Source organism: Pezoporus wallicus, unplaced genomic scaffold (genome assembly GCF_028554395.1).
Source record: "Pezoporus wallicus isolate ANWC-B61680 ecotype Strahan unplaced genomic scaffold, APGP_CSIRO_Pwel_v1 contig_4191, whole genome shotgun sequence".
In the NCBI taxonomy this organism is placed as follows: domain Eukaryota; kingdom Metazoa; phylum Chordata; class Aves; order Psittaciformes; family Psittacidae; genus Pezoporus; species Pezoporus wallicus.
Genome location: NW_026641383.1, coordinates 1,525,065 through 1,669,243, shown reverse-complemented (window position 1 = coordinate 1,669,243; position 144,179 = coordinate 1,525,065). Strand labels below are relative to the sequence as shown.

General features: G+C 41.9%; 1 long non-coding RNA gene across 1 annotated transcript in view; it reads right to left on the bottom strand.

Annotated features, from left to right (window-relative positions):
- Positions 1-143,395: 143,395 nt before the first annotated feature.
- LOC130606848 (uncharacterized) overlaps positions 143,396-144,179 on the bottom strand; it is a 6,963-nt gene continuing 6,179 nt past the window's right edge. The window contains exons 2-3 of the long non-coding RNA XR_008974085.1: positions 143,609-143,720; positions 143,396-143,520 (exon numbers count right to left, since the gene is read on the bottom strand). This is a non-coding gene — a long non-coding RNA (uncharacterized LOC130606848). The remainder of the gene's footprint in view (positions 143,521-143,608; positions 143,721-144,179) is intronic.

Genomic DNA, 144,179 nt, shown 5'->3' with positions numbered 1-144,179 from the left:
TCCTTTTAACAAAATCTAGCTCTTTCCCCCAACTGGGAAATGAAGAGCCTCACCCTGTTCCATGAGGGCATTCTACCCCCCCTGACTGTGCTCCCTCTTCTGTTTCCACTGGAAGCTCTCCGTGTTCACCTATGGCTGTTTTCATGTAGCGAACGATGTCTGTGTTGACCTCAAATGCCCTACAGTAATAAACACAATTCAGTACAACTCCCCCTCCCAAAGCTCAATGAAATAACGCTTTGCATTTCAATGACACTGATTAATCACCTTGAGAACACAAAACCAGAAAGTTTCAAACCATTTTGTGCTTAACCCCATCAAAAATGATCAGAGGTTTAAGCTTCACTGTCCTTCGCAGGCCTGTGATATAAAGTCCTGCCATGTACTCTGTAGACACTCCAGGGCTGCCCTTACCCAATTTTTAATGTAGTGCTTTGCATAAGCAAAGAGGAAGAGCAGCTTCCTGGCCTCCATAGTTCAGTTGGTGGCAAGCAAAGTAGACGAAGGCTGAGAGTCACCCATACCATTAGCAGTGCTCCTCAAGGCACTCACTCACACCCTATGGCTGCAGATACAGCACATACCTTCCACGGGAGTCGCATCCTCACCACTGGAAACAACCACGTCTCCTGCTGTTTAATGCACACCCTCAGCATCAAAGACCTGGCACAGCCCTTGCCCTGCTTTGAACTCATGATTTGAATCAGTGTGAACAGGGGAGGAACACGAGGAATCACCCAGCTCAAACAGGTCCTCTCAGTCAACACTGAGTGCTTAACATTCCTCAATGGCAATCAAACTGGGTTGCAGGAATGGTAATTCTGGACCACGCTACCACTTCTGTCTCCAGCAGTAGCCATAAACACAAATCTTCGGAAGAGTGTGAGGACACAAAAGCACATGTGATCACATCTGTAATACTGCCCTAAACTACAGCCTAGGCTCAGGACATAAATAAGTGACTGTTCTGGAAGCCATGGAGTCACCCTGAGGCACTGCGTTCTCACAGTGGAAGGAAAAGAGGATGATGGCTCCCCAAGCCTAGAACCTTGCTCACAGTCATGAGGACAAACAGGGAGTGGTAAAGTGTAAAGGCTGGATTTTACCCTTATGTCCAGGCAATTCAGTGAAAACCTCCAGGCTCTGATCACGACATTAAGTACACAGGGTCCCAGGGTGGGTTGTCTTTCCCCTGAAGAAAGAGAGTACTGTGAGCCACCCACTACAAAGTGCCCTAAAATGTCAAATAAATCAAACAAGTTAAGATTAAACTTAAGGACAAAGAATTGGGTACTGACTGAGTCTAAAAGGAAGTACCATATCTGAAAGATAAACTCACAGATAAAAAAGCCACCCTAAGTTGTGGAAAAAAGAATGTGTCCCCAACACACACACACAAGAAACAAGGTTGTCAGTGTCTTGCATCTCAGAAATCATGAGATAAGCTGAGAGAGAGTAATATGCTAAAAATAATCTTTAAAACCTTTTAATATGCGTTCATGGAAATGACACTGTAATGGCCACATCTTCATGGTCTTTTCCACAGCCATGGGGACTAGCTCTTTAAGGGACAACCGAGGATCTTCTTTGAATGCATGCCTCCAGGAGCTGAGAGATCAAGAGAAATACAAAAGCAAATGCAAAATATCAAGCATCAGAAGATTCATGGTTGAAAAAGAAGGATAAGCTGATAACGAGGATAGAAGGTCAGGTCATCAGGGAACTTCTGATTCAAAATAGGAATAGGAATAGTAGGAAGTTTTTCACAAGAAAGCCAGGAAAATAACAGCTTAAATGAAATTAATTATTTTAATTTAATAAATTAAATTACATATTAGTTTGGTGTTTAAAAGAGATGACATTTAATAAATGTTTAAAGTATATAAATGGTTAATCACACAGGTGCCCTCACACATGAGCAGCATTAATTCCCTACTGTCACTTCTGCTTCGTGACCCATATTGTTAGCATACGGATAAGTATCATCCCTGGCAAAACCCCTTCCTTCACTACATACCACAAAGACTTGGACACACATAAGTACCTCTCATCTCGGCAGCCATCTAGAGCAAAGACCTTTTGAAAATGCACTGCGAACACGAAACAAAAAATGGGCTAGCAGAACTTGCACCCTATAGGTAAGGCAGCTTTGTATTCATCAGCCAAAATGCCCATGCCCTTCAAGGCCTTTCGATGAGCTGATAGGGGATGCTTGGCTAGTGGGAAAGGATGACAAGTTGGTAAGTGCTAATCTGTTAAGTGCAACGGCTGAGCTCATTCCTGAGTTAGTTATAACCCCTGGAAAGTTGTCCCACATTCAAAATGGCTTCCAAGCACATTACCCTGTACACTACCCATCTCTCCATATCTGTATCTAAAGACTGCACCTCTGAATAAGAACATTTTAGGGATATGAGCGTGTTAACAGGATGTAAAATTGATGATTCAAGAGATGAGTTTCTCCTTTAAGCCGTATCCCTACCTTGGCAGAGAAATGATGGTATGCTAGAAATATTAAACTAGCAAACTCCATGGAGATATGCAGGTACAAGTAAGAACAGAATATCCCTGTCTTCAGGATAAGTTATCAAACAGATCCTCCTAAACAGCAGCCAAATATATATCCGCATCTACTGTTGTAGGTGTTAATGGAACAGCTCCCAAATATGAATGCTGAAATAACATCCCGATCTCCTGTAACCAGAGCTAAGAGGATTTGCCGTTGATATACCAGCTCAGAGCTGGATTTACTTCAAAATTCTCAAAAGCCCCTGCAATGGCATAAAGCACGTTTTTGTGTCGAAGGAATCCAGATGAGCGCTCCACATGGGGCACTGGGCGATACGTAATGAATTCCACATTCTGGTTTTGTCCCTGGAGAAGGCTCCCACAGATTCCACAATGGAACAAGAGGTTTATTGAACAGGACAATGCAGAAGGAAATCTATTTTACAACTTTAAGCGAGCTTCTGTCTGCAGAGGATGAGTGTAATTTGTCGCTGAAAACTAATACAAGCAAAACGGCCTAAATATGAAAGGAACAAAATTTCATCTTTTCTCCTTAAAAAATCCCCACATATTTCTTGTATGTGTGCACTCATCCCTACACACATACACATGAAGCATGTACATGCAGATATTATGTATGAGAAGCCTCCAAACACAAAAGGAACTAAAACCAACATAATCCTGTCTTCTGGAAGTTCTTGGTATGGAAACAGTAATTAGATCATTCTACATTTGAATGTAGTACAGTTAATCAGAGCTTTCCCAAGGGCATTTTAGAATTAGGAGGAACACTATTAAGGAATACAAATGTTTTATTTCCTAAACTGCCAATAAAAGGAGACAATCGACTGAAAAAAATATGCAGTGGAAATAGGTTGCTTAAGAAAAAACCAAACCCAGACCAATTCACTCCAATGTCATGAACCTAAATAGGATGTCATTGTGCCAGGGAATTAATTGGATTGTAAATAAAAGTGAAACCGATCAGTAAGTTTTTATTGCTTGTGATGAGTGAAATGCAAGGAGTGTACAGAGAGCATAAATGATGAAAGTTGAATCTGTCCTGAAAAATTCTTTCAGTTTGAATAATCTGCAGGGTATTAATGGCACTGGTAAGAATTTTTATTATAAACATATGAGGACAGTGTGAATCAGGAATAATTCCATTTAAATCAATGGGATTGCACTGAGGGAACATTTTTGAGGGCTGCAGAATGGAAACTAACTGAGATCTACATACCCTTTTGGTGAGAGCAGAATCAGGCCCATGCTTTTCCTTTTGTTTCTCTTCCTTGCTCTGTAGTTACTTACATGCTTTTACTTTATATGCTCCCTTTTCTCGAGCAGTGGGTTTAGATTTACATGTGGGTGCTCATGTCTGACTGTGGTGACAACATCCCTTTCAACTAAAACAAACACAGCTACCCATAAAGCCAGAGAACTTGCTGGAATGAATGACCAAAGAAACCCAAAACTGTGCAATCCCCAAACTTTCACAGAGGTGATGGGGTGTGACAGAGGCATTCTGAGATGTAAAGGACTGGGGGCAATGACTCCTGAGGAAGCTATGTGAAGTCAAGAATCATAAAGTAGAACCAGAGTGAGAAGCTATACATTCATTTTGTACTTTGAGCAGGACCTTGTGCCTCCCTTTTCAAGGAGCAGAAAAAAGAGGATGCTGAGGAGGAGTATCTGAATGGCCAGCATGTTGGAGGTCATGCCTGATGAATGGAGGGGAAGGCCAAGCACTCACACTTTTCCTCAGCAGCCCATGCTACCTGTGAGCAAGAGAAAATGCTGCTAGTTTCAGATGCCAAAGAATGGACAGGGAAGTCCTAAATTAGTCTCCTAACTCAGCCACATTAGTTAGATGATATAAATGTAGATTCTCCTCTCTTCTTTCATCTCCCTGTTATCTAGAGACCTAAAAGGGCTCATGCAACCCACATGTAGTATTACGAACACACAAGGCTGATCAATTTAAGTTAGCTTGAACAGCTACAGAACAACATGGCGCAATAGAAGTGTGATTGCTATCTGAAACATACTGGGGTAAAAGACCAGGGAAAGAGAGTATCTTCTCATACTAATGGACAACAATGGTGCAAGGCTGAGATTCTATTTAGGCTTCAAAAAAGGACCAAACTTGCAACTAGCAGAGCACTTCTATCTTGGGATAACCCTCTAAGAGGAGCTACAGCAGTGCCTTACTGCCCCGTGCTCCTGAGAACTTCCTTGATGGGAAACAGCATTACTTGTCTCTCTTTCTTGGTGCAGACATGGGTTTCTAGATACCATGGAACAGCTGCACGTGGTCAGGTATAAGGCCTTCCTGTGCAGCCAAAAAGAGGTTTTAGGAGATCTGGGATGGTGCTTTTCTGGAACTAAACCTAAATTTGTTTATCCCACCTCTTGGAGAGTGAAATAGCTCAAGGAAAAACAAAGCAGAGATAGAGAAACAGAGATGGACTCCCATAGAATAACACAGCATAGCAATTCATTCTGATATTGCTATTTAGTACCTGCAAAGTCTACCATTATGCATTATTAAATTCATGTATTATTGAATCACAATCCTTGTTGCCTGGTAAGAAATGTGGATGATTTCTTGGCTTAAATTAAAGCACTGCTTCCCTTATTTGAATAAAACTGCATTACTGGCTGCCTCGCATGGTAATCAGAAAACTGCATTAGGCAGGTAGTACCGTATGAATTAAAAAATAATGAAACAAGACTTTTCAGTCAGACATTGTTCCCTTGCCTGCTTTTCATGACAGCAGATTTCCTCCTTTGAGTTGATAAGACAACAGCAAATGAAGATAACAACATGAGAGCAAAATCATTCACTCTAATAGGCTCCACCTGTGCAGTCTTCAGCTCATTTACATGACTGCAGAAGAATTAGAAATCATGCAGCAATTAGTCTCTTCTAGATTATGCACTGTGTCAACTGATACCACTCTGGAGAGCACTAGTGCTGAAATGGTTTCAAAAGATAAATCTACTAGCCTGTGCAAACAGTTTTAATTACCTGGAAAACTGGATTGCCTGTTTAGAAATCTCTGCTGTAAACCAGGCTGCCCACACAGCACTGGAATCAAATGTCACCAGATTCAGATGTTTATATAACTGACTGTTATAATGTTTGATGGCTTGCTGAAATGGAACCGTGTACCTGCTTTTGCTGCTTTGTAGTTGAAGGGACACCTCTTTAGAGGGAAGTAATGCAACTGAGGCAAACTGAATTTTTCTTTCTCTTTCCTGTGTGAGCAGCTATCTATCCCTTTAGTCTCAGATCTCATCATCCACTCTGGTCATCCTTTGTAAAATGATGATCATTTACAGCACTAAGCAAACCCACCAGCAGCTATTTACAGGATGAAAACTGAGGGCTGCATTTTGAACCCTGTACTCTCACCAGTAAGGAGTTCTCCACTTAAGAGGCCCAGTGAAGTCCATTAAACTGCTTACGAGTGAGTAAGCAGTTCACAATCTGGGCTTCAATTCCTTGCCAGGGTGAGCATATGTTGCAGTGGAAAGGCAAGTCTGCGCTCCCAGCTGGTGCAAATCTGCAGCATTCCCAAACTCACAGAAGTTCTGCAGATTTGTTCGGAGTGCTGATTTGGGCCCCTCACATTAAGTATGTGCTCGCCACACCTTTGCCATTGCTCATGGGGTTTGAAAAGCATCTATTGACATTTGAAAATATGCTGCTTTGGCATATTTAAATTTCTCTTAAAGATAAAAAGCCTCAGAGTAATTGAAGAGGAAGAGAGCAATGAAGGCACCATAGAGACTTCAAGAGCTACAGAGTTTAATTCAGAGCCAGGTCCTTTCTGTTTATTTGACTAATTCTCTCAACTCCAGAGCAAGGGAATACCTAACTGTGATGCCTGCAACTTCTAGGACTGCTCTTGGGTTCATCTTCTCTCTCTATTTCCTCAGATCATAATAATGTGAACCCCACTGGAGTGAGTCCAGAGGGGGCCACAAAGATATCCGAGGGCTGGAGCACCTCTCCTATGAGACAGGCTGAGAGAGCCGGGCTTGTTCACCCTGGAGAAGAGAATGCTTTGGGGTAGATAACCCTGGAGCAGTTTCCAGTGCCTAAAGGGGGCCTCCAGGAAACCTGGAGAGGGACTTTTTACGAGGGCATGTAGTGACGGGACAAGGGGGAATGGCTTTAATTTGAAAGAGGGTAGATTTAGATCAGACATTAGGAAGAAATTCTTCCCTATGACGGTGCTGAGGCCCTGGCACAGGTTGCCCAGAGAAGCTGTGGCTGCCCCATCCCTGGCAGTGCTCAAGGCCAGGTTGGAAGGGGCTTGGAGCAACCTGGTCGAGTGGAAGCTGTCCCTGCTCATGGCAGAAGGTTGGAACTGCATGAACTTTAAGGTCCCTTCCAACCCAAACCATTTTGGGGTTCTATGGTAATACAGCTTTATAATTTGAACTAGATTAACTCATGAAGGACTATGTTAATGGCACAGTCACAGCTTTGGTTACGTAAACTGTCTCTGCAGCCTGAGTTTAGATGCTGGATCTAACCCTTGAAGATTTTTAGTTTCCCTCCTGAAATACTGCAAGTGTCTGTTCATGTCACACAGAATAAATACTCCTCCACAAGGTATTTACACAGCTCAGTTCTGATGCACACCAGGTTTGTCAGAATTAGTCTAAGAAGTTCAGGACCGCTGCACTATCCATCTTTAGTTATCAAGACTTCTTGTTACAGCTTTGTAGTTTTGCAACTCTTGGCTGAATGTCCTCCACATTTCCAGTCACAAATTCAAGAGCTTAACTTTGTTCTCAAAGGCAGCTCCTTTGAGTTGGACTACACCCTTGGTCACACCATGGAGTACCAGCCCCAGAAGCCCCAGAGATCCTCCAAAGCTGGTAGGTGCATCTGTGGGCTGCTGCACTGTCATGGGGCTTACTTGAACCATGGAATGTCTTGCCACAGGATGATTCAAATATTTTACAGGTTTGTGCGCACCCAAAAACCGTATTGAAGGGTACTCAGCCAGGGCTGAGTACAGCTGTTCTGATGCGTGTCTGACAAGATATCCCATTCTTGCCCTTCTATCCAATACAGAGCTCATACAGAGAAGGACCCAACACATACACACTGGGCGATTCTGCTCTGTTCATCCTTTATTCAGGATTACAACTTCCACTGAGGAAATAGCCCATATAACTCTGGCACAAACCATTTTCATCCCTGCAGCCTTTGCCCCGGTCTCTACACTGGACAGAGTCCCACTGAGTACAGCCACTCTTACGTTCTAGTTTTGGGTAGCTCTTGTGTGCCAGAACATCGCTCATCCACTAAGAGTCATCATGCATAGCTTTGCTGCTGCTTTTTTATCCTATTGCAAATCCAATACAGTTTAACCATTTTGAGGTGAACTTGTACATGCTTTGGACAGATGTATAATCAGACATACAGCAGCGTTGCATGGGTAAGCAATGGAAGGAGAGGGCCCTTCAGATGATCAGGGAAAGCTGGAGAGACAGAAAGCAGCAGCCCTCCTTGAGATGTGGCCAGAATGCACGAGAGGGGCTCTGGAGATGCTGCATGAAGACGTGCATACAGGCACCTACACTACTGCAAGCTAGTTCAACTGAGCTTTAATAGGAAGGACTGGCAAGGAGAGCCTCCTAACAGCCTTAATTTATTCCTTGATGATGCCACAGTTGGTGGTACTGACTAGGATTCAAATATAAAATGGAATTTATGGATAAATTTATGAGTTTAATGGAGAAATCTGTTAAGAGCATTGAAAGCCCTTATATAGCTAATGAGGTGTTTTAAGTCCCCTAGAAAATTCTACACTTGCCTGATGAGGTTCAAGTTTCATAGTATAACCATACAGCAAGGGGAAAGAATGACAGTATATGTGGCAGAGCCTTAACACTGACCACGGGCTGCCCGTTTGGAAACATCTTGGAGGATATGTTACGAGGCATGTTCATCTGTCGTTATTAATGACTGAAGTCAAAGGATTAACTGGTTGAGCCTGATCTAAGACCTGTGGACTTGGCTATGTGCATGGAACCTGCAAAATAATACACTGAATTTGCAACTAAACAGTATCTTAAAACCATCAAGGATAAACAGTGAGACAAGGAGGGGGTCCATGATCACCTCACTTACTGGGATTGCCTAAAGGATACATGGGCAAATCGAACACTGTAGAATGCAGCAGTTGCCACAAGATGGGACATTCAGCTCACAAATATCAAAGTTGCTGGCAGAATACTGAACTTTACATCTAATGAGTAAAGCTGTCTTGATAAACAGTCACTTAACGGAGTTAATCCTTTGCTCCCTTTGTGATTCACCTGCCAACAGGTTCCTGACAAAGACACTCTCCTGTTCAAGCCAGAGGGAATTCTGACATTGGTGACAGAGCTACTGTTCAATTCCAGCTCATTTGTAAGGGACTGGTGAAAACTGAGAATCAGAAATGTCATCCTGCAGAAGGTGTCCAAAATGTCTGTTGTTTGTTTTCCTTTGATTATGTTAACGGAGACCTGCCTCTGGCTGTAAAGTCAACTGGCCAAGTGGGTGCTTCCTCTGGGGAAACCACTGCAGCTTCTTCCTTCAAATAAATCTTCTCTTCCTCCACAAATTAATACGTGCTTTCAAATGCCGCAGTGACTAAGGTTCCCCAGCTATGATTCAGGCCACACAGTGAGCAAAGCAAGCAAGCAGGTAGAACAAAACGATTCTCTGCTGCAGACAGCACACATCTAGACTCAGTCACAGCGGGACAACAAAGTGAGTAATTCCCCGAGTACGGAAAGTAAACTTGGTTTTAGAGGTCAACATAATAACATTCAAATAACTGCTTTTCTCTCTGCTCTTTGGCCAGTTTTTCTAGTGGCAGTTGGAGTTCAGGTCCTAAAGGCAAGGCAAACTTCTTCTGGATGCTGGATGGAAATGCAGCTTCTGTGATGTGTCTCACAATGAAGGGAAGGAAATGAGTTGAATAGCTTGCCTAATGCACCATATGGAGATAGAGGTGAGGAAAGTGCAGCTGCTAGAAGTTAATGTAAAAAACACTAACCTCAAATCCAGCATAGGCCAGGCTCCAAAACATAAGTGGAAGTGGCCTAGAAAACCCACACAAAGACAGTAATTTACAAGCAAAGGTTCTATGCTTCTGGAAAATAAGGGCAAGAATAAAAACTGGCTGTGTTAGTAATCTAGGATCTGGAGCAGAGTAACTAAATCTATTGGGCTTAGACTGCCTGAAGGCATAACATTAAACTGGGGAAAGACATTCAGTTTAATCTCCAGCATGACAGATGTCCTTAAGGGGATTCTATGTAAATACGCAGTGTATTGTTTTTGCCTTCTTAAAAAGCAGGGGGAGTTGAACCACCTCTCTCCTATCAGATGGTATGGATATTTTGCTCTGCCTTGAAGGAGATGTGGTTAAGTTTAAAAGCCTCCTCATGATTCCATTTCACCCCTTGCCCTGTGCCAATGTAAATCAGCTGCATTACAGGGATGTTGTAAGCAACCCTCAGCATGATGCGCTCGCTGTACGCTGTCTATGGATACGCCTGCACCCTGGGAACACATGATGTGGTATTAACAGCAGCATCTCTTGAGTTTTCAGCTGAATGTAGGGAAAAACAATTTAATGATGGATGATGAGAGGCAAAGAGGGAGGAAAGACAAGACAAAACACTTATTTGAAATCACAGAACACGGGGCCCATATTGCATTCTCAGCACCAGCCTAATAAACTGAGATTTTTGAGGCTGATCTTGGGAAGAAAAATTCTCTTTTGGCAGAATTTAAACTGCAGCTTAACTAGACAACAGCATCTACGGTCTCACAACATTCATATCCCTGCCTGATACTGCAGGATGCAGAATGAGTTAAACTCGAGGATAAATTACGGGGCCAAATGGGTCTGGTAAGAATTCTTTTTAAAACCACTGCTTTCAAGATAAATAATGCAGAAAAACACTTAGGGAGAAGTCTGAGAATGTTCCAAAACAGCCACTGAAGCAGATGATCATAGAAATTCACCTGAAAGACAGGGAAGAAGTTTGTGTGTGCCAGCCTGAAACTTCCCCAACATGTGGTACATGCAACCTCCAGAGTGGCTGAAATGCTGAAAGCTTCTCTAATCCAAAACTAAGCTGATTTTACACTACAACCACAATTATTTTCTTTTTAAAATCCAGCACGCCAGTGCCAGAGACGTAGCAGGTGCAAATCAGCACAGGCTTCAGGGGAGCACTCTGATCTACAGCAGCTGAGGATCTGGTGTAAAATGAGATCGTCTGCTGAAAAATTAAGAGGAAGGCATTTCTATTTGTCATCCCCTTGGTCTTATAATTGCTCAGTAATTTCTATCTTGCCCCTCTAGAAATCCAAGTGATTGATTCACTGCTCTGGCTATTCCCCACTTTCAGCAAGCTTTAAGTACGAATGCCTCCTGGCCAGGGATACTCACCCACAAAACACTAATTCCCAAAGGATTTTGGCTGTTTTTTCTTCCAGATAGAAGCCACCAGGCCATATCCTAGTCTTATACTCAAAAAACACCACATAGCCTGGACCATCAAATCCTAGATTAATACCGTCAAAGATACTCTCAATTTCTCTAGCAAGGATTACATCCTAGAAACCCAGCCAGAGGAGCAGATCTGACAGAAACCCTTCCACCACAATGGGATGTTTCCCACAGCAGAAACTGTATTTCAGATGTAAAAGTGCTACTGCTGTGCAGATCACCCGGTGCTGCGACATCTACCCACACTCCAATAAAAGCTTGGAGTTAGTGCAGGAAGGAAATGGAGCACCAAGGCAACAACATCAACAACGGCGTTAAAGACACCATGGAGGTTTAAACTGCTCTAACTGGGTGAATGCCCAGTATGAGGGAGCTTTATGGATTAGTTAACGCTGGCATCTTTCTTCTGTAGAAAGAGGACTGGCAGGAACCATCTGTGTCACCGTGCACCGTGTATGGAAGGCTGCCATGTGACACAGAGCCCAGAGGGTTTACAGAGCATCTATTCTGAGCTCCTTTGTAAACCCTAAGCTAGACAATCCCAAGAGCATAGGACAAACTAAATAGCGTTAGTTTTTCCACCTCTAGTGCATCCAAGTGTGCCAAAGGAAGAAAGCAGAAGGGAACAGGGGAATCACGAAAACCCAGTTAGGGGAAAATGTCCAGATGGACCTTGACAGTGGCACAAGAAGTTACAGAGAATATAAAAACATGGTTACCACATTTTTTAGTGCCTTAATTTTGAGCTTATAAATAAGACATATCGATGAGCATTTTAGCTCAGTACATGCATTGCATCTACTCATTTCCACCTTTGGTGAATTTCTGCTCCTTAAGAAGAGAGGAAAACCCCTAGGAGTCAAATCGTATTTGTAGGAGAGACAAAAGAAAGTATTTCCTGGTTACTTCACTGCTGACAGTGCAAAATCCTGATCCCAGCAGCAGCAATTACCCCTGTTAATCTCCACTCACCAAAACTGCCTTCCACAGCCCACCAGTTTTAACTCCCACCTTGTTTACAAAACACTATTTGACAGTCAGGAGATAACTGGTTTCCACTACCAGCAGAAAAAATTCTTGCCAAACCATCTAAAGCCCCTCATATGTCCATAGGACTCGCTGGGGCCAAATTTGACCTCCCACTTCTCAACAGAGACTTCAGCTGTTCACAGTTGCAAGTGGCAGCTCAGTCGCGCTCAAACCCTGATTTTACAACCACCTTGTTAAACCTCATGCAACTACTCCAGATTCTTAAAAGTGAACGCAATGTTTGGGAAACGGGTCCAGTTGGCAAAGACACCTTCTCTTCATTTGCATAATTATAGGCTGTGCTTTAACACTACTTATGGTTGAGGGTGCCTGACACTTTCCATTAAGAAACTCGGCTTTCATTTAGTGAGGGCATTGCCAAACTCGCTCTGCTTGGTTTTATATTTTCCTAGCCAATGTCTGTCTGTCTTGGGCTGAATTATTTGGGAAAGTTTCAGTTGAAACAGTTCAGCTGTTTCCCAGAACGAAGGGAGGGGGGAAACCAATTTGTCTGCAAAGGAAGAAAAAAAGAAAAGAAGTAATAACCATTTAATGGAGAAGTTCTCACAAGCACATGCTCTGGAGCAGGAACTTAAAGCCCTTGGGGAGGATTGCCCACATCCAGCCTGTTGCTGCCCCCGCATATCCATTTGGCCAGTTTCTGCTTTTGGCCAACTTCTAACCCTGCAGAGGACTCTCACCTCAGGCATGTTCACTGGGCATTTACTACAGCTAAGTTCTCTCAAGGTAAGTCTGATCCGAATATGCTCCAGACTCTCACGGGCAGAGAAGAACTTTCCAGGAGCATCCCTGCCAGGCATCTGCCTACTCCAGGCACAACAGTCAACTTCCAGAAGTCCAATTTATTTGCTGTCTTCATCTCCCAAATTGCACTAAAACCTAGGAGGTTGGAAGGCAGGCAAAGGCATGAGGGGTCCTTCCCTTTCCTACTATATAGTTCTTCCTGTCTTTTCCTTGCCACTTTGGAGGCAGAGCATGCCTGCTGACGTGTGTACTTTGTTTTGGGGTGGCAAGATGCTATCCTATTCCCACAGAGAGCAGAAACTGCTCTGTTCTTCTCCATAAGAATGCCCTAAATCCAGGCTGGGCAGTTATGCTGTCTGGTTCAGAAACCTCAAGGCCGTCCATTAATTCAGTGAAAGGAGCCATGCTAGGGAGCTCTCTTCCAAAGGGCATTAACCAAGAAATGGATAACTCAGAAATAAAACACCCCTTCTCCAGCAGCAATCAAAGACCCCCCAGAAAAGAACCCCAAATTCCACATATTCTGATTCATCACTAAAAATCATTTTCCCTCTGGAAGCATCGTGTTTGCTCTCCATATGAATAAACATAGCATACAGCATATTGAGAAGAAGAAATGCTGCCTAGGAGCTAAACCACAAAGTCAAGAGATCCAAATTCTATTCCTGGCAAATACCCAACCCCAGCATTTGCAAACTCAACTGCCTGAAGCAAGGCACCAGCATCCATATTCAGACACTTAAACATGAAGCCTTATATCCAGCAGCCTTGCAAGGCCAGTATCAGTTACCCATGCTTCAAAAATCTCTGCCTTAACTGTTTGATGTCTTGGTGTCTCCAATTCACCAAACTCTAGTTTATAGTGTTCAACCTGTGGAAATATTCTGGGTGGAAAGAAAATGGACAAAAGCCAATGGTCCTTCCTGTCTTCTTCCTACTGGCCAGAAGTTTCCTCCTTAGTTAACACTTGGCCATGGAAACAGCTGATTCCCTGTTCAGCATCTCTGGTGGGGCAGAAACCTGCCAGTGTGCAAAACATTGCCTGGGCTAAGAGTTCTCTATTACATATCCACCTTCATGGTGGGCATAGCCACCAATGACTGGAGGAGGATACAGATGTTCCATGTATTGTAACAGACTCAGGGAGAGATAGCTCCACTCAATCGAAAAGTGTCTCCCACTGTGTGAGTCCCACCAATTGCAGTTGGATTACAAGTGGGAGAAATTGCTGTCCACCATGAGCTGGAATCACTGGCTGGTCTCTCAATCACTGGCATTAAATGCCTTGCAGTTCCAGATTTGCAAAAGAAAGACTATAAAAAATAACCTGCAATTATGCTCTTGTCCTAAATATTCAGAAAGACTTTTGGTTTTCTCTCCTTATGGCATCAGTGATTTTGCCTGAGTTTAACAATGGATGTCAACTCTGAACATCTGTCTTGGGAGAAAAAACAAGAAACAAAGTTCCCAGGTGGAGCTTTCTGCAAGTGCTACATGCACAGAACATTTCAATAGTATCAGATTTATTTCTTTCTACTTGCTATTCAATAAAGCCATCTTACCTGTTGCTAACAGAACACTGAATTCTGCCCTCAAATACCTCCGAAACAAACGGATGCTGAAGACAAGCAGTGCTATGCAATGAGCAGCCTGACGCTCCTGCGTTAGAGCCTAACAGACAACACAACACTGCAATTCTTCCGGCAGATGCTGCTTCTCAAAGAGCAACTAAACTGTTTACAGCCTGCTGCGCACAGTGAACATGGGAGGTGAGGTAGGTGGGATTCTGCTTTGTTCGGCAAGATTTGGAAAAGCCATTACTTACCGAAATAGGCTGTGTCCTGACAACACCATCATCATCATAATGCATTACTTGTCAGTCCCAGCCACTCCTGCTACCGAAGGCCAAGGCAATGAATCCCTGGTCATTAAATCCATCCTATCACCCCAGTCACAGCAGTAACCCAGCCCACCACACCAGAGGTTGAGTGCGAGGTACGCACTCACGGTGTATGCATTCATGCCACAGGCAGTGATGTCTGAAGGATCAGAGCTACCTTGAGGGTCATTCTTTCTTTGGATGGCTTTGAGGCAGATGGCAAAAGACAAGCCCTGCCTGTATGTAAATACAGCCTCAAATTTTGACTTCTTTCATAAATGCTTGATCAGATTTGTTAACTGGTCATTAGATGCAGCTACATTCCTTAGCATCTGATTAGAAAGCATTCCTTTTTTTCCTGAAGAAATAAATAAAGTGAATGCATAGTAAATGCCTAACAGATGAAGCCGTAACAAGCTGTTGCAAAGCATATAACACAGAGATATTGTTAAAACAATGTGTATGCCTGTTAAATGCAGAAACATTTAATGTTATTATTAGGTATGCTATAAAATCGACCATAATTTATTAAATAATATTAAAGTATTTATATATGGACCCTTCTACGCTACGTAACTGGTTACTACTGTAACAAACATGCAATGCCAAATCTATCATTTAGGCTTTTTAACTTTCCTGAAGCGTTTTTTCCCTCCTATGAAAAAGCAGATGTTCTAAAGCAACGGTGACTGTAAACCCCCAATATATGCTCAAAGGCCAAAATCTAATATTTAAAATGAGCTGTTCTAGTACAAAGTGTCTCCATGGTGACCCCTGGTAGCTGAGTGGGAACTAGATTTGGCAGGGAGTCCAAAAGCATGCAGCTCCTGTTGGTGGCACACACTGACCAGGGATTCACTGCATCTGGGCTCCAAACCAGGCAAAGGAGTCAAGTATTGCTCCACGCACTCACCAAAACGAACTAAAAAGGGCTTTCAGCAAATTGCTTCCACCAGCAAACGGATAACATGTCTGGTTTGTTGTGAATTAGTAATTTATGTAACAAGGTCAGGCTTTATAACGGGGTTCAACCCTAACAGTAATTCTGATTGCAACCAGTAGTTACCAAAAGCCAGTTTTTCTAACAAACTACCCACAGAATTAAGAATATGAAGTTCTGCATTTCTAAATTGCTTAAATATCCGTATGCCCATGTGCTGCAAAAATGAAATCAAAGGTTCACTTTGCATTTTAAATTAGGGAGTTCAGATAACTCCAGCCTCAAAAAAATGCGTTATAGTTGAACAACTAAACACAGTACCAACAAAATATTCCATCATCACAGTCTATGTTAGAATCAGAAGAAAAGAATTCCTCTGATTTGTACAAAATAACCCCAAACCCTGGAATTCCCCCAAATCCTCCCATATTTTAGTTTTAAATGTAGAGGAACAAAAGCACTAAAAGAAAAATTCAGTTCTCCTTCTGAATCCAGAATGTGTCTTCTGAATAGAGCTGGATTTATGCCAGTGTAGCTGACAGTGGTCTTTGCCTCCTAATGGAGAACACCAGAGAATTATTGTTCCTGAAAATTCAAAACGTTACGTAATTTGGTTAAGATTTAAGAATAAGTAATGGTTTCTCTAGTAACAGTTTTCATAATGGAGCCTTTCTCATACGCCATATTTTTCATACAAACAGGATAACGTTATAGCTATTTTACAAGGGTATGTCATGACAAGCACTAGTGGCTCTAAACTTACAGAGGGCAGATTTAGATTAGATATAAGGAAATTCTTCCCTGTGAGGGTGGTGAGGCCCTGGCACAGGGTGCCCAGGGAAGCTGTGGCTGCCCCATCCCTGGCAGTGTTCAAGGCCAGGTTGGACAGGGCTTGGAACCTGGTCTAGTGGAAGGTGTCTCTGCCCGTGGCAGGGGGTTGGAACTAGATGAGCTTTAAGGTCCCTTCCAACACAAACCATTCAAGTTCCAGTCACCTTGAGGTGCTCAACGCCTTCCAAGAGACGGTGCAATCCCTCTATTGTGTATAAGCTAGAAAGAAATCCGGGACTGAAATGAAATTCAGCGGAGCAGCCAGACTCTAAAGCTGAAGGAGCCTATTAGAGCCCACCCAGAGGGATGAAGCAGGTTTTATAAACCACATTCTCCACCTTCTGAAGTCCCGTAAGCCCAGGCAGTTTGAAGGAAGTCAACACAGTTTTTAAAGTAAATGTTTCCTTCTGGTTCCTGTGCAGACCTCAGCAAATCTCCCCAGGGCGAGAAGCAGTAAGAGCACTGTATTTGGCCATATGAGACAGGCAAAAATCACGGTATTCTGATTTCGGTTACAAGGAAATGTATCTGTGCTAACACTGTTGACTTCAGATGCAGGGTGTGACAGATTTACCCCTAGCGATCAGACCCTGTTCATCCAGGAAAGGGAATCTCCTACTGTTGGGGTTTCACGTCTCTGTAGGATTTTCCCTCTCATTCTCTCACAACACACATGCACATCAAAAATAATCCTGTTTCAAGCAAGGCACAACACAGTGACCTCATCATTAAGTTTCATCTCAGTGAAATGTTTCAATTTGTACTTAGGAAAACACGGTAATTTGGAAGCAGCTAAGCATTTTGGTCACCAAAGGCCCAGTCTGAGTAACACTGAGCACCTCTTTGTGAGGGATCCTCCCTGTAGTGTGTGGACCTGTGCAGAAGCTGGGGAACTTGGCACCACTGCTGGTCAAGATGTGCACATCTCACAAGTAATTTGGCTTGAGCAGACAAGCAGGCAGGCCCAAAGCAAAAATCTGCCAACTAAAAGAGCCATCCCAGGCTCAAGTTCCCTTCCCCACCATACACAGGTTTCTCTCTCCCAGCTCCCATCCCTATCATCACCTTAAAAAACAGATGGCTCAGATCCCCAGACTAGCTCAGGACCAGCGAATGAGCAAATGCAGGAGCTGTGACTCTTGCTTGGGAAACCCCAAAAGAGAAATGAGGCAGCATCCTTGAAAGAAAAAGGCAAGTCCTGTTTCATTTATGGCTAAGATTATGAGTGAGAAAGAAAAAAAAAAAAGAAAGAAAGAATAAAATAAACTAAACTCTGCCCTGAAGCCAGAGATCAGCCAGCACAGGAGCTTTGACTGCAAGCACTCAAGGGAGAGACCATGTCTAACAACAAGCAAGCTGCCACATTCTGGACCGGATCCAGTTCCCAAGTGGATTGTAAGACATAGCCCTGTATTTATTTTTACAAAGATCAAGCATGTGTATATTCATATTGCTTGGTTAAAGAAGATTGACCAGAAATAAGCAAACAAAAACTGCCTTCCTATTCTCTGCCTCTGATTCAGGTGGTGCCATCCACATCACAAATACTTACCTGAAACTGCAGATACAGGGTGCCAGGTTGATGTCTGATGCCATTAAAGCAGGTTGCTCAGACTTGCCTGGGCAAAAGCTTCAGCTATACCGGAGCTCTACTGGGTGATCCCAGTCTGTTCTTGCCTCTTTTTTGCAGTAACTATGACCCAATGAAGCATGTACAGCAAAGGAAACACTACAGCTGAGAGCCACAACCTCAGCACTACAGGCCTTTTAAGGTGGGCTTTCTCCAGGCAACCCAAAATGCCTGTCTGCATCCTCAGTCTACATCAGGGAATAAGGAGCCACATTACACCATCTGGTATAGTTATGATCCACAGAGAAGAGTGAGCTGCCAAAACAACGTTCTGAGACAAAGCCAATATGTTTTAACAGGCCAGCAAGTACTGTGTAAGGTACACGCATCCTTCTGCAGGTTACAGAAGAAACCTCTGGGTGGCCACAGCACAGAGATAAGTCAGTGCACCTGAAAGCTGAGAAGCTGGTGAAGACATTAGTGCTACCTACAAACTTTATTTTGTCATGGATGCAACAACATTTCCACTTCAGTATACAGAAGAGGACTCTGGGCAGCATTTCAGTATAAAGCTGTAGAACTTCTTAAACGTGCTTTTCCACTCCAGCTACCTCTTGTTGACTTTGATTCTACAGATCTGCCCTTCCAAGCTTTCAGTGCAGAGACTATCCATAGCTATGCCTTGCTGCTACGTAACTTCCCCCAATATTTACGTCACCTCTCAGCCTGGCCAGTTCAGTTTGCTGCATCTTAGGTTTCAAACTCTGGCGATGAACCTTCCACGATTTCAGACTTCAGAAGCTTGATAGAGTGGCAAGTCAGGACACATTTTTAGTGTAAAGATGCAGATCTACATTTTACTTTGCACAAAAAACATCCAGGAATGGATTCAATGCCAGAACACACTCCTCTCTCCAGGCCATTCCTTCCTTCCATTCAGGCACCGTAACAGTCACTCTTGGTTCATCTCTATCATATTTGAATACGTTAAACTGGACCCTCAGTAATGAGCATGAAAAAAAAGACCAAAATGGCTTAATCCAGTTCAGAAAGGTGGCAAAGCAGGTAGATGGCAAGGGCTCTGAAACACAGTTCAGCTAGAGCAGCTTAAAAACATAGCCAAGCTCATTCACATGCATACACAATGTGATGAAATGCTATTTTACTCCAAACACTGGTGAAAGAGAAGGCTTCACTATCGAGGGCTGGTGCAGGCAATGTGGCAGGGAAGTTTTCTAGTCACATGAAGGTGATGGAGCTTGGCCTTCACAGCTGGATTGACTTGGAAATAAAGCAAGGAGAGAAGGAGCACATCTGGGCACGCTGACATCCTCATGGACTCCCACTCCTAAGTGCCTGTCACCTCTGACGTAGAGATGCAGGCTCCCAAGTTACCCGGAGGTTTTTGGAAATGTTACCCTACCACATCTCATCCCTATCACCACCCACAAACCGAGCAGCTGAACCAGGAATTGTGTCAGACAAGGCTTGAAGAGCAAGAGTGCCAGTCTGTGGGTGACTCAAATGTGCAGACCTCGGTCATTCTAAGTGAAGAATTTGAAGACAAATAAATGAAAGCTGTATGAGCAGAGGCAGCAGCAGCTGGCCTGGGCTGGATGCACTGCTCAAGAAAAAAGTGCAGCACGCATACCATACTGCTGTTTGTTGTTGGCTTCCACTGCCAGCAAGTTGAATTGCATCACCCTGCAAGTGATGAATAGCGTTTCCATGTGTGAAGTTCTAACTTGTGAAGTTTCCTGGCCTCTCTCTGGTCGCCTTTTCCTCCATTTAGTTTTTTTTTCTTATTTTTCTTTTAGAGGCAAAGAAATCCAGACAAATAGGGGAAAACAAACACATGGAGTAGTTAAGGATATACCAAAACTCAGTGCTACTCAAATCTTTAAGGATGAGGTTCCTACTGTGTAATTACTTAACACAAAGACAGCAATACTTTGTGTATATAAAGTGGTAAGAGTACATTCCTCACTTCTGAATAACACTATCTGGAAATAGTGACAAAGATGTGCTACACATCAACTTTTAGAGTTGGTTTGGGTTATTTTCCCCTGGTATGTATCAAAATCAGAGAGGAGTGAAAAAAAAGCCCATACTGAAAAATCATCAATGGTTTTGATATGTAAACGAAAGATTAAAGCTATAGTATAGAATTTAGGATATGACAAAATAGAGGCTATTCCAGATTCAAAAGAAAGTGATGTTTCAGGAAAAAAGACTGAAATAAACTAAACTGCTATGTCGTTAACACAATAATACGGACAAAAATAAAGTTTGGCTTATAATAGATAAAAATTGCAATGCCAAACGCTGTAAATTTTGACAAAGTAACTTCAAAATATATTAGAGCATGCAGAAAGTCTGAAGTGTATCAGTAATAATAGCACCTTATATAGTATTCTCAAGTGATTTCTCTGTTCTTAGACAACAAGTTTCTCTGCCATCTCTTCCCAAATTCTCCCTTCCCCCACATTTCAGGCCTCAAGAGTAAAACAACAGTAGGAAATGAAAACAACAAGCAACCAAAATAAATGTCGTTGTTTCCCCACTTTGACCCGCTTCTGTTGCCTGATGCAGTATCGGGCTCAATAGAGAGAAAAGCCCTTGAAATCAGTGCAAATATCTTGTGTGGAGTAAGGTGGTTATCACGATAATCAAGGCCTCAATTTTTGCTATTCTGATTCATTTAAAGTTGTTGTAGCTAAATTAAAGGGCATGATTGGGAGGCATGAAAGGAGTGAGTTTTGCTGCCTTATTCACATTCAGGGACTGCTGAGACTTTCATGTTAAACTGGATCCTCATAAGGGCAGGCTTGGCCCAAAAATGCATTTCAAAACAATCCAAACAGATGGTAGCACTTAATATATCCATAAGAAGTGTTTCTCACTACCATGCAAGCTTTCTGAATGCTCAGCACTCAGCAGAATAGGGGAATCTTGCTTTCAAGTCATGTTTGTTTTATATATGAGCATATAGAGTTCTATAATGGGGAGAAAATTGGGATGAACTATCCAATATCAGTCTGTATTAGGTCAAATCAAGGAGAGGAAGAGAGTCACTGAAGACCGTGAGTGCATGTCCATGTGGCAGGGCTTTCCTAGAAGACAATTTTAACTGTGCAGTTCCCATTAAGTTAAATCCCCACATTTTGCACTAGCTATTTATTACACCATGAAACAAAAGTGCTTTGTTCAGGGAATATAATTCCTAATGATTAATATGAAATAGTTTTGTCAAGTGACTCTTTTCTCAAATAACAATTTGTTATCGAATGTTAAAATCCCTGCTTAGGCTTTATTCTCACTCAGGCTGCATGTGTGATGAGCTTCAAAGTGAGTATCCCATTAATAAACAATTCTGAGGGAGGATTTTCAAAGGACTTTCTCTTTGTTTGTTTGAGGTCTCAAGTGAGCTGCTATCTTTCATAAAGCACAAGACCCTGGATTCATGCAGATTATGAGATTAACAGCAGTTATTATTCAATCTGCGAGCCCGTTTCTACCTCAAATGGTCATGAAGAAAAAGCAGGAAAACAGGATTTAAAGGTAAAACAAGAACTGAAACAATCCCATCACTGCTGAAGTTCAGTAGTAGTACGATTTCTAGGGCCTGACTCAAAGGTCACAGCTCTTTTGAATTTTAGGGCTTTTACCTATAAACCCTACAAATAAGCCCACACTGAAGTCCATTTTTATGTAAAACACATTCTCAGCCTAACACTTCTTTCCTGAGGAAAATGTTTTCCTCTCAAGCAAGAGACAGTTTAAGGGACCTTTCAAAGCTTTAAGGAGATAGTTGCCACTCTAAAACAACCAAAACAAAGTTCAAAGCAAACCACAAGTTAACACTTTCTTAAATGGTACCAAGATTTCATGTGCATGTAATTTGAAAAGGCAAGTGCATTAATACACTTTGCAGTTGCTATTTTTCTTTCTGGGTGCTCTGCCTCCCTTTGTAGCATGCAAATCTCACCCGACGCTGTGCCTAATTTCAGAAGATGGGCAGCTCATCATAATTCCAATGATTTTATCTGGATAAATAAGAGAAAGGTCAGCTCCTGCTGTGACACGTTTCTAGCCTCCTGCCTGCCCCATTTTTCACAGATAAGGCTTCAAAACTTACTTTAATTATTACCTTTCTTAAACCAAAACGTTGCTTCTCAGGATGAAATCTCAGCTCCCCAAAGTCAGTGAGTTTTACCCCTAACTTAAAAGGGGCAAGATTTTACCAACTGCAACTCTTTCTCAGATCTTACACAAACAGCGAAATTGGTCAGAATCTCTTCTCTGATTTTTACATCAGCAATAGAAAATAGAATTATTCAAATCCATGCAAAGCTACTTGAATTCCTGTATTTATAGTATATACCAATTAGATATAATCTTGGCTGTGTATCTATCCTTTTCAGCTGTATGTTCAACGAGATCTTCCTTTAAGTCACGGGGTTAAAAGGTACTTTTGTCTGAACCGGGATGATGAGTCTTTACTGTAAGAAAACCTTTAGAAGCCACAACTGAAGTTGATCTCTTGTCCTTGAGATGGCTTCTCCAGCTTTTTAAAGGGGAGAATGAACCCACGGTCCCTCTAGGGTACAAGGATCACACACTGTTTTCTCACTACCCAATGGGTTTTGGTCGGCTATTTTAATATTTCCAGTCCTTCATCTCCATATGCCACTAGACATAATGCCCCGAGCAGCCTGGGAACATGGCCATTTGTTACATCTTGCTGGCGTCAGCTACAAACTGTGCCAGCTCAAGCCTTAATTTTTATTCGAGTGTAACTATGAGCTCTACTGCTAATAAAAAGCCTTTGAAGAACCTCATCCTTTATTTGTATTCACTGCTGAATTGAACACCAACAGTGATGTGCACCTAAGAGTGCACCCAACCTCACACCTGGTGGAGACAGTCAACAAACCTGGCTGTTGTGACACTTCTATTTAAGAGTTTGAACCATTTTTCTGCATTTCACTGTTGTAGAGAAAGCTTAGGATAAAAAAACAAACAAACAAGCAGCTAAACTCACCTGCCTGGATTATATTAATATGTATTAAGTTCATTAACTTCCATTGCCTACATCAGATTTTGTATTGGATCACAATCCAATCCGAAAAGAATGCTTAGATTCAAAGGCCAAGTTTTAACCAGCTGCTTTGTATCATTCATGCTTCTCCATGTAGGAGAAGAAAATGTCCCTTCAGCTGACTGCAGTCCTGAGAAAACTAAATGGCTATTTCCACCTGTCTCCCTCGCACCCCTTTTTGGTTCATGTGAGGCCTGGGATCTGTTTCAGTGTTCAGAGAGCCACAGTAACTAGATTATTTGGCTGATTGTGAGAGGCTTGCTCATTCTCTCCAATGAGATCAGAGCATCGTGCCCAGGGCGCCAGGCACAGACCTGCACACAGACAGACTTTCTAAACACAGAGTTAAGGCAACCATGTCATCTCATAACCACTCAAGTGGTTATTTACCCCTTCAAGTGTTTCTTGCTATATACTGCTAAGAATGAGCTCAAAAGGAAGGAAAAGTCTAAACTGAATATAAAAATTTTACCTACCGATTTGGGGGCGTAATCTAAACCACACTGATTTAATGGAAAGGCTCCAGCTGGCTTTGAATCAAATCCCGTATGGAGGTCCTTAAGTGTTACTGCGTTTTTGTACCATTAACTGTGGAACAATTATTATAATGCTCATATCAGCTCCTCAAAATATGAGAGGGCCTTTTGCATTATTTATGTCTCATGCTACGCGTTGGTAAAGTTTATTGTAGCAAGGATATTAGTCACTGATTATAATCTTTGCCATTTGTGACAGTGCTTAGGGTTTCTTTATGTGGGTTGAAAGAACAACACGATGAATAAATACAAACATACAATAGAAGGGAGAAATGACAGAGTTCCCTTCCTTGCCCAAATATATAAGAGGTCAAATGAGCTCTCTACCCTGCCAAAATATATGTGGGAATAATGGCAAAATGTGTATGTTCAGGGTAGTTATCATGCGTGTATTTTGGACAAGCTGTATTTGTTTCTTGAGTGCTTTATCAGACAGCAGAGGAAACCAATGCCAACATTGCAAAAGCATACAGAAAAGCCTGAGGTAAGCCAGCCCCACTGTGCACTTTTGGTGCTAAATTAGGGATAAAATGTTGGAAACCGGCCCTAACACAGCAAAAAATAAACAAGCTATCCAATGATGGAGGAACCGCAACAGCACGGTACAGAGATGGGGTCTCAACTTCTTCCCTGTTCAGGCCCCAAGAGCTCCTCTCAATAAATAGCGCTGGAAATTCTGAAAACATGGGAGAGCAAGGGTGCAAAAAGAGATTAATTTCCCTTTTCTAAAAGAGAAATTCCTCTTCAAGAATTCAGTACAAAACATGAATAGCTTCTCTTGTGATTTGCTTATCAGCACTAAACACTGTTTCTTAAACATGGAACTAAATAGCCCATAAAAAGTACCACTAGATAGATAGATGGATAGGTATGAAACCAGAGAGTATAAATGCTTTACTCTGGAATAATGACAAACATAACAAGACATCAAGAAATGCATTGTTATACACAAGGTCTTTTTCTTGCCAGCTGACACCCCTCTAAAATAAGAGGAAAATACAATGAAAAGAGAAAGCATCAATAGTATTGACTTGCAAGCAAAAAAAGAGGAGTTTGCAGTGTTAGGTTCAGAAACGCTGTGTAAACAGAGACACTGTTATGCAAATGCAGAAGAAACTCATTATTCTAAAGAAAATGCTTAGAAAAAATCAACCTGACATGCCTATATATTTTCAATACAGTGTAGTTAATAGAGAACAACACGAGGATCGATGTGCCTTTGGCATGTGGTACACAGGAACTGTAACTGCAGAATCCTGCAAGTTTGGTAATACAACAAATTCCTTTGGAATACCTATGAGCTACAGAAAGCATTGTGAAGGGCTGCAGTGCAGCTGCAATGCTCTTAGTTTTACCACTGCTCTGAAAGTTATTTCATTGCTCAAACCCAAAATATTTCACACCATTTCTTTTGCCTCCTAAGCTTTCCCCTCTATTGTGGTGTTGTTAAAGGTTTCCATGGTGTTCTAGAGTCCTAATTTCTTCATCCAGACCCTCTAGCCCTTGTTAGAGAGGTAAGTTGAGAGTGACCTACTACCATTCTCCAAAATGAGTCCTTGCAACATTCCTTCCTTAGATTTAGCCATCAGGCTTCTTCATTATCCTTATCCCAGCTGAATTCCTCTTATTCTGCATACATAGGTACAAGCACTCTCAGGATCAGAGTACATTTTGATTTGGATAATGGGCTTGGATCCATTTTAGCATATCCTATATGTTAAATTTTATAATTCTACTCAAAATACTAAAGCTATTATAATTATTATTTATACTAAAGTATAAACAATAGATGAGAGCAGCAGGATAATAACATTAAGAGTCATGGAGAAAGAAGAAAATAGATGTTTTCAAATGAGATTTCTATTGGGAAGGGGAGTTAAGGACATGTAGAAGTACGTGAGAATTGTTTCAGATGGCAGGAATAACAGGGGAAAAGGCTTCTGTGTCAACTGTTGTGAGGAGACAGAGTTAAGGCCAATACTGGAAATAAGGCAGAATCTTATCTCTGTTGCTTGGATGTAAATCTGCAGTAAATTAATCAGTCTCACTCCAAATTTAAGTCTAGACAGCCCAGTATGTTTAAAATTGCAAGCAAATTTTTTCCATACAGGAATTTTTCAGCCACAATAGGATATTGCTGGCTAGAACTTGGTGTCATAACTGAAAAGAAAATACTCACATCCCCATCTAAGTAGCCAAATATGTAGCCAAGCAGGACAAACACATTACATTATCTGTAATTCACATCTGATACACAGCAGAAATACTAAAAATGAGAACAGCACAGACAAAAATCCCAAGGATGTAAATCCTGTTTCTTCAAACAAAACTACTCTTGTTTTTTCTATCATATTGAGTCAGAGACAAGCAGCAGGAAAACTAAAATGCAAACACCTTGGTCCTTATAGGCTGTCTAAGGTGCAGGTAAGTAAAAAGGATTACTTGAAATACCTGGTTTTGAGTGAGGAAATTAGGAATTACCTGTAGCCCTAGCCAGAGGGGTGTTAGCTGACATACAGACAGACAGCTCTGCATGGAGCTCAGATCCTCCCCATTCCTCTTTCCCACCCTCCTCAGTCTGTCACTGGTACACCTGGGCAAATATTACATGGTTGACATGCTAAACTTGACAGTTGTGACATGGACAAAAATGGAATGTTACACCTTTGCTATAAAATATGTTCCTAGGCTAGAAAGGACTCGCAGGCAAAAGACCAAGGGAGGGGAAGACACACATACACAAAGCAAAGGCGTGTCCCCAGCTCAAAATGTCTGATGAGCCAATAGCTGGAGGATGACTGGGGAGAGGGGGAGGAATCTGTTGTCCTAAAACTGAAATCTTTGCTGTTTCTGTTAATTAGACTGTACCTACCTATTTTAAACTTTACTGAGTATAAAACTTGGTATGCATAGTTTCATTTGTTTTGATCATATCCGATCTCTCTATTCATTACAAATCCTGTCTTAATTCCCTCCCTAGATCTCACAGATTCTTCCTCACTTACATTAAAATTCAACTTAGGTTGACCGATATTTTTGTGCAAATCATCCCAAAACAACCTCTATTAGCTTTGGGATAAAACACCTTCACGTATCCCTTCACACAAAGAGGGATAGGTGAGAAATAGAGACACAGACCCATCTGTCTCTCAGAAGGATGTGCTGGGTAGCTGCAGACATGTTCTTTTACACATGTAAGTACCACGAACTCCTGTATCTCTTCCAAAGTCTGGATCCTAAGTACCACTTTGTCTTGTTCCCGAAAGACAGAGGACCACAACCACATGTGGTTTCACCAGGAACAAAATGATCAACTTCAGCTATCAGTCAACTTCTGACAAAACAGTCCGAACTTCCACCTGCATTCCAAAGAGATACTATAGAATTCATTCAGAGTTAATTCAAGCAAGTCTTTGTTTGCTGCACAGGAGCCTAATTGGGTTTTATACCTCAAACAATCCCTGTCCTAGGTTTCTATGAAAAATTATTCCTTCTCATTAAATGACTTCTTTAGAATAGCTACCTCATTTTAGCAAAGTTTTGAATCCACACCTGTTTGAGATGGACTGATCCCTATTAAATTCACTGGTGGTTTTGATAAAGAGACAGGAAACTATTTATGCCACTTCTAGTTTGTCATCTCCCCAGTGCATTTTGAAATAGAGCTGATGCCTTCCTGCTGTCTACCTGACCCTGCCAACATCTTCTAAATCTGTTATCCAGCTTCAACCAGATTTGCTAGAGGGCTATAAACTTCAAAGATTAGGAAGTTCCTATACATTTTATGAAAATCAGTTGGATTGATGAGAAAGGTCTGAACCAGCACCCTGCCTCCTGAAAGAAAAGCAGGCTCAGCTGCTTGGGAGTAATCAGTCATCTGACCAGCAGAGTCATGCTTCCTTGCTAGTCCACATGAGCTCCAGATAGACCACACACCCAACAGCAACCAGAGGTGAAGGTACATAGGCTGGTGTCATTGCAGCGTAATGGTGTGCGAGATGTGGACAACCAGAAAATCTGGTTCCATTAGTTCTGCCACTCGTGGCACAGAGCATCTTCCTGAAGGCCAAACACAAGTCAGGCAGGTCATCCAAGCTAAGAATATCAGGCCAAAGTTTGTGTTTGCTTTGGGGGAATTTACTAATGAATAGATGAGAACAGAGATAGAAATTCTATTCTCCAGGTAGGGACCAGACATACTCTTTAGCAAACAGGAACCAGAGGCACCACTTCCCAGGCACTGAAGTTGAAAATCTCTGCTTCATTTAAGCCAGAGACACCACTCCCATTAATTTCAAATGGACTAAGAATTCACTCCAGTCCTTTACATCTATTCAGCTTCAGCTGAATGTTGCCTCACAACTTGTGCTGCCAGTTCAGGAGAATTATGGCTCTACAATTCAGAATAAAAGGATGTTCGAAATGTCTTACCCTTCACTAAGAAATAACCAAGATCAGGTGTCCATGTGATTCCATTATTTATGTAATGCCTCAAAATGTCATTTGTCTTCTAATATGAGATGACAGGTTTCACATGTACAAGTTTTCTATAGGAGTAGCATGCTCATCTTGATCCACTCAATACACACACTGCTAATTCAAGATAAAAGATTTATCACATAGATCCTGTAGTTAATTGGCTGCAGTAGCCTGCTTGTTTTTTCTTTTACTATGTAGATTTATTTGGAATTTCTTTATACACGTGCCAGTTTTCAAGACTGATATATCTGAGCCACAGGTTTCTTTTGGGCAGGCTTTTATTTTCGCTTTGGATATGCTCAGCACCTCACAGTATGTGTTCCTGGTTCCCATTTGAGGCTCCCATGTGTTCCTGCATGCTCACACAAATGGAATAAAAGAGCTTTCAATACAGTATTTATTGTTCACTTTAAGGATCGATAAGAGAATTGGCCTTTTTGGTTATCAAGCCATGCTTGATACACACAAAAAATGTGTTTGTGACTTGAGTGAATTACACTCGTACTGAAACTAACATTTAACTGATGTTTGAAAACAACAAAACAGCATGATCTTTCCCCTCAGTGATACCTCTCTTCTACCATCTCAAGGAAGCAGTATCCATCTTTATTTGTCATTAGTGTCCAGGTATTAAACAGCAGCAGATAGTACACAAGAACTCTAACCGTGACTTAAAAAATGCCATAGAAACACAAACCAGTTGAGGTTGAAAGGCATCCTAGGAGATCACCTAGTCCAATGCCCCTGCTAAAAAAAGGGCAACTACAGCTGGTTGCCCAGGACTGTGTTCAGTTGCATTTTGAATATCTCCAAGGACAGAGATTTCACAACCTGTTCCAGTGTTCAGCCATCCCCACAGTTCCTGATGAGATTCTGGGGGAATATTTCATCATTCACCATTTCACATATTTGATCAACCTGGTCAAACAACCAACCCTCGCAGTCTGGCAGGAGTCCCTTGTAGGTATGCTCTGGGAGTGGGTAAGACACACTGACTCTAGAGGATCCAAAGCACTATGAGATAAAGGCAATTGGTGTGGTCTGGTTTGGCTAAACTGGTATTAGAATCATAGTTGAAACACAAAGTAGCTGTCAAGAACTGAAGGTTCCATTTCCCTATTCCTGCTGCCTCCACTCCTGAGAGCAAAGTCCCTGCTGAGCTTCACAGGAGGTTGGTTTCCCTCTCCTCTCTCCAGCACCTATGTGCATTTGGAGATCCGTTGCGTTAAACATGCTCTAGGAACCAGGGTCTTTTTAGTACGGCAGCTTCCTCTTCTGGCCATGATATCTAGAAGCCCAGCTCCCTCCTCAAACAAAATGTGTCCTGACTGCAAAGGTGTTGGGTAGAAGGCCAAGGATATCATCTGAACGTAGTTTGGAAAAAGAGAAAGAGAAGATAAAACAAAAGGGCAACTCATGAAATGTGAGGCATACGGTCAGCTTAAGCTGTTACAGACCCTTTTATCAATTCCTTCACCTCGGAAGGAAAAGAAATCAGGCACAGAGATACCACGTAACTACAATGCTCAACTGTTAGAGGTGTGTAGAAGGAAATGTTGCCTAGGTACAACTACAGATATTTTTGCTTAACTAGAAGAATCATTGCAGGTCATCACTGACTGTGCTTTCTGATCTCTGAACTCATTGTTATCCCTATCCAAACATAACAGTTGGTTGCCATATTTATGACATGATCTTGCACCTAGTCTGTGAAGACACCATTTAAAAATGCGCCTGGAATAAAGACCCCTCAAATAGCAAAGGCACACTGCAGTCCCTCACACTGGCCTCCCCTGACCCTGTGCAACAGCTATGTTTTGTTTCCTTTGAGACCATTTGCTTCCTCTTGCCTTAGTGTCTTTCTCAACATATTCCTTCACCTCCTGTGTTTGTCCCCACTCTCACAGCACAAAGCAGAGCCACAACATCATTTCAGACACAGAATCCTCCGCTCTTCCACAGACTGAGGCTCAAGAAGGGTGGCTGACTATCAGACTCCTTTAATTACATATGCTTTGAAGAAGCTCTAGTTGAGTTCAACAAGAACTTCTTACGTCAGGTTTGGAGAGCTTGATTTGGGATATTTTTGGTGAAGGTAACCTAGCAGAGGCTATGCTTAGTGGGAAAATATTCTGATCTCAGTTACAGAATGGGTAAATCTGTAGCTATGCAGAGGAAAAATCCCACACTGACATGAACAGAATGTCAGAGGTGATCCCATATAGGATCACTTTCCTAAGACCTGACACCAGCTTTCAAAAGCTGGCAACTAGGGTGAAATGAATGTGGCCTTTCTGCAGAGGGGCAGAGACAAGCAAGAAAATTGAGTCCTGGAAAAGACACAGACTCCTAACATTATGATAAATAGAAACCACCCTTCCTGGAAAAGAAACACTGAGGGCCTGAGGCCAGCATTTGATCTGTGCTAAGAAACATTAGGATATTTTTATGAGCAGCAAGTTCACCAAGAATCTTGCTTAGAGGTTAAACCTTACAGAAAAGACAAAATAAGGTGACTAAGGACTGTTCATGTGAGCAAAGATGTACAGGAAGAGGCCCAGGCCAGTGTGTTGATCTTGCATTATGGAAATCAATTAAGCATTAATTATAAATGTTCCTGAAGGTTAAGTGAAGTATGCATTGCTGCACGTGGGCCTGATGGACCCGTAGGGCTTCCTGATGCAAACAGCTATGGGCTCCTCAGGCAGAGAGAAGTGCTGAGCTCTACTCACTGCCCCTCTGCAGCTGGGCACCTGTAGGCATGGCAGGGGTGTACATGTGCAGCCAAGGGGATCTTGAGGAACAGCTCTTTGACCTGCATTAGGCACTAGGACAGCCCTAAATAGTGGAGAATAAATGAGCAATCAGCAGTCCTCAACTCATTGCTTGAGTCCTAAATAGCCTTACTCCTAGTATTACTAGACTGAATTAGCAAGCCCCTCCAAGCTGCTCTCATCAGTGAAACTTTTGCCTTAGGAAGACCAGAGTGGCAAAATCAAGCTTTGAAACGTTACCTCCCGTGGCACCATTCCCAGGAGGAAAGCAGCAAGAAAAAGCCCCAGAGTAGCTTCTGTTTGCTAAGGATGTGGTACACATAATGTTGATCCAGCAGTTTCTCCCTCCCTGTCATTCATTTCTGAGAATAAAAAAAGGGCTTCCCCTGTGCTGCTCCATCTGTGGACTGTGGTGATTTGTCTCCAGTACTCTGATTATGTACAGATTAATTATCTACTGACTAATTGCACTTGCCTTCTTAAATGTCTCCAGGTAACAGGAGTACTGCTTTCTTTTTGCTCATCGGGCCATGAAGGCAACCGATTTGTCTCATCCTTTCTGGTACTTCCAGACAAAGGGCCTTTCAAAAGAAAAAAATCCTGAACAGAAAATCTTGGTAATCCCTCTTTGCACGCTCCAAATAAGACAAATATATGTGTGTGCATGTGTCCATCCTAGGGTCAGCTCTTAATGCAGCAACTTGAATGTACCACCCTGAGAGATTTACCTGTACCCAGAGGGAGGAGCAGCCTGCCCACAGTTACCTTTCAAGTGATTTATTAAAAGGAATTTGCAGGAATGCAAGGTTAATCCTGAAGCGATACCTGCTCACAACTTGAAGCAGCAGCACAAATAAGGGTGTTCTCACTCACTGCACGTAAACCGGAGTTCCTCCTTTGCACCCAGCAATTGCCAGCTCTCACCTAAGCTGAGCACTTGCCCATTCCCTAACAAAAGCAAAGCTCAGCAAAGTGGCTACCACTTAAACTAGATATAAAAGTCTGCTGAGGCAAAACAGGGAGCACGCAGCCTGATACTGCATTGCCAAAAAGGAGCAGTAATGGGGGAGAGACCCTGGATGTGGTTCTGGGCAACCTGATCTAGTTGGAGATGTCCCTGCTCATTGTAGGGGGGTTGGACTAGATGAGCTTTGAAGGTCCCTTCCAACCCAAACTATTCTATGATTCTATGAACTAGTTCTCCTGCACACTTCTGTGATCAGTTCTCACACTAGGACCAGGATACATCACTTGGGATATTTTCCTTTCAACACTGCTCTATGGGAACCAGTGAAAAAACCTGGGTGTTTCCAAGCAGAGGTCCCTGAGCCAACAGAAGTGCAGGTCATGCGATGCAGCTGTCTCAGCTACCCATCTCGGTTTGGCATGCTGGTGCACTTAAAACCATGTCTGGTCTCAGCAGACTCTGACACTTTTAAGGATACCCTTCTTGCGCTGATCACAGTTGGGAAGAGCCACAGTACAACAACAGACAGGAAAATACCTGTTCTGATGATCCAAATGATTTATCCCAACAGAAATTGAAATCCTATTGAGAAGATTCTAAGGAAAAACAGGCTGTAGGTGGAAGTGTTGGTAAGTGAACAAGCAGATTGACACTCTAGCATATTTTCTATCACAGATACCTCTCAAAAGCTGATGCACAGGCTTTTGCACTGTGTCTATCCAACAAGCAACGTTCACAGACCAAGCCAACAGAAAAATGGAGGCTCTGGGCGAGCATCTTCCCCTTTTCGGACTATCAGCAGGTAACAACCACCTGCAATAGCAAACATGCCTTTGTGGAACTGACCCACAGGTTGAATGGCATGGTACAGGCCAGTGCTGAAAACAAAATTCTGACTAGCTAAGTGAGGCATCAAACATTTATTTTTCCCCTTCCACAACTACTGCAGCTAAACATGGAGTTTTAAAATCAACCTAAAATTCAGTGGTGTTTGTTCATTCTCTGGCTTCCTCAGTAGCTATCAAGGGTAACACAAAGTATTTCTTCAACTGAAGCAACCCCATAATTGTGTTCCTAAAAATCAAAAAGAACTCTTCCAAATGAAGCGTGTTCCACAGCCTCCCCTGCAGAGGCTCTGCTAAAATCCCTTTGGAAAAAATGATTCTGGAAGACACAAATTTGAGTAAATCTCCATAAAAAAATACCTGAGCATAGTCCTGATCTGGAGACCTTGGGATGATGAGCTGGATATTGACTAAAGTGTCAACAGGGCTTCGGGGTTTATGGCAGCTATCAGGCTGATGCTCTCTGGAAATCAATAGTTGCAATTTAAGTTTTGTATTTTGTGGGATATCAGTTGAAGTTTAATGTCTGTTTCTCTTTCTTGCGCTGTTTCTTGGGGGGATTTTTTCCTCCCCAGTCGGCACAGTGATTGTACGCAATGTCAAAACCTTCTTGCAGCTGAGCCGGTGGAAGGGAGCAGATTCAAGAGCCCGCATTGTTCCACCCAAGACAGCAATAAACAGCTAAACACCAGTTTAGTGCCACAGCATGTGTGAGATTTCGCCTTCTGGGTTTCAGTGGACCAAAGCCTTATCAGGACCCATAAGAAAATAAACACCTCCGTGTGTGTGGGACAGCAATTGAAAAACAAGACAGCAAAGCAGAGCATCCATTCTGAGTCCTTCCTGGATTTCCTTGGGGAAGTTACTGTGCTGTGAGGTGGACATGTTTCCCATCTGTCAAATGACAACAATAGTATTTCCTGTTCCTACAGTGAGGTTGGTGAGTTAATTCATTTAATCCCCTTGATTTCTCTCTCCTGGCATTCCTCATCATCCTCCCTTTGCCACAAGTCAAACACAATCCATCACTAATAAATGAAAAATACCAAGTCCTCTTTCCCCATTCTCACAATTGTATTAGCCCAAGAAGTACATGCAAGCCTCCTTCAGACTTTGTTTCCCTCCTCACCACTCTTACCTCCTTTTAGATGGTCTTGTGTTATTCTGGGGCAAGGAGCTCAATCCTGTTTAACACAAATGAAGTCTCCTTGAGCAGAACTTTAAAACAGGGCTTTTCCCTTTCTAAGGGAGGATTCAAACTTATAATGCAAGAAGGGGGCATTACTGCCTCTCTCTGGCCCTGTTTTAGACCAAAAAGCCTGCAACTGGATTTTGTGGGGGCTGCAAACACAAGTCTGTGAACATTACCTGGAGAACTCAAAGCCCAAACTAATGAGAGTTGAAGACCATTCACCTTAAAACAGCACCTGAGCAGGGGCTTAAGAGGCACCATTCTGCTTGGGGAATTAAAGTCCCTCCATACATCTTCTGCTTTTAGTGCCCTAGGGAGTCTAACACCAAACTGGGGCACCAAACTCTTTTCTGTAAAGAGTTCACCTGCAACAACAAACTCAAGAGAGGGAAGGCTTATGATTAGACAAGAGTTTGCCAGGTAGTTTACTCCTGTGAGAGACTAAAATTAAGCCATAGCATCCCTCTGAGATTTACACTGCTAAAATAAAAACCACCTAATTGAGCCACAAATGCCTTATTTGTTCTCATGCCTGAAGCTGCCTGAAGCTGCTCTCATGAAGAACCGCTGCTGCAGAAAATAGAAATTACCCAGGACAAAATTACAACACACAGGGAAGACAATGCCAAGAGGCTGAGAGAAATGGGTAAAGAAAGTAAATTATCAAATGCAGTATGAAAAGACAAAAGCTTCCTTTCATAACTCTGCTTTTGCACTAGTCTTATTTAGACACCTCATACACTGGCATTGAATGAAGTTAGATGACACGCTCGGCTGTTTACAGCAACTGGGCACTGATACTTATTTCAGAAATGAAAAGGCCTTGTAATTCATTTGTAAGGCTGTACATGGTTAATTCTTGATGCCTTGTAAATGCTAATTATGAAAGAAGATGTTAAAGGGCTCCTTAGGAAATCAATACTTTATTATACAATAATTGCATCTGCAAGTTTAATGTTCTTCATAAGACTTCGAAAGAATAGAGGAGGTTGGGAGGTCAGATGATGCAAATGGTGGCTGCACGACCTGGAAAGTCATCAAGAATTTGAGGCCTAGTAAAATGCCTAGATGTCATTAAAGTATTTTCAAAGATCCAACACTTATTACAGAAAGCAAACTGCTAGTACATGTACATCTGCACAGATGACACTCTGGCCCATATAAACCCAGGCACACTTATAATTGAAATGGCTGTTCTGTTATTCACCTAAGAGCTTTGGTTATTCCTTTGCCTGAATGATTTGTTCCTCTCAGACACAGCGTTTCAGTTCTGTCTCCCCTCATCTTCCCCTGGCTCACTCCCCAGTTGTGCAGCTTTTGATACAGGAGTCGTTGAGGAGCTACCGTTAGGGTTATAAGCCCTGGAGTCAGGATGTAGCTGAAAAATCATTCTTCCAAGAATTTCTGGGTCACTGTCTAATTGATACTAGCATTAGCATGCTTCATATTCATGTTCCAGCTCCACGGGCAGTACTTACTCTGCACCCAGCCATGTGGGACTGCTCTAGGCGGTTGAGTGGGAACCCAAACCAATGCTACTACATCAGCCTAAGAAGGCATCAGCCTCAAGACTTTTACAATAGCAAAACAGAGGAAAAAAGAGCCTTTCTTGCACTGCGGTCATCAGTGCAGCAGTGCATTCCTCTGTTTCTTATTACACACTTTTAAAAGAAATATTCCATGTTACTTACAGCTTATTAATTTGCAAAGAAACCACAAGTCATTTCCTTACATCATTACAGGGTTTTACATTTTTTTTTAATTCTTACAGGCTATAAAAATCCAGAGACTTCAAAGGAAATGAGTTTAAGACTCGGTATGTTATAAAAGGAGTCCAGACCACGTTCACAAATAAGATAGCTTTCGCTAACAGCAAAGTATTTCACAGGTTGTATTGTAGCTTATACTTTGCTGAGAAAATGAATGAGAAGTGAGCAGTGATTCATAAAACAATCTGTACATTTAACGCACGATAAAATAAGATAGCATTGCACAGCTTTCTTGGAGAGCCAAAAGGCGGTGCCTTGTGATCAGCAAGCTAGTCAAATAAAAACACAGTAGGAGGGGGTGTAATGCTGAATTGCTGCAACCACTCCTCATGATTCATCTTTTCTCCAGCAACTCACCCAGTCAGCACATCCAAAATGCAATATGAAAGTTCAATGCACACCCCCCAAAAGTGATGAAGAAAAGGCAATATATGTGTATATGTTCACATATGTGGTGTGTATGCAGTATTTCTACGTAAAAGGATGTTCACTTCTGTGCTACTGTGAGAATTTCTGTTTGTCTGCCTGCAGGCAGGTCAGAGGGAATCTGCTTCCATGCATCAGCCATGCGCTGACATGGTGGTTGCAGGAATTCCACTTCTCAGAAGAAAGCTTGATCTTTGCTGAGCACAGCAAACTCCCCAGTAAAGGCCCCAAAGTAAAAATCCTGGTGCACTGAAATATCCTCTCTTACCCTTTTGCCCAATGATACATTTTTTTCTGGCACTAACCCATGATCAGCACAACATACTATACTTAATAAAGAGTGACACATCACTGCTTGACACCCATAAGAAAGAACCAGCAAAAGAAGTAACGTCATGTAAACTGGAGAGCTGGCAATGCCAAAAAGGACTTTTTCTTTTCCAGCGTGTCAAACCTGACCTCACTCAAAACCATTAAGGGTGAAAAGCTTTACCTGTACGCTCCATAAACCCTCCCCTTTGCTGTATAGCCTGCCTCTATAGAGGATGCTCCATCAGCACTTTGTAACCTGCAGTCAACACAGGGAACAAAAGTGAGCCCATCAGTTCTATTCCCAAACTTCCCTGAGGGTGTTGCCGATACCCAGCACACAGTTTTAAAGACAGCTCAGAACCCAGATAGGCACCAGTTCAAGTATCCTGGCTGGCTGCGTCCTGCTGAAAAACCAGCCAGGAGTGCTACTGTGGAGTGCTTTGAAAAGCTTGCTCTTGTTGTGAACCCTATTGAAAACCTAACTCTAAGAGCGAGCTATAAGGTGACAGCTCCTCCAGATCTGAACACGAGATAAATACCACTTTAGAAGCCCAGGCAATGAAATTTTAATTCTAAAAAAAAACCCAAACAGCATAAACAAAAAACCCCAACCAAAACCAAAAACCCCACTGGCCAAAATTTTATAGGAATAGATAAAGGTGCTTACCCCAAAATTTTCCGTTCTTCAGAGAAAGCACCTACCAGTTATACCCGACATCTTCACGGCTGTCTGGAAGCCTGAGGACACAATCCAGGCTTCTCAATCCCTGCCACAAGCACAACTCTCATGCTGAAAAAGCCTGTTAGCTGAGACGACTCAGAACTTATGATTGAAAATGTGTCCTTCTGACAACGAACATTTGTATTTCAGTCAAACACTGAACACTGTGCACATACTTACTGGAGAGCATGAGAAGCCTGCTATTCAGTTACTGAATAGAAAGAGCTTATCTTTTGAGCTAGTACATAGCATGTAACCAGCATTGCTGCCTGAAGAAAGGAAATGGCAAGGTAAACACCTAAATGTTTTCTCTATTCTTCTGCACAATGGAAAACACAAGGGGATCTTATCATCCAGACCAGGTGTGGAAGGAAATAAGATTACCTTTATAAATACAGTGTCTACCAGGAGCAGCTGATTAGGCATATTACTTCCTGGTTAACCAAAACCTTTGGCCAATTTCAGACCACAGAATAGCTAGAAGCTTTTCAAGGATGCAGGCAAAATAGATTTGGCACTTAGGTGTTTGGTCTTAACAGCAAGAAGGGGATGGAGACAGGTGCTGCTGGAAGGGCTTCCCACCCCTACTAACAACGCCCATCATCACAAGCTACCTGTGGAATAGTGGAGGCTCTACAGGTGCAGTTTAAGAAACACAACTCAACAATCCCAGTGACCATTCTACAGATCAAATCTCACAACAGTGTTGCTTTCTGAATGGCCTTAGCAATTTCATGATTTGGTCTCTGAGTGTATTTCACAGGTATGCACATTTTCATCTCCTTAGACACTGAAGAAGTGTCTCCAGCCCCTCCCGAGCAGATGATGAAGCATCACCAGCTATAGGCGTAATCTCCAGCATGCCAAAGCTCCTGTGAGCTCCTATCTCATTTAACTGCACCTACTGGACACAGCAATTTGGCAGAAGGGGATGCTACAACCAACAGGAAAATAGAATAGAGCTGATTGGTCTCAAGCCACTCTGACAGTATGTAGGACTTTATCCTATGGTTTCCCACAGCACCTGATCTTGTCACACTGGAATGATCTTCCAGGAACTAACTATGCCACTTCAAGGACTACACTGAAATGGAAAAGTAGCATAAGAGCAGCTCTCACTAGAACCAGTTGCTAGTCAGCACTGAGTTACAATTTGCCCAGAAGAAACAGAAGCTCCACAGGAGACCTAATTGGAATGGAGGTTAGGAGAGAGGGCTTCCTACACTGGGAATGACCATTCCTGCTACTGACATGTGGAGACATACACCTCAGTGAGAAAATACATACCCATCATCCTTAGCAGGGTAGGATGGCTTTATCCCAAACACAAAGAAAAGTTAAGAGCAAAGAGAGTAAATAATTGCTTTTCAATGAGATGACACATATGTGCACACAGATCCCCAAACACACTGCCCTGAGTGTTAAAAATAATCCTTTGGATGCCTTAAAGTTCCAATAGTACCTTCCCAAACATGTCATTTAAATGAGGAAACAAAGCCATGGGTTTTTTTCCTTCTTTCTTCTGGGGTATTGGGGTTCATACTTCCAAGTTCTTTCCAAAGCCATGGGACCTCCTGATGTAGTGAAATATAAGATTGTCACATAACATCTTGGCTTCAGAAGCATGAGTTTTAACAACACACAACTACTGCCAGGCTAATGATGGGATTGTAATAATTGGCCCCTTCAAATTTGGTACAAACACCACCTGTTGAGCGATTAGCAGATGCCTCAGACATGAATTTGGGCAGCATTCTTTTGCTATGAAGTCTCTTCCATGCCACTTTGAATAAGAAGAGACCATCAACTTCAACTTAAAATAGTCTGGTTTGTGTCGGTTTTTTGTCGCAACTTTACCGCCAGCGCTGTCATCTCAAATTTGGCTGAAATTACAGATTTTTGTCAAATAAGCTTTCCCAGCATGTTAGAAGAGCCAACGCATTCCTCTTACTTTAAAGCAAAAATTCCAGAGGAAACAGTTGTTTTGGAACAAATAAAGACCTCTGCAGTGTTTTCAGCTGAAGCACTGAAGAACTTGGAGGTTGAACTGATTATAGACAAAAGCAAAACCCACTTCAACACGATGTTGAAAAGTAAACACCAGGGGGGTGGTGGGAGAAGAAAAGAGCAAAAGAAGAAGTTAACAGCATTTTAATTTTTCCCTGTTGTCTCAATTTAAAGATTTTTATAACTAACACATTTTAAAAGATTTGCTTTTCTCCACTGATTTTGAAGTTTTAAGGCTCCAGAAAGTTTTCTGCCACACTACAGAGCTGCTCTTTGTGCTAAAGTAGCAGTTCAACAATATCGAGCCCTGATGTAATTTCTTTTTAAGTAGACTTAAAAGTATCATTATCCTCATTTGATAGGTGAGGAAATAGCTTATGTAAATTGCTTGAGGTCACTAACCAGTCAACAGTGCAGGCTCAAGGCTCTCCCTCCCCTCCACCACACTTTACGGGAACAGGAATTAAAGGAATTAAAGAAAATTTCCAAATGAAAAATGCTATTTTTCCTTTTAAGTCCTGCCTTTAATACCTGACCCAGAGACCACCAGCTCTGTGCTCTGAAACATCTGAGAAAGGGAAGAAATATCTAAATTGAATGAGCTAGCAGAAGCTCGTATCAGTAAATGACTGAAAGAAACCATTACAAACTCACTTTCCTTCTAGACGTACAGGTGCTGAGGCTTTAACTTGATCTTTTATTACTTGATGTAGCTGGGCATGCGTCTATCCATAAACACCCAAACCCCCAAGCATCTTTGCTGAGCAGAAATTTCCTGTCACCAGGTTCCCCGTACCCCTATTTTTCAGCTGGGCTGCAAAAAATCTTGAGAGAGGGAATGCTCTGCTCCCTGTCTTCACCAGAGTTAAAAGAGATCTCGCACCCAAGGGATTCTCCTGCCACAACACGCTCATTTATCTTCAGGATTAACATAACTGGTAACATTACCTTCATGGAGATTTGACACCACATCTACTTTGCAGGCTCATCTTCCTCTCTTATTAGCTTTCCAGCTCTAACAGCAGGGCAAAACCTTACTGCCTTCAGCAGGATATAGGGGTGCTCAGAGTGTAAAATGACTAAAATTTCACACCTATTAGCTCAAGCAGATGTCCCCAAAATTTTCTAGTCTTATTCTGTACATAAAACAGGTAAGCGCTTCTTGCATCAATCTCTATTGATGCTTCAATACAGCACGATTTATGTCAGCAAGATTCTTCCACTCTCATTGCACTCTGCCTCTGGTTTTTATATCTAATATATTCAGGTTACACCCAAAAAGGTCATTCAATCTACAGTCAACAGTGCTGCACGGGGAAGAAGGGATATTCCCATGCTCACAGCAGCCAGAACCCCAAGTGAAGGAAATGTTCATGATCTCTTCACTGGGAACACCCTTAGGAAAACACATAGCACCTAACATGGAAAACAGGAGCCTGGTGCCTCATGCCAAAATGTGTTTTGTAACTTACATACACTGACCTAGACATTTCAGGATATGAATCTGGGTTTCCTAGTACATGACAAACAAGGACATACTTGAGGGAGTCCAGTGAAGAGCCACTAAAATGAAGAGACTGGAACATCTGTCATATGGGAAGAGGCTGAGAGAGCTTGGATTGCTCAGCTTGGAGAAGGCTCAAGGAGATCTTATTCATGTGTACAAACATCTGACGGGGATTGTGGGGGGAGTAAAGAACATGGAGCAGGCTCTTCTCAGAGGTGGCCAATGACGCAACAAGAGGCAACCAGCACAGTAAGAAAGACTCCACTTACACATAAGAAAAACTTTATTACTGTGATAGTTGTTAAACAGTAAAACAGGTTGCTCAGATATTTGTGCCATCTTCATCCTTGGAGATATTAAAAGAACCCCCCAAAAAAACACTGTACATGGTCCTGAGCAACCTGCTCTACTTGACCTTGCTCTGCGTAGGGCTGGTTGGACTACACAATCTCCAGAGACTCCTTCCCACCTCAACCATTCTGCAACTCTGACTTTTTAACCTTTTAAATTGAAATAAGTAATTAATTATAAGAATTTCTGACTGTTAACACACACAAAATACAAATGCTGCTTTATTTAGATCAGTAAACTCCTTTCAGCCACCTGGATAAAACCCCTCAGCTGACCTATGAAGATCTGTCCCTCATCAGCAACTAGTGATGGAGACACCTTGACACCTTGCCTAAAACCAAAGCAAGCTCTCTCCTTCCACAGAATAACCATAACTTATGGCCCTTGACATCAGGGCACAGAGATGGAAACTCTGACTCCAGTACAGGGCAGGGAAAAGCCACAAGGACACCTGGAGTTCAGTGAGTACCAGGAAGGCTAGGATGCAGTGGCTGGACATTCAGTGACACCTTGTGCTCAGAATGCCATGCTGAAGTGTGGACTATCTGCATCCCCACTGCTTTAATGACCCAACAGCTAGATTAAACACAACTCAAGAAAACTATTGTATTGTATTGTAATAGTGTGGGAACACCTTGAGATGAAATTCCTCCTGTGAGGTTAAAGTTTTTTTTCACCCCTCAAAATATAGCCTAAAAAAGACTCATGAAGAAGCAAAGATGGCCTATTTTCACTTCCCCCTTATCCCCCCAACACTGCTGTATCTGAAGTGCTGGCAAAATCACGTTACGGTATAATCCAACAAAGCAAGTATGAATTTAAGGTGCTCAAGCCTTGCCCTGATGAAGGTAATTATTAGGTCAGCCCAGGAAAAACTGATGAACCTAACATAACACTCCCAAACAGATCAACAGTTTTCATATAAATTTTGATCCTGGCTCCTATAAAACCATTAGCATTCCCTAGTATTGTAATTTACAGCCTGATGATGCACTGAATCATATTTTAATTTATCTGGAAGATATAAACAAACATCCTTGGGTGGAAATTAATACCTGATCTTTGGCTACTCTTCTGGTATAAAAATCCAAAGAGAGTAATTACATTTTAAAAAACATAAAAGAAAATCATTGCCCAACTGATGAGCTTGTCAAATGCTTCTAAGGAGAAAACCAGTTCTTAGGGTTTTGTATGTAAGAAGCCTAGATCTTCTTGTGAAAATGCATTCTAGGGTATAAGCAGAGTGAATATTCCTGTCAGCATGTGCCATGGATGGCATCTGTTTTCAAGAATAGTTCAAAAGGAGGGCAAAGAAGTAGTGGGGTTTTATGCTGGTAATCTCTCATATCTGTAGACTCTTCCTAAAGAAAACAACAGGGTTACATCCCTTATAACTTGAGCAATTTTGTGTGGACCCCAAATGAAAATTGTGCCTATGAGACTGAAGAAAAACAGTACAGGAGTTACATTAAAGTGTTCCTTCCATTTTTAATGACAAGAGAGGGAAACAAAAGATACAAAGATAAAATGACCCAGGAGACTTTTCCCCTTGACTTTCAGGACAGTTCAAAATGAACTAGCATCAAGAAACAGCCCACCTTCATACACACAGAAGTGGAAGGCAAATAAAGAATTATAAGTAAAAGCCTCACCTCTTCCATTTTCCTAATGTCCACTGTCCTGTAAAGCATTTCATGCTATGTACAGTTTTATGTTTAGAGAGAAATCTGTGAAGCATTGCTATCCACATAACCCAAGGAGGAAAAAAAACAGGGAGTTGCTATGAGCCTCTGCTATGCAACAAGAGCTCTCTCACATAAAATCAGACTCGACAGCTACAAGTAACTTCAAGTATACTAAAGGTACAAGATATACAGTTATGGAGAGGAGAATCATAAATGCAGCTGGCATGCTGAGAGAACATCTGCACACTTATTGTACCACAGTTCATCAGCTGTTTCTTTCAGCAAGTACCATACACAAAGCAGAAATGGTAAGAGTGTGAACTCGAAACAGAATTTACTCAGATATAAAGAATCAGATGGTAGATCCATGGTCTGAGTTAAACAAGAAAAGCAAAGAGATTCCCAAATGAGACAGAAGGGCTATCTAGCCTCAAACTGGAGTAAATCAGCATAGCCCCAACTAACAATGGCTCTTGTTAGTTCTGGTCTACTTATGTGAACCCAAAGCTTTCTTCTGTGTTTACAACAATCATTCAAAAAGCAGCCAGACTCCTTACTTAAGGTAGGAGCAGAGACTTGTCCAAAGAGAGACAGAATTTGTGCAACTTCAGTGTCATTATGGATTTTTTAAAAGGCCTGACTCTTCGGGTTCTAGGACAGGAATTCAAGTCTTGCTCAAATAATCTCCTCCCACTCCCCATTAAACTGGAGAACCAGCAAGATCACCGAACCACATTCACCAGGTGAGAAAAATACACTTCAGTTAAATAGTTTCTTTTCTGCACCATCCTATCAAAACAAGAGATATCAGTAGAAGTCCACTATTGCCTGTAAGGCTACACCTACATTAGATGGTCTATCTATCCAAAATCTTCCCTTGCTGCAACCCTGAGTAGCCCATCACAGACATTTGAACATTGGAGTTTACCCCACAGTAAGTACATAGTTGGAGAAAGAACTGTGCCATATAAATACCTATTGATATACACAAGGAATTAAGATGGAACACAGAAAACAAGTGAAAACAAGAGAAGTTCAGATGAAAACATCAGGGAGGAAACAGAGCAACATTTAGTAGCCTTCAAACCAGGGCAGGAAAGCACATCATAATAGCTAGTACTACATGCAAATTAATTTTGTGGCCAGTGACAGTGTTTTCTATAACCAAGATCACAAGAGATTTACTTTCACCCTATGTCCTACACGTTGTGCCACGGAAGTCAATCCAAATACAGAAGCGTTTCTACAACACTCCTCAGTGTGCTGTGGGTGGTAGGAAACAAGCTCTTCAGAAAAGATAGAAAAGTATCCAGTTGCATATGAGCAGAAGGCAATGACAAAAAATGACAGCAAATGACAGCATTAACTGCACCATGGCCAGAGCCCCAGAGCAGCTCTGAAAGTCACTGGCAGAGCAACTGTGAAAGCAGAGAGCTAACAGGAGATAGGCAATGCAAACACTGCAGCAAACTAAATTGAATACTCTGATGGACAATAAGGAACCACAGGGAGATGACTCCTGGACAACCAAGAGCAGGCAGCAAAAGACATCTCTGTGTGAGATTTTTCAGGGGAGTAAAGTGGAAAAGAGGTGATTCTTGCAAGAAGGAGCAGACCAGAAGAATGCAAAATGAAGCTATGGCTGAGTTGTCCTTTTCACAGCGGCGTCCCACAAGAAAAAGGCACAATCTCTCCTTCCTGACTCTTCTCTTGATGGCCAGCGCTCACATTCATACAGGTACAGGCAAAGAAATAAGATTTCATCACCAACTCAAAAAGCCATCATAAAATTTGCTGAGGAAATTGCAAACCCAAAATGGAAGCCAGCTGAGACCACAGCCTGCAGGGTCATGTATCATTAGCACCAAGTGAACCAAGTCCAAATGTCCAGCTTACTGTTCAGGAGGAAACAAAAGCACTACTATATATGTGGGCAAAGTATCATCTTTTTCTAATCAAACCTGTCTTAGGTCTAGATTCAGGAAAGCATTCAAGCATGTGCTTAAAGCTCTCTTGTTTTCAGAAAACGGCTCAAAACACGCATTTACCTGTAAGCACTTGCTAAGGGCTGTGAATAACAGTGAAAACCATAACTAAAATCTACTGAGAAAGGGTGTTAAAATAAAAGTCAAAATGTGCTAAGATGTGATAGTCCAATGCATTGCTTTAGCTCCCTGTTAGGGATACTGTGGGATAAAGAACGAATAATACGAGGCTGCTCCCAGCCACAGACATGAGATACAATATCCTAGTCACCAAAAGTGTATAATCACACCCCAGCATGTTCTTGGGTTTATTTATGGCATTGCCACAGATCCAGGGAAATTCTAATTGGAGCAGTTATGGGTTTGAGCCCTTTCTCAGTCGCACAACTTTCAAAAGGGATCTTTTGCAGGAGCCTGAAGTGAAAGTTTTGACCCCATTTAGTGCCGTTAGCTAATGGCAGGAAACATGACACAGTTTTGACACCACTGCTCAGCCCTGCTGCCTGCTTGCAGCACATGAATAATCCTGCCATAGCTGTCAAGGGGACGCAACGCTTGCTGTTCTGATGATGCTTTGTCCCTGTCTCCATGCAAATAATTTGTTTTTCATCACCAGCAGAATTGTTTTCTGATGTTTGTGTTTGACTTGGCGACTTTTGATCTCTGGTCTAATATTCCATTTGTCCTTATCAAAAGCCACCATAAATCTGAATAATAAGCTCGAAGTTGCTGGCTAACAAATCTGAAAGGTTGCAAAGGCAAACTGTCACTAAATTTATTGTGTGATTAATACAAGTTGACTTACATCTTGAGGAGGAGGCTACGTTACCTCCCTGGGAAATACCCTTCTGCACCAGTTATTTTTAGGTGTTATTTCTGATTAATTATGCTCTCACTCCATTAGAAAACTGATGGCCAACTTTGCATCTGTCTCTCTGCTTTGTATCTTACAAAGACAGTGGCTATAAAAAATTCATAGGAAGGAATGATGGTCAGTGTGTCCGAGGTGATGCGGCAGCTCAGGTTTGCTGTCCTGGGAGTATGTCCTAGGTATGAAAATGAAGGTCATAGAAGCATTCATTGATACAGCACCTAATCTTCCCAGGTAGAGGTGCAGCTTTTCACCCACAACACTGCATCTGCAGTTTAACACAGGAGAATTATTAACAATTCCATGAAAAAACACCAGATGCAACCTCAGTTTTATGAATGCAAATAGCTTTATTGGAGCCAAGGGGAATACTCACATGTGTTTAAGTTAGAGACATGCATAAGCAAAGGCAGGATCAGAGCCCCAGCTATAAATATTTATGTCTGCAGCACAACATGGCCTCAAAAATGCATTCACAAAACAGACTATAATGCAAGATCCTGACAATACAGGTTACTCCACAGAATTTCAATGGGAGGATCTCCTCTCCTGGGTTCCTTTGAAAACCCCAGCCTCTATTATTTTAATAAAGCCACCACTGTCATTTCAACAATCTTGGCCAACAGCACCCAAAGAAGTAAAGAGAAATAAAATATAGTAAAAGAACCCCCAAACCATTTGTTACTACCAGTGTAAAAATCTTTTCATGCTATATTTTAGCTTATTTATCCATTATTAAAAAGAGCACTAAAAGGATCTGGCTTTGAAGCCCTAACATACATCTTCAAGTAAGATGAGCACAAATCAGGCAAACTCCCACCTCTCTCTTCCTTAGAGATTTAAAATTAGATTTGAGTGACTAATGGAGACAAAAATACTCATTCACTTCAGCCATACAATCTGTTTTCCTGGCACAAACATTTGCAGAAAACAAATGTCAAAGCAAATGCCGTTATTTACTTCGGGAGAATATTTCTATGCATCCAATCACAGAATAGAAACACCAGCAGGTCACTTATGCAGCCAGTCACAAGTAATATCACTCAGATTTGAAACAGTCAGTTCACAGAGGAAGAACATTTGGGGGAAATTCTATGAGATCCATTTAAAGTTGGAATATATAAAATAGAAACTGGAAAAGTACTGAAGAAGAAAAGATGGAATTACTAAAAACAAATACCTCACTCTGAACCCAAGCTGATAAAAGGCTTTTTCCCTTCATTTCAAAGGATTCTGCATCAGGCCCTTCCAGCTCAGTTCAGTTCCAAAGGCTCACATGCAATTGGGTACATCATCCTGCAAGCAAATAATCTGGGACAGTTATAGCATTGCAGGATCAAGTCCTGTAGAGCATCAAATAGAAGTTGTAATTAAAATAATTTACATGCTGCTAGCAAGTCAGCTAAAGCAAGCACATAATTTTCCCAGCATGGATTTCAATTTGCTTCAAAATTACTGAAGGATAGGAGCTCGTATTTTTCAACATCATCCTAGTTAACCTAGGAAAAATGCAAGACCCAGCTGACAGCTCATTGATTGCAAGGTGGCAGCAATGACTGTTACTTGGTAGGTATTTACCTTTACTTGCTGCCTGGATCCGTCATGAAAGCAAACATCCATGCTGTGCATATGCTACCTACAAACCCACCATCAGCTACACAAGAAACAGGCTGAGTTGCTTTTCCCATATGGAAGTATGCATGATGTTCCACAAGCAGAGCAGCTTGGTAATTTACAGCGGGATCTGACCTAATGGAACACAATCCCCACACAGATCCTGTCCTCACCTCGCCTTCCACCCCTCAAGCAACCCAGTCCCAGATGGAGATGTGCTCTGCTGGCTTCTCTTTTCACCTTGATGCTGTTTCTTCACAAGCTGGTGTAGCCAGCCTTGAAACCCAGTTACTTGTCCTCTCCAGAATGAGCAACCTAAATAGATCTTTTGCCTGTTGAAACAACTGAGATTAACTCCAGCGGATCCTGGAGCGAGCACCTATTCCTCTACAGGACTAACTTCATCCCCATAAGTGACTGTGGAGATGGAGGGAGTTGTATGAATATGAAGCAGCACATCAGAGATCCTATTTCTCCCTATGTTTAGGTAAAGCACCTCAGAGAAAAGACCCACCACCAATACGATGTCAGTGTTTTCTAATAGCCATGAACAGAACCTACAATATTAAAATATATTTCCTATTAGCATATCTGGTTCAAATGTTTATAAACCATCTTCAGCAGTCATCTTGGACAATGCATGGATTCTTGTTTTAAGGAGAGATGGAGACAATTTGGTTTTCTTTTTCATTTGGGAGCAGCACGGTTGCAGCAATCTCTATGTGAATTTTAGGAGTTTGTTTGTTGGTTGGTTGGTTTTTAGGGTTTTTCAGTCTCTTTTTCTTTTCTGTCCATTGTGGAAATTAATATTTTAAGGCCATAAACAATTCTACTCCAAAACTTGTCCTTGCTAATGTTACCGTGAAGCTGGGTGGGTGCTATGGGTGACTCCTATCAACACAAGCCAACTACCTTCAGTCTCCAACAGACAAGTCACAGCATGTTCCACTGCAAACAGTTAATGAGTTACCCTACCTAGGAGCCCACACACCAGATGTAACCATGCCCACTGCAGAGTCAACAGATTACAGCATCTCTCCGGGTGCCTCTGAGACTCCAGCACAAAGCACCAGGACAACAGTTGAATCTTAGTACTGAAACCCAGCACTGACTGGCAGAGACCAAAATTCAAGCTTCCCAGATCTTTTCCTGGAGCTTCTGCTCTTGGACATTTCTAAATGGGCCGTACAAGTTTTGGTGGACGGCACAACTCAACCACTGTGCCAAGTGCTTTGTTTCTCACATTGGTAATGGGAAAGTTTGTATTTAAATTTTGCAGCAGGGTAGCTGGTGTATTGAGTTTCATTTGTGCTGTATTACTTACAGAGCTGACAAGTCATTTAATCACTGCATTTCTAGGAAAGCTGAACTTTATATATTGACTAGCACATACTAAGAATATCGTTTGAAAAACCTAACTCATAGGATGCCATCTGAAACCAGCAGATCACGAATGAAAGTTATTAGCCTAGATTCAAGGCAGACTTTAGCTGGAATAACGTGTGTTCTCGATCTCCTCAGATTGTGCAGTCAGGAGGGAGATATCTGGCTATATGGGATTTTGCACATCTGTCAGCTACATCAGAGATCCAAATGCAAAAGCCAGCATGTAAGAACATTATGTGGATTTGTGACCCTCTCCTGAGGATTTGGGGTCCATAAACCAATGAATGGATTACAAAGAAACATAGTTATAGTATTTTCATCTGTGACAGATACTGCTGCAACTCCAGAATGGTTCACGATATTTAAAGGCAAACTGTACCCGTTCTCCACACACAGGCTCTGCCAAAACGCAAAATGCAAAAGCACTGCTCAGCATGTGGAAATTGGAAAATCTATGTTAAACTTTGTCTAGCATCTGACTTGAAAACTCCAGATTTCCATGGTCAGAACCAGCTCAGTGTGGGAGGTTTCTCCCTATTTGTCCTGTATGTGAATCCATGTAGAAGAGACATTGGTTGTATACCCTGAACACATGTTAGACACTCACAAAGAAGTTCACCAGATGGGCTGGAGTTCCTATTAACCCAGCTTCCGATGGCATTTAATAAGCAAACTACATGACCCTGTTCATGGGCATTTCCTATCAATCCATTCCATACTTCCCAAACGCAACTTCAAATGTCTTAGCATGCAAACTGCTGAGCTTCAGATCTATTTGGATTCTTTCAGGGAAACCCAGGAAATACCAAGAGCAGATGAAACTGAACCACTAGATGTGTTACAGAATAGCATTTCAAGATGCCCACCCCCAAATTCAGCAAATTTGATACATTTGCCTAGGGGAAAGGTGGGAAATTAAAATTCTAAGGGAACTGAAAATACCAACCAGCACTCAAACCAAAAGGGAACATGTGTGAAACATCCGATTGCTGGTTGAGAAGAGATAACAAAAAGCTAAATCTGGTACAAAGAGGTGAATGAGATGAGCGCATTCCCCAGTTCACGCTAACCTGTTCATGCTCATGCTAGCCTGTGTGCTGGTGGCTGGCTTTCTATAGCAAGGCCAGCCCCAAATCTTTCCAGCACTTTGCATACCACGTCTACCTTTTGGTACTCAGCACTTTGGAGAGTGAGCTGCTAAGCATCAGGCCTCCTCTTGGTTTCTCTGACACAGTAACTGTTCATTCAGTTCTCCATTGAAAATCATGCTCTCCTTATTGATCACCTTTATTTTCTTTGCAGAGTCTATGCCTTTTACAGTCATAAAAGTCATATTCTGATCAAGTTGAATACCTTAGAGCCCTTTCCTCACAGCGATTTTTCCTTTCAAGCCTAATGGCACACACAGGCTCCTAAGGAAGCACAAGGCACACCAGACAAACAGCAGTTTGCTGGAGATCTCTGAGGGTTTTACTCACCAGTGTCAAACACACCGCTGTACGCACACTTTACACTTGAAAAGCAATGAAAGCAACACATGAACTTCCTTAGCCACAGAATGCAAAAATCTTTACTTGACCCACTGTACTATTCTGTGCACATCCTCAGTCAGAGGTCCCTTTGTTTCTGTGGTCTCAGGGGGGTGGCACCATTGGAAGGAGCCCTATTTGTTTCCTTCAGATCTTGTTTGGAAAGGCAGCTGTTTTAATTTGAAGTTAGGACTGAACATTATTTGCACCTTGACAAGACGTTATCTGTTGGGTTTTTTTCTGGAGTTCACCTGTTTATATTTAATAAAAAATGCTCTTTTGTAACTCATGATGGACTAGAGAATTCCCAAACCATTCAACATACTTTAAAGTTCTTTTGGGACATAGCCAGATACTTAATATTGTATTACATTTTATAGTTGTCACTTAATCAAGCTATTTAATATTATAGTACATTTTAAAACTGTCACTTAATCACATTTTCTTGACCCTTTTATGTGAATTAAAGATCACTGTAGATAAAAAATGGCATGCTTTAGTTTAAATAGATTCAGTATGTCCAGTTTGACAGTTACTTCTGAGACATTAAAAGAATTTTCAGTGATTAATGTGACCCCCACACGTTACATAGTATAATGTTCCATTTCTTCAACCATTAGAGGAAACAGCATTAGGCAGAAGGAGCCAAAACTTCTCCAACTGTGTGTAAAGCTAAGAAAGCCTAAAGTTAATGTACAGCTATGCAGCATGGTGTACTATGAGACTGAGTTAAACCAACTCAGTATTTTCTGTTTCCTTACAACTCAAGTCAGAAGAAAAAAAGGGTCAGTAATAACACAGTAAGACCACATCCCACAACAAAAGAAAGCATCTTACTGCAGCTTGCTCAGAAAGGAATAAATGCACGTTTTGCCATGACAGTTGAGCAGGATTATCTGTGCTTAGTATAAATGATTGATAGCCATGCATTCTGATTTTGGAAGGAATCTTACGTACACATTTACTCACAAGAGCAAAAAGGTACAGAAGACACGTCCATCTTCAGAAGCATTTATAATGGCAATCATCATCATTTTATGTGATTGATCCAGAACTGCGTCATTGGAAGATTTTATGCTTTTAAGTCATACATAGTAGATTATCTTCTCTTACAGGTATGTTTTAAAGAAGTCTTTTTCTATAACCTTGGCTCTCAGATCCTATTTAATTCATTGAACTCTGTTCTTTCTATCTTAATCTCAAATCAGATGTACTATGTTTGTTAACAGCTGTGACAGTAAGTGCGCCCTTTCTTAGAGTATTCTGTGTGCTTTTCTTGATAGTTGAATTAGAATTAAAACTATTTTTAATCCATGAAGTAGCACATCGTACAATAACATCGATCTTTTATTTGACAGCGAATTTGTTTGCTAACAGAATAGGATTTAGTGTAACCAAATCAGCAACAGTAATTAATTTGGGATAGTCAATTTAAAATACTGTGTATACAGTACCTCTGCAAACAATGAACAGTGGACTAAAATAATCAAGATATGAAAAGAGCCTGAACAGAAATCAGGATGTTGATGGAGGAGAAGAACAGTTCAAAATTATTTGTAAGAGCTGCCAACGAGATGCCTATGGGTATAAAATTGTCTCTTCAAAAATGTGAGCACATGGTGGAAATAAGTCAATTAACAGGGTCTGCTCAATAGAACAGCTGTCTCCCACCCATTTACTACAGAAGGATATTTTGTTCACCTGAATTTTGCATACAGGACAGCCTTTGCCTGGGGCAGAAAAAGTGAACCAGCTTTTGCACTGGACTACCAGCAGCCTGGGGCGAAGATATTCTTCATCCAAGAGCAGACACCATTTCAACCAGTTCCAACTTCCTCGTGATACCAACCACACTGGCACTGGCACAGTATCCAATAGCAGCAAAGCCTGTTGGGCTACAGCTTACCTATGCCTTACTGCTGTAGTATTGAAGGTAGTATCTAAAAAAGTAAGTTACGCTCACAAAGAGCAGCAGCAAATTAGATATACACTTTTCCCTCCATCCAAAAGAACTTACAGCCATCTAAAGTAATTGAAGAGCTCAGTGAACACGAGCTGCAGAACCTCCTAATATACTTTGTTGCTTGGATGTCGCGGGTATCAACTCACTGGTGTTGTACAGTGCTTGAACATAAGTGTTCGGTGTGGGGTGTCCCTGCCCATGGCAGGGGAGTTGGAACTTGATGATCTTAAGGTCCTTTCCAACCCTAACTATTCTATGATAAGCACTGCAGTAAAGAGGACAGGTATTGTTACTACCAGTAGGTAAATGGATATTTTACTTTTCCCTTCATCCCTTCTTTCCCTTACTGTTTATCATCAGCATTCTTGGATCTTTTCTTCAATTAGATTGTAAGCTCCTTGGGACATAAACCAGGTCATTATTGTGTCTTCAAAAAGGGATCATTGCAAGGGGCCAAAATTGTGTCAATGCTGCTTGGAGCCTTTGGGCACAATATTACTAAATTGCCCTTCAACTGCAACCCAAAATTATAGGCATGCTGCGTGCAGTATTTTGTAAGCCATTGTTTTGCAACGTGGAAATATGCAAGTGAACATGATACTTGAACAACATAATTCATTTTCCATTCATGAGCCACAATGGGTATCTCATGGCACTGTTTGCTCTTCAGTTTCAAATGTGAACTTGCATACAAAGTCAAGCAAATGAGCTTTCCTTCGTGTTGTTTTATTAAGCTCTTGGACTACGCTCAGCCCTAGAAAAAGGAATTACAATTGCTGTTGTCTCACAAAAGCAGTGAAATTCCCAAAGAACTGAAGAACTCAGCCCTAAACTGTGTATGAAAATGGCTGTAAGGTCCCTACACAACCTCTCGCTATGTCCTGTGTTGCTGTCCTTATCACTCCTCAGACCAGCACTGCATTTGCATTCTAAAGTGAAAAATAAGTTTTACAGCCGTATCCCCCCAAAACCCTCATCTTAACATTTGGAGAATACCCCTAATGACCTTATTGGTCTGAAAAAATTAAAGATAGCTTTGGTTTAATGTCTCTTTTGCTTTTCACTCAAATATCCCATGTATGACATTATTATAATTCTTCTACTGGCTTTACACTTGCCAAGTCCTCTCCTTTTGTTCTTGGGCTAATTTTTCCTTTTGTATTAATGAAGTCCTTTGAAGTATCTCTTCACATCTTAAACTGGAATCCTTTGTGACACCCCCCCTCCAACCTGATTGAGTCTTTTTATCACGAAAATTATTAATACTTCCCCTGCTCTGGCATTGTACCGTCAGCTTTAAAATCTTCTATTATTATTTCCGATCTTAAGCTGCTTTCTCCTGACCCAGGAATATTGGCAAATTACCGACCTATAGCCAAGCTTTTATAGGGAAGGTCTTGCATCAAGTGGTAGCCTTTCAAGTGCTTAACCACCTAGTAATGATCTTTATGACAAACGGCCTCCTGGTTTGCAGTTATCTACCTTGCTATGCATAGTGCTAAGAGTATCTCTTAAAGTGGTCAATGAATTTTTATAAAACCATACCTTGAGTATCATGTCAGCTCTTCCTCACCTTGCTATTAGCACGGCACTAGACGCTGCGGATGATGGTAACCCTTTCTGACCGTATGCCAAGTTATAAAACACAGCGTGCTTCATTCTATCTAAAAACATCAACTTGCCACTCCGCAACATCATTCATCCGCATCGAGCAACATGCATCATTTTCTGGGGATCAATGCAGAGCCCACTGCTCCTGGATGTTACTGCAGCTAATCATTAAGATGAATTTAATTGCTAAAGTACTGACACTCCTTTCACCCACTTTATGCTAAGAATTAATTCCTACACCTACAATTCAGCATTTTGCTGTGAATCAGACTTTTTGGTTTTTCTCTTCCTGCTCCTGTATCACATTGCACTAGGTGCAGTGCAGCAGTTTAAGCCTTTAACAATAGGAAGTGTTCATGAGTAGCAAGTTTTCATCATTTTAGGTCACCTCCTTCAATCAAGAGCGTGCCTAAAATTACTGTAAACTGGAAATCAAGACTATACAAGCCATGAAGCAACATGAAGCAAAATGTACCTTAACAGGTTCTTTCCTAGTCATCCAGTAGAAATTCCACAGGCAAACAACTTTTCACCTCCCAACCACAATTCATTGCTTTTAAAAATTGCCTCATCATGTCCAGAGATTTTGTCATGGCTTTCATCAGAAAAGCAAATCCAGAAACAAACACAGATGACAAGGACTGTGACAGATGCCTTTGTTTGATGTAATGATCCTCCCTATGTGGATAAAGAACCGCAGTCAAGAGTGGTGAGTATTTCTTGACAAATCTCACTTTGCTGAAATGGAAATATCAAGGGACAAGGCGGCTGACGAAACTTGTTCTCTTAAATAAGAAAATGTTCAGCTGCCCCACAGACAATGATATCCTTCTGCTTTTCTCCAACCTGCCCTCCAATTATCAGTAAGATTTTTTACCAAAAATACAGAATGAACAAGCTTATAAAATGACTTCTTAATGTTCGGTTACATTTATCTCCACTGGGGCTATTTGCAATATTTGCTGTGCTTAATCTAAAAGATGAGATAAACATCACACATGAATGACAAACATATGGCAAATGCCCTGTTCAAATAATACTGTTCTCTCACATGCCCACAAGCACAAGACCCTTTGTATATCCTCAGCATTCCCTAACACAACTTAATTCAAGCCAAACTGCAAGTCTTTCTGCCCTCACATTAACTCCTACCCTCATCTCACAAAAGAATACATTAAAAGGCAGCCTGTAGACTTCTCTAGGCTTACGCAAAGAGACTCGAGCAGAACCAGGAGTGGAATGAAGAAAACTGCTGGCTCCAGCAAAACTAACCTGAGTCAGCTGAAAGCTCCTAAGGGATGATCAGACTTCTAGGTCAGGTCACTGGCCGCTCCATTGCTTTACTTCATGGTCACTGAGACACATTACAGTTGACAGTTTCATTTGCACACTCAACATTATTCTCTTCAAGTGCTCTCTTGAAGCTGGTGGGGGGCTTCACAATTGGAATATATTTGAAAACACACACTCACGTGCAATTTGGATGTTCCAAAGATGAACTTTGAACATTAAGTGCATATGCCAATGGACTCCAACCAAAACCAACATTTGCTCATGGCAAAAAGCTGTTCATTGCTGAACTGGGGATTTGCCTCTAACCTTGTACACAGTCAATGTTGATGAGGGAGGGGAGCAAGCTGAATATTAAAAACTGCTGCCTCAAGAATAATATCATGTACAGATTTAATCATAATAAAAAATGATCTGCAAGTAATTGTAGTCATTACTACATCTGCTCAGAGCTGTGGGTAATCATTATGTATGAGTGAATTAAATCAAATTCAGTATCATGGGCCTGATCCCAGAATTTCTTGAGTAAACTTGCCTCATATTAATAATCTCCCTGAGTGCAGTGAATCTGTTTGTTTCTATGGGTATGCTTCTTACATGAGACCCTTCCTCACTTCACCTTTAAATTCTAATTAAAATATAATCCTAAATATATAGGAAGTTAGAGCAAAGCTTAGATTTCAAAAGGTGAGAAATGAATTTTTTTCAGGTTGTTCTTCTACCTGTAAAGGTGCTAAAGGGGGCAGAGACAAAGATGTTTCAGTGTGGAGCTTGAATAATGGAAAAGACAAAGCCTTCCAGGATAAAAGGTTGAGCTCAGATTCCTTCCTTTTCTCACTAAATCCCAGCCATTAGCATGGTACTGGATGTACAGGTATAATTCATAGCACAGAGTGGGAAAGTCAAACCCTGACTCATGAAGATAAGAAAAACCTGTTTACAAAAGCTGCTGAAGGGGAGGGACAGAGCCAAACTCAAACTGGATCAATAGCCAGATGAATTATTAGTAAAAGAAATAAATGATTGGTGAAATTTCTTCTCTATCATCTGTGCCAAACACTAGAGGCTGCATTTCAGCATATCGTCATGAAAACCTATCCAAGAGCTAAACAGAAAGCTTTTACTCCAATAGTCTCATGCTGACCTCTACGTATGTTTGAAATGAGGAGTAAGAACTGAAGTCCCAGATGTACCTTTTGTGCAGAGGGCAAGTTTCACCCTTCTTACAGACAAGGGTCCAAGGCAGGCATCGTGCTCTTCCAAAGAGGCAGGACAGAAATGGAAAAAGGTCTGAATTCTTCCTCACATGTCCTTTGGTGAAGTCATGAAAGAGTATGTTACCAACCTGAGTTTAGGTGACATTTTTAATGTCTTTTTCATGGTGGATGTTCCACCAAGAACAGTTCAGAGGGCAGGTGGAGCAAGGAGACACTGTAGTAATTTGCCTCTGAGCAAAAATGGAGCTCTGAGCTTGTGGCACAAGACAGGCTGCTGATTCCATGCTACATGGGGAAAGCTCATTTAATTTACCTCCTCCAGTCTCCTTTCATGGGAAGCATACCACAACAAAGGTGGCTTGGATTTCTTTCACAAGTAGTTCTGTACTTTTGCCTCCTGTCCAGAAACAGCAATATCAGTGCATGGGATGTTCCGTGATGTTACACTGGAAACGGAAGAATAAAACGAGGAGGCAAAGTAGATGCAGGTGAGTACATCACACATGTGAAGATAATACATACATACATACATATGTGTATGAATCTCCCCATCATCCACATCTATGCACATACACTCATGCTACTAACATAGGTGATAGAGTACAGTAGCACAAATGATCATCTTTCTTCTTCAGAGATGAAGCATAATTAAAAGATGAGGATCATTTTCCCGAAGAAGAGTGAGGGCAGCAACAACAAAAAGTCCAGTGAGAATTATGACAATGTAATCACTAGAGAAATCCTGATAAATGAGGAGCTTACATTTATAAATGCCTTAAAAACAGTACAAATAAATCTAAATTTGAACAGAATTGAATGCACAATTGAATTAGAAGGGAAAAATGCAAGCAAATTGTTCAACTTCCACTAGAGAACTCCTAAGTAGTTTATTTAGATAGAGCTATAAAACGAATAAAACAGCAGCACAAAGGATTGAACTTTTGCTTTCAGTAAGAAATCCAAATCACGGATAACAGTATTATGAATGCTGTGTAAAGAGCTCTGCAAAATATCCTCCAGTGAACAGGAACTAATGATAGCTGAATGTGCACATGTAATTGAACATGCAGAAAAGAAAACCAACATCTCAAGAAGGGAAAGAGAAAAGCTATCAGGAGTACTGGCTCACGATAACATCCACAAGACTGAGATGCATACAAGGAGAAAAGGCAAATTACCGAAAATGCAGCCTCCTATGTAAAATAAAATACATGTTTGGGTCTACACGTATTCTTCATTAGGTTATCAAGGGAGCATGTGTCACAAACAGTCATGAGGAATGCTGGCAGAAACACTCAACCACATAAAGCTCGCCTGGTTTGGGGTTTCATTACCAACTTTGAGCCTCATGTTGTTCCCATCTAAATTGAAGGCAAGCATCCCTTTGACTTCCCAGAAAAGAGGATCAGGCCCTTGCACTTTAGCTTGTTCAGCAAAGGGTTAAGAAATAAAAGTGTAGCGAAACCCTTGAAGTGCACCTCAGCTCAGAGCCAAGCCACCCCAGAGAACTGATCCCTTTTGCATCCCACACCATAGGAAACAGGATTTTCCTAGCTGTGTTTTGTGTTAAGTTGTTGGGCTCAGCTAAATCAAAATTCAAGCAAAGCAAACCCACACGAACTAAGAATCAAATGAAATTTCACACTCCCCCTGCAAGCTGAGGCTGCCCTGCACAAAGGTACTTTCAGCAGATGAAGCCAGTGGACCTTTTAAGAGTGAGCAGAAGGTAGAGCATATTTGTAACAGACGAATTAGAAGTGCATCAAGGTACTGGATGAAAACATTTTTTGAACCTTAGCCAAGCACACAGTAGGAATAGGTTAGAAGGCTAACTCATTTCTAACCACAACTTAAAGAAGACTTCATAGTAAAAATATCCTTTTTTAACTCTTCTCTTCCAAGCACACATTGCAACTTTTGTTTCCGTTGGTTTTAGTCCCTATTTCAAAAGCAGCATTTGCTGTAACAGCTCATTTTTTCATGCAAAATACTGAATCTAATTGCGGAAATATGTCATTCCCTCCTCTCCGCCACATGGCATGAGTTAATGATGATGAATGAAAGTAATAAAACCCAAATCTTTTTCAAACTAAAGCTCCTGTTAAATTACTGGAAATTATATGCATGCGTCTACAATGAGGACACTGCAGAAGGTCAAAGATCTTGCTTCCTGCGTTTGGCCAAACTATTCAACAGGCGGCTTGGCTGAACCTGCACAGACACGTTTTTGCTGGGATCTGGGGGAGCCACCTAAGAAAGCAGCTTATTTTAAGGCTGGTGATTTCATTAGGGTGTTTCTCCCCTTCCCCATGGAACACTAAATGTCGCTCAGCAGAGCCCAGGACCTGCCCCACATGTCCATGCAAGCTATTTTTGGCTATTTGAGAGTGGGGGTTGGAATAGTAATATATCATCTAATGCGATGTATGTTCTTAGTGAAGGTCCCAATTTCCCTAAAAAAAACTTTATTTTGTGGCATTGATACAAAGCAGAAGAAGTACAACAAATCTGAGGCCAGACGCTGCCTCACTCATTCACTGGGAATCACACCTGATTTCTCTGGTTGGTCCACTGAGAATATAGGTGAACCATTCAGAGATTAAGGTCTATATAAACACAGGTAGCAAAATGTATTCCTTCTTTCTGAAAACTCTTATTTCCAGCTCTGCACACTGCAAACTTCATCAGCTTATTGCTGGTCTCCCCATTCATTCATTCATTCCCTCCTTTTTGCTTAACAGGCCAACAGTGCTGTGGCCCCTTCTTTTCCTTTGGGCATTCAGACACTATGTTCTCCGTTCTTTTCCCCTGGCTCATCCACAGCTCTCATCAGAGTCTTTTTGTCTTCCTCCCTTTCATCATCAATTCACTGAGGTTTCATTGTTTTTGTCTTTGCATCATGCCGATCTCCCACTCCCTGCATTTCCCTCTTATGGCCCATTCCACAGATGGACCACAGAAGACACGGAAGGAAAACATAAGGAGAGGAATTCCTAATAACTTCCCTTAATGTATTTGCTTCCCACGGATGAGCCCGAATGCTTTGAATCTTTAAGTGGTGTAAATCAAGGTGTTACTCTGCACAAGTCAGCGCAAATACCTATTTGTAGTACCAGGCTTACCAGCAGCAAAGCAAAATTTACCATCCTTGCAAATCTTATTCCTCTCTCTTTCCATGAGAAACAGTTTACAGAATTGAAATGCATAGAATTAGAAACATCGGTTTTCAGAAACAAAAGACTTAAAATCTCCCACTCATGTTCACAGTGAGGGATAACTTACTCTCTAATACTCATTTCATGTCATCAGAGCCATTAAGAAATCACGTGTAATTCAACTCTCCATTGCACTCACTGCTTCACCACGCAGCACGGTCTGAAGAAACGCGACACAGCTCGAAGCACAAAGCAAAGCAGGAAGGTTCCCATTGCAAGAAGTCAGTGAAGGGATGGCTGCAGTTAATCACTGGGAATACTTATTTAGAGCAAAGGAAAGTGAACGAAGCAGCAGAATTGCCTTTAATGTGCATGTTGACACCACTAAGGGAAAGCACAATGTTTAATAAACAATAGATCTGATTTTCTTTTTACCTTTCTTTTTGTATTGTCAAAATACCTTACGCAACGTAACACTGTAGGATGCACACCACCCCTCCCACTCCCCCACCCCCCCCCAGTAAGTTTTGCTGTATAGGCAAGAACACAGAGAGATGTTATTAGCAGCTAAATAACATCGGGGTATAAGTTGTAGTTTTTCCATGGGACTCATACAGCTGTGTGAGCAAGAATCTATAAACCTGACATCTGTTTCAGACCTCACCAGATCACACTTGGTTTTCAGATGCCACTGCTACACTACTAGAATTTACTAACTAATGTCTCACTGTAGTAAGACTCTTCATTTTGATCCTGAGTATGCACAAAAGGAGAAGGAAATTTCACAGAGATGCTCAGGACCATATTTTGCCAACTATTTTTGAATGCAGTGGACACCCAGAGGTTTCAATCGTCTTTGAAAAAGAAAATCTCTAAGGGATGAAAGAAAACTAACTGCATAACACATCTGCAAGCACAATTCTGATCTTAACTGTTTAAGACTAGGGTTTTTGGTACAGCAGTTTTGCATTGAGCTTACAAATATCATACAGAATACATTGTTGTTTTCTGGCATCCTATGTCCACAAACAGAGCCATGTGTTGGAGTAGGATTAAATCCATTTGCAAGGCTGCACATCTGTTTTGAAAGAAGCATACTGTAAGCCCTAGTGCTTTGCAGGTTGAAAGAAATATCTTCATCCCACAACTAGGGGCACATCTTCTAAACAAAGGCCTTCTAGGGGACAAATGACACCACCTTAAAGGAGTAGGTTTCATAACCAAAGCCAGACATGTGAACTTTAATGTACTGGCTGAATATTTATAAGAACATGTCCCCATTTACTAAGCTTCTGGGAACATTTCCACAATTAAAAACCAAAACAAAACAAATTGAAAATAATTGTCAACATACTGACAACAATTGGCAGCTTTCAAAACAACTCACAATGCCATCTCCAGGCCTTCAAAATCTCCCCCACAGTGACAGTCCATTACCATCCTACCCAGATGCTAATGTTAACTTTTGGAGGTGCCCTCCATTCCCACTTGCCCATCCATCTACATGAAGTCCTAAGTAAGAGTCTATACACAAACACTATGCCACGTTTAAAAGCTGCACTGAGGTAATAAAAGGGGAGCATTCCAGTTCTTCACTAAACCTGCTTCAACCACATAGCCTTAGTTATTAGCATTATCATGGCTAACACAGATGCAACGATTCACATAAAGGTAAAATGGATTTATGGAGATATGTTTGTGGCCATTGCTGTCAAGAAGGAACTGTAGTGACGGTATTCCATAAGCATTCCTGATGAAGTTGATACTTACCATAAAAAAAAAACCCACAGGATCAAATCAGAAGAAGGGTATCTATGACATTTTGCAACTTTATCTCATTCATATACATACTGGAGGCAGCTTCTGAGAATGAGGAACCTCAAATCCTGAAATCATCTCCTCTAGGACCTCTGAAAAATGAAGATAAGAAGCTGCCACAGAACCAAGATTCAGCCTCAGCAAGCTCTACAGGAGCATCTGCCACAAACTAGGATCTTCTGTCAGTACTGCTCAAATCTGCCAGCTTGCTCCTGCCTGCTTACACAAGCTTGCCAGCTGCAGTCACCACATTGTCTTGATACCATCTGAGTCCTGGCACACACTAAAGAAGGTCTAGCAGGAAATGCTTCCCAGATTTGAGATCTGCTGCTCTGTGATCCTCTTGGCAGAGAAAGTAGGAAGAGAAAGTAAAGGCAGAGGCTAAGCAGAACATGCAACAATTACAGAGCAGGTCTATCTGCCAAGAATGATGCAGTAACCCTATAAGCAAGAATAAGATGCTTCAAGAAATGGGAAGACAGAATCTCCTCCATCCTGTATAGGATTCAGATGTGGTTCCCTCACTCATTCAAGTCTAGCATTTTTTCTCCTCTAGTTTATTTGATGTTTCTTGCTTTGTTTTTATTTTTACCTCAGCATCTACCACTTCTCACCTAAACATCCTCCAGTGCCTTCTTCCAGTTGCAGAAATCAACAGTTTTAATACTGAAGGGAGGAAACTATCAGCACCTTTTCACAGGAGAAGCAGGATGATCATCTCCCCTCTAACACTACTCAGCACCTCTGGGCTTTGTCCACATGGATGTGTTTTCTCCATGGTTTTATCCTACCCTTCTTTGTTCCTTTAATTTCACAAACTTCCTCTATGGCTTCTGCTCCTCCTACTGACATCTTCAAAATACTATGTGGCACAGAGTACTTCTTGTTCTGCATCTGGGCAAAGCTCATTGATTGGAAAAGGGTTTGGGAAACACAAAACATTTGTGGCTAGATGCTTTTTCTTTACCCTGAACTCCTTGCTTAGGGACACCTCTTTGTAGGATCTTACAACATCTGCAGTCTCAAACATCTTCTGCTCTGAGTCTGAAGAGGACACAGTACACCAGCACAGGGAAGCTGAGATTTAATCTGAGGTGACAGGGAAGCTGAGATCCCATTTGAGGCGACAGAGAGGCAACAAGCCTGACCAACCTATTTTGTGTTCCCCAAAGATAAGCACAGACCAGCAAACACTGCAGTTCTCTCATAGCAGAGGCTGTTCAGCAGAGAAGTAAAACCAGAACACCTCCATAGACAGAAAAAGGCTATTTCTAAAACCACAAGCAGGCAAAGTTCACCTGGTTGCCCAACATTCACACTTCGTGCAGAAGATTAGGCGCAATCTCCTGGTTTCCAGTGCATTTTGGGAAAGGAGAAGGGAGAAATGTGTGGAGCAGAAGGCTTGCTTCTGGCTTCTGCACAGCCAGCATCATGAAACTCTGGAGGCATGAATCACCAGCTGGCTCCAGGGGTGCTGAGCTCTGGAGTCTTCTATGACCGGCACCTACAGAGACACCATTTGAGACAAATAGATGTCTCTGAGAAGGACTGGTGAACAATGTAGCACTTGCACAGATGGCACAGTTGTAACCATTAAACAGTATGACCAGCTTCAGTGAGAGAGTGAAGAGTGAGTGCCTCAGGTGAGAAATACACCCACCAAATTGAGAAAAATACATACATTATGAGTTTTAGATGCATGGGTTATCAAAGATAGGTGAGCCCTCATCACAACATGATCTGTTACCAGAAACCTAAGGCAGCTGGTTGGTTTCTGAACTTTGACTCACAGATTCCCATATGGTCACAGTTTGCTGGAGAGAGGGGGGGACAAAAAAAGCCATGAGTTCTTTTAGCACAGTGAGTCTAGTCCAGTGAAATGGTTTCTCCTCCTCTCCGTCCCTGACCCCATTTAAAAGCTATCTTACATATTCCTAGGGACCCAGTGGTCCATAAAGAAAAAAAGCTAAAGAAAACATAATCTTTCAAGGGCTGACATTACCTAGCTCCCAATGCAGCTACAGACTAGTTGCAGTGAAAGGCAACAATCTGATGGGAATTAGAAAGCTGTCTTTTAACTGCCATTATTATCTCTAAAGCCTCTCTAATAGCAAACCCAGAATATAGGTTTAAAGAAAAATCATTTGAATGGAGGTCCCAGTACTACATTTTTATATTGCGCCAAGTCAAGCTATTGATTGGCTTTACATTAATTTTAAAAGCACAAATAATTTGTCATGATTTTTCTCCCTTTGATATCAGTGTCCATCAGCAATTGCATCAGTTTTCTGCTGAGCTGCCAAGCAAAGTTAAATGATGATGCGCTTCCTCTCCCCGACTTCTGATTCCAGCTTGGTTCAGCAATCTCAACCAGCCACTTCCTGTCTCCCCTATTGCACCGCCTGGCACTTACTTCAGACAAGTCAATATGTTTAAATTATATCGGTACCAGGCGTAATTCATCATAAAGCTTTCTGCTTTGTAATGTTATTTGAACTTCTGGTTGGTGTTCGCAAGTAGAAAGCAAAACAAAAAGAGTTCAATTGTGAAAATGGCACAGCTGCCCCCTGCCTCCTCGTTGAGTTGGAGCTCCTTGGATTTCAGAGCAAGAGCCGATTACTCGGGAAGTCGCTGCTCTCCAACGGTTCAGAACTAGGTCACTGAACTCCAGCAGGCCGATAATGGGTGGGGAGAAAACTCCAAAGAAAATACACAGCTTTATAAGCAGCTACACGTAGAGATACTTTATATGATCCACTCTAGAAACACACAGGTATTTTTCTGACACCAGAGCCTGGTGCTCTGTGTGTAAGGAAAAGACCTTAGAGGTGGTATGCATGGGACTCACCTCTGAGTCACAGCTCTACCTCTGTGACTGCTGTTCTCTAGGGCGTGTAGTAATTTATAGCCATTAGAGGCCAGCAGGAGGCTAGCAGCAATTACTACCCCCAGCCTGGCTCTGACAAGCTTTCTGACCAGCCACTGGAGACCTGGTGGGAGGGAACTATGGAGACCAAGGAGAAGCGGTTTGCATCCACCCTTTGTCTATTCCAGCCTCATCTACTTACAGAAAGGAAACAAATAGACAAGAAACATTTGCTTCTTTCTGGGCACCCAGCTCAAAGGTCTAGACTTGTGCAAGGAGCTCCTTCCCCTCGCACATGAGCACAATGCAAGCACAACAAGGATGCTGAGTGCAACAACCATCTTCTTGGGTTAGATATCTCCCCATAGCAGGCACTGAAGAATAGATCCAGTGATGATGCAGCACCCAAACAGCTGAACCTGCTTGCAGAACCCTTGGCACTCGCTTTTCTTGTCCAGGGGGTTCTAGGGAACTCAGTACAGTAACGTGTTCAACAGTACAGCCACAAAATCCACCTTGAACCCCTGCGATTGTCCTTCAGCTTGGCGGGTTATGGGAGGCTAAGAAGCACCGTTCCCACTTGGCACAAAGCTCCAGCTGGCACCCAGCTCAATCCTTTCAGGGTGAATCCAAAGCCAATTGCTCATCCTACAGGGAGGGAACCCTCACCAAGAGCTTAGCCGGTTGACAGGTGTTTCTTTCAGGTGTTTTAGGAACAAAGAGGTGTTCAGCAGAAATGAACCTTTCACGTAATCCACGGCACAGGCACCTTTAAAACATAGCAAAAAAAAATAAAGGCAACAACAACAAACCCTCTTTTTCTTAGCGCATCCCAAGCAATTTTACAGAGATTCATTATCCTTATTCATTTTTGCCTTTCCATATATTTCAGCTCTCCCACAGAAACTAATCCACTGGATTTCAAATTATGGCACAATTAGCATGAAATTAATTAGCATCTGACCTATCCCCTAGTTTTCCTCCAGCTGAGACTGCCAACTTTTAATATAAGCCTAAAGCAAGAACTGTAAGACTAATGCAGCAAATGGGACAAAGGACTTTTAAATTAAAGAGAGTTTAAAAAATGCAATTTACAGCCATGAGCATTTCCCTGACAACAACCCCAAAACTCCAGTCCTCCAACAAAGTACAGAGAAACATTTCACCTCCCCCTACACAGACAGAGTTCGTTTGCAAAGCCTGCAATCATCCCTCCCATCTTGGAAAATACTCACGGCCTTTCAAAAGCAGAGCCTATAGTTATCCATTAGCAATGCCTTTTGTCCCATCATGCAAAGTTTCTTTTCCATGTAACCTCTCCAGATGACTGTAAGGATTTTTAAGCCCATCATATATATATAATCAGTCCCCCAACTGTATCTTAGCCTTCACAATTTTCTGCATCATTTATAGACCTCTGCAGTCTCTCTCTTTGCCACGGTACATATTTTCCACATTCTTTCAGGCTCCTATTCACTATCTAGTACTCAAATTTCTTCCCCTCCTTCCTCTTCAGAAGATTTCAGCCATCATTAACTGAACACTCCTGTTGTTCTTTTTCATAGTTGCTTCTATCACTGCCATCCCTGTCTCCCACACAGAGTTAAATATCCCATGATATTTAACTCTTTTGCTGCCTTGGCTAGAGTGGCACACAGCAGCCTGGCAGCATCACCTCCTCTCAAGAAACACAAGATTCAAATCAGAAAACAAGATCTATGCTCAATGAATTAATCAAAAGGAATCTTCCCTCTTGTCCTGCCACGATCACACTTTGTTACTGCCTCTATGGAATTAACAGGGCCTCCCCTACCTTGAAAGGACAAGAATCCCTGGTGCAAACCCCACTGCCAGTGCACTAGAAAGCAATACTATAGAGACAGCTTCAGCAGAAGGATTTTACAGCCTTGAAAGCAAACCATCCAGATGACACCCCCATCACAGCAGCAAAATAAGCAGCTTGGATAAAGTTTGCATTAGAAATAGGTCTTTAAAAAAAGGACACGTGCAGGCACTGCAGAGAAAACAAGATTTAAAAATGGAAGGGTATAGAAGATGGATGCAGCATACAGAGGAGCTCATAGAGAACCTGTGTACAAACATATAAATTCAATGTATACAGAACAGAGAGTACATTTCATCCGCTCATCAGTAGAGAGTACTTTCAAGATCTAGATCTTGGTCAACAGAGCTACAATAATGTCAGCCTCTAAGGACACTAAATCTCAGAAACCATGGAGAGGGGAAAGAAAAAGCAGAAAGAGAGAAGAAAACAACACATTCTATACAAACACAGTATGTTTTCAAGATTAGATTTTCATTTCACAAGCCTCTGGCTCACCTGGACATGTACTGTTGTTACGGTCTGACAACCCTGGTTTCATAGACTGCACTGCCTGTTCTCTCATTCTGTGGTTGCCAATATTGTTTTTACACATTTTTTGGTTTGTTTTTCTCAGAGATGAAAAGAGAGCACTCTGCTTTTTTAGGAGGTGGCAGCAACTAGAGCCCCAATCCATAGCACTCCAAACCACTCTGAACTTCAGTAAACAGCCCTAAACCCTCCTCTCCTGCTATTCTTCTTCATTTTGGTAAAACAGAATCAAAACAATTTGATTGTTCCCTTCCAAACTCAGACAGATGAGGGTTCCAGGAAAAAACAGAGAAGGAAAACAGCATCAATAATCACAGCCTAGTCCAACAGTGGGAGAAACCTGTCTCATGGCCACGTGCGTTTTGGTCAGATGAGGTAAGAGTGGAAGCACAGTCCAGCAGCTGGGCTCTGTACCTGCTGAGGTTGCCTCTTCTGCACACAGATGTCACCTGCTGTCCTGGACCACATACAAGAAGAGGGGAAACAGCAGGACCTGTTACAAAATGATCCTGCCCCAAACAGATATTGGGATTACACATGTTGGCACAACCACAACACAGCGTGTCAACACATTTCTGCTGTGCACCTTTCCACATCATCTGCCCAGTTCCCAGCAACAGCAGGTGATTTCACAGACTTCTTTTAGCAGGATGTCAAACTGATGAACCAAAATGAAGCGTCCTGTAACTTCATTTCTCCCATCCCTGAATACTTCCTTCAGAGTGGAAGAGTTTATGATAACCTGGCTCATGCTAACTCATCATCCCTCCAGAATCCACAATATTAATTCTCACAATAAAGCCTATTTTAAATATTTTTTTAATCCTCTAAGAAAACCAATTTCATCCTTGAATGTTCCATTGATCTACAGTAAATAAATAGGCATTAGGGAGAAGCATTGTTTGTTTATTTATTTGCTTGCCACTTAGAATTTAATCCTGGGATTCTAAACGGATGATTATAAATTTCTCTAACAGTCCCTAGGGTACATTTTGAATACAGCCATCCAAGATAGGACTCTTGCACTCCAGGATGCTGGTACATTACAGCTTTAGAAAGATTGTAGCCAAATAGCACTCATTTATTATAAAGAGGGATGAGCAGTAATTCCAGGGCACACACTAGATGAGATTACACCACTATCTAGTCTCTGTGCAGTGCAGATGTATCCGGGAGCTTTCCAAAGCCTGCTCACACACAGCACAGTCTCACTAATGGAGCTCCTAGCAAAATATTGTTGGTGAAGCAAGGAGTTTGAAATTTCTTCAGTGGGAGAGCAGCTTCCACCTCCCACTGAGCCAAGTTTGTAGAGTCACAGATTTATGGCCACGTAGAAGGACTTGGACCATCTGACCTCTTACACCAGCAAATCTCAGGTCAGTGGTTGCTTCATTCAAACTTTGATTCTTCTTGAAAATCAAAGGATGGTGTTTTTTTTGGGAAAACACAGGAGTGAGGATACCATGTTAGAAGGCATCAGAAAGGTCACTACAGCCAGTTACATACAACCACAAGCATCAAGTCTGCTTGAACATCAGCTCCGATCATGACAGGCCACAAAACCCTAACTCCAGAGAGAAAAAGCTTAAAGAATGAAAATGGTGAAGACACCATGTATCCAGGAAAGCAGTGGTTAATCACTCTTCTAACTTAAAACAAAACCAACAACAAAAAACCCAACACCCTACCGCCTCTCCCCAACACAAAACAACCAACCCCCAAAACCAACAACAAAACTCAATTCCTATTTTGCCAACCCTTTTCCTAGGAGAGGAAAAAGCCATCCACTAATCAGAAAGCTCTTCATTCAAAGTATATCTAGGACATCATTAGCTCATGGTGTTTGATAAACTAACTAGTCTGAGCTTCTGTGGGTAGATTTTCCAGATCTCTGATTCTCCTAATGACCTTCCTGATCTGTCAGCACAACTTCAGCAAAACTACACAGATCAGGAACTGTAACAAAATGAATAAGCTCTTCAAGCGGCATATTTCTACTGCAGTTCCAAGGAGTAGGAGGATGCAATTCAGTGTGGAGAAGTGAAAGAAATGGCTGCACCACGATACAATCTGGCCTAAATGCTCTGGAGACTCCAGATCCCCAGTACATGTCAACACACAGCCTGAAAGAGTAGCTGGGCCAGAGCACTAGGTTGCACACAGGCTAACGGAATGCTTGACATAGCGAGGATGAAGTCTGTTTTGTGTCACTGGAGAAAATTAGGCTGATATCTAACAGATGACATTTGCCAGTAATAACAATCATTCACATCGTGTTTGTCTTCTGGGAGATGTTACTAACCTGACATGCATCCACAATGCATGCAGGTACTGAGCGTAAGCTTGCTGTAGATGGCCTCCAACCTGCTATGCAGGTCCTTCCAGGATACAAAGTCTCAGGATAACAGTCATTTTCATTTAATTCATGAATCTCCTTCATGCTCATATTAATTAAAGACTAATCACACTCACTGGAGCCAGGTGCTGCACAAATGTCTCATTTGTCTTTGCAATGTAGAGCACCATGGGCCCTGGCCATGTGGAGAGAAAGGCAGGAATGGAGACCACCTCTGTCCCTGCACCATGTTATCTCTGGGCTCCTATCTTTCATTTTGAAGTATGGCTTTGGCACTCAGAGTTACAGACTACATCTTCATTCCATCAGGAGGCCTGTGAATACAAGCAACTAAGGTGATCTCTGTCCCAGAAATATCTATTACACCCTGCCATGAAGGCAAAATGCAATCACCCTGTCAACACAACACTCCTTTGATATCAAGACTCCACACTGCAAATGCAGCTGCAGTAACATAACACTCACCATGTAAACCAGTTGGTATTATCGCTTCTGACTTAATTTGGGGGCAATGAAGAACAGAAAGGTCAGTGCCTTGTCGGAAGTCACAGTGGAAATTGATAATGTAACTGGGAACAGAGTCCTCAGCCTCAGAGACCGGTATGGCATCTTCACTATACCATCAAAACTGCTCAGACTGAGCATTTCCCCACCGACACTTGACTGCACATAGGAACATGAGAGCTCAGTTTCCTTTAGCTCATTTGCTAACCAGAATTTGGAGACTAAATCCCTGTTCCTAGGTTAGCAGAGAATCACATGGTATGGAGTGAGAAATTCCTGTCTCTTCTAGATTGTATTTAAGTCGGACACAAAGCATTTAGACAGGCAGATCATGCACACAACAATTATTTGAAGCCTATGAGAAAACCCTCCAAGGGCTCATCTTGCTTCTTGAAGAGCCAACACACAGAAGAGTTCCCTGCGATGCCTTTCATGATCTCTATTGTTCACAGGGTACTGAAGTAATGAATAGCCTTTATTTTTCCAAGTTTCAGTCACAGAATGCGCATGCTAGCATTAAAAGGAAAACAAAAGTGCAGAAATGCCAAGATGCTATGTAACACACAGCCCTTCATCACTTGCATTGATGCACAGTGTTACAAATTTTATCTAATCAACTGACATTTTAAGTAGTGGAGAATTTAACAAGAATAACAATGTGGTGACAATTTAGTCTTTCTTCCCCCTCCATAAAAACACTGTCTTCTGTTTGGTCTAGATTCAGGTCAAGACATTTCACTAATTTGCTAGTCATTAAAAAGATATTTTTATACCCAGCCTGTAATATTATACTCTTCAGTGATTATGATAGTTCCCAACAGAATTCCAGACTTGAAAATGAAGGCTGGGAAGCTGAGCTGCAATTATGATACTTTAAATAATTCCACAAAAGTAGAACCACTGTTAAATAATTTATAGTCTTTGATCTTGTCACAGATCTACTGAAATCTTCACATCGTTCAAGCTAAATATTTTCAAACAGAAATGGGATAGGTTACTTCCCTCCACCCCCTTCTGTCACTGCAGGAAACGAGGAAAATAATGGTGCCATGAGCCAAACTCTTAGTTACTTTGGTGTAAGCTCCTTCAGAGCAACTTGCATGAAGGTTTTTCCTCTGGGGCTTAAACACATTCAGAGATAAGTCTTTTCATCACAGCACCTTGAAAGGGTAAGAAAGTAGGGGTTATTTTTGAAATGGATTTCCCTCCAAAGTGACATTCCCAATATGTTACAAACCAGAAAGGGTTACCCTTCAACTCTGCATCTTGCACAGCTACAGGCAAGCAGAGACAAGAGATGCTCCACACAGGACACCAGCCCTCGTGAAGCTCTGCAGGTCAATGCCAGGAAAGCAAGGCAGCCTTCCATGCTGCCAAACCTCAGTAAATGCCATAGGACCTGGAAAGGTACTGAACATGGCCAGTTTCCTCAAGGAAGGGTCAGCTGCTAAAAGCTGGTAACCAGGGACATAGATGAAAATGCAGCCTGTGCTAAACTGCTAGTTAAAAACAAAACAAAAAAAAACCCTGTAATTTGTGGTCAAATCAGTCACAATCTGCCTTAATGTCCTGCCAGTTGGGATTATGGACTACTCACAATTACTATCAAGAGCACTGGCCAAAAAACTGCTCTCTAGGGAAAACTGCTTCTCAGTTAAAAACATCTTACAAAGTCAGATTCAGAAGTGTTGGTGTGAATTAGAGGCTCAGGATCATGTTGTGCTATTAGCTGAGCCCCAGTAGCTAACACAAGACAAGCAAATGCCTTTCACTGGAGGCAAAACTGCCTCACATTGCAGCCCAGGAAGCCTACGTGCAGGCGTATGTACAATTACAATGGCTCCGCTGACTGATAACTTGTTAAACTGACGTAACTTGACTGTCAGGGTCCTAAGACTAATGAAACATGTAAAGTATGGCAGAAGTAAACAGCAGCTTTCCAGGAAACACTTAATTTGCATTCTAATTGATGCAATGTAGGGCAGAAGTCATAAATAAAGGATTCAATCACAGCTCACTGTATAACAGGCAGGCTGGTTTTACACACCTGATATGACAGGCAAGTACAAATGTGGGGTTATGGAAGATGCCAGACCTAAACAAGCTATTCACGTCTGCAAGTGACAAAGAGGTGCATCACCAAAAAAAAAAAGGTTTTCATCCTGCAATTTGTCTTTTAAAGCTTTCCCTCCTAAGGAATAAATCACATCTTTTTAGAAGATGAGAAGTGCAAAAGAACACCTCATCTAGAGGAGTCCCTGCAGGTGTGACAAACAGGATTGGAACTCCACACCTTCAGGCTTTTACTACTGGATATGAGGAGTGTAGTTCTCATGCCCTCAGTGCCAAGGTAAAGATTCAGGTCTCACTTCTCCAATGGCTTACGGAAGTCTTCCCAGAATAGCTGCCACCACCGAGGAGCCCTGAGACAGGATGCACTCATGCTAGAAGTGGGACCCTTTTTCCCAAAATGACCTGTACGAGGTATTCAACTGAGAGACTGAATAGGAAACAGAACAGGATCTGCAAGAGCTCAATAACGTGAGGGTACATGAACAACACTGAAACGTGAACACTGGGTCTGAATCTTGCTATATTTGTCAGTCCTATCACACACAGCATGACACCTTCAAGAGCCTTATTTTTTTGGATCAAGGAGAATTTGTGGACAGACTCCTGGTCTGCTCTTACATGTAGCCTTATTGTATTACCATTACAGCATTTCAGCCTCTTTGGGACAGTGCTATGCAGTCAACAGTGACTGGTAGGCTCTGAACATGATGGGGCAACAGAAAATGAGGCTGGCTGCATTTAGCCACAATAAACTCATCTATATAAAACTGTCCAGAAATTCAGTTTTGATGTCCTTTCTGTGTGGGATCCTACATGTGGTTTATGTTACTTCGAGAACACTTTGGTAAGTGCTCTGCCGTATTTATTAAATGTAATCAAGTCAAGAAAAGAACAAGCAATTAAGTTACTTGCTTTGTAATTAAAAATAAACAGAATTATTTAAAATATCCTGCTTTTTCTCCCTGCTGAAACTGCAGTAGAAAACCCAGCCTATATAAATGACAGAAGATTGTTGCAATCCAAGCCGATGAAATGAAAGGGGACAGTAAATACCAGTGCCATAATAAAAATAAAGCCCATTATTGGTTTTGACTACTTTGCCACACTTGCTTCATGTTTCCCCACTACCCTACCACAAGTGGCAAAGTCTTTCCATGGAACCCTCCAAGCTCATTCATTTTGGTGAAAAATACTTCCTTAGTGGCTGTTTGTTTTTGCAACCATAGTGATAAAATATATTACTGGCAGAAGTTTGGGGATTATAAATAGGTATCAGTCTTTGTTTAATTTCAGTAAGCCAGGACAAAATCACTGAGGTTTCACACACATGACTTCCATTAGGAGCAATGTAGAACTGAAAATACATCAAGCTCATGCTTCTTACTGTTCTTATTTTATTTACTCTACGCCTGTAGAGTGTAATCAGAGGGGTGAACATTTCAGGGGTGCTTAGCAAAGGTCCCAAGGAAAAAGTACGGATGAATGTGGAATGGGCAAAGTCATTCACACCAGGCCGGTAACTACCAGTCTGTTTGCAAGAGTGAAAGTATTTTGTTTCGAGGTTTTTGCTTGTTTCCATTTTGTTAAACTGTTGAAGCTGTATTACTTTGGTGAATATCCATCTAATGCCAAGTGCTAATCAACACTGCGGGAAAAAGCCTGCTCTGAAAACGTAATACATGACTCCAGAAAGCTGCAACCTAACAGACAGTTACTGGCTGCCCAAGCACCAAGTGCCCCTCAACAGAACTAGTCAAGACCAGAGCTCACATTCCTTATACTTCAAAGTCAGACAATCAGTGCCAAAAATACTGTCCTGGGTTCAGCAGTAGCAATCATTTTTCTCCTTCTTGGTAGCTGGTGCAGTGCAGTGTTTTGACTTTCGGCCTAGGAACAGAGCTGATAACAATGACGTTTTGGTTTGGCCAAGGACTTTGTGAGGCTCATGCTCTGCCAGGGAGGAGAAGAAGCCAGGAGGAAGCAGAGACAGGACACCTGACCCAAACTGACCAAAGAGGTATTCCATACCACAGCACGTCATGCCCAGGGTGTAACTGGGAGTTACCCGGAAGGGCTGGGAGACTGCAGGGTTGGAGGAGGTATCGGTCGGTGCTTGGTCGGGGGGGCAAGTTATAGGTCAGCTGGTGGTGAAGTGATGTATTCTCTTCCCTTGTTATTTCCTTTATCATTATTATCATTGGTGGTAGCAGTAGTGATTTGTGTTATACCTTAGTTACTAAACTAAACCCGTGGGAGTTGCATTGATTCTCCTCTCTGTCCCTCCGGGAGTAGGGGGAGGGAAAGGGGGGGGGGGGGGAGTGAGTGAACGCGTTGCCTGACTGGGTTTAAACCAGGACAAATACTTACTAAGAAACCCCAAGAATAAGCTCTTTGGGTCAACTTTTTCCTTAAAATTCATATAAATTATGTAGCACTTGGAGGTTTTCTTCAGGGCTTGCAAGCACTCTGTATTAAGAACAAGTACTTCATAAAGCAACACAGAATTTATATGATAAATAAAGTCCTCAAAACATCACTTTTGCAAGTCAAGGATATAATGATATTCTACAGTAAACTGGTAGATGTCAGAGTTCAGTCCAGGTGCTGAGTTTAAATCAGCCTGTGACTGATTTAAACACCCTGTGAGTGATGCTGCACCTTGTCCTCTTAGAATAGCATGCAGAGGACAGCTCCTCCTCCGCACAAGGACACTGGAGCCCCTTCCCCACCAGGAGACCAGTCTGGGGCTTTATCCAGATTACTTTTAAGTAACGCCCTCCTGGGGTTTGCCTGAGAGTACATGGACAATGCAGAGATGTGCTCAGCACTGGCTCTGGCAGCTACAGCTGGTGCTGCATCCAGCTGTGGTAATGCTTTGTAGCAGAGGCCAGCTCCCCCAGCACTCACACTGAACCCCAAGGCAATCCACCCATGCCATCTTTCCACTGTGGCCACAGACGGAGGACCCATTGCCAGGATTAGCAGACCACAAAGGGTTAACCAGCCCTGGGTTGGCCAGAGGGGGCATATTCCAGATTAGCAGAGGAGCACACAGTATTCACAAGAGGGGAGCTGAAATGATTTGATGCTTGGGAGCCATTTCATGCCACCCTCAGACAAGTCTCTTGTAGAAGCCAGCAGGATGCTCCTCTGGTTATGGGCTGCGGCAGAATTTGGCTTCGGCTCTGAAGAAAAGGGATTCATAGGGGAAGCTTCTGGTAGCAGCATGTATACAAGGGAAGTTGGGCACAGCAGCATTTTTCTTTCAAAATCTCCCTGCTCCTGAAAGGCCACCCATGGGACGCAGCCATCTCTTGTGTAGCTATTGTTTTCTGTGGATGAGTGCCACGTATTAACAGCCGGGGTGGAGCAGAGGGAGCTCCCAGGCCTTGCGCAGAGAAGATGAAGACTGCCCTCTGCCTTTCTGTCTTCAGAGGCCACTCGTAGCACAAACAAGGCAAAAAGCATAGGACAGCAAGGGCACAGGAATACAGCTACAGTATTAGCGTCACAAAGCAGGCTCCAACAGCATTCAAGGTAATTCCTACAGCCAGCATGTCAGCAACGGAAAGAGCCTTTCCAAAAGAGCTGGAGGGCACCTGGAGCAGATCGCCCCAGCTCAGATTTAGGAACCACATACTCCAATTCAAGAGCTGGAGGCTATACGGTGGTGAATCAAGAAAATAGAAAGGAACAGTTCAACACCTATGGTATATTGAGTTCATCACTGCCAGGTTGAGCTTCTCCATCACAGAGGGGATGCATAGGTGGGAGGTGAAATGAGGTATTTTGAGCAGATGGGGGGAAGGCCACCCGCTGAGGACGAAGGCACAGCAAAGCTTGCTCCCCTTACTTACCATAAATGTTCACAGAAGCAATAGCAGGACTAACTCTAGTACTCCCTCCTTTGAAAGGGCAGAGATCTTTCCAAGCCCCCATGGCTCAAAAGCCCCTCCTCAGAGCAGTGTTTCTTTGCAACCTTCTACTTCATTTCCTCCTTGGCTTTCTCTTAGGGGCAGGACAAGCATTCCCAGCAGAAGCAGGATGAAATCTAGCAACAGCAGAGTTATCAGAAGCCTTGTGTGTCGAATAAACACCACATTTCTTACAAATAGAAAACACACAAGTCATAAATCAAGGGCCCAGCTCTGAGAGTCTTGTCCCTGGAAAGGTGTCAGCGCATATGCATTCGGACGGCTGCTGCCCTCGGGCTGCCTGAAGGAAGTTTTGACCCAGGATATTAATACAGCTTATTTGATACAGAGCTAGCCATGCTGGGGCTCAGAGGTCTGTTTACATTACAAGACTGTGGGCCTTTGGGAGATTAACACCTAGAGAAAATGCATCTGTGTTTGTTTTGGGTGAGGCTACAATTTAAATTCTTATGTTATCACACAAACTAGACATGATAGATAATCAATGCCCTGTGATAGCTAGTACTGAGGGACTGAGCTAGTTTGGGTTTGCAGGATCATTATTCAGCACATCATTCTTTCTGTGTTAATTTCTATTTAAAGTCAGATCAGGCATTTATTTTTCTGAGACTTTTATGAATTCATACCTATGTTTTCATCTCTCATCATAAAGCAAAACCTGCCTGGATTATGTCAGTTCTGTGCTTTTTTTGCAGCGATATAAAATATATTATATTGCTGTAAAACATTATGTCACAGAAATCATACAGATGTCAGACTAAAAGGAATCTTAAGAGGGCAGCCAGTCTATCTTCTTATTCAGAAGCAGCATTAAGTTTACTTCCAGCCGTGACAAATGTCTGTCAAACTTCTTAAAACCTTCAGAAGAGAGTATAGAGCATCCCTGGGTAACCTATTCCAGTGATTAACAATCTTGCACGGATAGTTGTTTTTTAACCCACCAGAAGCCTTGTTTTGCTCCCAATGAAGCCAATCTCCAAATTTATTTTCACTTTGACCCACACCTTTGGTAACCTCATCCCTTTGAAAGCACTGACATCTGAATGTAAGCCTACAGACACACTGCACCCTCAGATATTAAATTAAATACAGAGATAGGAGGGTGATCTGCGGAGAGAGCGCAGCCAGCTCGGATCAGGGTCAGTAGCGCTGTTGAGAGGTAGGTGTGTGTGATACACTTTTCGCATGCCTGAGCAAGTAAAGCACTGATCTGCTAAATCTGAGTTCAGTTTGGGTTTTACAGAGAGCCTTCTATTAAACATGTGTGAAATACTGTACTTCCAATCCTACGCTCAATAGGCACGGTGACTGATAGATCTGCATCCTCTTTCTAACAACACTTGCCTAGAAGACTTATACCCTCCATCAGACATAACTTTTCTAGACAAACACACACGGATCTTTCAATCTTTCAGCACAGATCGTATTTTCTAAGTCTTGAATCATTTGGGTCATTTTTCTGGATTACATCCCATTTTTCTGCCTTACTTTCAAAAGAAGTTAAAAAACAGACCCAAAAACCCAGCTTCTGACTTCTCAGCACTCAACAGAGATGTCTTGCACACAACAGCTCTGCTCACATGCTGCATACTAAGAGTTCCTCTTTTAATACAATTATCACATCTTTTATTCCTGTTCCACTTGCCAGGCACTAAAACTCCATCTTCCCTCCTGCTGCCAAGTCACTGTGTGGTTACAGATTATCTGACACACTACTTTGCAGTTTTATAATCTGAGTGCTGTCATGCTGATAACTTCTTTCCCAACATATCATGTTCATTTGTTCTTCTAATCCTGTCTTCTAAAGCACTTCTGTACCCTCTCAGCCTAGTGCCCTCCTTAATTTTACACATTCACTTTCTATTCCATCATTCAAGGCAGTAATGAAAATATTGACTGGAACCAGGTCCAGAGTTAAGCCTCTTATGAGAGCAAAAGTAAATTCCCATTTTAGCAGAGCATCACTAACCACTTTCTCAGTGTGGGTTTTCAAAGAATCCAGGCCTTCCCTGTTATTCAGGCCACATTTCTCCAGTTTACATATAAGCATATAACGTGCCATAGTGTTAAAAGCCTGGCTTAAGTCAAGATGTATCACATTTACCACTTCTGCTTTATCCACTAAGCCAGTTTCCCTGTGAAGGAAGGAAATTAGATTGGTTTAACACGATTTGTTCTTGACAAATATGTGTTGACTCTCGTTTATCACCTTATTATCTGGATGGTGCTTACACACTGACTGCTTAATAATTTGTTCTAGTATCTTTTGAGATATCAAGGTTAGACCCAAATTCCCCAAATTTTGGGGAATACCCAAAACACGCCCGCTTTCACCTTTTTTAAAGACAGATACTACAGTATTCAGTGCAGACCACAGAATCACAGATTTGTTAGGGTTAGAAGGGACCTCTGGAGATCATCTGGTCCAACCCCCGTGCTACAGTATTCAGAGCAGAAAAAGCTGTATGCCTCCAAAAGCAGCAAGATTTTGTGTGCTAGTCACACGCACAAATTCAAGACAAGAAACATTTAACTGTTTTCCAGAAAGCTTTGGCAAAACCAGTTGAATTTATCTGTTGCATTATCATGGGATGAGTCAAAACTAAGCAAAGTCTAGGGTACCTGACCAGAAATAAGTATTATATAAACAGAACCATTCATTGTTACAGAAATACGATATCTATTATGTCACCTCTTCCAACCTCCTGCCAGTGCATGATTACTTCCTACAGAGTATTTTCCACTGCTTTGTTCAACAGAGATTTAAGCAAATCAGTAAATAACTTCCCCTACTTCCCTTGGGAAACCATTGCACAACTATATTATAGCCAGTTTGGCCTCACTGAAAACAATAATGGAATACTGAAGCACATATTTAATTGCAGTTAATTGCAACAACAAATATGTGGGAGTAACAGTACCCATTCAGACAACTGTTTCCATCCATAGGTATTTCACCTACTTACACTTCTATTGTTTTCCTTCTGGTTTCTGAATAGCTCATACTTTTTGTGTTTTCCACTGTACACAACCTAGATGCTGCCTAGATACTTCAGTACATCTATATTAAAATGCCTAAAATACAGACTATAGCCTGTCAGGGCAGATTGAGCTGTCACTGATTCCAACCTGTTACTTCTCTACTTTTCTCCTGGTTTACTAATTTAATCCAATCCAGTTCCATTCAAATAATTCTGGTAAACTGATGTGTCTAAAGGAGAATAGGCTCCCAAGCTGCTTACAAGCCAGCAGATACTCCACATATACCACTATTCCAGCTACTTCAGATATGCTCAGCCCATTTCTATTTGTAACATGTTCAGATACTCAGAGGTTTGTGGCCAGTTGAGAATGCGCCAAGTTCTCATCCTCACAATGGCTGTTGAGATTTATTTGTTTATACCAGCTCCTGCATCTATTCAAATGAAGTGGAATTAGTTTTGATGTTGATTTCGGATACCCTGTATCCTGCTCTCCTGGCTGGGAGTGAAGTATAGCAGCAGTATCACATGATAAACCCATGGCATGAATAAATGCTGTTTCCCATTCTCCATGCATTTAAATCAGAGGTAGCTGACCTGTTTAGGATATGATCTATTCAGGTAATAAAACCCACATGGCACATAGTAAAACGTTTTAATCCATGATCCATGCATATACTTCTTTAGAAACAAAGATGGTTACAGACTGTAGCATATAAAATTTGCCCTGAGCTAGAGAGCCAAAGCCCTTTAGCACAGAGACATTTTTGAATTGTGAACTTTATAAAACCCAACCCATAAGTTCTGCAGATGTAGCTTATTGCTGAGGAAAATCTAAGATGTTAACTGCCAGTGTTAGCTCATATAAGCTGGTATTTGTAAGAAGTGTGCTGTATAACTTGTATTATTTTTCTCACCTTTCCTGTACAGTAAAACCCAGCTATTGTAAATTAAGGCTTTATTTATTTATTTATTTATAGCTGTGGATTTGTTTGGGGGTTTAATGGGGTAAGGACATGGTTTTGTCCTCTGCCATTTGTAAAAATTGTACAATTGGAAGTGCATTTTGTGAGGGAATTTTACTACCTGTTTAATAACTTTTTAAAAGGTTCTAGTATTGCATCATGGGACTAAGTAAGAGGCAGGTCTTTTCCTTCAGGGATGAACAAAGAACATATCCAAGCAATGCTTAGGAGCGTTAATGGCAGTTGCCACCCAAAAACCCCCTGTGCATTTCAAGCAAAGGGATCCAGAAAATGCTAGTCCACTTGAAACAGTATTTAAAGACATGGGGTTTGGACACAGACCCACATAAGCTGTTTAGCAGCAGATTTATCCAGACTGTATCCATTTTCCTTAACCCTGTGCCTGCTTATGACTCTAATTGTCAGTTGTTTTTATCCAACAGCAGAAAGGCATAGAAAGCAAACCCAGATCATGCGCAGAGGGATGCATTACACTGACCACTGCTGGCTCTCCTTCACCTGGCTGTAAATAGACAGTACTCAACTCAGAGTATCCATGGTAGGACTTAGCCAGAGGCTTTTCCTTTTGGCATTTCATGCTTTAGAGAAGCTTCTTTGCATGCTAATTAAGATGCCAGGAAGACCAGCTGCTCCTAAACAGTTTGCAGGGAGGCAGATAAAATTAATTCACAAGTTGGAAGCACATTTGACAGAAAGAATTGTTTTGTTACCCCCAAACAATCGGGAAGCTCGTATGTGAAATGTACGCGCAAGTACATCTGCTCTCACTTAAATCCCATACATTTATGCCACCCCAACTGAAGACACTGTAGTCAACTCTCACCACCAGCCATGAAGATGATTTGCAGAATAATCTAAATACTGCTGCGCAAGGAAAAGCTTGATCAATAGGCCCCATAACTTAGAAGGTCTGAATTTATGTTACCTTAATGGTATGTCCAAGAAGATTAAGACCAACCAAAGTCTACCCAGCTGGCCACATTTACCAGGGCCTTAGCCTTCTTTGGGTCATCACCATCATGACTTCCAACAAACTCAATGACCAAGGCTCCCAGCTCTAAGAACAGGATCATTTAAGCATTTTTTTTCCCTTGCTTTTTCTTTTTTTCAACCCTATTCACATTAACTTGTCACCCATTTGCATACATTTGAACAGCCTGCCTGACTATAAGGCATCTGAACTTTTACGTTCATTTCCCTCACATCTGGAGTGCTATAAATTCAATGCTTGCCTTATTTTTTTTTTCCTTTTTTTCTTTTTCTTTCTCCCCTCTTCCCCCAGAAAGTATTGGCAGTAGCACAGTTAGATCCAGTCCCATTCAGATCCAGTCTCACTGGAGAGTTCCAAGCTTGAATGACTCAAACTGGACCAAAAAGTTAGAATGCTGGAAAAAAACACTAGTGGTGCCTCTTAAGGAAAAAGCAGCATTACCATTCCACTGCAACAAGATTCAAAGGAAAACACTAACAATAACTCAAAATAAATGGTTAAAGTTGCCCTCGGGCACTTCGGAAGAGAATACTGGGGCAGGTAAGATCAGATCTCACCCGCTTTCTGCTACCTCCTTGCTGGGTAAGCAAGGAGTTGATACCAACACTCCAGGGGAAAACATACCTCAGGGCCGTTCTGGGCTGACCAGTGGAGCAATTCGTTCTCCCTCCATGTCTCCCTTTGGACTACTAGACAGGAAAGGGACCACTGTACCAATGAGTGTAGGGATCTGGACATCCTACAGTGAGCATGAACAAGGTGTATGTTCGTTTAATGGGAACGTCTGGAGTAGTCGTGCACCCTAAAGGGACACATGAGAACCTCTTTGGAGATCTCCAAGGTATTGCAACACACAATGCAAACGTACAATTAAGTTTTGCAAACCTGGCCAGATACCAAAGGCTCTGGAAGTTGGCTGAACACAAAGTTCTCTGATTCTTCCCTTGACTCTCAGCTTTCCCTGCACACCGAATCAAAAAGTACAGCTAATACTCGGCTGCTCATTCTCCTGTTGCCCATGCACTGATGTATTTTTCTTGCTCCGTTGGGACAGATGAAATAAGAGCAACAAAACCAGGGCCAGCCCGGTGTCTGTTGAGGGATCATCTCTTACTAACCAAGAAATGGCAAAATCCTCCTAAAAGTTCTTTGGGGAATATTTATTTTGTCCTGAGCTTTTACTGTAATTGTGTTAATCCAGTAGATTTGCTAAGCAGTAAAGCGTTAACTGGCATGTCTGAGGAATGCCTGTTGGGTAATGTGTCTGCATGGGAAGAGGACTGAAAATGCAGTTTACATAAGGGTGTGGGCCATATGTGACAAAGAATACATTACAGTATATGTTTCCTTCATGGTAAAATATGATGAGGTAATGGGGAGCAGGGTTAAAAGCTGGTGACTATATTTATGCGTCAAGTTCAAGGGGATGTTTTAATTTCTGGACCCGATCAATGATGACAAACTTCAGCTCTGCTTCTGCAAACACTTCGACAGCCTGGGAGTGATAGCTACTGTGTTCAGATAGCCCACATTTCTGTGCTGGACTACTTTTATTCTCTTAAACTGGCACTCTAAGCAGAAGGCATGGTGCCAAGCATGACAGAAAAAGGCAAGCAGGGAAGAGAAAGGAGTGAAGTTAAATTATGTGGAATTGACCATGATGAAAAATCTGGGGGCTAAATCAAATCTGCGGCTACTTTGTCTATCAGTCACCTACACATCATCCCTCCATCTAAGAAATCGCTCATCTGATCCGATGATTGCCTTTACAAGCTGCAGGGTGCATCAGGGGAGCATTTTAACAGATTCATTTTCTCTCCTACTGAGTTACACTACCCACAGCCTCTAGGATCACACAGGATACAAGAGCCCACAGCTTTTTTCTGCTGTTGTTGGCTGCTTTCACTGCTAGGGCTCAAGTCCTGTCAGCAGAAGCTTTGCAGCGGATGCACAGGGAACCTGCCTAACGTGTTATAAACTGACACAATTCCAGCAGTAGCCAGTGGTCTCACATAATGCAGTTATTTTTTCCAGGCCTGTTTTCTTCTTCCAGCTGAGTTCCCAAAAGGCAGCAATGCTTTAATAGACCCACACAGTGAAAAAATGAGCAGCAGCAGCATCCAAAAGGCTTTTGTTCATTATTGCATCCAGCCCTTTTGGAGTGCTCAGACAAACTGGAGGGCGAACTAGGCAAACATTTCCTCACTGAAGTACTGAGAGTGCCTGACTTGAAGACTTCACATGTCAGAGCTACCCTGCCTTCCACTATGCTACTTAAAACCTACTGAGAAATGCACTTACCGAAGTGTGTGAGGTCCCCTGCCCCTTGCTCTCCCTTCCTTTGCTGAGGACAGCTGGTCACCTCCAAAGATGAGTGGACACGTCTCTAGACTGCCACACACACAAAAGGGCTTTTGTAAAGCATGAGGAAAATTTGGGCCAGTAATACAGTGCGATGTAGCTTTACCACTATAAGTAGATAGTCTGAGGCTCACAACTGATTGCTTGGGTTGTTGTGGTTTCTAAAGTGTTTTTTTTTTTAAGTAACCTGTGAGGATTTTTAAGCAACCTGAAAGGTCAGGCTCAATGGGGCTTTGAGCAACCTGGTCTAGTGGAAGGTGTTCCTGCCCATGGCAAGGAGGTTGGAAGCAAATGACCTTCAAGTTCCCTTCCAACCTATTCTATGATCTTCATTGTCAGTAGGACCTAAGCTTCTGAAAGCCCGAGGTGATTGTGGAAATCTCTGCCAAAAAGTTTTCAAATCCACAGAGACTAATGTTAGAATAAGCAATTTCCACCACCTATAGAACTCTGGCTTACAGCAAAGCCAGCCCCTCAAGACAAACCCTTGTCTGTGCTAGATACAAGAGGCAACCCGAGTCACAGCCAAGGTAAGAGCTTGCTTGATCTACACGAAGCCTTATCAAATGCAAAGCTGGTAACGGAGATGCCAAAGGTTCACGCTGGCACAGGTATGCGAAAAGGCTGCCCATCCCATGCCTCTTTCCTTCTCACCACAAAATCAGTGCTGAAAAATACCCCTTAATTCCTCTAAGGTTCCATACATGCTGTTACCTATACACCATGTGTATAGTCACTCTTCCCCCGACGACCCTTCTGCCTCCCCCAGCTATGGCACAAAGCTCCAGATGAGCAGTTTCAATTACTTGAACAATGATCTTGGAAGTAAAATATTTCCCTGCTTGCCACAAATCTTTATAAGTAGCGAAATAAACACCACAATGTGCCTTTCCAACAGCTGGAAAATTATGGTCTGAAATGACATCATTGTGTTTTCCTATGGAATTTCTGTGCTGTGAGATTTCAGGGAGGAACTGTGTGGTGGCTTGAAGTGGAGTGGGAGACAGTGTTGTGGTGAAGCAGGCAAACAAAAAAGGTGAAACTGTCTTAAATAGGCTTTACGGTGAAATAAATGTTTACCCAAAACCCAGCAAGATTCCTTAAAAACGGATCTGACAGACTGTTCTTTGGTGTACAGCCATTCCTCAGTTCCAGCCTTCAAGAGCCCTGTCCTCGCTCTAATGGAGGATGTTTCTCAATATCTCATATTGTTCTTCCCCTCTGCCTTATTACATCACTGAAAAAGAAAGATATGGCAGATATACAACAATGAGGAAATACCTCTGTCAGAGCAATGCTGCAATTTTAGCAGCTTTCCAAAGGAGACAGCACTCAATCTACACCCTTGATTGCATGCTGGGTTATGGATGTCCTCGGAAGGTGTGTAACCACACAAGGTATACTGCAACCCCCATATAGTGCACAGAGGTCATGTGGGAAAGAAAGATTTGGTCCTAGTAAGTTAGAGTCCAGTCCCAAAATGTGACTTTGGACCAGAAAAGCCAGACTGCAAAATGTTTGATGGTAAACAGTCAAAAACTGAATTTGGCCAGTTGGTGAGAAGAGGCAAACTTGCCAACTTCTATCAAGAACTGGCAAGTTCAGTTTTTCATTGTCATGGTATTTACAACTGTTAAGTGTTGGCTAATTTCTATGCTCAGCTTTGATGAACATTCTGCAAATAAAAACAAAATAGCACTTTTATTTCCTCATTTTCCTCTGAATTCCTTACCATGCCAGGGCCTTATACAAAGTAAGATAGCCAGAACTACCTGGATTTTCACTCCCTGGCCCAACAAGCCCCAGTATCATTGAAGGTTTGGTCACCTTCACTGCAAGTTTCTGGAGCACGATTCTCACCAGTACTTGGTGTAATTCAGTAGTGCAACTTGACACTCCATAAATAAGAATAAAAACCCACACACCCACACTGAAACCAAAGAGAAATTCTGAATTGTCCTTGGTGATCACTGTTTCACTATAAACTACCTGCTTACTCCAAATCATAGCTGTGGGAAACCACCAGCAGCACTGGTGCTGACTTCAGGCAATAACTGAGCTGAACATGAAAATCAGAAATAAAAAGAGCATGCAAATAAGAGGAAGACAAGAGATATCTTTGCCAAAATTACCCTTCTGTTTTAACGCCCATAGAAGGCCTTGAAGAATCTTCTCAGTGCTCTGAAAACAACATAAGCACTTTGAGTAGCTCTGGTTTCTATACAGTTTCTCTTACTTCTTCCCCAACCCCTCCTAATTTTTCTTATTCTGTTGAATAACCGCATAAACAACCCAAGCAGCGTGACTGAAAAGTCAAGGTGTAGGTTAAAACATCCCCCAAATGAGGGATCACACTCACCTTGCAAACTTTTTCTACGCTCTTTTTTTTGTTATGGAAACGAGTCAACATCAAATATTCAAACCGGAAATTCCATACTGTTTTGTTAATGTTTCTTCTATTGTTCTTTATGAGCAATTCCACCAAACGATTAACTTTCAATCGCTTGTATTTTGTGGGGTCAAGAAGAAAGACCAACAAAGTCTATCTTCAATACTCGGACAATGAAGAACAAAATTGATGTATAAACGTGCATATCGCTTTAATGTATCCAGCCCTATATATAAACATAATTTTGTGTGATTTATACCCCTAATTAGATTCCCATGGCAACATTCTTCAGCTAACAATGTGTATCATAATCACCTTTTCTTCATACAAATGATTTCCTTAACTTTGCATGCATAACTTAGCAGCTTTTATTTTTAAAACTCCAGTTAACAGTTTCTCTCTTGTTACCAGTAGGGGTGCTATGATAAGAAACTAATTTGCTGTAAAAATTACTCATTTGTCAAATAAGCATTAAAATAATTGTTCCCCTTTTGACTGTTACCCTGCTGTTTCCAGTCATTTTCAAAAACTAAATTATTTACTCATTTGAAAGTTCAGCTGTGCATATTTTAATTGATATTCCCTCATAGGACTCATATTGTTAATGACAATAATTAACCCGAAATGGCTGCTAAATAATTATGCTGAAAAGACACCAAGTATTTGTGCAGAAAGTAAAATCAGCATTTGAGAAACCATCAAAATGTACAACTTTGCTATTTTATGGCAAAGCATGGTAATAGTTCATAATCAAATTAAGGATGAAAAGGAAAAATGTAGATTATATGCTTTGATGGAGAATACTTTATGTTTCCAATATAGTACGGTATTCTAGCTAACAACGAGTACTCAGTCATTTTAATAAATCCCTAGTATTGCTATTCCAGATAGTAATATAAAGTATTCTCATGAAGTCATTGCAGTTAGGAATATAGTAAACTATCCATTAATAATATTTCTCTGCCATCTATCTATTGCATTTCATTCCAAGGAATCAGACCCCTGTAATAATTTATAGCTTATCGAATTAATGCTGAAGGCTTTCTTCTGGCAAGTGTTGTTGGTTTCAGTGATGATAGCTAAAAGCTATTCAGGCCCAGCTTCTTTCTCTGGACACATCACAGGTCAGATGCATTACTGACCCACTGTTTGCATAACCATTTATACCAGCACAAAAACAATATCATTTTTGATTTCGCTCCTGTACTTGTTAATAGTGTGAGTGGTTGAAGCAAGCTCTGTATGCACTGCTAAATAAAGAGACAGGATAGGTTTGTCTACATGGGAAACAATCTGAGTTAAATAAGGATGTGATTTTAATGTGGGTTTCTATATACAACTATATTAAGCCCATGTGGACTCACTCATTCAGAATTAAAACAGCTCTAATTCACTTTAATCTAATTCACTTCCAAAGACCACAGAGGGGTTTAAAGTTGTTTAATCTATTTGAACAGCTCATTTGAATCCACATGCCTGAGTGTCCCTACAGACACCCACACAGACAAACAAAAACCCAATAAAGCAGTCGAGAGGTTAAGAGTACATTGGCAGAAAGTTTTAGTTCATGGCTTTTTGATGGAAAATTTGGGTTTCAGCTACACAATCTTTTAGAAGAAGGTGTTGACATCAAGCACTCCTAAATTCCAAATAGAAACCAAATTCCCTTTCTAAAAGGTGCCCTAAAATGCTGCTGCAGTGCTCCTTGGTTGAACATCACATAGCCCATAGCGTGCAGACCAAGTGGTGCAACACAACGCGGTCAGGTACAACCAGCGGGCCAGTTGAACCGGGTTCATCACAGAAAACATATTCTGGCTCAAAATCAAATTTACTATTTTAGACCAAACCGCTTTTAGCCTTTGATTAGTAATTGAAAACTCAAGGTTTTGAATGGGTGGAATAACACTCCCCCCATATCCCCTACCCCAGATCAGTTCCACCTGAAAAGGCTTTTCCAATAGCCCATAACAACAAAGCAACCCTAAATTGAATGCCCTGGTAGTACCTACAAATAAAACCAAGCACCAGCCATCTATTTGGAGAACATCCACTCTATCATCTGCTAAGCTCTTCTAAAGATAAGGCTGCATCTGAACTCACGGTTTAAGAGTCACCAACTCCTGACATTTTGCTCATCAGAAGAAAGGGTAGACTTGAAGGAGCAACAGGGTCTTTTCTTGCAGCCCAGGCTGGTGCTGGCAACAAGCAGAGCTCTGTAACTGATACACAAGAGTGAAGGTTGGTCATATTCCTGCTTCTGGAAAAACGTTGGACTCTGCAAAAGGAATTGATTTTCTATAGGTGCTAGTTTAAGACTTGAGAATCAAGTAAACAGCCCACCTCACAGGAATGCCATGGATTAAGTATAGATGCGTTGCCAACCCTCCCGATTTTGCATGCATTCACTGTAAAGATCCCCTCTTAGAATCAAAGGAATATGTGAGACTTCCAAAGCAAGTGGATTTCTATTCTTTGCTGTAAATGAAAGCAGAAAATTCTCTGAATGAACTCCAAAAGTTAAAAAACAAAGATAAAAAATAGTGTACAATTAACAAAAAAAAAAGTCTAGTCCTTTTGAAGAAATAATTCCTAATTTTTGAATGCTTTGAGTTTGAATGCTTCATTTACAGCAATTGAAATACTCCTGGTCAGAGAATGTTAATATGAACGCATTTGTCTTATTCACTTAAATTGCCTCTGCAATTCCTGTACATTTTCCCATGCACCTCTGGGGGTTTGCATGTGTAATCAGCAGTGTTCAGAACTCAAGCATGCCTCTGTGAAAGTTTGGCTCATTTAGAGCTACCTTCTACATCCAGTAAGTTACATTTCAGATTTTGAAACCTAAGACAAATAGCCAACAGATGAAGAGCATATTTATGAAGGAAAAAAATGCCTTTTAATTGCTCAACCTATCGCTGTCTGAAAAATAAGTGCAAGTTATTACTTGGCACCAGATGACTCCCAGTTTTCACTGGCCAGCAAAGGCCCATCTGCAAGTTCAATGAGATCAGTAAACAGCATAGGTTAAGTAACTGGTTACTAATATTTTCCTTGAGCTACAAAACTTTAAACCAAACAACAACAACTGTGATCACAGCAACCTTCCAGAGGTTAACAGCATGCAGGTGGTCAATCTGAATTAAACACAAACCAGACGGCTGCGTCATTATAAACTGAAGATCTCGGTTAAGTTTGCTTCAGGAATCAGGTCTTCTTTCTCAAAAGCCTTAAAGATACAACACATAAATGTCAAAATGACAAAAATAAGGAAGTATGTCATAGACTAAGCATTTTAATGCCTTTTCTGGCTCACTTTTGCAGGCTGAACTGTCTGTGTTGACCACATTTGATGGCATCAGTATTTAGAGTGGCTGCGTGCATGAACTTTTAATAGCTGAAACAAATGGACATGGCCCATCACTAACGGAATGGTGCTGTGGGCTTGTATTTTAAGCCACTAGTATGACACATTTTATACTTCATTTATGATGCCACTTAGCTGACTATGTGAGATAGCTCTAAGTATTGGTAATCAGATACTGAACTGGAAAACAGGTTCAAATCCAGCAAGTGATGGTATAAACTGTGATCAGAAAGTTATTCATATCCTTCCAGAGACCTTTCTAACAGCAAATCTCTCAATCTACTCTTAAACAGGCAGGTATACCTAATACCATTAGTGACCACCAAGAAACCTATTTGGAAGGCCCCTAAAATAAGCAGATTAAAAAGTTATAGGAACTGAGAACTCTCCCACCCAAGAGAAATGCTTTTTCCAGTGTTGAGAGAGGCTGTAAAGGGAACTTGAGTACATCAGCACTGCTAGGGACTCCTCTTAGGAGCCTAAACAGTTTCCCAGTGTGGTTCCCAAAAACATTTAAACTGAGTAGCTGTGAAATGTAAGATGAGTCTGCCTCAAGTGGACACAGCCTGGCAGAAAAGTTGTTACTGGAATGTAAAATAAAAACAGGGGAGAAACACCAAAAAGTCCTTGATCTCACATCAAGTTTTGGGTAGCCCAGTGCACAAAGCATTTGCTTTAAGACCTTCTAGTAAAATGATTTTCAAGGCCAGGCACTCGCTTTTGGGATCTCTCACTCACTTACCAGCCTGTCCAAGCTAATGCCCAAAACACACAAGCACACAGTAGCTGCTGCAGAGAGGGACACAAGTGGAAAATGTAGGACCGTGACTTGCCATGTATACGCACACCAGCCGGCACTTGGGCTCCATGGAAAAGCACCAGCAGCTCAGAATCGTAACGCTGCTCAGAGATACACATTCAAGTTGAGTGGCTGCCAGTAAATAAATACAAATCCGTTGTCAGAGTGTTTTGCAATGACTAGCTCCTTAAAGCTAGTAATAATCATCCCATAATGACGCAATATCCCTCTAAGTACAATTGCTTCTCAGGCTGCAGGATCACCTCCCAGTCTACATCTTAACCAAGGGCATGAGCCACAGGCGGCGCCAGTGCACTTGTGTATAGCAGTGCAGTGCCAGTGAGGTCAGGGCATGTGGCATCTAGACCTCTTCCAGCAGCTACTTTAAACAAGTCAGTGGAAAGAGTGAGGCTGGAGAGATAGCTGAAGTTTATCATCACACTGTTATTCATGTAAAAGTGACATCCATTGTGTTAAAGATGCTCCTTTGTTCTGCTGCTTATGAAAGACAGGTTTCCTCTGCATACGTGTCCTGCACCCTCACAGATGATCCTTATTCCATGCCCCTGAACAGGCAGGTATACGCTGGCACTAGATGAGAGACGTGTATGTCACCTAGATGTGTTTTTCCCAGCTAGCCAAGCTGGGTGGCCAAACCTAAGCAGGCTGAGCTCCAGCTGTAGCCTTTCCATTCCTGGTGGCATCAGTTGTTCTCTCTTCTTTCTCCTCAGCCAAAAGTTGTCAGTAAACTTGTATGAACTTCACTGCCTCCATAAAATCTGGTTTAAATTGGCCAGTTCAGAAGTTATTAGGGAAAACAAACACTCTAATAAGCTTTTAACACACTTGTGAGGTCTTCAACTTCAGTAAACAGCCAATTGAGCAAACAATTAAACACTCTGAAAATTTTGAACCTCTTACATGCATATTTAACCTGTGCTGTAATGAATGCTCAGCATTATCCCTTTCAAAACCACCTCTCTTCTCCTTGCCATTTATTTGCTCTGTGTGCCTCTAATTTCAGCTGGAAAAAACAGGGAACCGAGATGTTCCTCCAAAAATCAGCAGTGTTCCTATCACCAAGAAGTTGAAGGAATAAGGTTTTGTATTTCACCTGAAGCAATGGAGCCTCAATTCCTTAATGATGAAATGATTCTGTTACAAACAGCAACTTCGGCTTCAGCTCCAAGGCAAGAACACGCAGCAACAGACTACATGATGGAAAGGAATATTTTTCAGCCTCTTCAGCCTCGTCCTGCATTACCTGCGAGTGATACATTACAGAATTGAATGCCAGAAAAGTGCATTTTAGAATAAGTAGTATAGTGTTTCATAATTTGATTTAAATCAATTATACCATCTCTCACTGGAATGCTCATGAGCTTCAGAAATAAAATATATAAATGAAACCAGCTGCTCTAGATAGTCTTTCCTTGGGATAGATTTCACTTGAATTCAATCAACTTTCTTCTGCAGCACATTATTGTCATGCAACATCAGAGTGGAGAGCACACAGCGCTGTATACGTTATTGCAAGGTAACCAGTTATGGTTAAAAAATGCAGAAGATTAAAATTCTTTCCTGTAATGGCTGGCTAAACTCCGAGGAATTAATTAATTCCTCTGGGACTGACAGGGAAACTGAGGTAGTTATTGGCATCCCAGCAAAATCCATTCATTTATAGCTATTTACTACCTTGCATAATCTGCCCGATTTGTCTCAGTCTGGAGCCCCTCTGCGCCCAGCAGCACGGAGGTCTGCAGGTCTGCAGTGTTTGGGATGAAGAATAATTACAACTGGAGAAGCACATGCAACCAAAGCTCTGTGTTCTTTAATCTCCAAGTATAATGCATGTGTAGAGTTTGGCATCACTCTTAAAATGATTGCTTGTAACTAAATACCGTATCTCAGTGCTTAGATACCACAATGACTGATCTTTTCATAAATCAGAATAAATATATAAGGCAAAATCCTGGCTGTATGGGACTCAACAGGAGCACTGCCAGCCGCTTTAAGGGAGCCAGGATTTCATGCACAAGGCTTTCAGCAACCCAAGCTGTCCAGTGCTTTGTTTGCAGCGTCCAGCTCCATTTCTCATCAAGTCCTCGCTTCCCATCCAGTTTCTGCAGTAGCGCTGTGCTGAAATGCAACTGGACACTGAATTCCCAGCCAAAGTAAAGTAACATGAAAACACCCTCTGTTAAAACAAGGTACAACTCCAGCTTCATTTGACAAAATCAACTTTGATCACTCTGTCAGGCTGCCCAGAGCTTTCACTCAGGAGACACTGGCCTATTTTAAGGCTGGTAAAGGACTATTCATTTTAGAAGGGTGACAGATGAGCTTGGTATATTCAAAGCCAGTTAGTGATGTAATGACAGCCTTTACTCTTCAGTTCCCTTTTTTGTCAATTTGAACCAAATCAAGTTTTCCTCACTGGAAAGCCATTCTTCTCGAAAATCCACATCAAAGCAAATTGCTCTCTTAGGCACTTCTCCAGTAAGTCCCACCAAGGTTCTGCAAGTGCTTCTCTGCAACAGCTCACACTTCACTGTACCCTCTCTTGACACATCTTCACACATGAGCTTCTCTGAAGTGCTGCACAGGCAGGTGGCAAAACTGGTAGGATCTTCAACTCTACCATACTCCTTGTGCAAGACTGTTAGACATTACATAACGAGACAGAACTTCACGGGATGGCCACATCCTTTGAATTTGCTCCTGTAGGTCCCCCTGGGCTGGTTCTGTACCCTGTGGGGTGAGACAAATTCCTGCACAGAGTGGGAGGGAGCGCTCTTACTGGGTTTCTGCTCTGAAGCATCCCCAGGCGTCCTCCAACAGTTTCCTTATGAAGGTAACTTGTTAACTTACTGTCAAGCAGCAGGCAGAGAACAGAGAAGACATTAAGTAGCACCACCACCACCACTGCTTTTAGGGTTCATATTATTTTAGGGCTTTTGGAAACAGGTACCAATGAAACAAAGGAAAACTCCACCTTCCCCCTTTTTTGATCTTTCCTTAGAAAAACACTCATTTTCTGATACAGCTACTCATATATCTCCTCTTACCATGTTATCCAAGTGTTCTATACTCTTCTATAAACCGACACGAGTTCACCTCAAAGTAAGCAAATTCCTCATTTTATAGCTACTATTCTCAAAGAGAGGCAAAGAATCTGCCTTCTTAAAGATATAATGGCACCTTGTAGCTGAAAAGACAATTTTCATGGCTACCATGTGCTTAACCTCCATTGACTCCAATAATTTAGAAAGCAAAAGTGCATATCATATGCAATAAGCAGTGACTAAGGAGAATCAAGTGAAATAATGACATATTCACTAACAGGCAAACTCTGTTTGCATTGATATACTTGAAGACTTGTATTCTTCAGTTGTCAGTACCAGAAATGTGTTTGTATAGGATTAACAATGTCAAATTAATATACATGACAAGACAGCAGCTTCTATAACTTGGCAATAAGAACTAAACTGAAGACATATATCCAAATGTTCTTGTGAATGAAGAGAGAAAAGGAGGTGTGAACAGAAAAAGACAGAAAGAGAGGAAAAAGGGACTAATGGTCTCTTTGCTAAGAAGCAAAACGGAAGATTAAAAGACTAAAAGGGTGGTTTTCTTCCTTTGCCTGAAAAGGTTGAAAACGCAGATCCTATTGCTAGAATATTCAAAGTAACCACTAATAAACAAAATTATTTTGGATAAGGACAGATTGTTACAAGTCCTGACTAAAGAAGATATTTTTAAAGACTTAACAAATGTTTGAGGAATTGGAGGACACCTGCAGTCTGCAGACTCACATTCACGTTCTTTGGCACATTCACCTGATGTCCCACACGGCACAGTGACCTCAGCATCCCTCATTTCTTTACCACTATTAAAAGAAAATAACCTATAAAAGGGCTTCAGGCAAAGTGGGTCAAGGAAGCAGGTGTTGTGATGTATTTTAAGTAACATTTTCTTCAATGAAAAGTGGAAGTGTGAGGTTGACCTCCAGCAACAACATCACAGAGAGGGGATGGAAAGGTTTTAAAGTCTGAAGAATGACTCTCCTGCAATGCGCATCTGACCTCGTAACCCCTGTAAGACAAGGCAGAGCTGAATTAAAGTGGAAAGAGGGCTCCAAGAAACAAGCTTCAGGTTTTCAGAAAAAGACAATTCAAACGTATCCTGGAAACTACCCTGAATTTAACTGCAGGAATCTACAAGCTCTCTGTTGTTAAAACACCACTTCCAACGTCTGGGAGCACTACCCCACCTAAAGCATACTATAAAAAATAGTAATCTTTGGGTATATGGGGATCTCTCCCTCCAATATCTCATCTTACTCCAAATATCAGCACTAGACACTTTGTCTTTCACAGTATTTAAGTTAAATACCCTTCTGGCTTAACTGAGCTATCTTTTAGAAGATACCCGTGCTTTTGGTGGTGAAGATGCCATTCAAGGACAACATGGTGGTAAGTGACAGCCATTGAAAATATTGTATTTCCTTAGAAAACAGGAACAGAGGACTGGGGAATACGGTCAAGAGCCAACTTGCAGAGGAACAACCACTACTCAAACCACCACATGGATTTCATAGCCCATCATTTTCCTCAAGTGTAACATGAAATACTGAATTTCTATTTCTCCTGGTCTCGGGAATAAAGGGAATTAAGCTTCCACCCATTTTACCAAAGGACCTACAAGGCTGTTTATCTGACTGTAAAAGCAAACCCCTTCTCTCTCAGAAGACAGAGCACCACAGAAATAAAATAATATTAAAAGCATTTCAGCATGCCCCTTAAAAACATACTGTAGAAGTAATAGGTGAAGATTGGCCAGAGTGGACATAAATGAAGTCACATTGATGAAACTACCCTCTTGTCTTAGTAAAGGGACTAAAGCTCATGCTTAAAGCTGACTTGGGACCTAATGGAAAGGCCAAGGAAAAAAACAACACAGATTTAAGAATCCTGTATTTCTCTCTTCCCTCCCTATTTTTGTACTTATTTACTCTTTCCTTTTCTCAGCCTCCAAGATATAGAGAAGCAGCTGCACTTCTCTGAACCCCACACTTCAATATTCACCGACCCCATGGAAAGCTCTGCAAAACATTTCTTGTGCCCTCAGGAAGCTGATGAGAATTCAAAAGAGAAAAAGCACACAACTTTATTGAGGTCGGCTCAAGCCCAGAGATTTGCAAGTTGCATGTTGCTGTTAATCAAAGTGACTGTGCCAACATGATTAGAATACCCACAAACCAAGCCAATCAAGCAGCTAACAGAGGGAGACCACAGAGCAGATAGCAAATACCACTGGAGTTGTACATTGTCTCAAAAGATTATCACTGTGGTTGTTCAAACTCTTGTGACCAACAAGGGATTCCAGTGACTCATTGCTATTGTGTTTCTGCAGCTCAACATTATGTCCTATGCATATTCTGGAGCTCCAAGCACCACATGAGTATAACAATGTGCCACACTTCATACAATATCTTTGCGGCAAAACAAGTACCAAAAATATTTGTACAATAGCAGAATGCCAACCAAGCACTGGACTGCATTAGAACAAGTCGTTGGGTGCCATCCCAGACCAGCATCTGCCATGGCCCCGGGAAGTAGCTTTAAACAAAAAGTTAAAATAAAATAAGAGATTTTATTTCTTTTTTTTTCTGAAAGATCACAGCTTTTAACACACCAAGGAAACTTCAAGAACAAATTAACATATGACTCACCTCCCTGAGGTCTATCCCATGGTTTCATTATCAGTCAAGCAGAATCCATTGTTGTAAAAGCAGTTCAAAGTGGCCGCTCCATCCGTGTGCCACCCTGAATACGAAGCAAACCTTCATGTATATACAGCTTTGTGAAAAAGAGGAGGAAGGCAGGATAACATTTAAAAGAAAACAAACAACCCTTCCACAATGGAGTTGGGAAGGCCAGGAAAAGCCCGTACACATCAGTAAGGGATAGGAAAGAAGATGGTCTCTTTTCAGATGCTCTTAGAACTTTCCCAAGAAAATCACGGCCTGCAGCTGGGGCACACCAATCAGCTGCTCTGGCAAAGGTCACAGGAGGAAAGATCCCCTGCTAGTTCAACAGTGGAGGTTTCCTAAATAATCTCGAAACAACGAATAGCATGTGAACCCTTCTTCCCTGCAAGATACAGGCAGGAAAATAGGGGCCGCATATTAACTGCTGTTGTCCTCCTCTTCAGAGCAGAGTATCCTCTTCAGATCAGAGGAACCAGGCATGCTGAAATGAAAACAACAGGCTTAACCGACAGCCTTGAAAGGAATCATGGAGGAGGCCCATCCATGAGACACAGTTTGGGCTCCTGCCACAGCTAAAGAGGCAGATGTAACTTCTGACACTGACAAGTGCTGAGCGTAATATCAAATGAAGGTAAGAGATAACAGGGAAGCCCTTTACACATCAATCGTGTCATAGGAAGCGGGCAATATGCACAGTGTGAATCCAGGCTGAATAAACGTTAAGAAAGGGAATCACAACATTAGGCTTTTCCTTGGATAACTGCAGGGAGGGAGGGGTCTGCATTTTGTAGCTAAACAAAGTCCTGATAGAAAAGTGCATGTGCAAACAGAGAGTGCTCTAACATTAGATTTGGTCTGCTGAAGGGAAGATGAGCAGCAAGTGGGAGCTCTGCATTGGAAGGACAAGTTTCTAGGGATGCTGGTCCTTCCTCTCTTTTTTCCCAGCTAATTTTGTAACGTAGGAGCCTCTCCATGTCAGGTAGGGATGGCACTGAAAATACTGACCCTCTTCTCTCTCCTGTTTTCTATTTCCCTGTCAGAGTCCTGCACTGGGCTAGTGAACAAGATACGAGGAGCGTTATGGACCAGATGCACAGCACACACAGGCACCAGACCATGGCAGAGTGCCATTGTACATCTGGGCCTTCCCCTCAACAAAGTCTCCCTTCTCTGCTTGTGTGCCAAGCACCAGCGGAAGACAGTGGTTTCTGACTTCCGCTCTCTTGCAGCCATCTACATCCCTGGTGTGGTAACTACATGCCATCGCTGCACCATCAAAAGCCTAAAATCTGGCACACATTTTATGGTGAGAATCCTGTTCTCCACGGTAGGTCTTGAAAAAAAGTTAGGTAGCTAAAAGGATGGACACAATAGAGTGGAACTTTACAGCCTCTTTGTGGTCCCCCACTACCACAAAGGCAGAGCATCCTGCTCACAGTGCTCCACAAAAGCATCCGAAATATGAAAAGCTTAAAGTGAACTTCTCAGACTTTAAAGCATCACTGGAGTTTACCATGAAAGGTGTGCTGTGCATGCATATAGAACAGAAACCCTGCAACACACAAAGCTTTCTACAGATATTCAAGACACCCTTTCAACTTTGATTCACTTAAGCAAAACATCACTGAAGTAATGTTAATCCTCTTGTTTACAGTTACACCCATGAAAGAAAAGGGAATTCACAGCTGAAGATCAAACACATACACTGAAGGGAGCTATTTAACATCACTAAGGATAAAACCCTATAATTACTGTATCGGAGAGGTTGGACCTTTCACCACAGGTTTTGCTTTAAGAAAAAAAGAAATAGGGAGCTTCATTCAGCTCTGTTTCTGCCTCAGCCTCGTATCTAGTTTCAAGTTTAAACCAAATAATAACAGCAAGTACCAATTTACCAACCACTGTTTCAGGAGCTCACACCAGCAGAGAGCTGTATGAAAGAGGCAATACAGCTAAAGCAGCATCCAAAATGTAGAACAACCAAATGCAGCTGCACACCCAAATACAAATATTTTTCCCTTTGCACTGGCAAAGCACAACTGTTACCAAGGTCATGTTGAAAACTGGAGGAGAATTCTTGAGAAGCTCAGTGCAAACATAACCCTTGATGGTAGAGATACTGAACATTGGGGGTTGGAACTAGATGATCTTAAGGTCCTTTCCAACCCTAACTATTCTATAATTCTCTAGTCTATGAGTGAGGTGTTACTAACCTCCACAGACTATTTTTTGGGCAACATGGGTGCTTGGTTTCTGAAACCATATTCACAATACCATCAGGAGGTGTTTTTTTCCAACCAGACTTAACCCCAGGAGATAAAATGTCTTAGCTACATATAAAGCAGATGTCCAGAAATGCAGGCAATCCAAATTTGGGACCTTTTGTAACATTGACAGCACTTGAATAGAAGTTAGGCTTGCTACTTCAGTTCTTGGTTCAAAGTGAATGCCAGACTACTGTAAATCTTCTAACTCAAAAGGAGAAAATCTCTGACTCCTAACTTAGTTAAAATTCCCACCAAAGCTTGCAGTCCATCAATTATTTACCAGAAGTCACTACAAAGTCCACAAGACGTGCAAGTCTCATGAACCCTTTCAGTATCAACAGTCTAAATACAATTATGGGATTCATGGCAATAGCAGATTCTTTCACATCTTCATAATCTCCACGAGGAACAAGAAAAATAGAAGGAAGCCTGCTCCTATGAAAACCAATGGATATTATTAGCAACTTCTGTTGAAGAATCCCTATTGCATTAAAATCCCAGTGATGCCACCCCTCTATGCCCTTGAGAAACTCCATTCACTTTTAGTAGCTGAAGCACTCAAGATCTACAACATAAAGCAATTGGCTTTTGAATGCAGGTTGCTTCATTTTAAAACATTACTGCTCTTTGATGTTTATCTGTTTAAGAGAGTTTATTGCAGCTAATTCACAGCAGGAGTGCCCTGTGGCATCCTTAAAAATTATATTAAAAATATAAAAGATAAGAAAGGAAAACATAATAATTACATAATCTAATTTTTTATGGCTACACAACAAAAATTAAATCCTAATTTTGTAATGTATATGCATAGAACTATTTCTGACACATACCAAAAGCATGAAGCCATCAGACACAGGCCTTTTTATCAGCAAGTCTGACAAACTGAAACAGCAAGAGGCCCGATACCATATTAGTTAGGTTTCAACTTTATTTAGAAAATGAGCTGCAAGGATAAGCCAGAAACATATGGATGGAAGGTTGTTATCCACAGAGTCGATATGAATGTGCAAATGGCATATTTGATTTACTAGAAGTAATACTACAACAACTGCTGCAGTCACTCCCCTGCACCACTTACATTACTGGCTAAAAATGGCACTTTTTTTTGTAATTGCATGTTGTTTCGTTGCTTTATGCCATCTGATGGATGTCAGCTGCAACTGCGTGCCCAGGCCAAAACTGCTCTTATGGGATCCATTGAGTCGTGGCAGTAGCATGCTTCACCCCAAGGGTAGCATTTGGGAGAACTTCCTCTTAACAACTTGAGAAGCTAGTGGTATGGACCATTATGATTTCTCAAGGCATTACTAAAGGTGGCCATCATACCCCTGCAAATGTATTCAGAATCAAACCAAGCCATCAAGAGCTGAAAATTACATTGTGTCATGTCTAAGGTAATGTATATTTAATAAAACACAAACATCATAGCATGGTTTGGGCTGGAAAGAACTTTAAGATCACCTAGTTCCAACCCCCCTGCCGTGGGCAGGATTAACACTGAGAAAATACAACCAAAAATCAAATATACTTTTCCACAGTGACTGTAATTTTACATAGCAAGGTAGTTCAACAGAAAAAGCTGACGTGTATCAATACTCGTGAATGTGCTAAACAGAGACAAAACAACCTTGATTTAAAGAGCTTGAGAATGCTGGAACCCAGCTGATAATCTGATGTTTCCTTATTTGATAAACAGCATCAAAAAAAGCCCAAAACTTTTGAGTACTTCTTCATTTGGATGATCTTCATTACATCCTCAGCATGTCCTTTTGTTCCAGGACTGAAGACTTCTCATACAGTATATCCTGCCTCCTGAACCCAAAAACTCAACGCAAAGAAGCACTTTTCAAAACAGGGAAGTACTGCTTGAGGGCTCTTTGAGGAAAGAATCCTTGTTCCACCTATTCCAGTCAACCCATCTGCCTCATTTTGCTGTTAATATCTAGTGTATCTCCAGCCCAAGAAAAAATGAAATATTTTTTTAAGCCACAAGTGAAAATCTTCTTCATTTTCATGGGCAAAACCCAAATCAACCAAAAAAGAGATGCTTCACATTTCTAGACATACTGAAAACATTGCCATCAGGCAAAAATTATCCCATGAATACCAGATTTTATGCCCAAATACTCCCTTCTCTGGAACAAAATAAACCAGCCTAAATTCCGTCAAAAACTGAGCAGCGCTTTCTACTGTATAGGCACCTCTGAAGGCCTAGAGCCAGCAAAAGGCAGGTGGTAGGATTTGAGCAGGCTGACAACAGCACTAACTGCACATTTAGCTCAACAAATTGACAAAAAGGCATACTTGCTCTGCAGTTGGGATCTGCAAATGCAATTCCATTCTCATTCCAGCCTTTGCAGCTGAGATACAAAGGTCTTTAACTGTCTTCTGTCACCATTTTACTAACACCACATACATATACTGGCTCCATTAGCTAGGGCTACTTCCGCACCATGATTTTGCTGACCAGAAATTTATGCAGAAAATGAGAATTAGAGAATTTACACTTAAGCCCAGTTTATATTTCCTCTGCTTAAAGCCAAGCCACACTTGAAAAGAGCAACAAGTAATATTGCAGATCCTGAAGCAAAGGGGGGCTTATAAAAACTCAAACCTATATTTGCCACTTTTATGCAGCTTCTATTTCCATGCCATCACTAAGGTACTCCTTACACATGAGAGAGAGAGAAGAGAGAGGAAAGAGAGGATTTAATAAATAACAGAGGAAAATCCTGATGACGTTAATCTCAACCACAGTAAAACAATAGTTTGAAATCACGCCAGGTCTCTCTCTACAGTCTCAGGCTGAAGCCCAACATCTAGTTCATTAAAGTAAATAAAATATAACGGTGAAAGAAAAAGAAAAATAAGAAGAAAGATTACATGAATAATAGAGAGAACCCGAGCACGACTCCAACCAAATGATGTCAACTATTATTTAATCTTTACTTTGCTGTCTCAGAGAAAACACCAGAGAGAGCAGGGAAGGGGGAGTGAGGGAAATGGTGTGTAAAGGAGAAAGAGGCAAGGACATCACAGAGGGGTTTTGATAACATAATCACTAAAATAATATATATGTTTTTAAAACCCTTTCAATATTGTTGCCTTGCAAAGATAATACAATGGACAGTCAGCAGGAAAAAAACCCATAAATGATCAGAATTGCAGGACCATTTTCTTTGAATGGCTCTGGGCCATTATATCCCAAACGCACCTTCAGTCAGGGATGGAATTTAGCCCGGTGTGGACATTTGTTTATATAATTATTATGTCAATTAAATCTGTTCTTGACAAAATAAAGAAGATTGACATTAGTAGGTTAAGTCATTCTTATCTAAAATTAATAGTATTCAACCAGGGATTCAAATTTGGATGTATAAAAGACGCTCTTCTGGTTTAGTAGGAAGCCAACTGGAATCGGTGTAAGGAATCTTTTATGCACACATCAACTGAGCTCTTTTCAAAACACCTGGGACAGGTTTTTAATAGGTATTTAATACACCTCCTCTTCCTATCAAATCTCAGAACAACATTCTGGCTTCTGATCAAAACCACTAGAACTGAGATTTGGTTTGAGGACATTCACAGAACAAGGTGATTTGGTCTGCCATAAAAGAAATCCCTCTCCAAGAGCTCAGAATGCCAAAGTTTTGCCAGGTACTGGCAGTAAGCATATGTTTAAAAAAAAACCCTGTATCAATCAGTATTAATGGAATAAAACAGTTTGGATTTTCAGAATGCAGGTTGCTCAGGTTACATAAATGTAATTATTAAACTCTACCTTGATAATCAAACGTTATTCTTAAATCCAAACGAAAACAAAAAAGCATGATGCTTGCTGTCACCTTCACACTGCAAGATTCTCATCTCCAGGCACATAAAGGTCACTACGAAACCTCAACATTACGAAGTTTGACTGCAGCTCTACGCACTGAGAAAACCCTCGGTCACCTTTGTTATCATCCTGTGAATTAATGACAAATAATACTATCACACTGACCTGAGGATGATTCTTGCAGAGCTGAATGGGCAGTGGCAGGTGGAGGAAACTGCTCATGACTCTGAATTTAAATGCAGCAACACAGATTTTAATTTTAATTTTGGCTGCCTTTGCTGTCATTTTGGGGTTTGATTTGACTGACCTTTTGTATCATCCATCCTCAATGTAATATACAAATGGAAACTGAATTTCAATGCCCGCTCATACACTCAAACTTTGATCCTTGGACACGGATAGCACAAGTTATCAAATACTGGAAGTATTGTATTTTAAGTAAAAACAAGCAAGCAAACAAACCAAACCCAACATTCTATTTTCCCACCTGAAAATAGAACTGCAATATTGACAAGTTACAATAATTAGTTAGGAGAGCTGATTGTCCAACCAGCAGCAGGCTGAAAAGGACTAACAATGATAAAATATGAATTGCAAATCATGAATGCACAAACCCAAGTATTTATGAACAATCTTCAAACAATGAATAATTAATTAAAGAACTTTGTGAGTAACTTCCTGCAGCAAATAAATCAGATAATTCTGCAATCTGCACAAACAATTTATTGAATAAATTATTCATTGTGAATCAACTATTCACTCAGATTCAGATATTCCAACTTTAAGTTTCTCCTTTGGTTAATCACTATGAAGATTACGCTCTGCCTAATTTTATTGCCACAGTATAAATTAAAATGTATCAGTTAACTATAGTTTTATTAGAAGTAGTCAGGCACAGGACAGAAAGGTCATTTCAACCAGAATCTAATCCAAATTTGGCTTACCACAAAGTGAAATTTGGGTGCTTTAGAAGAACAGTGAAACGTGAGAAGGATTTTGGGTATCTACAATTACCCTACAATCTATCACCTAGAAAATCTAACCATAACTGCATACATTTACAACACTTACTCATGGAAACAAATGCAAAACAAATCTGGGAACAAAACCAGCTTTTTCTTCTCTTTAAAAGCTGGGATAAGAAAGAGGTGGTCGGTATTGTTTTGCTTAGTGTGCCCTACAAGACTTTCTGTATGAATGCGGCAACTTAGAGCTCATTTGTTCTCATTTTGCCTCAGCTGCCCAGGTCTATAAGCAAGATATCTTCTCTGTGCTCGAGAACAAACACAGTAGGCTGATCAGGGCTTAAGATGGACAGCAAGTAGTAAGCTTGAAAGCCAGGGTGAGGGACTCTGACTTCTAGGAATGAGCTGCAGGTTTATAAAACAAGATCTGAAATAGCAACTTTTAACTCCCCTGCTTAATAAAACCTGCATCTTCTGTCTTTGCAGCTAACGTTTATGATTACTACACTGGTTTATAAACACCACTTTAAATTACAATGAACTCTCAGTATGTTGGATAATGACAGTGGAATAACCCAGAAAAAGGAGAACAGAATTAACTGCATAATCCATTATTTGGGACATACAATGAGCACGCAAGGGAGAAAGAACATCTGCAATGCTGCTGACTGTGAAGCACGGGGATCCCTGAACACGCACCAAACCCACACCAGGGAGCATAGCAACCCACAAAACACGGCTCTGCTGCTTCCAGACCACAGGCAGGGAAAGAATCTGTGTCAATGCTCACAACATAACTGGCATTCCCAATAATCTAGAGTTGACTGTCAATTTTTTATTATTTATTCTTTCCTTAATAACAAACTGGTGTATTTAATACCACTGTTTCCCAATACAGCCATTTCTCACTCAGCAAGAAAGTCTTTTACAACCATAAACAGGGTATCGAAGCTCTGCAAGAATTCCCCTGCAAAGGAACATTCTTCCTTTTTCTAACCTAAAGAATACTTTCTGACGAGCATCCTCCCTGAAGCTCAGTACAATTTCAAATGCCACAAAAAGCAAGGAGAATGTATCAGACTGGAGATGGCTGTTTAAACTGATGTAGGAGAGGGACAAGATAGTCAGGTATTCTGAACAGAAGGTGGCAGATATTGCAGCCATTCAGGAAAACAACAGTAGTATCTGTCGAGTCACTACACACTTGACTACTGAATATTTACACACTATATATTTGAAGACAGTCTTTTCTTACAATTTAAATCCAGTAGATACACACACACCAAAAGTTGGCAATATTTAACATCTTTTTCCAGCCATAGTGAAGTTCGTGCAATAAAGGTTACTGAAAAGAGAGCTTATCTAAGCTACACACAGAGATTTGGAGGTGTATATCTGCCCCAGTGGGATTTTCCACACTCCTCCTATTTTTCTGCTCTATTCTTCCCTTGTTTTGTCATTGTTGCCTTTCTGCGTTCCCCTCCTCTACTTTCTCCTTAATCTCCAAAGCCAAATGTGAAGGCAATACCATTTATATGGAAATCACACTTTCCAATATACAGCATTTGCCCAAAACACATTTGTCCATTTCTAGCTGTTCCAGGACAGAGAAATCTGCATGTACCCTGCTCAGAGCAGCCAGAGGAAAGGCAGCAGTCAGGAGCTGAACTTCTCCCACAGGAATATAGTGCAAAACTTCCAAAGACTATCATTTCCACGTGCTGAAGGCAGTCAGCTACTACCAAGTGACACTTCTGACACCAGCAAGACATAGGAACCGATGCACAGCCGTTTCCTTTACACTTTCAGATTATTCTAGTAATCAGAGGAAGGAGTTTAATGATGTTGATAATTATTTATTATTTATTGAACAACAACATGCTCAGCCATGTACAAAACAGAGCATGTGCTTACAATGTCAACTAGATGGGTCACACAGTTTAGACACAGAACACCAAATCCCGTTAACATTTAATATGGTAACATTTAAAAAGAATAGCATGTGAATATAAAAGGCAAACCCCTTCCATTAAAGGACAAGCACACTCATGTCCCCCTCTCTTAAACTCCTGCACCATGTGGCTGTGCAAATATTGATCTTAAAGCCTCAGTTTCCCTCCCCCATACAGTAAGTTTGGAAAAGGGAAGTACCTTATGTTATTACTCTGATGATGTTGTATCAACTTTTCTGGACACATTTATGGTGGCCTATCTGTTGAGTAAAGGAGAACAACAGTACCCTTCCTTCCTACTTTATACAGCATCAGGCAGTTTTCTAGCTTCCCTTGAGGCTGGAGGATGATTTTGGCCCTTTTAGGTCTCCAAATACTGTGGAGTTTAATACCTTAATTCCCTATCAGCAACACAGACAAGCACATCCAAAAGGAGTTTTGTGAAACCAGGAAACCAGGCAGGTATGGACAGTGCCATGGGATTGCTCTTTCTGGTTCATATAGCAAAATAAGCCCCTGAATCATTCTCTTAAACAAAGGGGTATCTTGGGGTAGAGATGTGAGAAAGGCACACAGCTAATGAAGAAGCAGCACCTGCAGGGTGTTCATGGTCCACACAGCAGCAAGCAGGAGGTAGGGGTACCCATCTGTGCTGTGGCTCTGCCCTCCCTACCTCCAATTGCACACACAGAGTGGAAAGCTGCGAGACCCCACCACAGACAGAGAGACAGCTGCCCTCACCCTGCCTGTGTTTAGGTCACATGGCCGAGCATCCTCCCTAAAGCTCTGGACACTGATCCCTTATCAGCTGATAGAAATCAACTGCTGAGGGAACCTTTTAAGTTAGGACTTAAGAGAAACCCTAAAACTTCCCAGGCAGATGGCAACCAATGAGGAGCCTCCAGCATGCTATTTCTTAATTGCACTTTATAAAACAACATTTTTATAAAGGCAAACCCCCTACAACCCAAATCTGATTACTTTTCTTAGATTCCACCACAGTATTTATGAACTCTTAGGGCTAGCGGCACTCTTCGAGCACAAAGCACCCTCCAGTCCTAGCATACATGAGTTACTGCTGTTCCCCATGCTATTAATGAGTTATGTCTCTTCTAATAAACACAAATGTCTATTTCTAACCAAAGCTTTCTTCACCCACCTAGACAAATGATATTTAAAGTGTAATTTGCCCAGGTTAGCTTAAAAATATTGTAGGGCAAATGTAAAGCAAACTGTAAACTCAGTTTGGTAACTAAAACTGGAAAGCAGAGTTTTAGGTAAATTGCCGGTAATTCTGTTTGGCCCTTAGAACACATTACTCAGTAACCCATGGTATTTAACTGAGGATTTTAAAAGCAGTATTTACATTAGATCACACTGCAGTCTTGCTACACGTTTCCTCAAGAATCGCTAATTTTACTGAAGTCAGTGGGGGTAACTCTGGATTTATATTAGTGCAATTGTGGTAACAGTCTGCTCACTAGCTCTTCGGGGTTTGGTTTGGTTTAAACAGTGGAGTATGAATACTCTCATTAGTCATCACGAGAGAATGAGCTGACATATGAGTCTTCAAGAGTGAGTACACATAAAAATAACTACGCTATAAATCAGGGAAATGTAACACAATGTATTCGAGAATATATACAGAAAGCCTTCCTGCATTGATTTGCCAACACTCACAAGTTCCTTACCATATACCTCAATTTCTCTATCTTCATCAAAGAGCATTAGATAAAAATCACATGCAGCTATGTATCTATAGCACTGTGAACACACGAGGCATCCAGCAATTTAAGGTTCATGGTAATTGCCAGCACCTCAGAATAATCCAATCAATCCATCATGAAGGAATACATATCTATCCATCACTTCATGCTGAAGGAATAGAGATGGCCCGTGAAACCCATTCAGTCCCATTTTTGTCATATGGCTCCCCAGAGAAGCTGGTACCCCACTCATGAGGCTCTTCAGCAAAACACCCATGAAGACAGCCCCCTCCAACAGCCCCCAGCTGGGTCCCTTGGGAAGGCACAGTCCCACCCTATAGTTCACTGCCTCTGGGTGCCCTCAGTGGCTGCACAAATATCAGCCCTTCTACAGCCTCCAGTGTTTCAGCATCACCTGGGAGCAGCACCATGCACAAACACATATTTGCCATCACCATGTTTAAAGCTCCTTTAAATGAAGAAGCCCTCCTTAATGAAGGGCACAGTGCCCTTCTTTGCTGTACTGTAAGAAAACACTTAAATGATTATTTTCTTTTATAAAAAACAGAATTCAATGTCTTACTCACCTCTATTCTACACATCCTATCTAACCAATCTTAATCTTAAAGAGTCCTGCATACAGAATACCTTATTTCATCCAGTGCCTACCACATCACTGCTATATCTGCCCTATGTTTTATCAGATGGGTTAAGCAGAAACAAGGGAAGGACAACCCCTACAGAGCCCTCTTCTTCCAAATATCCTCTTACCTCACATCTCTCTGTTGCAGCTGCAAATGGTTTTCATGCTTATGTTGCTTTCAGAACAGCAAAAAGGACACTGGCTACAGTGACAGCGAATGTATTAATTCTTTTTCACCTCAACCATAATCTTCTTTTAAATTTGATTTGTCCTTTCAGATTTTCACAGGAGCTTCAGACTAGTAAAGCCAGGCTTAGAGTAACTAGCTTGAACTTGCTACCCAGATTTAATTTCTGCTTGTTTCATACCATGGGTTAATTTGCCATAAAACTACAACCACTGCTGATACTGGATTCCAGCATACATGGCTCCCTACAGAATTTTACTGCCTTTAATATAATAAGATGCAGTTTAACCATCACTACTTATTTCAGAATTAACTACTACAAACCCGGCTGAATGGCCTTTTTTACCCCATACATATTACCTGATCGTTACTTGTCTGAACCTGCCTTCTTTCTGCAGCTAAAAGGTCAACAAGGGGTTCAATAGATGTTTTAGAGCAAACGCAATGCAGTATTGGGTATGAAGAGCACTTCAGAACAGAAAAGCTTTGGGAGGAAGGATATCAAAGATTCCTGCATTAGGAGTGTTGCAGATCCAACACCGCTACAGTGCAAAGTAACCACAAATTCTTGCTCAATAGGGGTAAGATTAACTATGCAGACTAAGTGTAATCTTGCTAAAAATCTTGATAAAACTATAACTGAATTATATTCAGTGATATTAACACAACAGTCAATGCTATGAACTAATCCCCTGTGAGAAGTAGAAAACACATAGTGTCTGGCACTGACGGCACTTAAGAAAGCGATACCTATTGGTCTGCAAATATGTCTTTGGAAAGCCAGATGAGATGCACCAACAAATTCTTTTGTGCCATCTTCCCATGCATTTCTTTCTGGCAGCAAAAAAAATAAACAATCCATCAGTGTATCCTCCTATTGGATAAGCACATAAAAAGGAATATGCTGTTTATTGAAAAGGGAACACTGCAATATTATAGTAGGTTTATCTGCTTTAATCTGCAGGATTAAAGAAAAAAAAGAATAATTGAATTCAAAAATAACCATTTTTGATCATTGTCTGTCTCTAGAACCAAATCTGCCACTGTCTGACTTAGAAACTGCATTAATCCACACTTTCTACTGTCAGTGCCATGTTGCATGGAATGCCATAGGCACTGAAACAGACATTCACAGTGTGAATGCAGTGACGAATAAAGTCTCAATTTAATCTCTGTCTAAATAGATGGCTTTATCTTGGCCAGGTATTAACCAATGAAAGCTCCTAAAAATCATAGAAACATGGAATGGTTTGGGTTGGAAAAGATCTTAAGATCATCCAGTTCCAACCCCCAGCCATGGGCAGGGATGCCTCGCACTAGACCAGATGAGCAGATCCTCTTAAAACCCACCAGCTTTTGTGATCCACCATGCCTAATTCTGCTCTATCTGCACGCTACCAAGACTAGGTTACAAAGCTGAAGTGGAAATTAAATGACACGAATCTTAACACAAACCCTTAAACCTCACACCCCTCATTGCAAGTCCCGGACTTTAGTTCACATAGCGGATGGGGAATTAAGCTGGACTGGTGGTCAGTTCAACTGCCACAAATATTTCTGCATTCAAAATATCTCAAAGATCAGAAGGCATGCCAAATAACTCCCCTTGGAGGCCGTGGCTGGATTGCACTGGCAGCTTACACTGATGACTTGAACTGACACCCACAGCAAGATATGCTGCATCCTCTCTGACCTCAGTTTCCCTGGGCTTTTCACAACAAAACATTTCAAGCCTGCCTTGATGTCCCAAAGCACATCGCTTTTTCCCACTTCTAACCTGGGAAAAAACCCTCAAGTTATCTGAGCAAGCCTCCACCAACACTCTTTTGTTTTCCCCTTCCCTCATTCTGCTCAATAAAGCTGGCTTTTGGCATATTAAAGCTTAATTTGTTTAAGAACAAACAGTTGGGGGCCTACATCTCACAGATGAGAGTGACAGACCGCATGAGGAGACCAAAGACTTCAGGGGCTGAAGATTTGGCAGGTTTGCGTCTCAGCGGAGATACAGAGCTCATTGTCATGTTTCCAACAGGCATTTCACAGGGCTCCAAGGTGGAGCTGTTTACCAATACCGTGATCTCTCCCTAGATGCAGTTGCTACTGCAGCTAATTAAGAGAACAATTAAGACTAAGGCAATCAGTCAAGTACACAGATCCAAGTCATTTTCTTCACTCTCCAGTGCTGCGCTGGCTCCCAGAGGGCTAAACCTTATTCACTCATTCAGAAAATGACAGGAAGAAGCTATTAAATATCTGAAAACCATAAAAATGCAATCATACTGTTCCTGAGCTAAGCCACTCACTAGAGACCAATGCCAAGGAACTTAAGAAACTTGCTGGCCCCCAGAATTCACATACTTACAAATAAGAAAATTAATCAAAAGCAGTTCAGATCAAAATTTAATTAAAAAGAAAAGGATTGCAGAAGACTTCCTGAGATTTCTCTGTTTTATGTTTATGACTGATCGATATTATGTGTTATCAGCTCAGCGTATGACAAATTCCACTGGGCATCTTTAAAGAGGAAGTAACAGATTAAATATTGAGCTAAACAATTTAATCTCTGCTTTAAAAGGTTTTCAGATATTTGTAAAGGTAAATCCTATTAGAGTATAAATGCCTCCATGTGCTAGCGCTGTAGTCTCGTCACGGAGGAATTTGTAAACACCAGGAGACAGGCTCAGTAAATATAAATTTCCTTCTTTTGTACAGCTATTGATGAAAAAACAGAAAGCATTTATGGCTTCAAAGGGGGGGGGGGGAAGGGGTCTTAGGAGTGAGATTAAAATGTATGTATAGGTACAAGTAAATAGGTATCACACTTCAAGAATATGCAATGACAATTGACTCCCTAAATCCATTTGAACAAAACCCAGAGACCCTAACCCTTCTTACCTCACAGTGATGGTGAAAAAGACTCATCTATTGGAAATAAAAACCAAGTCAACTGTGCCAAGCACATACAACACAGTTATGAATGATAAAGAAACAGATTAAGCAAAAGGCTAACTCAAAAACGTACTGTATGTCTAGCTATTATAGTGTTCAAGGCCAGGTTGGATGGGGCTTTGAGCAACCTGGTCTAGTGGAAGGTGTCCCTGCCCATGGCAGGGGGTTTAGAACTGGATGATCGACAAGGTCCTTTCCAACCCAAACCATTCTGTGATTATATACTGACAATATAGATGTTAAAATCAAGCAACATCAAAGGAGCACAATAAACTTGCACTCCCAGCTGCAGTGCAGAGGTGTAGAAGGTGCACCAGGCCTTCAGAAGTACTGTGGCTCCCCATCCTCTCTTCATGGGGGAGCAGTTTACCCTCACTGACCAACACCTCCTCCTCAACGTCAGCACATGTGTCTCACCAGTCAGACTTACATGTAGCAGCAGGCAGCATCGTGTCGACTACTGCTATGGCTTCTCAGGTAACCTTCAACCTGATGTGCAGTGAAGAACCTGTGCTCATCTGTCTGTATTCCTCTGCCCCAAGTATCAAACCCATCTCTAATAAATGTAAGCAATAAATGATGTAAGCGATCAATGTTTATTTAGCAGGAACACCACCAACCCACCAAAAGAGCTTACTCACTTCAGACCAGACCACCACAGCACTGATGGAGCACCAGGATGAGCCAGCCTCCTTCATCCATCAACCCAGAGCCCTATGGGCAGCTTTTCTGTTCCTGAGCCAGCAGCTTTCTTCATTTCACATTTGGGAGTCAGTTTCATTTTTCCCAATTGTATGTGAAAACGGATTAAAGTCACTGGGACAGTGTGAAGCTTCTTTCTCCTATCCCCTCTCTCCCCACAACCATCAATCAGCTCTATTCAATTTCTACCCTAGCCAGATAAAGAGGGAGAGGAGGACAAGAGATACTTTGAACATTTAGAGGAATCTGACATTTCTTATGGAAGGCTAAGTGACCCAAGAAGCAGAAATACAAAACAGATACAGACAAATTCTATTGTATATAATATCACTGGGACAAATAAGAACAGAAATGAAGTAGGACGACCTATCAGTTTTAAGAAGCCTCCAGCTTCTCTGTCAGAACTAAATGAATTCCAACAGCTACATTTCAAAAACAAACGTGCTTTAAGCTACATTAAACTTCTTTAGCACAAAAGTACAAGTTAATAATACACAGGTATTACTTATTTCTGTAAACAGAATCACTAATGTTTCAAAATAATGTTTCAGAACAAGCCTACATACAAATACTAAAGTGTTCAACCTCATTCTTCCAGTTCCCACTTTTCTGACATGTAAAGATTTGGAAAGACAGATGGAATTTTGTCATGAAGACAGTGACCAGGATGGTCAGATTTTTCCAAGCCTGAATTGAGGGATGACAAATGAACTTCCAAGGGAGTGGTGTAAGATGAAAGGGAGATGTTCATCTTGGTCCTGCCCCAGGACCATCAACACTAACAGCCAAAGGGGAATAGAAATGTTATGGGAGAGGACACAAAGGGACAAACACTCCCCTCTGGTGAGTATTAAGTAAAAGACACATCAGGAAGCACCATCACAAGAAACTTCTGTAGGCTAAGAGAACTTTTACAGGCAATGCCTGCTCACCCAGTGCTTAGACTCTGCCCTGCCATACACTATCACCCGCAGCCAGAGCTCAGAGATCACACTAGGTGAAACAGAACTATGTCCTTGTCTGACTATTCAGTTTTATACAATTATTTCCAGAAAATTATCACTATTAAGCATTTGCCTGCTAAGTAGCCTTAGATTCCCACATCACCTTACCATTGGGATCCAGAGGTTTGGGGGCATTCATAACATTTTCATGAGTACTGAAAAAGGGAAAAATCCATGGCCTGATGTGATTGCATTTCATTGCCAATCAACTAGTCCAGTGAGAAACAAGGGTGTTTTTAACCCAGTGCCTAACTAATCATAGAATCATAGAATGAGTTGGGTAGGAAAGGACCTTAAGATCATCCCAACCCCCTGCCATGAGCAGGGACACCTTCCACTAGACCAGGTTGCTCCAAGCCCCGTCCAACCTGGCCTTGAACACTGCCAGGGATGGGGCAGCCACAGCTTCTCTGGGCACCCTGTGCCAGTGCCTCACCACCCCCATTTTATAGTTTTATACCAACAGCATCAAAACCAAAACATTCATTTAACACTTGGGATAAGATGCCTGTACATGTTTCAACAAAAATGTACTCTGCCCTCAGCTACACAACTGGTGCTGAACCCGAGCAATACCTACGAGGTAAAAATCAATGGGACTTCTTGCAAGCACAGAGATCTGGCTACATGCAGCTGCTAAACCTCTGCAGCCAGCTGCTCCATGCAAAGTTTTACAGAGACTTCCTTGACAGGAATGTCTATGGGAGCTGACAAGAATAGAATTAGCCCAAGCACCTTTGTCAAGATTAAAGTTGAGTCCAAATTGGGATTTTTAACTTAATGCTAAGTGTACACATGGACTGCCTGTCCTTATACATCTACCTTCATAACACACTTTAGTAAACACTGAAGTAAACACGCATAAGCAGTGGTATAGATACGAAATTAGAGTGACAGAGGACCGCTGAACAGCGCATCATTACACTTCACAAAGCAAACTTACAAAGTGTGTATGTGCAAATCTACTGCTCCACTTAAAAAGGCAGGTACTCCATGTGCTGCTTTTACAAAGAGAACAGAAACCACCGTTAATACGTTCAGTACAGCGTTCGAGGACATACCAGGGATAATCTGCCTGGAATCCCAAGAATAAAGAGGACTTCGCCCTTTAAATGAAAACCATCTCATCTCCTTTGTTGCTTTGAAAGTGTTTGTTAAAAAGCCAATTCCTTGATATAGTGCCATATTGTGCTATTGATTATTAGGCTGAACCTCCCACCCCCTTCCAGCTGAAATTTTGCAGGAGTTCTGCTTTATAATCAATAGCATGCTCCACACTGTATGGACTTGACAGTGCAGCAGCTTTCCTCCAACCCCTCCAAGGACAGCTGCAAGAAATGAGAAGGCTACCTCCCGGAGCTATCTAAGGACCAGATCCAAACTTCATTGAATTCTATGGAAAAATTCCCACTGACTTCAATGGGCTTTGGATCAACCCCCTGCAGAGGAACACTTCTTAAAACAAACATTAGGGGAAAAAAAAATCTTTAGGACTAGAAAGCCTTTCATATTATCTCCTGGATACATTTTAAAGCAAGAGGGTGGGAATGTTCTTTTTTCTCCTTATGAATGTGTAAGTCCCATTAATGTCAGGGAGAACTTATGCAATTATGAGGTTGCAAAGGTTGAAAGAGAACAAGAAATACGGCCCAATTTCTACAAAATCAACCTCTGTCTAGACCTATATTTCATTAGGAAGTTTTAAAAGAGATGAGTTAGCCACACAACATTTTAAATAGCTCTTTAGGAAAAAAAATAACATCCTCCCCCTTGGCTTGTGAAGCACTTTGATGGTAAGCACAATCATACAAGTGTACAAAATACAGAGGAGAAAAGAAAAAAGTTGTAACAGAAGAAACTACATTCTACATGAGCTTTTGATGAAAATGTAATATTATGCAGGTTTAAATATGATTAGCAGAAACAGTGAGTTTGGTTTCTCTGTGCAAGGCACGCATGGAGGCAGCATAGGAATAATTCCTGGGGTTTTGTCTCTCTAAATGTTCTACCTGGGAACCAATCAGCCTGGACTCCCAGGCAGATACATATACTACACCCTTTAAACATGTGCAACCAGAATCCTCCCAAAATGCAGTGTTTCCCCCTGCTCTCAGAGGGATGACACCCAGGGCTGAGCCTCTGTGGGTGCTCTTTGAAACCAGTAAGCCTCTGACAGGGTATTACTCCTAGGAATTGGGATCTGAGATTTACCACACACCTCTGCCAGCTCCTGGGCAGTTGCTTCACAGCAAGACAAAGGTTCTCCTGTTGGTAACCCTTCTACAAAAGCACCACTCTACTGAAGAGATACATACGCATTTGCAGGACTCAGGTTATTCTTCTCATCTCAGTTTTTACATTGCCCTGCAGATTGCCCAAGTAAGGTGCCCAAGTTTGGTCATGGATGTTGACTTTACTTGAAGAGGACACCCACAGAGAAGTGACACCACCAGGACTACAGGGTGGATGGGCTTCAAGGTAGATTTGGCTCAAGATCCAACTGGGTGCAAGGCATGAACTAACAAACGGACTTATCTGAACCAAGCTCCGTGCTGTGATAAGCTTCTGCAGATGCAATGTCCTCTGGTTGTTCCCTTCATTCAATTAGCTCCATGATCTAACCTTGCAGATTTAACTACAGCTACATGAATATGAAAGAAAGTTTTCAAATGCATAGGTTCAGGATGACCAGAAATAAGATTCCCTTTCCTCAGCAAACACCAATACTTAAGAAAACCTTCTTGGGGTAGAATGAGTGTGTCATATTGCAGCAAAAGTATTTAAAACCCAATATATTCTTTATGAATGAGAAACCTTTTTAAAAATAGAGAAAGTTTCATTTAGATACATATTAAAGCATTGCCATTAAACTTCCCTGAGATTTTGTCCTTCTCCTCAGCCCAAACTACCATCTGAATTTCATCCAGACTTGCAAATAATTTCAATAAGCACAAAACTGCATTACCATTTCTCTTTTGGGATAGTTGAGAATAATCTTGTCTGAAATATGAAATAATTCTAACTGGAGCACCAAGAAAGAATCAGTCACGCACAGGACATTTCAGTTGCTTTGTGGGGATGTATTTGTGCACACATGTATGTTTTGGTTCTGGGAATTCAGACAGAATCCTTTCAGCTCTCCAGCTTCCAATAATTTGTGACAAACACAGCAGTATTTAAGGACAGGACTGTTTCTTTTAATATAATTACTTAATGACACTGGTGAAATGATCAAAGAAGTTCCAGAAGCTGGAAATTCATTCCAATGCAGACATAAAAATAATTGGGCTAAAGAGTCATGTTTTAGCACTTTCTTCTGAGCTATGCCCCAGAGATTCACTCACAGCCCACAGTTTCAAAACCATACTTCTGGGGAATAGGACGATATAACCATAAAATTACACTTGAGATAAGATTTAATTATCATTCTCACCTTTCCAACACCTTTCAAGAAGTAATCCTTAAAAGCCTTGCAAGAAAGAATATTACAATTAAAATGACAGCATGCAACAACGATATTAAAAGAAAGACAAACTGCTATACAGGTTTTACAGGAGCTGAAGTTCAACAGCTTTATTCAAAAATATTACTAGTGGTACAGTCTGATGGATTTTAGATATTCACTTTGGGCCAGAGGATGTTAGAGCAAGATAAAACAAACTGGCATTGTCCCCTGAGAGATCTTTTCACTTCCTTGGGACATGAGGCTGGAGAAAGCTACTCTTAACTACAGTTGGTGGACCATCACAGAGGAATAATCATGTTCTCATGTGGTTTCATTTCAGTGCTGTCAGATTCACAATGAAAGCAAATAATGCTGTAGAACAGCACTGCTTCATGGTACTAACTCCCACCTTCTCACTTTCTTCCTCCTTCTTCTTACCCTCTATGCTCAGAAGTCTACTGACAGCATAATGGGAAACAAAGGCTGATCCACTCTGGACTGCAAGATCAAATCCACCAGCAGCTGACTTGACCTTACAGTCTCAGTCAGGGCAGTAGCTGTCACCCCTGAAAGCTACATTTTTATCATTTGTATCTGGAGCAGAGCCCAATCAATCTGAGTTTGGGAGATTTGAGGCACAAAGGGAGAAAGCCTGGGAGGACAGCCAGTCCTGTGAGGCTGCCAGCATCCCAGGAGGCTTGAAAGCTTAAGCCATGGCTGCCATTTTGCTATCTCATTCTCTAAGTGAACGTATAAATCATTCTCCAATTGCATATGCAGTGCCTGCAGGCAAGGTGCACCTCAGCAGAAGGGAAAGGGAAGCATAGCCTTAGGCACGTATCCTGCAGCACATGCTACTTCACCTGTATGTACAAATGCTGGGGATCAGCTGGACCTTCCAGACAAAGGGTGGCTGAGCCCTGCAGACACCCAGCTTAGGTGGAAGACTGAAATGATCTTAACTGCAACAGCAGGAAGCTCTAACTTAGGTTCCTCAGAAGCTAGTACTTCCTAGGGTGGGTATTTGACCTCTGGCAGTTGACTGCCTGAAGCATGCAGAGACCCCCTCACCTTATTATGGGCAGATTTAGAAAGACAAGACTTACAGGTTGCTGGTGAATCCTTTAAAACAAGTACCTTGGGGTTCCCTGAACCAAAGGCTAAATGACAACTTTCATTAAACTAAACTGGAAATGAACTGGGGGAGAGAAGTGAGTAGGTAGGTCTTGCTTTTTAACCAAATCTCTTTGGTCAGAATTTCTTCATAATTAATCCCAGAAACATTCCTGAAAAGAAACAGTGATCCTTCATTAATGCTTTTGTATGGAAGGGAAGAGTGGGTTCTCCCTTGTTGCCTGGACCTTGAGCAAAAAAAGAGTATCTCCTAATTAGATAAGCAACGACGAAAAGGTGTACTTCATTGTATACTGCCAATGAATTCACCAGGGTCAGTCAAACCAAGATAGATTTCTTTTTCCAGAGGAAAAAAAAAAAACAACAAACCAAAACCATTAAGTTTTTAATATCTTTGAAGCAGAAACTTCCCTTTCATTCTTCCTAAAGCCCAAATCCAGCTAGCACTGCTTTTACAACTCCTACAAAGAAGGTGAGGCTGTTTATTGAATTCAGAACTCAAACAACTGCAAAGAATATTTTACACTAAAGCCAACCACCACATCCTTCTGAAGCAACACGAATGCCTTCAAGGGAAGAAGATGGAAAATGTAAATCACTGGAAACCCTGAATACCCAATAAATCACTGGCAAGCTGGCCTCAGTTTCAGTGCTGAAGTAAAGCAAAAGCGTTCCAGAGTCCAGCAAAGGCGGAAAGAAAGCATTCATTGTATTGGGCATGTTACTTGATCCGTATCAGACCTTTGTGCACCATGCTGGGACAAAGAATTTACACGGATGCAAGGAAGTGGGAGGTGTTAAGAAGGGAACGGCACTAGAGTTTATACAAGTGTTACCAATGTTAGAATAATGTTTATCAGTTTACAGTATTTGACTTAGCATAGCTCAAGGGAATAGTGAGAGATAACAACAGTCCAAACCACGTTCCTTTACCTGAGAAGCCAGAAGGAGGTCTGAATTCTCCAGTTGAAAGGGAGCCCAATTAACTTTATCTTGTATATCTGAGCTCCAGCTGGGGAGACGAGTTCACTGGGGGTTATAATAATAATAACGCATGTGTAAACATTTTGACTACTGCATGTACTGAAACATCAGAGAAGGAATATTGTGTTGTGGAGGTTTATTGCATTGACTCCCATTCAGCACAATTCTTTGGAAGACGCCTAGCTAAAGTTAGGCACACACTTAACCACTTTTATGATAGGAAACTAAGCAGTTCCCATACACATCAAAAGACTTGGCTAACCCAGCTGTACTGCCTTTCTGAAATCAACAGGGCTGTGCTGATTTGTATCAGCCCAAGAGCTAACTCTCCATGATTCATTCCTGTACACCAGCACACAACGTAGGAACACAGCAGAAACAAAATAAATATTCAGCTTCTGTGCTGCAGAACTGATCAACAACCCCTGTGCTGAAGTGAAAGGAAGCAACAGCAAATAGTTCACTAATTCCAGAAATGAGCTGCTTGGAGTGGACACACACGAGGATGAACAGAACTTGCGACAGCAGGGTCACACATATTCATACAAGACTCAATCATCTGCCATCCACCACAGCTGGAAAGCTAGATTGCATCCACACACACTTGCAGAGGGAACAATATTTCTGTGCAAAATAGAATAGGCTGTGCCTCTTCAATCCAGCATGAGAAATGGAACTTCGGATGCAGTAAGAGCCTAAACAACGGCATGCAGCCTCAAGAGGACACGAAGGAGAGACTGTTAACCACATCTTCCAATAGCACAGCAAAGGCTCATCCAAAGTCTGTGGAAACAAATTTCAAACTGAACCAAATGAGGTTGCATAAAGAGCCACCTGGAAGGATGTTGGGACTACAAAATATTTGTAAGGTTCAAGGTGAAAACAATAGAAGTATCTACAAAAGAGATCCCCTGGGGGGTATGACCAGACATACCACACAAGGTTCAAGAAATCCTTTGGCTGGAAAGAACTGAAGGACTGGGAGAGTACTGGAAAGGTAGCGTCATGCGTGCTTCATCTTCTCCAAGTATCCATCTACAGCTGTCACTGGGAACAGAATGCCAGATTTGCTGAATCTTTGGTTTGAAGAAGTACAGTGGCTTTTATTCTGTTGGTATATCTGTTGAGATACTGATCGTTACTTAGTTTAGAGACAGAAAACTGAAAACTGGAGAAAGATTTTAGATGCTCAACAACACCCAATAAAAAGGAGCAAAGGACATTAACATTTCATATGGAGCCATTACAGGTAAGTAATTTAATTGAAAAGATGGTGAGGGTCCCAGAAGTAATTTTAATGTGTGCTGTTCACTGCTAAGGTTAACAGGAATTGCAAATATTCACATAGGGCTGTTGGCCCTGAGCCTATTTTAATCACTGAGAGTTAGCACCGAGTCCACAGCAATCAGAATTTAGGTCTTTTGTCATTAGGGCTGCTGCAGAGAAGCTTGGGAGCTACTGAATCTACACAGCTAGGAAAGGTGTTAATGTGAGAATTATCAAACTTTCATGCACCCCAAATCAGCCACTCTCCTTTAAAAGTACTACAATAAGAAGTATTCACCTTTGGGTTAAACCCACTATGGGAAACAGATGCAATAAAACTCTTTTGAGAAACGTGCTCTGGGATAAACTTTTCTGTGCCAAACAGATCACTTATATGGCCCACAAAACTTCAGAATCCAAGTTGAGAAGTTTTCAGACAGATAATCTTTGGATTATGCATGTGAAAATGTGGTGTAATATCTACCTGACCAGTAAATTCATCCCTGCTGTAAATCTCTGAATCAAGGATTATTTTCCACCCTGCTACAGACATAACTTTATGGCCAGAAAACAAATCTGGCAGAGGTTCACTTGCCAACTGATCTTAAAAAGTTCCATTTCTTTGATTAAACACGTCTATTTCTGCAGAGTTTAGTAAATGCGTGAATGGAACTTGTGATGAGCTGTTGGCAGTGTATTTATTTCTACAGCACTCTGTAAATCTTGTCCAGGCTGCCCCTATCCTCTCATTTTCTTGTCTCTATTCCTGTTCTTCACAGCAAGTCTGTGCCCTTCTCAGGCACTCAAACATTTGGTGGTGCCGTACAGACCTTCAGCTGATGCCCTTCACCGCTATGTGAGATGTGTGATGATTGCTCAGACTGTCGTGTCATATTGCTTAAATATATTTAGGTTCCCAAGTAGGAACTTTCAAGGAGTACCTCTGATGTTGAGAGACCTCATAAAGAATTGACATTGCAAGAAAGGAAGACAGGAGGGAAGTGAAGGTGAACTAAAAACTGAGTCAGTCAGCCAAGGGTGCGGATGGAGTTTTCTAAGCAGCCACTTTTCACTGTTGCCTGAATTTCCTGACAAGAAGATACAGCCTTAATGAAAAATGCCACACTGTCATCATGACCTGCCTTAGGAACAAATGAAACAGCAAATTAAGCAAGACAGCTTAAATGTGAAGAGTTGCCCTCTAGCCCTGAAATTCCAGGTTTATTTTCAGCAGGAAGAAGTAAAGTCACCAACAAAGGAGGAAAAAAAATTTCCTTTAAGGTTATATGGACAATGGGATCTACAGAGCGATGTGTGTCAGCTGCTTGTGGTGTACGAAGGGGAATTATGATTTGACAGCCCAGTTTCAAATCAAGGAAGAGCAAAACCATAACACACTGGTTTGTACAAAGTTTAGCACATTTCACGGTAGCAGAGACCTGAAGGAAGAGGGTTCAAATGCTCCTGATACATGAGAGAGACAGAAAAGAATGGGGCAAAATTAAACAGGGACAAGTAAAAAGTGATGTTGGAGCACTTAACTGCTCAAACACAGGATGCATTTGGATAAACACCAGTTCTCCAGAAACACGTTTAGGGGTTACTGGATCAGAGTGGACATGGCTGTGCTAGAGTAGATAAAGAGGGTGTACAGCCTGCAAAACACACAGAATAACCTCCCTGCTCTCTGTAATGGCAGTAAGGCTTCAAATGAACACTGCATCCATTTCCGGAAAGAAGTAAGAAGAATGAGCAACAAAAATGATCAGTCCAGAAGACACAGCCTACAAAGAAAGACTGAAAGTGTGAGATTTGCTTAGTGTAAGGAAGAAAAGACAGACCAAAAAAGGAAAAACAAACAAACAAGCAACAAAACCACATTCCTACAGTACACATCTATGGCACAGTGACACATTTCTTCTTGTCAGAGTGGATGCAACTGAGCAGCAATGGGATGAAGCTTCTGGGAGGCTCAAGACTCATTTGTACTTGACTATAGCAAATGCCATGAAGGACCAGAAAGAACTGCCGTTTTGAGCTGTACAACCTCCATCACAAAGTGATGCCCCTCAGAATGGGTTGGGTAAACATGTCAGAGGGATCACCCATCCTTCCCCAGGTTACTGTACCTCCAACACACCTTCCAGCCCAATTTTTAAAGGACTCTGTATTCAATAGGTTTAGAGGAGAATCACTTGGGAGAGGGGATGGGGATCCACTGCTTTCTATTAAACTTAATTCACACTTCTCCCTCTTTTAGGTCACCCTCAGTTTCACATTCAAGTAACCTTTTAAGTTAGGAAAAATCACTATATCTACTGAATACTGTTGTCAGAAGTATAGAGCCTGGCTTGGCACACATGTAGAACACATACACACATTTTAGACCTGAATGGCTCATGCATCCTGTGGCTGCATCCCATTTGCTATTACCTATGTCATCAATAGGATTCTGAGTCTTTTCCTTAAACATCTGATCTAAGCTTTAGTTAACATGTCTTCACGGGCACACACCAGCATCTCTACCTTATGCTGCACCATTCCTCATCCCCACAGTTCCTCCCTTGGAGTTAGCACAGGCATTCCCACATACCCTTATGCTGGGCTGCTCACAAACACCTCTTGGTTATGAGCTTTCCTCTTCCTGGCTGAGGCAGACAGATACACTATTAAAAAGGATCTCTGCTGCCCTCTTTCACCAATTAGTCCACTGAATGCGACAGAGCAGAGGGAAAACCAGTGCTTGGGGGAGAGCAAAGAGGCAGTAATAACATTGTAGAGACATCAGGCACTCAAATAGCTAGAGAGGACTGATCAGAGACCCAGGGCTTATGCAGTTTATCCCTGCAAGAGAACCAAGCTTGGATTGAAAACAAGCTCAGATCAGGATTTCCTCTATTCTACTGGTATGAATCTGGTAAAAGTCCTACTGAATTCAAGCCGGAGCAAAGCCAGCTTCAGTCACAGCTAGACCCAAACAAGTAATTCCTGTTTCACTTCCCTGGTGATTTGATCAGTGATGTGCAAGGTGAACACCAGAGCCGATCCTAGAACTAGGATTTCAGCTGGAAAAAAGAGAAGTCAGGAAAATGATTAATATCACGCAGTCTAAAAGGGGGTGGGGAGGGCGTAATGGCCAGCTTAGTATGCCACTGTTGTCAGTAAATAATTCAACTGACATGAGTGACCATGAGGCGTAAGTTAACACCCTTACTGTAGCAACCTTATCATCAATTCACAGGAGCAACACGTACCCACAAGAAAGAACTTTTGCATTCCATCTATTGCCATCACTGTCAATTTAGCAGGTGTAACAGAAGGATCATTGTCTGCACCTGAGAGCAAATATTATACCATCCAAAACCCATGAGGACTCAGAGCTAGATAACTGGGCAATAAAATTTCAATAAATGCAAGATAATGTGATTATGACCAACTCGCAACACATCCATGTCTGGAATACTGCTGGTAGGTCTGATTGCCCCACCTGGAAAAGAATACAACTGGGAACAAAGAAGGGAGATCAGCTTCTGGTCACAGGAAGAGACACTCAGGGTAGGGGAGCAGCAGCCTTCAGGGTGGAAAATAGCCCTTAAGGAGACATAGCAATGAGACCTTTAAAATCATTAAGGGGGTAAATACATATGACACTGTTTTTCACAACAGAGCTCCAGAACACCCAAAGGCACTAGACAGATTAAAACAAGAGCAAAAGGAGTAAAATTTCAACAGCTCTCAACTAAATTGAGGAAGGCACTGCAAAAGGATGCTATGGAGACAAGAGTGGGCTGGGAGAAAAAAAGATCGGCTTCTTCAAGAATAATGTGTTAGTAGTTATTCAACATGACAGTCCAAATGTAAACTGCAAGGTCAAGTTGTCCATTGCAAGGAGTTTCTGAGCACGGCACAGAACACATAGGTGGGAAAGAAAACTCATGAACACCCAGTGTGTTTGCCCTTCTGCAGGGACTACTCCAACATCTCCTCAATTTTCCCAGCCACAACATCTAGCATTTGGGGATAATCAAAGTCCTGCCTGCTCCATATACGTCATCTTCTGTTGGTTGTGCTATGGGCTAAGACAATAGACAACACTGTGACTCCTCAGGGAATAGTTTGATGGGAATCTCCAGCAGTTTCAATAAGCAGCACAAAGTGGACTAAGCAGACCAGAGAATTCAGATCCAGTCATTTAACTAACCCACCTTTGTTCTTTCTGTCTCTAGCTCCAAGCACAAAACACCAGTTGGGCTCAGTCAATGGTTTTAATTTAAAACATATACAGATTTTACTGAATATTATCAAGCAGGGCTTTGAAAGAGAGATGAAAAAAAGCACCTTCTATTAGTCACACTTCAAAAAATTATTTGTTTCTCTTGGAATAGGGCTGGAACACTGTCAGTTCCAATGCTAAACAACTCTTGTGGGCTAGGTCACGTTACTTGCCAACCCTCAAAGAAGTACAATAATTCCTAGAGTTACCAACCCCTTCTAAACATATACATTACTAAATATGCTCTACCAGTACATATAGCATACCACAATGCCTGAGGTAGCTTGGCAGATGCAGTCCGACCATGTTCTAGCCCAAAGAACATCTAAAAAAATACCTAAGGGTCTGAGGATGGCCTCACACCTCAGGTCTAGCTGAACTACCATTTCAGCCACTGCAACAGCTGAAAGTAAGGCAGTAAAATCTGCTTTAAAAACAACAACATAAACCCAAAACTGATTTATGTTCCTTTTGGCATGGAATAAGCCAAAGACATTTTGTTCCAGTACCTTGAGTAAATTCAGGGTAGCCGTGCATCTGCTGGCTGGAGATGGAAGGTCAATAATTCCATGCTGGCTTCTTTCCTCACCCCTCACATAAGCCAGGCACAGTCATTGCACAGCCAGCTTTGTGCCACCCAAGGACTTCCCTGAAAAGGAGGTACATGCAAAGTCACCTCTGCAGCAGTCTTTTATCCCTGACACTATGTGGCCTAAAGTCTGAGCAAGAGCTTGCTTGGCTTGGGGCTGGAAGGCAAGAGGACACGATCGCCTCAATTAGGAAAATCTAATGTACCCATCAAGAAAGGGCAATGCTGCAGTCCAGCCCTCAGAGAAGATTTTTCAAGGGAGGAGAAGGAAAACAGCCATGAATCAGTAGGATAAATATGACTTTAAAGCCCTAACAAAGGAGAACAGATGGGAGCAGAGCAAAGTGCTCACAAACTTGAACTGGAATAGCTGTCTTTTAATAAAACCTCTCCAAATATGAAAGATCTTCAGGCATCTGCAATTAAATCCCCTATAAACCCAACTATATTTTAAAGGCAGTTGAGCCAGGCTACTAATCGTGCTATCGACAGACTGAAAACTATACCAGGAGGACAGAGATGGAGAAACAGAAATGAGAAGAGCCAAAATACAAATCTAAACCCCAGGGCGATGGGGCTGGTTTTTCCACCTCCATCTACACATAATTAAGATCCTCTGGTAGGTTTTATCTCCAAGTGCTGGAGGGGGTTAGGACTTCAGTGTTTCTGACTCACCCTGATTTCTTACATGCTCACAGGAATGAAGATAGGGAAAATATCACCACTTCTGTATTATGGAAACCTTGCAATTAATAATTGAGAATCTTTTTATCTCTCTCTCCCTTTTTCTTTCAGAACTAGAGTGCTCTCTTCAGCTTGTTAAGCTTAGTTCACTCCCACTGATAATTCACTAGAGATCATAATTTATGGACAATTGAAGCTGCAGAAACATCTCTTAGAAGGAATAGAGCAGATCCATAGCAACAATTCTTCAGGGGAATATTAATCCCCAGCTTTATGTAGTGCTAAGTGTACAATAGTAATCAGAACTTGAGTAGAAGCTGCTAATCATTGAGGGAAAAGGCTGTATAAAGAATTCATAATGGAATTAGCCTGCGGCAAACAAAGAAAGACAAAATTAAATCAGCCATCAAATTGCACCAAGGAATTTTAATTTACAGGTTAATGTAGGATTATGTAACTAATCACAGCTAACATTTTCAATGAACAACCAATAAAATTCTGCTCTTTTTTTATTCCTGCTAATGGCATTCCAATAACACACTTTTATCACCGGATAATGTGTTAAGAATGATTTTCAAAAATTCTAAAAATCTCCCAAAAAAAGCATTATGACTGAGCAATCAATGCAAAATGCTGGCTTTAAGTTAATTAGCATAAATATACATCTAGATGATCTACTGTTTGGCTCAATCCAATACAATAAAGTTCCTTTGAGTCTGCATAGGACAGATTTACATAACCAAATGTGCATAACTGTAGCTTTAAAATATATGCATGACTTCCAAAGAGGGAGATGCAGCAATACGAAAAGCCTCCAAATTAAATAAGTCAAACAACTTCTGAGTACTAAAGTGCATCAGCTAATTCTAAATAAAACCCTTATTATAGATTTTTATATCAATACAGCATATATATCCTATGACACCCGCACAAAGGATTGCTCTAACAGAGTTTGCACTGTTTAGAATATGAACATCATAAAAAAGAATAAGGTTTCTGGGATAAAAAGTTGATTTGCTTCCCCTTGAGAAAAAAAAGAGAGCCCTTGTATGTGACCCACTTATATTTTGATATTGGCCAACGCAAGGAGATTATAAAAAGACAGAAAGAAAGAGAAAGGAAAACCTCTCTGTTCTTAAACTGTATTTAAAGACCACTAGCTAGCGTATGCAAATATATAGAAAAGACTCGCGTAACTCTTTGCACATTTTTAAAGGAAAACTCCAAAATTATAGTGTGTGCTTCAAAACACATCAGCTTAATCAAAAAGATCTTTTTTGCAACATATGGCAGCATGAAAATTTTTATAAATGGAGTAAAAAGCACTTTCATAAGCTTTACTTCACTTAAGAGGAATGCTGGGAAGAAAGGCAACAGCATTCTTCTTGCATATGTTTTTCTTGTTCTGAACAATGTGGAAAACCTCATTTTACTTTAATCTAACAGTTCATTTTATGGAAGCAACAACATTCTGCCCATTTATTAGCACAGAGGGTTTGGGGTGGCGGGTTGTGCCCCCCCCCCCCATTCCCTTCCTTTTATAAAGTCCAATTTTAAGATGCACACTTCCAAAAAACATTATGGTGTCAATTGCACTACCCTTCAGCAATCCTGTAATAACTTTATTCAACCATTTCTAATTATAATTATATTTTCAATTCCTTTTAGCTATAGAAACTCTTTATCAATCAGAGCACAAGACAGAAAATTACTTTATTACAGCTACAGCTCGTTAGTCTGAGTGCTCTTAATGAAGCAGCCTCATAATCAGATGAAAATCATGCTGAAGAAAACTTGCATCATTAGTCTGGGCCTTAATTACCAAGAAATATAGTCACTAACAATGATACTCCATTTCATGATACGGTGCATGCACCTTCTACAGTACTTGCAATTAATAATTCCGCAGACTGCTACAGAATCTTTCTATTTATTCATAACAATGGAGGGGAAAAAATTCTAAATTTAATTGAGCGGCTCCGAATGCACTCTCTCACTCTCTCCTGCTCAGATTAAAATGTCAAAAGGCTAATATTCTATCTTACAATAATTCATCATTTTAATTACATATTTTATGTATGTGAAATGTCTTTCTTTTTCCTCTCCCCTCGATCGTTTAGGGAGACATTTTGGGGAGACCTGTGTATGGAAAAAATCTCCCCATGTATGCAGGTGGCCCATGCCACAGAGAGCAGCAATAAACAAGAATAAAGCATTTATTTTCATTGTCAGTGAACGAGGTCCGTGTTGGATAAGCTTCAGACATACATGCAAGACATTCATTTGAATTAATGATGGCCTTCATCCAATACACTTATCGGGAGGGATGGAAAGATTCTTCAGCGAGGAATACGTTGATCCCTACAATTCTTTATGAATATGATCCATCATAGGGTTAGTAACTTCTATACACAAGCCTCTTCTAATCCACTGCATTTTCTGTATGCTTTTACACTGACTATGCTCCTCTTAACTCTCCAGTAAGCTTCCTGCACACGAAAGCATTGGGAAAGGCAGCTAGTGTGAGTCCCCTTCGGCCAGCTAATGAACCTACTAAAACACCAGATCACAGTCCTGAACACCGAACACCTGGAGTATATTTCACTCTAATTTGCAGCATGGAAAATGATTCCGCAGACATCAGTGGCAACGTTCACAACTTGCAGGGGTGCCCCCGAGATCTGTACCTGCTCCAGCTTTCTCCCTGTTGTGCCTCGTTGTCACTGAACCAAGACAGGCTCCCAAGGGCGATAACGAATGCAGCTTTCCAGCGGATTAAGCAGTGCAGCGAGGGGGTACTGCTGCTCGGCCGCCTGCAAAGCTGCGTGTCATGAACTGGGGATTCCACTCGACGTCCAAATAGTTTGACATCCAAACGTTTGACATCGTGATTTTTGATAACTGCCCAGCCCTTGGCAGCTCAGCTGTTGCCTGAGCAAGTCACATTACAGCAGAAAGATATCACACTCCGGAGTTAAGTTACCCAGCCTGTGATTAATCTCAAGGGCATAAGCTAAATAACTCCCTTGTACCACTGAATTTCCTAGCGCTCACACAGTGCCGTGCTTTCATGCAAGCATTTCAAACAATAACTAGCCATTAGACAAGCTAGATGAACTTGCTGTAAGGATATTCAGCACATACTGCTTTCCGACACTGCGCTCCACGGCATCCTCACTGTTTGCCTCTGCTAAATGATCTGCTGCAATCTTCCCAAGATCTTTGGCAAATCATTTTCACCTTTTAATGCCCTTTTGCATCCCCTCCTGAAACAGAAAGTGAGAAGCTCCCTTCTCTGTTTTTGCTGCTTCCGGTATGCAGCACAGTTGAGGGCCTACTCAGCAAGAGAAAGAAAATTAAAATCAGCCTTAAGTTCTAATAAAACAAATCTGTAAGTAGCTGGAATAAATAAATACAACAAATTAAAAGGCTTTTTGCCCAGTCTCTCCTTCCCAGCCACTCTGGTTTTCCTTCTCTCCTGCCACGCCTCAGTACTCTTTTTTTTTGGTAGGAGAACTTCTTTTACGTAGTTACTTCAAGAATTTGCATCTGGCACCAGCAGCCGATGGAGACAGGAGACTGACAAGATGGACTGTTGTGGCAATTCCTATGTTCCTACTACATTCCTAAGCTGTGCTTTTTGGCACTGGAGATGGCGAAAAAAGAGCATACTTAGAAACGTGACAACTGGAAAAAATATTCTTAAAACCTTACAGTGCCTTCTAAAGTTGCAGAATAAAATTAATTTATAGTATGACTGTAGCTGGCCAAAACCCACGGGCTCGCAGTAAACCAAATGGGGTAAAAACCTGGCTTGGAAATGGATCCTAAGTTTTTTGGCTCTGTCCAACAAGTATGCTTATAAACTTATTGTATAACTTACTGGCAAGAGAGCAGCATCAGACTGACCTCCACTTGCATCACAGAAATTACACATTCATTGTCTTTGAGAGGAAAATGTTCTTACGGTACCATATTAATATCCTTTGTGGGTTGGGTCATGAATCAGCATTGGCAGCTGCCTCTGAAGCCGTCTGCCTGCCAGCCTTCCAAGCTGGAAAACTGGTAACGCAGGAGAGACGTATACATAAGGGAAGTGATGGTTTCCCAATTCCGAATTGATTTGTACATGAATCCGCTCAAGTTTAAAGCGCCCCGACGTGCCAAAAACCTGGTCCAACAAATATATATAATCGCTGAGTGCTTACTGCGTGCTCTTGTATTTTAACGGCAGCCAGGGTCGGGTTTACACGCCGCCAGCCCTGCAGCCGCGAAGCCCAGCGGTCCTCACAGCGGGGCGAAGACGGGTCGGTCTGGTTACAATACGGAATTTATGTGGGTTTTCCCCTCCGCTTCTCTGTGGCACTCCGCTGAGGAAGGGGACAGGGGAGGGATGGTGTCCCCGGCTGGGCCTCACGGCGGTGGGGCAAGGCCGGCCCGCCGCCCCGCTGTGGCCCCCTCCGAAGGCTCGGACCCCGCGGCCCGGCCGTACCCGCCACAGCCCGGCCCGGCCCCGCCGTGCCTGGGGGCTCGGCGCCCTCTGCTGGCCACCCGACGCAGCTCGCCGGGTGGGAAGCACACGGGTTCGAGCCCCGGCCCCGCTGCCCACGGAGTGGCGGTGGTGTGGGGGACACGACTACACATAGCCGATAGCGCTCGCAGTGCAACCTCATCAATCCTTACGGAATAATTAATTATAAAAACTAATAAAGCACCACACTGTCACTCAGGTTACAGCTCTAAACCCCAACAAAAAAGCATTAAGAAACCGGGACAAGCAGTAATTTACATCCGCCAACACCAATAATTAAAAGGCCAGCAAGAAATCACCTTGATGGGAGCAGGAGGCTGTGTCCTCAGCCTACCTCCCCTGGCAGGCAGGGCAGCGGGGCTGAGATCCAGCTTGGATGGCAGAGCTGCAGCCCGGTAATCCTCCCAGCCCTTCCCTCCAGCACACTGCCGATGACCAGGAATCAAGTCCTGGTGGCTCAGAGCAATGGATGCAGCTCTCTGGGATTACATTCATTGTAGACTCAGTCACTAGCCATCAGCTGCCAGACCTTCAGGCCTTAAGCCAGGAGGAGAACACATTCACTGACATAGAGAGGAAGTAAGGTATTTTACCTGTCCAAGTATGCCCGCAGTCCAGTATCAGGTTCATAGCCCATGTCCCCTGACTACAGTTTGGTCATTAGACCAGTCTAGGTCAGCACTTCATTGCATTTTATCTTCTTAGTTCCTGTAGACAGCTGTACTTGCTTACTCCTCTTCTTCCTGCAGAAGGATCTGCCCCAATCTTAGAAACTAAGACTTCAAGCGTTAAAATGGGATTAGCCTGGCAAAGCCCAGAGTCTGGTAGAAGTCAAATAGTTGTGGTTTCCCAAACGCATATAAATCCAACCCATAGGTATGAGCCACTCATCTGAGCTGCCACCCCACCGTTCCAAGAGAACACCACGTTGCCCATGTTGCTTGGCCCTGCACCCTCCTCTGCTGCACTCCGTGTGAGCGGCCAGGAGCGAAGATCCTGAAAAAAGCAAGGAAACTCCAGACATGGAGCCAGCAGACTTGTGAAGCAGTGTGAAAGACAGTTTTTCCTCAAGTAAAGACACGCCAAGTCTCCTGGTTCCCTGTGCCTCTCGCTGAAATTGCCTGCTATAAAATCCAGGTGGAATGTAAAATGCAGCTTAAAAAAAACAGACTAACCCAAGACACACTGGATTTCCTGACTTTTCCTTGAGTAGCCAGGTCAATAGCGGGCTAGGCTGCACACAGGGTCCTTGTAAAGCAGAGATTGCCAGTGAGGGACATGGTCCACCTAGATGGGGAGCAATGGGCAGCTAAGTGACCATGCAACAGCGCCATTTTGCTTGGCAAAGGGGCCAGACACAAGACAGCATGGAGAAATGGGATCACAGCTACAGTAGGCAATAGCCTTCAGTCACTGTACAGATACAGCCCACTTCCATCATCCATTAGAGCTTTGATGGAAGCATAAAAGTACTGAGACAACTGTACCTCCTGCACGAAGATGATCATCATCCCCAACCTGGTTTCTCACCTTACCTCAAGACACTCCTGCCCACTCCAACAGTGCAAGAGCTCCCACACAACCAGGGCAGGGGAAGAACAGGTCAGAGGGGTCCCTACATCTGCTCAGCTCTGGGCAAACTCCCAGCAGAAATGCCTTCCTAGGGCAGCTGTGGCCATCAGTGTTAACAGGGTCACAAGAAGAAGTTCAAAAACCAGTTCACCTACACTGATCCCCAACTTGGCTGGCACAAGTCTCTCCTGCTCTTCAGCCTGCCAAAGGCACTGAGGTGTTCCCACTTGGCCAAAAAGACCACCCATCGCTTACAAGATTGCTTCTTTTCCTCCTACTCCACCATTCCCCCACATCCTTTCCTCCTCCATGTGGGCAAGACTAAATATTTATTACTGCATATAGTTCTGGTTTCTGCAACATAAGAAGGACATGGAACTGTTGGAACAAGTTCAGAGGAGGCCACAAGGGTGATCAGGGGGCTACAGCACCTCCGTATGAAGACAGGCTAAGAAAGTTGGGGCTGTTCAGCCTGGAGAAGGGAAGGCTGCGTGGAGACCTCATAGCAGCTTTCCAGTATCTGAAGGGGGCCAGAGAGGAACTCTTCATCAGGGTCTCTAGTGACAGGACAAGGCGTAATGGGCTTAAACAGGGGAGATTTAGCTTGGATATAAAGAAGTTCTTTATTGTGAGGGTGGTGAGGCCCTGGCACAGGTTGCCCAAGGAAACTGTGGATTCTCCATCCCTGGCAGTGTTCAAAGCTAGGTTGGATGGGGCTTTGAACAAACTTGTTTAGTGTGAGGTGGGGCTGTAAGTAGATGACCTTAAGGTCCTTTCCAACCCGAACCATTCTTTGATTACTCTGGGAGAAGGGAAGCATGGGGCTTTGGGGGGATAGTTTAGGGGGGTTTTGGTGATGGCATATTCTTTATTGTTTGTATATGTTACAAAGCCAGCAGGCACAGGATGAGACAAGCCCGTGCAAGCATGTGGCAATGCCGCTGCGAGCTCCCATCAGCCCAAGTGGCTCCTTGCCTGGGGACACTGATGAAATACTCTGGCTTCCTCTTGACTGTGCAGAATTCCCTTGAAATTGCAGGGTTGGGAGGAAAGGTGCAGTGCGGAAGAGGGAAAATGACAGACACTAAAACCCTAGAAGACCAGCCAAAAGTCATGACCACTCCTGTTCCTACACCCGCGCCTGTGATCATTGCAATGAGACCACCTCACACCCTCTCAACAGCCCAGGACAGTCTGCAGCTATTGCAAGTTCATCAGCTGTTCCTCCACAAGCATCTGCAGAATTACCCCCGAACTTCTACCTTCAAAGCACTGTCTTACCATATGAAAGTACCCAGGAGCAGAGGTTTTTTGCTGCTGTTGAATGACTTTCTTTTTCCCCCTTTTTGTACAATGACGTGGTTTATATTATTTGCTCAATGGGATCACTGCCTTTCCACTGAAGAGTCTATTTTAAATATCAACACAGGCTGCTATTTTAAGAGTTATTTAAAATGTCACCAGTCACAGAATGTTTAATTATTGCAAACATCTTTCAAGAAATTCCACAGTGGGTTTCTTGTGCCAAGTGATTTATTTCGGATATAATTTCTGTTTAATTAATAGGGGATTTAGCTCTGACCTGGAGGGTGTGAGAACCAGCAGAGGAGCTGTAGCTGAGTTAGGTTAACATTAAACCTGCCCGTGCCTGTTGGAGGCTGAGGGATAAAAAAATAGAAGCCAGGTTGGCACTTACTCAGCTGCTGCTACCCGGCGTGTTCTCATGTTGATTGCAATGGAAAAACTGTAAAGGCAAACAGAATGGGGGGGGGTGGAAATTAATCACCAGAATATGAACATTGTGCTTTGTTATTTATTTTAACTATGTATATAATTTGCTATAGAGTTTAATTATACCTAATTTCAGCCAAGATAATATCTGGGCCATGCTCTGTTATTCATGTATTCTCAGAGAGCAGTTGCTCAATTGTCTGGCCCGAATTTCCTTACACCTTGAGAACAATTGGAATCAAACACTAAAAGGCTGGGGGGGGCAGGGGGTGGGGTGGTGGTGAAGATAAAAAAGCACCTTTTAACCAAAAAAAAAAATTACAAACCTGGAAAATGCCTAATCTGTGCTTCTCAAAACACCAGGTTACATCAGAACCCATTTTAATATCCTGTAAAAACCTCTTGGTATGACGCACATCCAGCTGTCTAATATTGCTGCTTAAAATGCCCCCGCATTAAATAAGATTCTATGCTGTAAAATTTTGCAAGGTGATAAAACAAAAAAATGATATAATAAATATAAACCATCTGCATTTTTTTTCTCTTTAACAAGCCATTTGGAAATGGATTTCATTTATATTTAGAATTGTTTTGAAGTGTTCTCTTTTTTGAAAACGTCCCAGTTACAGTATATTAGGGTTTCAGTCGAAAGATTAAAAGAGCTGACGCACAAATAAACACACATGCACACCCAGAGCAATTTCCAGAACTATGAGAGCATTTGATTCTTCAAGGATACTACAGCTGGCTTTTAGTCACATAAAAAGGGGTAGTGTGTGCAATCGGCAGCTCTGGAAAATGGATTCACGCACACAAAAATGCATTAAAACGACATTAAGATTTTGGCAACAACCAGCATACACCAGGAAACTGAGCTTCAGGCTCAACTTGCATCCTTAACTCTTTCCACAGTGCCTGCTGAAAGGGTCGTGTTCCGCAGGAGCCGAAAGCCCACCCTGGGGCTTCCAAGGGTCAGAGCAGAGATACCAAAGAGAACCAGGGCATGACCAGGGGATGCAAAGGAGTGAATCACGCTTTTTGGTATGACATAGCTCTCATGGCACTATCTCCTTTAACAGAATCACACCACCTTGTGTCAGAGGTCTGTTCCTCTTATGACCTCCACCTAAAAAGCTTTCCACTTAACTTCCCTGTATGACTTCTAGTGCTTTGCACTCCTATCTCCACTGGCACAGGACACTCCTAAATGCTTTTTGAGCATGGGTTTCTAGCAAGCCTCCCACCACCAGTGAAACAGTGATGATACAGCACTGCCTCAAGCAGTACCTACACAGTAACAAAGGAATTTAAACGGTCTCAAAATTGCAAAGACCATTGTATGCTTTTACACCACTGCCCAACACCTTGGGCCCCGTCCCCTCTCAGCCCTGTGCTCTCAGCTTGCCATCAGCTGCAACATTAACTCCCTAAAGCTTATCTCAGTCCATGGGTGATGGGTATTTACCCTTTTAAACTCACTTCAGTTCAGCATCTCCAGAAGCCACACGAATATTTCTTCCTCTGAACCCCACACCTAGAAGAACTTACGGTTTTGCTTATTTCTGCCTCCTATTTGCTTCTTCTTTACAAACCCTGAGATTCAAAATTGTTTTTCTTTCCCCAGTACAGGGATAGTGGCATGGTACAAGAAGAAAGGGACATTCTGTGCCAAATCAAGCAGGCAATGAATAAGGGCAATGGGGCTGTGACCCCCTTAACTCCTTTCTCCCAGTTAAACAACAATTGCCAGGAACCATGACTGGAAACATTACAAAGTTGGAGAAAGTTACTTTTAAAAAGAAAAAAAGCACCATATTAGAACTATAAGCATTTCCATGCCTACTGAGAAACATCTGAGGGGTCATTTACTTGATTTTAAATCATTCATTCTATTAATAAGCAAATGCACTATTGACCAATACCAAATGTAATTCTTCTCCCTGAAAACAGCCACTGAGAAAGTTAAGTTCATCATCATTAACAAAAAAGGAGTTTTTATTGGACTTGCCCTTTCTATTTCATCATTTAATTACCCGATGCTAACATCTGATCAATGAGATCAAAGTCTGTTCAAGCCAGGGATTTTTCAAAGATGCACCTCTGGACAGAAAACTCTCCAATTTTCTCTCAGCATTTTGCCTCTTTTTGGTGCTTAACTGCATTTTTGTATGAATTGATGCATAACTAATGGAGATCTCTACTCTCTTTGCTGTAGGATACATGATCCAAGTTCTCTATGCCCCTCCCGGTGTGCTTCTTCACAGCCTCTCTGCTAGCACGATCACATCTCGCTCTCTGCCACCTAGGATCTCAGATCTTGCAGCAGCCAAACATTTCAGTTCCCTGGGCAAGGTGGGATGCAGCCATGCAAATAAAGCAACTGTTAATAAAGTGCTTAACTGGACTGTCCTGATGAGCCAGGCCCAAGCCACCTATGGCTTTAAACATGTCTAAACTTAGTAGAAATATATACTCACCCACACCAATACCAGATGTACCCATTCACGTGAATTGAGGGAGTTCCTCTACAAAGGTTACTTGAGTCCCTGGGTTATTAGTGATTTAAGCAAAACTTGCAAAGGACACAAGACCCACGAGAAATCAAGAGGGAACGTTACCAGAAAGGGGCTCAGACAGCACAGAAGAGCTCATCCAGCTGAGTCATCAATCTTGCTGCCAGTGATGGCTCACCCATCTCCTTCTGGTACGATCATAACTGCTGTCAGTGCTAAGTACTCGCACCATCCCTTGGCACAGGATACACAGCAGAGATGAGACAGGAGAGACAAGTGTAACTAGAGAAATGTAGGCCAACTCCCATACAGGCAAAACTGTGCACAGACTGACAAGTCTTGTGCCTTTCCTTTTGTAGTGCCTACACTTAGACTCTACCAGAGTGAACATCCTATAGTGACACAAAAATATACCTAGTTATTGAGTCCATACCAATATGGGACTGGAAGGTTTAGGAAACAGGACAGGTTTCTAAATACCAAGAGGCTCTGCACTTTGAAGTACTTGAGCTTCTCACTTGATTTTGGTTTTGGGGGTGTTTTTTTTGCTTTGCTTGAAGGAAACCCTTCCCTGCTCAGCTGCTGCCTGAAAATACAGTCTGAGAAATTTCAGGATTCAGAGGGAAATTTGAAAGGAAAAAAAAAGACAGACACAAACAAAACCACCCAGCAACAACTAAATTTCCATGTGTATTTTCACCTTGCAGATTTAAAGCTAACTGTGAGGAAAGGAAGAATTCCTTGCTACCACTGAAACGAGGAGGTTCAGCCACAAAACCGACATGGCTGGCATCTCATTTCCAATTGGTAAGGTGGGACAGTCATATGTAAGCAACTACTTTTCTTCTCTTCCTATGTAACTTGCCCTATATACCATTTTCTTCTTTCCAGGAACATCGAGTTTGGGTTTTCCTTCACGAAAAAAAAGAAAACACTAGAAGCAAACAGAGGAACTTCATGTCTCATTTGTACTTATTTCCTCTCGCAGTCTTCATTCATTCAACCGAGGAGAAAGGAAGCTATGGAGAAGTCGTATTTCAGGAAGAGCAGAAGGAACCGTAGAGGAAAACCATCATCCTTTGGCTGCTTTCTGGATTACTTGGTTCTGATAAGAATGTGTGCCAAAGAATGTAGCTGCTCAAGGATCTGGCGCTCTCCAAATGGAAGAGATACTGAAATAGCGAGATGGCAAGACTTTCAGCAAGGAAGAAGTTAGTCTTCCAAAGAGCAATTTTTCATGTGTTCCCTGGCCTCCTATTTTCAGCATCAAGTCTCCCCAGAAGCACTGGTGTTACAGCACCTTCAGTGACAGAATAAACTCCACAGAAAACCAGGAAAAGTTAAAGGCATAAAAGCCCAGTAGAAACACAAAAACTGCTTTGGGGAGGAATGTTTACCCCTCTGGGTTTGCCTTTCCTTCCATCAAGGACTGGAAAAGGAGGGAACTCCTATATTAGGAAACAACTTTGGGGGTTTTTCAGATCTACAGGCACACACAGAGAGCACGTTCCAAACAACAAGCAAAATCAGAGCCCTTTAAACAAACAAACAAACGTCACTGGGACACAAAGCAGGCTTGGAGGTGTGCAATACCAGATGAAGATCACTGACTAGGACAATGTAAACCAATCCAGAGGAAAGGACCAAGATAAGGCACAATGCTGCTTTCAAAGTGGCATTGGCATTTAAGCAGGAATTTTTCTTTTGTCTTTAAAAAAAACCAACAGCCACACATCAGGATTTGACCTCAGGGCTCAGCACAGAGCCATGCAGCACAAGGCTGTGCAGGAAAACAAGGAAAAGTAATTCTCATGTTGTCTGGAGTTCTTTCAAAGCCTCAGATCTCCTCTTCACTCAAGCATACACACACACACACACACAACACACACACACACGTTCTTGCTCTGGCTGCTCCAGTGATGCATTTTCATAATCCCCATCCTAAGGATGCTTCCAACACTATCCTGGTAGCCTTGGCTCATGTACTGAATATGGAGAGTGAGTGAAGATCTGGGTCTGTTTCAGGGCCCATGGAATGGATTTAGTTGGGCTTGCTTCACAGGATGGTTGAGGCTGGAAGGGACTGATGGGTGTCCAACCTCCCTGCTCAAGCAGGGTCATCTAGAGCATGCTGTTCAGGACTGTGTCAAGGCAGCTCTTGGATATCTCTAGGGAAGGAGACTCTACAACCTCCCTGGGCAACCTATTCTAATGCTCAGTCACCCTCATAGTAAAGTTCTTCCTCATGGTCTGGTGGAGCTCTTGTGTTTTGGTTTATGTCCATTGCTCTTGTCCTACCTCTTGGCACATCTGTGAACAGACATCACCCATCAGTAGGGAATCACCTTATAGAATATGATAGAATCATAAAATCATAGAATAGTTAGGGCTGGAAAGGACCTTAAGATCATCAAGCTCCAAACCCCCTGCCATGGGCAGGGACACCTCACACTAAACCATGTCACCCAAGACTCTGTCCAACCTGGTCTTGAACACCCCTGGGGATGGAGCATTCACAACTTCCCTGGGCAACCCATTCCAGTGCCTCACCACCCTTACAGTAAAGAACTTCTTCCTTATATCCAATCTAAACTTCCCCTGTTTAAGTTTAAACCCATTACCCCTTGTCCTATCACTACAGTCCCTAATGAAGAGTCCCTCCCCAACATCCTCTCCGGCTCCCTTCAGATACTGGAAGGCTGCTATGAGGTCTCCACGCAGCCTTCTCTTCTCCAGGCTGAACAGCCCCAACTTTCTCAGCCTGTCTTCCTACAGGAGGTGCTCCAGTCCCCTGATCATCCTCGTGGCCTCCTCTGGACTTGTTCCAACAGTTCCATGTCCTTTTGGTGTTGAAAATAAAATATCCTAAAGTCTGTTAATAGAGTGATGCATGGGCCAGAGCAAAAAGTACTTCAGGACTTCCTCCCTCCTCAGCCAGGAGCAGCTGCTCAAAGAAAGACGCTCTTCCACCTTTCCTCCCCCAGGCTCAGCTCCAATTGTGCTATTCCTCTCACTTCTTTCCTTCCTTTTCTCCTATATCATCTGTTGGTGTTTTTCTCCTTCTTGCTACAGTAGAGGCAGAGAATGTTGATGGAGCAATAGTTGGTGTGATTCTAGTGAGGCAGCTTTTCAGGTAATTTCTCATGACCTCAATATCCAAAGTGCTCCTTTCAACACAGATCTAGATGCCCATACATCAGCAGGTATTTTGGTAGTCACTGGAAAGGTCTGAGGGGTAGGAATATTTTACAGGAGCCCTGATTTTTCTCCCTCTCACCCTTTCTCTACAGAAAAGTTACTTGTAATTGTTATCTTTGCTCGAAGGGTGCACACATCTAATGGGTGGCCAAGACTGCAGCAGAAAAAACAAAAGGTAAATTTCAGTAAAAGCATTATTACAAAATCTACTCAAGCATTGTAAATAGAACTGCCATATTATTATTGAGAAAAGGTGTAGTGCCCATGCAAACTACATATTTGATTAGGATCTGAACTCTTTGCTGAACCATGAATCTGAAATAATTTAGGTGATACATATAAATTTAATTTCTTTGTTCAACATTCCACATCTGAAACGATGCACTGCAAATGCGCAGCTCTCACTGAAGTCTGCAAAATGAGTCTTCTTATAACTCGCCTATACTGTGTGGAAATAATCTGAAATAATCTTAAAGGAAAAGGAATAAACCTATTTTAAAAACAGCTGAGTCCTTTAGATCGTATACCATAACCAATTTATGGAGATAAATGGAATTCAATATTAAAGAAATACTGGGTTTTTCCCCTCCTGTGGAAAATTTAAATGCAGAAAGAAAAGAAAAAGAAAGAAAAAAAAAGAAAGAGTGGCATGAAAACACATGAGCAACACTTGGCTATTGTTTCTATTGCAGCGCCTGCTAGAAGCTCTGCACCTTGCTTTCCCCAGTCCAAGCTACAGCAAGCGAGCTGACTGTGGAAATGACTCATTCAGTCTCTATAATGGAGATGTACCAGCTATTGGACATCTTTATTTCTCATTCATTAAATGAATCCAGTGCCTACTGCTATGATAGCCATCAACAAAGACAGACGAGGAAATAAAAAAGGGGAAAGAGCAAGAAGGGGAATACAAATGAATATTATAGACTACTGTATGGGCCCTATTACTAAAAATGAATACAAAATACTTTAAAAAAAATACATTAAGCAGGTATTGGCTTACAATGAGGTCAATATTGTGATTCATTTAACTCAAGGGACAATAAATCTTGATATTGACTGAAAACATAAGTCAATATGCGTACTGTTGCGTGCATTCTATTATAAAAACGAGGAGGGGGAGGTAAGGGTAATGGACACTTTTTGAAGAAAATTAGTTTTGCCAAAAGATTTCTTTTCTGCTTTTTAAATTCACCACTGCAGACCACTGTAGCTGAGTGCTTGGTCCTCACCTTTACATGGGTAAGATGGGCTGGGGCTTGTGACAATCTCATCCCAGACACACTGCAAAGCTCCGACACAACCAGCAGCCTGAGAGGACCAGAAAAGGCAAGAGGCTGCAAAAGACAGTGACCTTTAAGTAGATGATATCTGACAGAGTTGAGCCTATCTGTGCCTTCTCCAGGAGTAACTTCCATGAGCAGAAGTCAAACATAACCAGAGTTTTCATACTAATACAGAAGAGACCAGTCAGAGGAGCTCTGTCTAGATTCCTTCAGCTTTAACTTACGCTGAGCTGTAGGATTCCCTCACCCCACCTCTAATAAGGAAGCAGTAGACACTGGAGCTTGGTTGAGTTCATGTTGAATAATATCAGTCTACTTCTTCTTACATGGATGCTAGAGAGAAAACTTTGTCCCTAATTTCATCTGAAACAAAAACCAAGCAAGCAATGAACAACTGGGTCAGGAAAAAACCATCCACAGTCCCATGAACAATGGTGGCATCTTCTTCACAGGGACCAGCAACAGTAGTACTAAGAAGCACTATCAGACCATCTGTCTGCCATACAAACCGCTTAGGACAGTTCTTGGGTGAGAGGACGAAGCCTGTTTAAGAATGAGGCAATGGCATTTTTCTTCCTAAGTCATGAGCTCCTACTCCTTAGGGACACACCAACAGTCGGAGCAATTTTGCTGCCACTTCTGGACAAGATACAGATTTCTCCCAGTGCTTCTCATGATCTGAACAAAGTTTATTTAAGAAACAAACAAACAAAAACAGAAAGAAAGGGACAGAGAAAGCCCTCACATTTTTAAAACATCAGTTAAAACCAGAGACTGCGTGCCTGATGCCCAAGCTGCCAGGGCAGCTCAGCAAACACCCTGGGCTCTGCAAATGGCCCTGGCATAAGACCAAGCTGGGAACCAGGCAGGACAACTGAGGAGGCCTCAAAGCCCTCGTAGCTTTGGAAGGTCATCAGAATCTGCATCTCTGCAGCAATGTTTCTGATGTCAGCAGGCTGGTTGACCTGACGCACTGTTCTGTTGGAAAACCCCCAATTACACCTAACCTCAGACACCAGGCTTGCCTGCCTGCACTGTCTAAGCAGGGTTATCATCTTCACTTGCTGAAAGGTCTTCCAACACATCTCTCAAAGACCAGTTGGATCCATTAGCACCCCACCTCCTGAAACATGACATTCACATACCACCTCTGCCATGAACACCGCGCCTGAGGAGTGGGCACGTCCTAAAATCCAAAGAAAAAACTGCTACATTGCTTTTAAAATCCCTTCTCTTGTAAAAGCACCCTGTTTAACTGGGGACAGTTGTACTGTTATCAGTGAAACGCTCCAACTGTCAAATGAAGTTTTCTATGAGGTAGAAGAATAGCACATGACACCCCAGGCAACTTCACAGCCCCAAGTTACTGACCTCTGAAGTTAATCAAGGTGAACATCAAAGCTTATTGAATCAGCATGTGACCAGCTTGAGCCGGCCAGCAATAGGGGAAGATTCCCTTCTTGACCCTGTATCCAGAGGTGCTACACCCTAACCAGCACCACTGAACTCCCTTGGGAAAGGATGGGCAGCACTTGTAGATAAGAGGAAAGAAAGCTCCTGTCTACCTGTGGAATTGTAATAGAGAAATCACAGGACCTGTATACAAACATGCATGAGTTCAGCTCTTATCCAGGCCAGGAAACACACTCATTCCTACAAGTGTATGTACATGTATGCATATGCATGCACACATCTGTAAGTGGTGCTACTTCAGCATATAATGGACCGCAGGGAGAAGGGAACATGACGAGAGATACTCGTAGTCACTATTTGCTGCATAAAAGTAGCATTGCCACACTCATGAAGTCATACCAAGGAGGAGAAGACTTTTCACAAGGTAAGCTTGATGTCCTGGGTATCACCTACTGCCACAGAGCCAGGGCTTTGCCCCTGCTTGCAGACCCATAGTGCCCTCTTCAACCAGTTTTCATCCACACGACCTCAGGGATAGACGGCAGTGATCAATACTGAGAGCTCTCCTGGGTTAATGCACCTCAGAGAGAAGCCAAGAAGCTTCATGCCACTTGCATGCACAAAATGCAGAGGTCACAGAACAGGGACCACGCACAAGTAAGTGAAAAATGTCTGTAGTTGCTTCAGAAATTGTAGATCCAGGCAGGCTTAGAGGCAGTGCACTGAGGCCAGGTACTAGAAGCCATCTAGCTCCACTGTTCCATTTAAACATCAGAGCACTAGACAGTAAAGTTACTGCTAATTTCTTCCAGCACTGTTTTATCTGGGGATGTGTTTAGCAATTCCAGCCTCTCTCCTAGCCCAGTAAATGCTTAAAGTAAAGCAAAGCAGCACAGAGGCAACGACCTAACAAGGTTTCTGGCTTTATGTGACATCCTTCTTGATACACAGCACTGATTTGCCTATCCCTATGGTGCTCATGATGAAGACAGTGCACAAATACGAGGCCAGCAGCAAAAGCAGGAAGCAAGGAAGGACACCTCACTAATTTTAATGGAAATGTCAGCAGTCAGCACTCTGTTATCCTGACAACCTGGTTCAATAAGCTTTCTCTCAAAAGGAGAAGACAATTTCCCTGTGACAACTGCCCTCACTGGGAAGCACCAGTCAGAGCCTTGGCTAAGGTTCATTTCAAACCATAAGTATTCCTATAAGCAGTGTTTGACTCCAACAAGGAGTTGTTGGACTGTGGTTGCGCTACTGTTTACACACTCCTACCACCATATCAGCTGTTTACAGATGTGCTGCTACAATAAGAGCCTCCCCTGCATCACCACCATCACCCCTCCAAGATGAAAATCAGCACATGCCTGTGTTTGTGTCTGTACAGATATTAACTGGGATGGCTGTTTGCAAACAAACCCCGTGCCCTTCCATGCTGAGAGTCAAAATCCTCGTATCTTGCATACAAAGCGTCCTTCAGGTGAGAAAAGTTTTACTTGGTTTCAGCCTCCCTGGGCAGCACAGTGGTGTGCTGTTTGTGAATTGTGGTGTACCGGGACTTCTGTGCCCACATGTTGCATACACAGCCAACGTCTGGACAAGAGTTAGAATCACAGAATGGTATGGATTGGAAGGGACCTTAAGGATCATCTAATTATAACCCCCTGCCACGGGTAGGGACACCTTCCACTAGACCAGGTTGCTCAAAGCCCCATCCAACCCAGCCTTGAACAAGGCAACCTCCTCCAGTGTGAGTTCATGTAACTGGACCATGGACCATGTGCCTGCTTACAGCTGGCAAGAAGCCTGGGATCCCAGCTTAGCTGCAGCCCAGCCAAAGGACAGCACTGTGACAGTGAGGATGGAGCCACTACCCGGTTATAACAGACACTGTGCAAACTTTGCTGGTTGTCGCCAGTGGTAGGTCAGAGAAAGTTGGCTGCTCCCCTTCACTTCAGACAAAAATGAAAAAGCCCTAAAATGAACAAAAGCATAACATGCTACTGCTTTCTGAATTAAAACACTAGGATTTGTTCCAAGGGGAACGCTTCAGGAGCCCTTATTCTTGTCTTAAGAAGAAATTTCTTCTTTATTCTCAAAAGGCATTAATGCTTTTGGCCCAAAAGATGCAGGGAGACTCTCCTTGGTATGCTCAGATATCCTCTCCTCAGGATGCCTCTGCAGTGAGCTGAGCAGCAGAGCACCAGCATCTGCAGACAGCCTCCCAGCTGGCTTTGAATTGGCTGCCAAGAGCAGGTGAGTTATGAGAATAGTGGCAGTATCACTTCTCCTGCTGCCCATGTGTAAATCTATCCTGCACCGACCACTGCCCGGCCCAATTACAGCAAGGTTACAGCAAGCCCAGCAACAATGGGAAGCCAAAGGTGAGCTCAGAGCCTGCAGGCAGAGCCCCAGCTATTAACAGATTATTTGCAGAGACAGGCACAGAACTTCATTCACACCAGTGTCCAGGCTGGGACCTCAATTCCTCACCCTGGCTCCTATATCCATCTCACACCACACTGCTCCTTCCTCTCTCTACTGGGACTCCCCATGACCCCAGACACCCAGTGCAAAGCAGAGCATCCAAACTGAGGGGGCTTTGGTCTGTACATGTACTTCACAGCCGAGGTTGAGCTCAGCATAAAACACTCTGCTTTTCTCTCTCTTTTTTTACCCTTTTCTGAAAGATTCCTCCAGAGGTAGACAAGGAGGAAGCATTCTTGCCTCCAAGAAAGAATGAAAATTACAACCCTATCTACATAGCAAAGGATACTTTACCCCTGGGTGCAAAACAAGATGGCTGAAAGAAATGTAAAGCTAACACAAAAATTATGAGCACCTTTGGATGTGGGTAGGTCTCTGGTGTGAGACCAGGATGCAATCCTTTCTTATTTCTTCCTCCTTTCTATTTCTAAGATGCAGGTAGTTATTCAGATCATACAGTGGGCAAGGCAGATAAATAAATAAAGTCTTAAATATTTCAGAATACATACAGCTCTGTGGTAGGGTCTCTCATCACATGGGCAATGATGAAGAATAAGCCCTGCAGAGCTAGTAAGAACAGGAAGACTAAATTAAGTCAATACTATGATAACAAATTAAGGTACTTCATTAGGTACACAGATTGGTGCCATTTCTTGTACAATGTATTTACAGGCATCTGAGTTCACCAGTGATGGAAAGTGGAACCTGATCTGAAATACTGCTCTTCAACAGCCAGATCAGCACACCAGAAAAGCTCCCATACATGCAAGCCAGCTCTTCTGCAGCTCTGTTACCCTCTGCTAGTTGTTTAGTCTTCCATAAAGAATACATACATTTTTCCTGCATTCAAACATTTTATCAAACTGCCATATAAAAGTCAATGGATATTAAAACAGAGTAGCACTGTATATTCTTGCTACAGGCCCAAATTCAATTATAATCCTTCAAGACCCCAGGGAAAAGTTACAAGTGGAAACACTGTGTGCTCAAAAATATGAGAAATGATCCCATTCGGCATCTGTAAGTTTATTTCTAATGCCTTTGCTCAGGAAAGCAGGTACAAATAATCTGCAGTCATGATGTTGCTGTTGCTTACAGTGCCTCCTTCGTTTTGCTGCTAACTGCAGTTAATCTTTAGTCTAAGTCTTGCTTACAAGGATACCAAAAGGTTCCCCTCTCACCTAGGCGCTTCCAAAGCATTAGGCTCACCACTGAACATGGGTACAATGCAAAGCCGGTGATGTTTGTTCCCCATAACAGCTACCAGCAACTGCATTAACAAACAATAAAAGAAAACAAGTAAAAACATTAAAAGGGCTTTTTACCTTCTCCCCCACTTCTTTTTTTTTTCCAGATACCTTTCAAGACTTTAACTTAGAGTGAATATGGGGCTCGTCACTTGATGATTAATTTGCATGTTGATAGGCAGTCAGTGTAGCAGCTTTCAGATTAGGGACATTCCGCTGCACACTAAAAGGCACAAAGAACAAAAAGTGAATTTCAATCTTGCCCTTCTTTTCCAGTCAGTGCATTCCCAGCCCATGTCTATTGATGAGCAGTTGGAACAATACCAAAATGCAGTGTAAGATCAATCCTGCTGTTTACTTCGCTGAGCTGAAGGAACAAAGGACAGAAGAAAGGACTTAAACCCAGCTATAGTAAAAGAGTGGGGATGAAGGATGAAAAATGTGCCTGATGGGCAGTAGCACAGAGTAAACTCATTTAGAAAATAGGCAGCTCCAGCTGAGATAAAACCAATGATGATTTGTATTTTGTACTGTATCTTCAGGGGATAAAAGCACTTCTATCAGATACCATTGGAGGCAAACTTGAAACACTGCAGTAAAATGCTATGTTCCCTACTAGGGAGAGAATAAAAATTCCCATAATTGCAAAGGAGTGTTAAATATCTGATTGTGCATGCCTTTT